General features: G+C 46.0%; 1 protein-coding gene across 2 annotated transcripts; it reads right to left on the bottom strand.

Annotated features, from left to right (window-relative positions):
• Positions 1 to 16,433: 16,433 nt before the first annotated feature.
• On the bottom strand, positions 16,434 to 104,441 carry COX10 (cytochrome c oxidase assembly factor heme A:farnesyltransferase COX10). Of its 2 annotated transcripts, none has more exons than XM_077253585.1 (7): positions 104,251 to 104,441; positions 86,626 to 86,753; positions 85,914 to 86,187; positions 85,519 to 85,643; positions 40,328 to 40,398; positions 22,070 to 22,302; positions 16,434 to 18,275 (listed from the first exon to the last, which is right to left on the bottom strand). In XM_077253585.1, the coding sequence occupies exons 1-7, from the start codon at positions 104,255 to 104,257 to the stop codon at positions 17,860 to 17,862; spliced, it is 1,254 nt and encodes a 417-aa protein (XP_077109700.1). In that variant the 5' UTR covers positions 104,258 to 104,441; the 3' UTR covers positions 16,434 to 17,859. The 2 variants fall into 2 exon arrangements, with proteins under 2 accessions (XP_077109700.1, XP_077109701.1); XM_077253586.1 differs by lacking the exon at positions 104,251 to 104,441 and adding an exon at positions 104,124 to 104,247.
• Between the last annotated feature and the right edge of the window lie 39,738 nt (positions 104,442 to 144,179).

Consider the following 144,179-nt stretch of genomic DNA (forward strand, 5'->3'; position numbering starts at 1 on the left):
CATTAGGGCTAGGGTTAGGGTTAGGGCTAGGGTTAGGGCTAAGGTTAGGGTTGGGGCTAGGGTTGGAGCTAAAGTTAGGGTTAGGGTTGGGGCTAAAGTTAGGGTTAGGGTTGGGGCTAAAGTTAGGGTTTGGATTACATTTACGGTTGGGATTAGGGTTGGGATTAGAGTTAGGGGTGTGTCAGGGTTAGGGGTGTGGTTAGGGTTTTTTATTTTCACGGCTCTGCGTTATAAACTGTAGTGAAACACTTGGGGGTTCAAAGTTCTCATAACACATCTAGATAAGTTCCTTGGGAGGTCTAGTTTCCAATATGGGGTCACTTGTGGGGGGTTTCTACTGTTTGGGTACATCAGGGGCTCTGCAAATGCAACGTGATGCCTGCAGACCAATCCATCTAAGTCTGCATTCCAAATGGCGCTCCTTCCCTTCCGAGCTCTGCCATGCGCCCAAACAGTGGTTCCCTCCCACATATGGGGTATTAGCATACTCAGGACAAATTGGACAACAACTTTTGGGGTCCAATTTCTCCTGTTACCCTTGGGAAAATACAAAACTGGGGGCTAAAAAATCATTTTTGTGGAAAAAAATATTTTTTATTTTCACGGCTCTGCGTTATAAACTGTAGTGAAACACTTGGGGGATCAAAGCTCTCAAAACACATCTAGATAAGTTCCTTAGGGGGTCTACTTTCGAAAATGATGTCACTTGTGGGGGGGGGGGTTAATGTTTAGGCACATCAGGGGCTCTCCAAACGCGACATGGCGTCCCATCTTAATTCCAGTCAATTTTGCATTGAAAAGTCAAATGGCGCTCCTTCCCTTCCGAGCTCTGCCATGCGCCCAGTCGTTTACCTCCACATATGGGGTATCAGCGTACTCAGGACAAATTGCACAACAACTTTTGTGGTCTAATTTCTTCTCTTACCCTTGGGAAAATAAAAAATTGGGGGCGAAAAGATAATTTTTGTGAAAAAATATGATTTTTTATTTTTACGGCTCTGCATTATAAACTTCTGTGAAGCACTTGTTGGGTCAAAGTGCTCACCACACATCTAGATAAGTTCCTTAAGGGGTCTACTTTCCAAAATGGTGTCACTTGTGGGGGGTTTCAATGTTTAGGCACATCAGGGGCTCTCCAAATGCAACATGGCGTCCCATCTCAATTCCAGTCAATTTTGCATTGAAAAGTCAAATGGCGCTCCTTCCCTTCCGAGCTCTGTGGTGCGCCCAAACAGTGGTTTATCCCCACATATGGGGTATCAGCGTACTCAGCACAAATTGTACAACAACTTTTGGGGTCTATTTTCTCCTGTTACCCTTGGTAAAATAAAAAAATTGGAGCTGAAATAAATTTTGTGTAAAAAAAATGTAAATGTTAATTTTTATTTAAACATTCCAAAAATTCCTGTGAAACACCTGAAGGGTTAATAAATTTCTTGAATGTGGTTTTGAGCACCTTGAGGGGTGCAGTTTTTAGAATGGTGTCACACTTTGGTATTTTCTATCATATAGACCCCTCAAAATTACTTCAAATGAGATGTGGTCCCTAAAAAAAAATGGTGTTGTAAAAATGAGAAATTGCTGGTCAAATTTAACCCTTATAACTCCCTAACAAAAAAAAATTTTGGTTCCTAAATTGTGCTGATGTAAAGTAGACATGTGGGAAATGTTACCTATTAAGTATTTTGTGTGACATATCTCTGTGATTTAAGGGCATAAAAATTCAAAGTTGGAAAATTGCGAAATTTTCGCCAAATTTCCGTTTTTTTCACAAACGCAAGTTATATCGAAGAAATTTTACCACTATCATGAAGTACAATATGTCAGGAGAAAACAGTGTCAGAATCGCCAAGATCCGTTGAAGCGTCCCAGAGTTATAACCTCATAAAGGGACAGTGGTCAGAATTGTAAAAATTGGCCCGGTCATTAACGTGCAAACCAGGGGTGTCAAACTGCATTCCTCGAGGGCCGCAAACAGGTCATGTTTTCAGGATTTCCTTGTATTGCACAGGTGATAATTTAACCACCTGCACAGATAATGATTCCTGCACCTTGTGCAATGCTAAGGAAATCTTGAAAACACGCATGGCTTGAGGCCCTCGAGGAATGCAGTTTGACACCCCTGGTGCAAACCACCCTTGGAGGTAAAGGGGTTAAACTGCATTTTATTGCATGAAATAAGTATTTGATACAATGGAAAAACAGAACTTAATATTTGGTACAGAAACTTTTGTTTGCAATTAGAGGTCAGACGTTTTCTGTAGTTCTTGACCAAGTGTGCACACACTGCAGCAGGGATTTTGGCCCACTCCTCCATACAGATCTTCTCCAGATCTTTCAGGTTCCGGGTTGTTGTTGGGCAACATTGAGTTTCAGCTTCCTCCAAAGATTGTCTATTGGGTTCAGGACTGGAGACTGGCCAGGCCACTCCAGGACTTTGAAATGCTTCTTATGGAGCCATTCCTTAGTTGCTCTGGCTGTGTGTTTCGGGTCACTGTCATGATGGAAGACCCAGCCACGACCCATCTTCAATGCTCTTACTGAGGGAAGGAGGTTGTTGGCCAAAATCTTGCGATACATGACCCAATAGATCCACCCTTCAATACAGTGCAAACATCAAAAATAACTCGGCACTCAATCGTGAAGAGATGCAAATTTAATTCGTTTTGCATCCAGACATAGAACCAATTGTTTTGTTAAACGTTTTCGGTCCCAGAATTGGACCTTCCTCAGAACGGTTCAATGTTATCTGGAATATTGGATTAACGTGTTTAGTCTGAAGGGAATTGCCCTTGTAGTATAAATTTGTTCCCATTTCCGTGTGCGGTATATTGACCCGGGGAAGATGGCACGCTTCCCCAGGCGACATAGAATGCCGCCAGCGCTGGAACTCCACAGCGAGTGCTGACCACCACATCACCCAGCGACGCAGCACGCCATCTTCCCCGGGTCAATATACCGCACACAGAAGTGGGAACAAATTTATACTACAAGGGCAATTCCCTTCAGACTAAACACGTTATTCCAAAAATTCCAGATAACATTGAACCGTTCTGAGGAAGGTCCAATTCTGGGACCGAAAACGTTTAACAAAACAATTGGTTCTATGTCTGGACGCAAAACGAATTAAATTTGCATCTCTTCACGATTGAGTGCCGAGTGATTTTTGATGTTTGCTATTAAGGGTGGGATACCCTACTTGAGCACCGATACCCACACTCAACAGAGTGCCGTGTTTTGCTTTATTTTACTTCAATACAGTGCAGTCATCCAGTCCTAATTGCAGAAAAGCACACCCAAAGTATCATGGTTCCTTCACAATGCTTCACGGTTGGGATGGTGTTCTTGGGGTTGTACTCATCCTTCTTCTTCCTCCAAAAACAGCGAGTGGATTTCTTACCAACAAGTTCTATTTTGGTCTCAACTGACCACATGACCTTCTCCCATGCTGCCTCTGGATCATACAGATGGTCTTAGGCAAACTTCAATAGGCCTGGACCTGTGCTGGCATGAAGAGGGGGATCTTGCGTGCCCTGCAGGATTTTAATCCACGATGGCATAGTGTGTTACTAATGGTAATGTTTGAGACTGTGGTCCCAGCTCTCGTCAGGTCATTGACCAGGTTCTTCCTTGTAGTTCTGGGCTGATTCCTGACCTTTCTCAGAAACATCAACATGAGGTGAGATCTTGCATAGAGCTCCAGACTGAGAAAGATTGACAGTCATCTTGTGTTTCTTCTATTTTCTAATAAGTGTACTAACAGTTGTTGCCTTCTCAACAAGCTGCTTGCCTACTGTCCTGTAGCCCATGCCAGCCTTGTGCAGGTCTATAATTTTGTCCTTGGTGTTATTATACAACTCTTTGGTCTTGGCCATGGTGGAGAGATTGGTGTGTGATTGAGTGTGTGGACAGATGTCTATTAAACAGGTAACGAGTTTAAAAAGTTGCAATTAATACAGGTAATGAGTGCAGAGTAGGAGGGCTTGCTAAAAAAAATAAATAACAGGTCTATCTATCTATCTATCTATCTCATATCTATCTATCTATCTAAATGCAAAAATATAGGTGCAACACAAGCAAAAGCTAAGGAGAATAGCGGGTGAAAGGCCTCTCAAACAAAACCAAACCTCAATTTATGTCCAAAAAGATATAGACATCACTCCAGTATCGAAAAAATTAGTTGTTTATTGACCCATAGTGATGGTGGCAACGTGTCGTTCCAAGTGTGAAACTTTTTCAGTCTCTCTTGTATTCATCATTACAACCCCAAACCTCCTTAAATAGATTCCAGAAGAGATCAGCAATCCACAATTTCCTGTACAAAGAAATTGACTTGTATTTGCCCACTGTATTGGCTTTTTTCAACCTTGATCTATTAAAGAGTTATTCCCAAACAACAAGTTATCCCCTATCTACAGGATATGGGGCATAATTTTCTGATTGCTGGGTGTCTCACTACTGAGACATAAAGGGATCCTGAGATCAGAGCACTGGAACTTCAAGAACCACTCTGCAGCCCCGTCCACAATGTTGGGTAGGTGCACTTGTTCAACCTTGGCTCCATTCATTGTCCATGGAACTAACGAGTACAGCACTCAACTATTTCTGGCAATCCCACAGACAATGAATGGAGCTGAAGTTTTATATGTGCAGCCTAACTGAAGCCCTGTTCTGGGGGTTCAAGAGCCCGATCTCAGGATCTCTAGGATGGTTGGATTCTCAGCGATCAACCAATTTTCCATTATCATTATTATATGAGGTTAATCCTTTAATTGATCAAGTTTGAAAAAGGCCAATCTTGGGCTCAAAAAATTGCTGCCTACAGTGAGCAAATAAAAGATCATCCAGTTAAGTAGAGGAACTTGATGTGTCACCTCTTTCCTGAAAATCAATCAATTATTTATATCTACAGGTGCTTCTCACAAAATTAGAATATCAGCAGCAAAAAGTTAATTTATTTCAGTTCTTCAATACATATATTATGTAGAGTCACTGCAGACAAAGTGATCTATTTCAAGTGTTTAATTCTGTTAATGTTGATGATTATGGCTTACAGCCAATGAAAACAAAAAAGTCATAATCTCAGTAAATTAGAATACTTTATAACACCAGCTTGAAAAATGATTTTAAAATCTGAAATGTTGGCCTACTGAAATGTATGTTCAGTAGATGCACTCAATACTTGGTCGAGGCTCCTTTTCCATAAATTATTGCATCAATGCGGCGTGGCATGGAGGCGATCAGCCTGTGGCACTGCTGAGGTGTTATGGAAGTCCAGGTTGCTTTGATAGCAGCCTTCAGCTCATCTGCATTGTTGAGTCTGGTGTCTCTCATCTTCCTCTTGACAATACCCCAGGGTTAAGGTCAGGTTAGACAAGTTTGCTGGCCAATCAAGCACAGTAGACGGCTGCTCTGACTTTGGTCTTGATAAAACACAGTAGATCTACACCAGCAGATGACATGGCTCCCCAAGCCATCACTGATTGTGGAAACTTCACACTAGACCTCAAGCAGCTTGGATTGGGGCCTCTCCACTCTTTCTCCAGACTCTGGTACCTTTATTTCCAAATTAAATGCAAAATTTACTTTCATCTGAAAACAACACCTTGGACCACTGAGCAACAGTCCAGTTCTTTTTCTCCTTGGCCCAGGTAAGACGCTTCTGGCATTGTCTATTGGTCATGAGTGGCTCAGTGGATAGCATTGCAGCGCTGGAGTCCTGGATTCAAACCCCACCATGGACAACATCTGCAAAGAGTTTGTATGTTCTCTCCGTGTTTGCGTGGGTTTCCTCCGGGTACTCCGGTTTCCTCCCACATTCCAAATACATACTGATAGGGAATTCAGATTGAGAGCCCCATTGGGGACAGCGATGATTATGTATGCAAACTATAAAGCGCTGCGGAAATATGTTAGCGCTATATAAAAATAAAGATTTATATTATTTATGAGTGGCTTGACACAAGGAAAGTGACACTTGTAGCCCATGTCCTGGATACGTCTGTGTGTAGTGGCTCCTGAAGCAATGACTCCAGCAGCAGTCCACTCCTTGTGAATCTCCACCAAATTTTTGAATGGCCTTTTCTTAACAATGCTTTCAAGGCTGCGGTTATCCCGGTTGCTTGTGCACCTTTTTCTTCCACACTTTTTTCTTCCACACTTTTTCCTTCCACTCAACTTTCCATTAATATGCTTGGATACAGCACTCTGTGAACAGCCAGCTTCTTTAGCAATGATCTTTTGTGGTGTACCCTTCTTGTGGAGTGTGTCAGTGACTGCCTTCTGGACATCTATCAAGTCAGCAGTCTTCCCCTTGATTGTGGAGCCGACTGAAACAGACTGAAAAACCTTTTTAAACGCTTAGGAAGCAGGTGATTTTTGTTAATTATTCTAATTTTCTGAGATAATGACTTTTGGGTTTTCATTGGCTGTAAGCCATAATCATGAACATTAACAGAAATAAACACTTGAAATAGATCACTGTTTGTAATGACTCTATGTAATATATGAGTTTCACTTTTTGTACTGAAGAGCTGAAATAAATAAACTTTTTGATGATATTCTAATTTAGTGAGAAGCACTTGTATATGGCTGCAATAACACTGCCAGGCTTGGATTCCTGCTGCCAACCTGAGTATGGGGCAGGCTGACCCTCCAATGAGGACTACCATCAGGAAGAGAACCAAGAATGCAAGAAGGATCTTTAGCTCTCAGAGATGAGCGATGCCAGAGGAGCCAGCCAAACCTTCTTCACTTTTTATTAAAATTCTCATATATTAGGGAACTGGAGTAGGTAACTGCTGACCAAGCAATCATATAGTAGCCCTATGGCTAGCTCCAGTCACCCCCAGGGACTTGCTACTTCTAAAATCCAGCCCATAAACCCCCCACAAATACACACTTATATACCTTTCACACATCCATTCTAGGGACATTACAACAGTAAAATGTAAGGGCTTTGTCAATATAGGAGGGGTTATGGCAGCTGTAAACCCTACACAAAGAGCCATTAGGACAATTAAAAGGCCATATATGTCACTAATTGTCACATCCTCAGGCCTCTCTCAGCATGACCATCTCTTCAGCACTTCAAGGGACTGAATTGCCTTCTCTTTATCTGCTTCCCCCACCTTAGCAGACAATACAGTCACTCTTACTTTTATACTCATGTTGGGGGCAGTAGGCAGAGTACTGCTGGACTTGCACTCCAACTGGCCAGAGCTAGACATAGACCAAGTCATACCAATGCAAATTTAATGTAGAATGGTCCAACAGAGTAGATCAGATAAATTTAGCAGTCCAGGAGATCAGGCCAATTAAAAAAAGATCTGATCAGATTGATGTTGATGTTTAGATCGGTCCAAAACAGAGTAGATTGTGTAAATATAGACCTCCAGGAGATCAGGTTAATATATAATAGACGTCTGGGAGATTGGACCAATAATCAATAGACTAGATTAAATAAATGTAGGTGTTTAGAAGATCAGATCAGATAAATGCGGATGTCCAGGACATCAGGTTAGTAGACAGCAGATGTGCAGGAGATTGGACAGATACACAATAGACCAGGTGAGATAAATGTAGATGTTTAAGAGATCGGACCAATACACAGTAGATTGGATGAAAAAAATGTAGATATCCAGCAGACAAGATCAATTTAGACATCCACCAGTTCAGACCATCATAGATGTCCACCAGATAGGGGCAGCACACAGTCACTGTTCACAGCGCTTTATAGCAAACTTTTACCCCACAGTACAAGTAAACCCACCACATCACTGACAGACTAAACTTATTTCGGCCAATAACAAATTTTTAGGAGACCAAAACTTCCCCATGTGTCAGATCATCTTTTACAACCATAAGCCCATTATCAACCTAAATGATTGTCAGGTAAAACGTAGTCATCAGTCACCATCTGGAATAAAGCTTTCATTTATGTCTTTCTGTGAACATGATAAGATCTTTGTGGATTAGCTAGTCTACAAAAGATCTTATGCTCACGGAAAGATCTCTCATCCTTCGCCCGTTGCCACTGAATTTGTATGGCCAAGTTGAACGACATAGGCAATGAGTATGGACCAAAATGTGTGTGACTGAGTGTAAGTATCATTCAACTGTCAGCTGACCATTACAGCTTACTTCTATCTAATGTGTGTGGCCACCATTGGCCAAGGGTCTGCTGGGCCCCTTATTATGGTGTCAGTGTGACCACTTATGTTGTACTGGGTGTGGAGTCCTTTTTGTCTTTCTCACCTCATTAGAACAAAATCCTGTTTATTTTCTTTCTCCTCTTTGTTTCCTATTGTTGTTTCCTAGTCACTGTTTTCTGTTTGTTTTTAGGCCCCAACACTTCTCGGCTTCCATGTTGTTTGTGAAGTGTTGTGTAAACAGATTATAACCTGGGATTACACAAACACATGGCCACTCACTGGTGCCAGGGAGGTGTATATAAGGAATGTGGGTGTATTTCTTATAAGGGTAAGGTCACATAACTGTTTTCTCCACATCTGAGAATGATCAGATTATTCTGATTAGAGTTTTATCAAAAAAGAGGCACACGTTTTTCTTGTACGTGGAGAGAAAAAACAAAAAAGTTCTTCAGCTTTTCCATTGAATCAGTTTGTGAAAATCGGACCGCACTCAGATATCATCTGCGTATGGTCTGATCTTTTTTTTCCATGGACCGATAGATTTTAATTACCCATTTTGATCCAACACTAGGATCAATATCAGACATGTCTTCAATTTTTTCTGAGGACCACTCGGTCTGAGGAAAAAAATCGGATGTGTGTACAGCCCCACAGGATATCATAAGTATGAGTGCTATCTGTGAAAACCAAGGATAGCACTCGTCCAAGAAAATTGGTCATAAGCACGAGCCCTATGATAGACAGATAAATAGATATGGATGATCGATAGATAGAAATTGTTTAGAAAATAGCTTGGAGAGGGAGGTAACCACCAAAGAAATTAGAACTTTGTGAGCAGTTCGGCACAAACCTTCAGACACTGATGAAGTCAACTCCCAAGACAAAAATCAAGAGCGTTCCAAACGAATAAAGCAAAGAGGAGATGGAAATTTAATCCACTCATATGTGCCACCTTTCAGCCGGTGGTTTATGTGGTCTTATCATTTCCTGCGTCATTGACCATTAGGCAATACTGAAGCTCACAAGTTTGGGACACCTATCATTAGGTGGTGCTTATTAAAAAAAACACCACTGATCTACCGAATTGGGACTCTCTTCACAAGATCAGGTTTCTGGATCATCCGATGCTGGATCCGACCCTCTTTCCTGTCTTTCTGTATATACCTTCTTTCTTGTGACTTTCCGTCCCGTCGTTCCAGAAGGAAATCTCTGCTTTTAATTTAAGCATTCACCAATCTGCCAAATTCTACACTTGAAACAGCTGTTGGAAAAAGGTGCTGTATATAATGGACTACTCCAGAAATTACAGACACGGCAGGCTCCTATTAACCTCTCTCCTGCCAGCCAGATGAGGAAAAGGAGAATTTTTGCACTACGTGAAGAGGTTTTATATACATCTGCTTGGAAGCACCATGTGGAGTGTTATCCTCTATGTGTAGAGTTCAATGAAAGGTAAAAATGAGCCATGGAAGGAAGGAAATGTGATAGAAATACCGGGTCTGTGCATCGATAACAATCACTGTGGCCACCCAGATGTTTGTACCCGCTGCAGAATCTCTAACCTCGGCTGAACTTCATCTGGACACAGATTATAATTGAAAGCACCTTACAATGGAGCAGAACGTCTTCTGAAGATTAAGTGATATTTTCCACAAAACCAAAAGAATTCTTAAGATATCATAAAAGTGACGCCAAGTCAGGTCTGACTCCTGGATACCTTGTGGTCTACATTTCTCCAGAATATCTTGGGCAGGTCTTCCTACTTCTCAATGGATTGATCATGAGTCTTGTGATACTTTCCACTTATCTTCACTGTTTGACCTCTTTATCATTCATAACACATCCAGAAAAATGTAAAGATATGATATAAGTGGGGGTGACTTATAGCACCAACATCAAAGGATTGGACATGGCGGCTCCTTATCTCACCCAACATCATCTGTCATCATCATCTGCCTCCATACACATTAGACTGTTGACCAAATTCTCCAATATTGGTTGGTTCAGCTGACAATCTAATGTCCACAGGGTGCTTAGCAAAATGTGAATGTCCAATGCCATGTGCCTCTTTATCTAATTATTTCTGCTTTAAAGGTGTTTTCCTGGAGTTTAATATTGATGTCAATTAAGATCAGATTGGTGGGGGTCTGACTTCTTTCAAGCTCTGCTGGCTAATGGGTCCACGGCTTTCCGTTGAGTTTATCGTCTACGTGGCATAGTGCTTTAATTGAATTGGATTGAGCTGACTTCTACACTATCATCATGGGTGACTTCAACATCCACATTGACAATTCCCTCTCAGCTGTCAATAAACTTCTATCTCTCACTTCCTCCTTTGGCCTCGCTCAATGGCCTTCTGAAGCCATTCACAAAGATGGCCACACACTGGACCTCATCTGCACCCGCCTCTGCTCCGTATATAACCTCTCTAACCCACCTCTACCTCTTTTTGACCACAACCTACTTACATTCTCTTCCCTCTCCTCTCCAGGTCCACAATCCCCACCCCACAAACTGGCACACCCTTGCAGAAATCTTAAACACCTCGATCTACACTCTCTGAATTCCTTCTTCCTCCTACAGACATAAGTTCCCTACACAATGCGGATGCTGCTGCCGCTTTATATAACACCACAATAGCTGCAGCTCTTGAATCGGTCGCCCCTCTCACACATACCAAAGCTCGCAAAATCAACAGACAACCCTGGCACACCAGCCTGACCAAAGAACTTAGGCAGGCTTCCAGGGTTGCTTAGTGGAGATGGAAAAGATCACATTCCAATGAACAATTCATCGCATTCAAACAGTCCCTCACTACTTTCAAGGCCACACTGGCCACAGCACAACAAACCAACTTCTCATCTCTCGTATCCTCCCTGTCTCACAACCCCAAACAGCTAATCAACACCTCCAATTCTCTCCTCCGTTCCCCAGTACCTCCTCCCTCTCCACTCACCTCAGCTGAAGACTTTGCATCATTTTTCAAACAGAAGATTGATAACATCAGATAAAGTTTGACCTACATCCCCCACAACCCCTCTTCCTAACTACTCAGCCCTCCTCCTCCAAAACCAGTTTCTCCACCATTACAGAAGACCAACTTTTTGTCTTACTCTCGAGATCACATCTCACCACCTGTGCACTTGACCCAATCCCTTCCCACTTTGTCCCAATCCCTTCCCACTTTGTCCCAAACCTCACCACAGTCATCATCCCAACCCTCACCCATCTCTTCAACCTATCACTAACAACAGGTGTTTTCCGGTCATGCTTTAAACATGCCTCAATCACATCCATCCTCAAAAAGCCTTCTCTTGACCCATCCTCAGTATCTAGTTATCGCCCCATATCACTTCTCCTGTATGCTTCAAAACTAGTGGAACAACATGTCCATTTCGAACTGTCCTCCCACCTCACTTCCTGCTCCCCCTTCGACCGCTTACAATATGGCTTCCGGCTGCATCAGTCCACTGAAACTGTCCTAACTAAAGTCACCAATGACCTACTGACTGCCAAAGCCAAGCAACACTACTCTGTCCTCTGCCTTTGACACAGTGGACCACTCCCTATTACTACAGATCCTCTCATCTGTTGGCATCACAGACTTGGCTCTATCTTGGATCGCGTCATACCTAACAGACCGGGCATTCAGTGTCTCCTACTCACACACCACCTCCTCTCCTTGACCCCTATCTGTCAGAGTCCCGCAAGGTTCAGTCCTAGGACCCCCTGCTCTTCTCCATTTACTGGGACAGCTCATAGAATCTCACGGCTTGCAGTATCACCTCTATGCTGATGACACACAGATCTACATCTCTGGACCAGATATCACCTCCCTACTAACCAAAATCCCACAATGTCTGTCCACTATTTCATCCTTCTTCTCTATTAGATTTCTAAAACTTAACATGGACAAAACAGCATTTTCCCCCATCTCACTCGACTCTCCCAACAGACCTATCCATTAAAGTGAATGGCTGCTCACTCTCCCCAGTTCCACAAGCCCGCTGCCTCGGATAATCCTGGACTCTGATCTCTCCTTCAAATCACATATCCAAGCTCTTTCCACTTCCTGCCGACATCAACTAAAAAATATTTCCCGGATCAGTACATTCCTCAACTTAGAATCTGTAAAAACTCTGTACTCCCCTCTTATCTTCTCTGCCCACAATCGCATACAAGATTTCTCCTGCACATCCCCAACTACTCTGGACCTCTACCCCAACAGATCAGACTCTCGCCTACCATGGAAACCTTCAAAAGGAACCTGACGACCTACCTCTTCTGACAAGAGTACAACCTGCAGTAACTACCGATGCACCAAACCGCTGCACAACCAGCTCGCCCTCACCTACTGTATCCTCACCCATCCTTTGCAGATTGTGAGCCCTCGCGGGCAGGGTCCTCTCTCCTCTTGTACCAATCGTGACTTGCATTGTTTAAGATTTTTGTACTTGTTTTTTTATTATGTAAACCCATCCTCACATGTAAAGCGTCATGGAATAAATTACGCTATAATAATAAATAATAATAAAGCTGTAATATTAGGCACAGAATCTATGGTAGTGAAACTTGTAACAGTGATGGGGCCATGAGCTGTAATGATGTTTGCAACTGGACCTCGACTGGTCCTACAATCACTGATTAAGTCCCAGAAAGCCTTTTTTAAATGAAAGTTGCTCTTCTTGTCCACTTGTATTTCTTATTTCCCATAATTTTTTCTACGTTCTTCCTCTATACAATCAATTCTTGACTGAAATCAGAACTTTTCCTGCTCCAATCTTTTTAAAATCTAGATCTTAGATCAGAATGGACCACAAAAAGTACGTATATCACAATCTGAATATTTCTGTTCTAAGTTCCAGTCTTTACCAGTTTTATTTCACAACCAACAGGTGCCATATAGATCTTAGGTGGCCATGCAAGTATAGAAAAAAAAAAAAAAAAAAAGAGACCCTAAAACAGTTTACATAATTAAACACTCTGTCCCAGAACGTTCCGGTTTTTGGTAAATGCATAGAGAGGCATGACCATTGAGTTTGTCCACCCCTTTCATTGTTTGTTACTGCATCAGCAGCTGCTGAACCTTTCCTCTATGGCACATGGGATCTATTTTTTTTTTTTTACATTGTCTTAACAGTGCAATAAGTTTTGGACTCCATAGAACCATCTTACATTTCATTGGCTGCATGACACAAACCCTAATAACATATGCATGCTATCGGAGAGTAGAAGACCCCGATTCTCCCAGTGGCGAAATGCACTAATCACCTGTAATGATGCAGCTAATGATATGTTATTCTCAGATTACTGACCCATAGGGTGAGGATGTAATGCAGATGTAATACTCTATATCCTCCTCCCCAAGCCGGGCCTGGCGTATGCTGAACACATGAACTCCATCCTTCAACAGCCATGTCACATCTGTTTGAGTCTTGTCTCCACACCAGGCCATTAACATTACAATGGACAGTCCTTTGTGTCTTATATGGCAGGTCAAGGAGGATGAGGGGCGACCTGGCAGTTGAACTGACCGAGTTCAGCTTGGTGTCAGCAGATGTGTTAATATCCAGTGATGAAGGCTCTATAAACGGGAGGCGGTACATGCTAATGTGTAATAGTCAGGACAAAGGGGTCACGCCAACCTGGATTCTAGGATGGTTCTTTCTCTGTGGAGAATTATCATATGTGTGCATGAACATAGTGAAGTATCTGAAGATGGTGGTTTTCCAGACTATAGTATGAGTTTAATCATTCAACATGGAGCAAAATACAAGTTCTTCTATGTATAGAGCAATGACCGTCTGGTGTAATATGGAAAGAAGCCATCTGCCGAGTTGGAATAGGAGTCAATGACATCACTAAGATACAAGTAATGTTGGCAGACAGGTTTCAGTGTCATCGAGTCCTCTCTTGATCCTGGCGGCCACATAAACAGTGCTCCCGGTAGACAAACCATCTTCTGTTTTGGTCATTAGGTTTTTTTAATGTCTGGTCAAGAACAAATGTCCATACCATATCCGATATCGGAGTTGGAAGAGGAGTTCCAACATCACTAGGAATCCGGCTAGTGTAATCAGCAGAGGTTTTAAGTGTCATTTAGACCACTCCGACTCTTGGCGGTCATATAAATCTTGCTTCTAGAGGACCTATTTTTTATTTGGCTCTTCAGGTTTCTAAATGTATGATCAAGAACAAATGTCTACATCTGTGCTGAATGCGGAGGAAATGTCATCGGCAGGTAGTGTAAGCATCATAAAAGCTCCAACTCCTGGTGGCCATATAAATAGTGCTTCAAAACGACAAACTTTCCTCTGACTCTTCAGGTTTCTGTGGTCATGAACAAATTTCCACATCTGAAATCCAAGCTGGATGGGGAGGTAATGCCATCTTCAGGTAGGTTAAGTGTCATCAATCTCTGACTCCTAGTTGCCATATAAATGGTGCTTCCACAGAATGACCCATCTTCTATTTGGGTCTTCAGCTTTCTGAATGACCAGTTAAGAGCCATACATTAGAACAAATGTCTACATCATATCTGATGTCGAAGCTGGAAGGCGTCGATGATATCACTAGGATACAGGTCATGTTAGCAGCAGGCAGGTTATGCTTTCTGATGCTGACCTCGGCTACATTTCTGGCATGGTCTGATAATTTTCAATCTGGGAAAAGTTGCACCAAAGTTACTAAGGAGGCAAAATATATTAGGTGCAATGTTAGACATTCCTCCTAATAACGTCTCACGACTAGCGTACATATACTCCGATTGTATGCATTAAGAAATGGGACATGGCTTTAATACATTTGACACATGGCGTGCCATGTTGGCCCATTTTGGGAGATGTCACCACTGTATATAGCACTGTGGCCATGAGCATCATTCATGTCCAAAATTACCAGGCCATGCCAGAAATTTAGCCGAAGTCACTCACTACTCCCATTATTTTAATGCACATATGTGTTGGCTCCGCAGACAAAGTTGTGGAATGAACTCCAGCGCTCACACTGTTATATTACAGTACGGTATTTATAAGGTGTGTAAAGTGCATTACCCCGATCCTACAGCCTGAAGCGCTCACATAATTGGCTTCTTATTAGAAGTCTGAAGCCTTGGTCTGACTACTTACAGGATTGGGTGGTTGTACTTTATAGATGAGGGATCTCATCCAAGTGACCCTTTCACCATCTACGAAAACTAATGACGCACCCGTATTAATATATTATGACTGGCGAATAGAGGCAGCTGCAGGTCACTGCACAGCCGGCTGAGGAGACATCATCTGTCCGTGCACCGCTCCTCTGGCTCCATCTTATACTCCGCTCAGATCTGTGCAGGGTTGTCTAATGCAATTCTGCTATCTTTCATGAATTAAACTGTAAAAGGAGTTAATGGCCTGCTGGGACTTGTAGTTTCAGAATTGTGTGGGTGGCAGCAGGAAGCTCTCTTGTGCTGATGGTTTGTTACAATGTAATAGCACAGGTAAAATGTATTCGTCAGACTTCGGAGCGTACAGAGGGTTGCCTAGGCTGGATACAATTGCACAGCCTCTGTAGGTATACTTACCATCTAGATGGCGACATGAATGTTCCTAGTCACTTACGGCACGCAGAGATCGTAAATATTGTCTTGACTTGAAACAACAAAGCTTATTAGAAAGTTTGAAAGCATTTCATTATAGAGTGATTACATTTGTTTTGGGGACTGAACATACATTTATAGATTACCAAATCCTGACAGTGTGCAATGTACACGATGTCAGGATTACGCTCTATTTCCAGCTCAGGGGTTGTCACTAGTGAAGAGCGACAGTGCTCGGATAAGGTGTTATCACGCATGCTCAGGTGCTAACAGAGTGTCTTCGGCGTGCTCGAATAAGATGTTCGACTCCCCGCAGCTGCATGTCTCGTGGCTGTTTGACAGCAGCAACACATGGAGGGATTATCTAACAAACAGGCAATCCCTGCATGTGTTGCAGCTGACTTCCCCTGGCACCACAGCCTTGGCAGCTGGCGGTCATGTTGGCTTTGTCTGGCACAGGCGCAGACCGGCATGACTACCTCATGTACGCACGCGGCTATTAATTTCATGACCCGAGGGGACTTTGCTCACTGGTAAATTACAGGTATTGTGTTGCGAGCCAATACCTCACATCCCATATATATGGGACGTAAAGAGATGTGTTCTGTGATCGCTGCAGGAGGAAATGATCCCATAGTAATTGTATCTTCCGGACAGTTGGACTCAAGTACAATTCACCCAAAAAAAAATCAGGGAAAGGATTAGGCGTTTTCAATTTTTTTTAATGAAATATGCCAAAAAACATCATAAACAGAGCGATATCTTACATTACAGTATCAAAGATTGTTTCTTCAAGTACGGAGCCCCATAGGCTGAAGCAGGAAACATGGAAACGTAAGGCAAATTCAGATTAGAGAATAATGGTGGTTGCTGTGAGGGTAGGGAAATGCAACCAAAAATCTGAGACTGGAAGTGACGCCTAATCGTTGATATGACCATTCTTGTGTGATTTCATTTCCCGTATTGTATCTGGGTGACGATGCCATCCATCATTTTAAGGGAGGTGTTGGACAAGTTGAAGGGTTTATACACTGATCATTTCAGCTTCTTCCCAGAGGTGGTCTTGGGGTCCAGTGATGGATAGGACACTGCCACATCAACGTTCCCACTTATGAGCCATGTGTTGGCAGTACACAGTCATTTCCACCACTTGGTACCCACCTTGACATTTCCACCCTCAGCACCTATAACAAAGCTTAAACCATTAGTCTCATCTCTACACACAAGAAATTGCTGCTCGGCCAATCACTGGCCGCAGCGGTGACCCAACTCAGTTCTAACTGGGCCTTTTCTGCTTTGTCAAAATGAAATTGGGAAGTAGAGAGCAGAGGGGACATGATAAACCTTAGAACAGGAGCTTTGGGAAATAGTGGAGGTTCTCTATCCAATCTGAACCCTTTAAAAATTATTTTATTACCCACTGGACAGCCCCTTTAAAGCTGCTCAAAGACACTGGCATATTCCTGATGGATCCCGTTGAGGGTAACCTTTGTTTTCTCCATGATAAGCTGTGCCAGAAGTATCTGGCAGTATCTTTGGCCTCACCCAATATTTATGTTGAGAGCCTGGACATCGGCAACTAGACTAGAAGTGAAACCATGCATGATCTTCTGAACAGTCTCCCGTAGTATGGTAACTCTTGTATACCATTTCCTGACCTCAGAAAATAAATATTAGCTCTTCCATCTGGAGATTGTCTTATTCCCTTGACCTGAACTGTACAGAACATTGGATACAAGCTAATGGTGGGACCATCCGGTAGCAATGAGAATACGAGTCTTTGCAGGAGTCATGTGGATGCCACCTTTTTGTATTATGAACAGATTTCTCGTACATTGACGAGCCAACAATATTGCTTGCTGAATTCTCACAGATCACATAAGGTGGAAGGAGTTCTCAAGTTTAAATAGCTAGCTAAAGGATTTTGCAGGGTGTGATGGGGTCACTAACTTATAAAGAGCACTTTATAATGCACGTCCCTTCCCGATCCTAATATATGAGGTAAGACTGGTGTCCTCGAAGTCAATCTGTCATGGATACCAGAGAAAATTCATTATTTGCAAATGAGTTTTACAGTAAAGTCTGATCATTGTGTGCTCCTTCTAGAAAATTCTTCATTCTCCATTTTCAGCTTGGATCTTGGACGACCTCCGATTTCTCTTTTTTCCCAACGACAGACTTTTTGCAGGTCAACATAAGGAGCAGAAGTGTGGGAAGATGCCAGAGACTGCAGAAAAAAAGCTTTCTGGCACTGTTGCGATCTGCGTCCCGGTAAAACTTGTAGCCCAAGTAAGAGATATACAGGTTAATGGGGAGGGAGATGATGGGGAAGTTCCATGTAGTGACGTCCAGGACAGGCGCTGCAGTGGACAGTCCTATGAGCCCAAGGCAGTGGCGAAGGGCCACTCGGCGGCACATGTCGGGATGTGTGACGGACATCATTCGATAGCCTCCTCTGGAGTAGTCTTCACGGAGGTTCCAGCTCAAGGCATTGAAGTGAGGGAACTGCCAGGAGTAGAGGATGGCACCCATCAGCAAGGCCCCTACAACATAAAGGAGATCATCAATAAACTGGAAACAGCAGGTCATCTCCATGTGTCTGTGGTCCTGGTACCGCAGTACCTGTAATCTGCTCTACAACCTAAACTCACCGCAATGAAATAATGAATGCTCTCACTGAACCTCAGATTATAAATGATATCACCCAGATCGTTATCTTGGGACTTAGACAAACTACAATTTCCATATACACACACGTGATAACGCTTTTATGTCTGAGGTCCTGCTCCCATAGACCTTCAAGTCTATATAAACTCACTACAATAAACTATATAATATTCCCTGCTCCCTCAGATTATAAAAGCTCCTCTTATCCTAATCTGATCGTTATATTGGGTCCTCTATAAGCTGGAAACGGCGGTCAGTAGTTATGTGTGTGTGATCACGGTTTTATGCCTGTGGTCATAGTCCTGGTCAATGTTAATTGTCATGCATCCAAAGTAGCCACACTGCCATGGGGCCCACATATTGAGGGGCCACTCAGGTGCAAGAACAATGTGGCCAGTGGCCCAGATTTATCATTTGTGGTTCATTGAAGCCATTTTTGCTCTTTGTTTTCGTCTTTAACGAGTTTTTGCAACTTTTTAGCAAGCACCCCCAGCGTCAGAAATGATTCGGGGTCTCAGCTACCGGGGGGTAGCGGAGACCCCTGAGAACATGATGTTGCAATTGCCGTTATTCACGGGATAACGGAGCTGCAAAAAAAGACCTAATTTCCCATTTAATTTCTCTCTCCTCTGATGTGATCTAGCACATCAGAGCAGAGACAAATGGGGTCCCCCGAGCCCCCCCAGTACCCCCGGAGTCCTTGTACCCTCCTGCATCCCCCGGCTGCCAGCATCTTCTTCTGGGAAGAAAATGGTGGGCGCATGCGCAGTGCGCGCCTGACCGAGATCTGACGGCCGGCATCTGGCAACAATGGGAAGTTTTTCCTAATGATTCATTTTGATCACTGTGATAGGGTCTATCACAGTGATCAAAATAAAAAAAATAGTAAATCAAACCCCCCTTTATCACCCCCTTAGTTACGTAAATATAATAAAATATTTTTTTGAATTTATTTCCATTTTTCCATTAGGCTTAGGGTTGGGGCAGAGTTAGGGTTGGGGCTAGTGTTAGGGTTAGAATTGTGGTTAGGGTTATGGCTGGAATCCCAGCCCCGCACTGTGTTATGCATTATGCACAGTGCGGGGCTGGGATTCCAAAGGTGGGTGGCCACACTGCCGCGCAGGCGCAGTGTGCAAGCCTGGCTTGGACGGCAGACGGCCAGAGCTTACTGCGCCTGCGCAGAACATTACTACACAGCGCAGGCGCCGGTTTGAAAACAAACAGCGCTGAGGGGGCGGCGCAGAAAGACCAAGAAGATGTGAGTGATGGCAGAGGAGCATTTCGAGCTGGGGAGTGAGGAGCCGCCTCCCTGGCTAGAGACAGGAATTGTGGCTAAGTATCAAATCGCTTTTTTGGGGGTATACTTGAACCTAAAACTAAAAGAGCCACCTTGTTAGAATGCAGCATTACTGCTGCACAAGGTGGCTCTTTAAGTTTATAACGGCTGGAGGGGGGTGACAGTGGCCCTTTAACTATTTTGTGCGATATGACTGATTTTTAAGGGCACAAAAATTAAAAGTTTGAAAATTGCAAAACTTTCTAAATTTTTGCCAAATTTCCATTTTTTTCATAAATAAATGCAAGTTATATCGAAGAAATTTTACCACTAACATGAAGTACAATATGTCATGAAAAAACAATCTCAGAATCAGTGGGATCCGTTGAAGGGTTCCAGAGTTATAACCTCATAAAGTGACAGCGGTCAGATTGTAAAAATTGGCTCCGTCACTAAGGGGTTAGAAAAGCTCAAGATATCTTACCCCGATCATGGCATTAGGCCTTGTACAACCATCGTGGACCATACAAAATCCATATAAAACCGATAGCTTCCAATATATGGAAAGCGGTCAATACCAGAACAATAGATCTCTTCTTCCAGCTGGCAGCACAATTCATTTTACGCAGCGACTCTAGTCTGCGAGTCTAATTAATACAGCCCTTGCCCGAGGGCTCGGCGCTCAGAACATGTTATTTAAACAGTCTGTAGAAGAGGCCTCGAATGCCGCTGCGAGTAAACACAGGGCCGAGTCCCAATCGCTGCGACGAGCTGAGAAAATAAATGATACGATGAGGGGGCTCCATCATTCATCGAACTGAGGATGTTTGTTTCTTTGTTACCTAAACAAATCAAAGTAACCCCACAGGAAGGGCTCGCCCGCTAAGGGTCCCCGGCATCACGTCAGTGTTTAGAAGTGGGGTGACAGCTACGAGGCGCTGCCGGGGAGTGACAGCTGAGAGTTTTAAAGTGTCACATGGAAAGGTGGGGGAGAGATGGATGTGACCGAGCGTGGCGGCACATGTTCCTGTGCGGTGCAGAAAAAGGTTCACGACACCAAAACAGGGAACAGATGCGATCTCCTGCTTGTGTGTCAGAAATGGCAGCCACTTTAGGATGACCACTATTCGGCTCTGAATACTGGACCATCTCTGGTTATTGGGACACAACCAGTCACCTGCCAAGCGAATGACTATGGAAAATGCCTCTTGATGGCGTTCTCCGCTCATGCCGTAGGCTATCCAGCAGCGGGTGAGAGGGTCCCTGTCCTGCATCATACTCTACACGTGCGTCAATGCTCCTGTCTTCCACCTTGGCCAGAGAAACCTGTGCATCTCCCAACGCTACCTATAGAGTAAATGGTAAAAGAGGGGCCCCCGTTCTTTCTCATCAGGCAGAGTGGTGATTGGAGTAGAGGCCATACGACATGCTCTATGGTAGACAGATCTAAAGTCCTGGTCCCTGTGTCCATACACAGACCATAATAAAGGAAGGTTCCCAGTATGGTTACCGCTACAGCCAATTACTGTTACGTGGCCCCTATTACCGTGAAGTGCTGCACTCACTCGTGGGGTCTGATTGGACTATTGACAGGAGGTCGGAGCAGAGGACCTGGGCACACAATGCCGCTGATTAAGGTGCCCCTGAGACCTTGGATCTCCAAAGTCTGCTGATTAGTATATGCTACAGAAGGTGCAGATACAAGGTATATATGCGGAGTGGGGACTGGTGAATATGTGCACTCATTAGTGGCTTCTACCTGACGTATAGGACTTTGATATGAGGAGCGTCCCTGACTATCCATCTACACAATTAAAGCCCTTTCTTTTAGTAGCTGCACAATTAGCCCCCTGGGGAGCACAGCCACACAGGAGGGGGTCTGGAGAATTACTAGATAAGCAGTAGTGATAATTACTAGGATCGGCTTCTGATGTATCTGTCCATGAAGAAGTCACAGTGACCACAGCCGAGTACCTATGAGGTCATTGTGGAGGATCATTTGGGGCTCCTTCTGTGTAGCAGTCTGGCCCTACAATACCACCCAGTGTGCCCCGACAGCTGCAAAATGTCACGGCAGGCTGGGATTGTAGTTTTACAAAAGCTGGAGATTTGGCTAAAGTCAACTTGTCAGGTCTCCAATCACAACCAGAGCTGTATCTAGAATTGGCACTTTGCTATAAGAATAAGCCTAGATCGTGGGAGTTGTAGTCACTAGATTTCCTACGAGGCACCAACATAGTAAAGATGTAAACCGATGCAGACGGATTACTGCCAGGAAATCACAGCGACCCTGAATGCAGCTCTGGATGTGATTGGAGTAGGACACATAGCACATAGTAGTAGAGTCTTCCATAATAACGTCCAGTTCTTAATCTATACCATGGCATCGCTCACCAGCATCCAGGCTGCCAGTAGCCGCAGTCCAGCCCATGATTGGTGGGATAGCGCCCACCACAGATCCCACCCAGGTGTTGGCAATGCTGAGCCTCTTCATCGGGGTATAACAGCAGGTGTAGAGGAAGATGTTGAATGCACCAAGTGCTCCGGTCAGTGGGTTCACGGCGACAGTCAGCAAGGTGATCCCAGGAATAGCGCAGGCAGCGGCAAAGGTGACGGCAATGAGCGGGCTGCGGAGAGATATTATACGTCCATTAATCACATGGAATGAGAAATACGAGGATGGTGAAATGTAAGGAGCGAGCGCTTGGCTCATACAATGTGAGCCTCACGGAGTATAGTCACGGGGGGCTAGGACGCAGGAGACACCGGGTCCTACAATCCATTATAAGCCTCGCTGCGGGCTCCAGCACTTCTGAGGCCATGCACATATCTAAGCCCCTATCATTACCAGCCAACCAGTACACAAATGTTATCACTCCCCATACGTTGTGCGCCATTTACCGGTCAGATCATAAAAATATCACTTTACACAGGAAAAACAAGCTGGCGCACAAGGCATGGGGTACACCTGTTGGATTTGGAGGATCCATTCCCAGTACATGTGGCATTTATATGCGCCCATTCTTGAAATATTCACTGTAGACAGTGGGAAATGTTCATAGCGTTTCCCCCGCCGGTGATTTCTACCTTGTTCTTCCTTTGATTTTCCTCCCGACCCCCATTGCACAGGTTGTGCTAGGAGACGTCTTATCGAATGTGAAGTGTCGGAGCTGCTGCTCATATGAACTATGACCTGTAACATGAGGAGTTGGCCCCGGGCTCTAAGGCACCTTTAATGTAACACCTGCTCTCCAGTCTCAGATTAAATGTTACTGTGTTCCACCGCGCGGCGGCCTGACGGATTTTTAATGCAATTGCATTGGACTCTCGGCTTTTTACTTGGCAATTGTGTCACCTCAGAGGGCACAGACAGGGCAAGCTATACCATACATGTAATGCGGCAGACCTGAAAAAGGTCAAACTTACTCACGAGCATCCAGGGTAATCGAGAAAATTCTGATTACATGTAATATCAGGATAATGCATCTGCTTTAATAATTATACCTCATTACCAACGTCATGATGAGCATCGGCATCAACTCATAGTAGAGCACCGCACCGGCTCGTCACATATCTGCATCAGCTCATCGTCACGCACCCACATCGGCTCATTGTCATGCAGCGGCTCAGCTCATTGTCACGCGCCCGCATGAGCTCATCGTCACGCACCCGCCTCGGCTCATCGTCACGCACCGGCTCAACTCATCGTCACACACCCGCCTTGGCTCATCGTCACGCACCGGCTCAGCTCATCATCACGCACCCACATCGGCTCATCGTCACACACCGGCTCAGCTCATCATCACGCACCCACATCGGCTCATCGTCACGCAACCGGCTCAGCTCATCGTCACGCACCCGCCTCGGCTCATCATCGCGCACCGGCTCAGCTCATCGTCACGCACCCCCTCGGCTCATCGTCACGCGCCGGCTCAGCTCATCGTCACGCACCCGCCTCGGCTCATCGTCACGCACCCGCATGAGCTCATCATCACGCACCCGCATCGACTCATCATCACGCACCCGCATTGGCTCATCGTCATGCACCGGCTCAGCTCATCGTCACGCACCCGCATCGGCTCATCGTCATGCACCGGCTCGGCTCATCGTCACGCACCCGCATCGGCTCATTGTCATGCACCAGCGTCATTCACCAGCATCAGCTCATAGTCACACATCCGTCTCGGCTATTCGTCACACGCCGGCATGGACTCATCAACGCGTGCTGGCATCGGCTCATGCCGGCTGATCATCATGCCCCTGCATCAGCTCATCATTGCACCAGACAAATGCCATGAATCTCTGAAGAAAAACTGATACAAGCACATTATTTACAACAACATCTTAGGAGGTGAATATTCATGGGCCATAGATAGCGTGACCTCATAACTCGACCATGCCTAAAGTCCACGACCAGGTGAAGAACCATATTGGAGGAGCTCTTCCAGCCAGATCAAGTGTGAATCACATGAATATGTGATTTCTCGATCCAATCAAGCTGATCAATTTCCAGACTAGCCTGGGTCCATTGTTCTTCATGCCCTGCCATTACAGATAGTGTATCGTATTGAATAACAGCTGAGACAAGTGCATGGAAAGTCACTCGCGCACAAGCACATAGATTTTCATTGGTCAGTGTCACTGTACATGTGATATCACCGATATAGTGAGTCCTTAGTGTGAAAAAAACGCATTAAGTAACAGTAACCGTATGGTTTCTCATCAATTCGATCACTTTTGAGATAATTTATCTTCGCCTACTGAAATTTACAGGGAAAATAACTGACAGATCAGATTTTGGTAAAAAAATATTGGGTCAACGACAAGCTCTTGCCGATCACTGCACAAGTTCACAGGAAAGAATAATTGCAATGTACGCAATATTAGGATAATCGCCCGGTATTAAAGGCAGAAGTAGCACAGTATGGAGATGTTTACCAGCGTCTACTCCTCATACTCCGCACTTCATGCAGCTATAAGTAATACTCATCGTTCTTGCTGTCGCCGCTGATATAATAGAGTAATAGAATATGGGACGTGGTGAAACATTTCCTGCTTCGCTGGTTACGGTATTGAGCTCGACTTGTGCGGCAATCTCTGCTGTCTCAAGAAATGAAATTCTGCACCAGAATTTTCTGTTATCAGCCGCCATTTAATGAAGTTACGGGAAAATCGATCTGCGCAGATGAAGCTTTATTAGTCTCATGTTGGGCATTTAACCGCAATAAAGGAGGGGCGCAAAAATGACGAACGGCAGCGTTAAATTCAATTTCCATTTTAATTAGAGATGGCTTTGTGACTCTCAGGATCAATATGTATATATCTAATTACAAGGGAAATGGCGGCGTCTGGCGGAGTACGGGGGAGCGCCTTACACAGAAGCTGCTGCGGTCGAGGTCGTTACTAATATCAATCTCAAAGTTTACAAGCAATGAAGAGATGTTATCGGGGATAATTCTACAATCACCCGCTTCTATATCATTCCGGATTAGACAAGATGATGATTCCCGGCTTATCTCCAATTGGGACAATAACGGCTTCATTAAACCTCGGATGTCCATCATGGAGATAATGCCTGAAATTCTGCTGCTCAGGACACTCTATAATCTGAATTAGCAATGGAAGAATGTGATGGAGGATATCCCAAACATTCTGAAATAAAACACAAGCTGCCGCACATTTACTGATCGATCAGACGCTCATGCTGACTTTTCAATACTGATCCCACCATACGCAGTACTAGGACTAAAAAACGTAAGTCACCCTCACCCCACTGAACACAAGAAAGGGTGAGAAATTACTCAGCACCTGTGGGATGTCTTCCTAAAGGCAAAAAAAGGGTTAAAATTAAAAGAATCCAGCATGGCCAATCACATGGATCTCGGTCACAGATCATGAACGATGACCATAATTGTGCTGATAACTATCCTGCAGATCACATGGATTGTGGTCACAGATCATGAATGATGACCATGATTATGGCGAACACCATCCTGCCGATCACATGTATCTTGGTCACAGATCATGAATGATGACCATGATTGTGCCAATCCCTATCCTGCTGATCACAAGGATCTTGGACACAGATCATGAACGATCACCATTATTATGCTGATCATTATAGTGCCGATCACCAAAATCTTGGTCAAAGATCATGAACTATGACCATGATTATTCCGAACACTATCCTGCCGATCACATGGACTTTGGACAAAGATCATGAACGATGACCATGATTATGCCGAACACTATCCTACCGATCACATGGACCTTGGCCACAGACTATGAATGATAACTATGATTATGTCAATCACCATCGTGCCGATCACCATCCTGCTTTTCCTATGGAATGTGGTCACAGATCTTGAACGATGACCATAATTATGCCGATCACATGGATATTGGTCACAGATCATGAACAATGACCATGATTTTGCCGAACACTATCCTGCCGATAACTATCCTGCTGATCACAATCGTGCACATGATACTAATGTTGTTGTAGTGATCTCCTGGGCACCACTGCTGTTTTTTTGGGTCAGGAGCAGAGTCTCTTCTAATTTTCACCATGACCAGGACAGTCCTCATCTATTCTATCACAGGTGAGAGGCGGTGATGGTCCAGCTTTGGTAACCTAAATCAGCTGCTTGTACAGTGCACTTCAGAAGAGTCTTTAGAAGATGAAAGCGATGAGAACATGTATGGCGGCCGGGTAACCTGAGCCGCCACTTACTGCAGTGAATAGACTATTGTCATCTCACATTTATTCCTCTATTGTGTGTTAAATGCTTCTCATCCTACAATACACAGCGATATAGTCAGTGATCGGCCACAAAACTGCTCCAAGAAAAAATTATCAATATTTACTAAAGGTCTTAAAGGTGTACAGCTCGTAGACAAACGTGGCAACCCTGATCATGCATGCACACTACCGCACCCATCCACTGTCTGTAGGACTGACGGTGCTCTGAGTCATTCCCATAGACTTGGAAAAATGCAAAAATGACCACTTCTGGCCATGGGACCCCGGTACTCGCAAACACTGGGAGCCACAGCAATCGTACATTTATCACCTATCCACAATGCTGCTCTTGGACAAATCCTTTAATTGTTGGGACTGGGAAGAGCTGAGATTAATGTCTGGCCCTTCCAGGATGTGGGCACCTGATCCCCGGGGGTCTCTGCGGCATTAATGACAACACCCTTATCCCTTATGTATCTTGTCTCTTCGGAGCTGCAAGGTCCTTGTCATAAAGGGATGAGGCTGAGGAAGAACTACGGTCCCCAAAGGGTCAATGCAGGTCACTAGTGTAAAGGGAAAAAAAACATGAATGGTAGGTGCCATTGTAGAATTGCTCTATAATATGGCGCCACAAGTATTATATGGCGGCATTCAAAGTACACATCCATACAAGCAGCTCTGATATCGATAAGGTCTTAAATTGCAAATTACTAAGACAAGAGGATGACTGGGGTAAGAGGAGGCTCAATCCACCCAAGTTACAGTGTCAAGAGAGAGGCAGTGATATAACCCACCTGTCAGTAATCCTGGTCACCAGCACAATTAGTGCCATCGTCACCGGCGGGTACACTGCAAATGTAACGTTAGGCTTATAATCAGGTACCAACCTTAAAACTAGTTTTAAGAAACAATAAAAAGTACACCCCCTCCCTTTACGGCTCCAGGTGCCACGTCTCAATTACCAGGGATCATTAGCTGTCGGCAGTGACTGATCATCGGTTCTGCTCCCCACCACTGCGGTCATTCATCTCTCCCTGATCTGACCATTGCTGCTGTCGCCATGTTTACTAATGGAGCAGCCCTGTGTCACTGGCCGGAGGTCAGCGTCGTCCATGAGGAGTCACAGGACGGACAGTTAATTTTTGCAAATACTAGATGCACGACAAAATTTCAGTTCTACTCTCAAAAGGATACAAAGGGTAGAAATAAAACCAGATCAAAGAGGATAAAGGGGGCATCACCATAAACCCTGCAGTATCTATGCCGCCAGACCCCAACTTACTACTCTACAATACATCATACATAACAACCATTACATCTATATCTGTCCAATGTTATGTCTGATTTTTCTACTAAATGAGTCTGAAAAAGAAGTAATCCATATAGAAATCAACTAATCTGTAATTATAGATGTCTGCAAATAAGAAGATAATTAACATGCATAGTCATGAGCAAACACCCCCTGTTCTTATAGATAGGAGGCAGTATTATAGTAATTATAAACTGGTACATAGGGGCATTATTATAGTAGTTATATCCTTGTACATAGGAGCAGTATTATAGTAGTTATATTCTTGTACATAAGAGCAGTATTATAGTAGTTATATTCCTGTACATAAGAGCAGTATTATAGTAGTTATATTCTTGTACATAGGAGCACTATTATAGTAGTTATATTCTTGTACATAGGGACAGTATTATAGTAGTTATATTCTTGTACATAGGAGGCAGTATTATAGTAGTTATACTCTTGTACATAGGGGCAGTATTATAGTAGTTATATTCCTGTACATGGGGCAGTATTATAGTAGTTATATTGTTGTACATATTGGCAGTATTATAGTATTTATATTCTTGTACATAGCAGGCAGTATTATAGTAGTTATATTCCTGTACATAAGAGCAGTATTATAGTAGTTATATTCTTGTACATAGGAGCACTATTATAGTAGTTATATTCTTGTACATAGGGACAGTATTATAGTAGTTATATTCTTGTACATAGGGGGGCAGTATTATAGTAGTTATATTCTTGTACATAGGGGCAGTATTATAGTAGTTATATGCCTGTACATGGGGCAGTATTATAGTAGTTATATTGTTGTACATATTGGCAGTATTATAGTATTTATATTCTTGTACATAGCAGGCAGTATTATAGTAGTTATATTCTTGTACATAGGGGCAGTATTATAGTAGTTATATTCTTGTACATAGGGAGCAGTATTATAGTAGTTATATTCTTGTACATAGGAGCAGTATTATAGTAGTTATATTCTTGTATATAGGAGACAGTATTATAGTAGTTATATTCTTGTACATAAGAGCAGTATTATAGTAGTTATATTCTTATACATAGGGACAGTATTATAGTAGCTATATTCTTGTATATAGGAGCAGTATTATAGTAGTTATATCCTTGTACATAGGAGCAGTATTATAGTAGTTATATTCTTGTACATAAGAGCAGTATTATAGTAGTTATGTTCTTGTACATAAGAGCAGTATTATAGTAGTTATATTCCTGTACATAAGAGCAGTATTATAGTAGTTATATTCTTGTACATAGGAGCACTATTATAGTAGTTATATTCTTGTACATAGGGACAGTATTATAGTAGTTATATTCTTGTACATAGGGGGGCAGTATTATAGTAGTTATATTCTTGTACATAGGGGCAGTATTATAGTAGTTATATTCCTGTACATGGGGTAGTATTATAGTAGTTATATTGTTGTACATATTGGCAGTATTATAGTATTTATATTCTTGTACATAGCAGGCAGTATTATAGTAGTTATATTCCTGTACATAAGACCAGTATTATAGTAGTTATATTCTTGTACATAGGAGCACTATTATAGTAGTTATATTCTTGTACATAGGGACAGTATTATAGTAGTTATATTCTTGAACATAGGGGGGCAGTATTATAGTAGTTATATTCTTGTACATAGGGGCAGTATTATAGTAGTTATATTCCTGTACATGGGGCAGTATTATAGTAGTTATATTGTTGTACATATTGGCAGTATTATAGTATTTATATTCTTGTACATAGCAGGCAGTATTATAGTAGTTATATTCTTGTACATAGGGGCAGTATTATAGTAGTTATATTCTTGTACATAGGAGCAGTATTATAGTAGTTATATTCTTGTATATAGGAGACAGTATTATAGTAGTTATATTCTTGTACATAAGAGCAGTATTATAGTAGTTATATTTTTATACATAGGGACAGTATTATAGTAGCTATATTCTTGTATATAGGAGCAGTATTATAGTAGTTATATTCTTGTACATAGGGGCAGTGTTATAGTAGTTATATTCTTGCACATAGGGGGCAGTATTATAGTAGTTATATGCTTGTGTATAGGAGCAGTATTCTAGTAGTTATACTCTTGTACATAGGGGCAGTATTATAGTAGTTATATTCTTGTACATAGTGGCAGTATTATAGCAGTTATATTCTTGTCCATAGGGAGCAGTATTATAGTAGTTATATTCTTGTACATAGGGGGCAGTATTATAGTAGCTATATTCTTGTACATAGGGGCAGTATAATAGTAGTTATTTTCTTGTACATAGGGGGCAGTATTATAGTAGTTATATTCTTGCGTATAGGAGCAGTATTATAGTAGTTATATTCTTGTACATAGGGAGCAGTATTATAGTATATTCTTGTACATTAGGAGCAGTATTATAGTAGGTATATTTTTGTACATAGGAGCAGTATTATACTGTAGTAGTTATATTCTTATACATAGGGAGCAGTATTATAGTAGTTATATTCTTGTACATAGCAGTATTATAGTTATATTCTTGTACATAGGGGCAGTATTATAGCAGTTATATTCTTGTACATAGGGGGCAGTATTATAGCAGTTATATTCTTGTACATAGGGGGCAGTATTATAGTAGTTATATTCTTGTACATAGGGGCAGTATTATAGTAGTTATATTATTGTATATAGGGGCAGTATTATAGTAGTTATATTCTTGCACATAGGAGCAGTATTATAAAGTTATATTCTTGTACATAGGGGGCAGTATTATAGTAGTTATATTCTTGTATATAGGGGCAGTATTATAGTAGTTATATTCTTGTACATAGGGGGCAGTATTATAGCAGTTATATTCTTGTACATAGGGGGCAGTATTATAGTAGTTATATTCTTGTACATAGGGGCAGTATTATAGTAGTTATATTATTGTATATAGGGGCAGTATTATAGTAGTTATATTCTTGCACATAGGAGCAGTATTATAAAGTTATATTCTTGTACATAGGGGGCAGTATTATAGTAGTTATATTCTTGTATATAGGGGCAGTATTATAGTAGTTATATTCTTGTACATAGGAGCAGTATTATAGTAGTTATATTCTTGTACAGTGGAGCAGTATTATAGTAGTTATATTCTTGTACAGTGGAGCAGTATCATAGTAGTTATATTCTTGTACATAGGGACAGTATTATAGTATTTATATTCTTGTACATAGGGGCAGTATTAGACTAGTTATATTCGTGTGTATAGGAGCAGTATTAGAGTAGTTATATTCTTGTACATAGAAGGCAGTATTATAGTAGTTATATTCTTGCACTTAGGGACAGTATTATAGTAGTTACATTCTTGTACATAGGTCTGTACTATAGCAGTTATATTCTTGTACAAATAAGCAGTATTACAGTAGCTATATTCTTGTACTTAGGAGCAGCATTATACACTTTTGTACTACTACTCTGGAATGTTTAGTGCACACAATCTTATTTATTAGATTTTATACATATTTGTGCCTTATAAGATTCCTCCATATTTATACCCCTTTGAAGCTGAGTGTAGATCAGTTTCCTCTGAGAAGTACCGTAGTTCCCTCACAGATCACACGGATGTCGGGAAAAGAGATTCCTTGAAACAAGTCTGTATATGTGACTGGTAATCTATAGTCAGACATCAAATGTAAATGAAGGATAAGCGGATGTTACATTAAGTGACTGCAGCCTGTGAGATGTGCTGCAGAAACCCTGGGGCCCAGCTAGTTAGCAGAGACCCTTATATCCTACTGTGAGAGGTGCTGAAGAGACCCTGGCCGCAGCTACAGATTGCAGAGACATTTATATGCCACTGTGAGATGTGTTGGAGAGACTCTGGTCCCCAGAAAAGGATTGCGAAGACCCTTACATCCTACTGTGAGATGTGCTGCTGAGACACAGAAACCCAGCTACAGATTGCGGAGACCCTTACATCCTACTGTGAGATGTCCTGCCAAGATCCCAGGACCCAGTAACTGATTGAGGAGACCCTTATGTCCCACTGTGAGATGTACTGCTGAGACCCTGTGACCCAGCTACAGATCGCGGAGACACTTATATCCTACTGTGAGATGTGCTGCCGAGACCCTGGGCCCCAGCTACAGATCGCGGAGACACTTATATCCTACTGTGAGATGTGCTGCCGAGACCCTGGGACCCAGTTACAGATCTCGGAGACACTTATATCCTACTGTGAGATGTGCTGCCGAGACCCTGTGACCCAGCTACAGATTGCGAAGACACTTATATCCTATTGTGAAATGTGCTGCCGAGACCCTGTGACCCAACTACAGATCGCAGAGACACTTATATCCTACTGAGATGTGCTGCCGAGACCCTGTGACCCAGCTACAGATCGCAGAGACACTTATATCCTACTGTGAGATGTGCTGCCGAGACTCTGACCCAACTACAGATCGCGGAGACACTTATATCGTACTGTGAGATATGCTGCTGAGACCCTGTGACCCAACTACAGATCGCGGAGACACATATCCTACTGTGAGATGTGCTGCCGAGACCCTGGGACCCAGTTACAGATCTCGGAGACACTTATATCCTACTGGGAGATGTGCTGCCGAGACCCTGTGACCCAGCTACAGATCGCGGAGATACTTATATCCTATTGTGAAATGTGCTGCCGAGACCGTGTGACCCAGTTACAGATCTCGGAAACACTTATATCCTATTGTGAGATGTGCTGCCGAGACCCTGGGACCCAGTTACAGATCTCGGAAACACTTATATCCTATTGTGAGATGTGCTGCCGAGACCCTGGGACCCAGTTACAGATCTCAGAAACACTTATACCCTATTGTGAGATGTGCTGCCGAGACCCTGGGACCCAGCTACAGGTTGCACCCTGTCCTGCAGGATAAGGGGTTAATCAGTCATTTGCATTACTGATAGAAAACGAGGGTAGGGCACTACGAGCCTGACGCCTCGGTGACATGACAGACTGTGCTGTCGAGGCTTCAGGAACAGACCCCAGCAGCGAGCTGACTGCCTGGCGACGCTGCCGCTTCTCTCAGCCGCCTTTCGGAAAGCCTTGACATTTAGAGGCCGGGGAGCCCTCGCTCCCCCAGGTATACAGCATGTCACAAAGAAAATATATGGAGGCTGCTCTTATTTTATGCCCTGGCCGCTCTCCGCACTCTACTCGTATAATCTTCAGCCAACTTCAATATACGGCGAGTGAAAGGTGACCTGTCAGAAATATATATTTTGCTGGGAAAACAGGGCATTTATTATTAGCTTTCAGTCAGCAGAAATGAGTTGCATTGAAACTGAAATTTAAAAGACCCCTGACCCGTCACGTCATGTGGGTAGAATGCAAAAAAAAATAGTATAATTCTCCAAAGTCCTCCATCCTCACATTCCCCTACTGAGATGATTCAGGAATCAGGTAGATCAGGATGAACAAAGCTAAAGATCTAATTCAAACAGGAGCACGGGATTGTCAGCGTGCCTCCGAACTAAGAACATCTTTCCCTGTCATGACCAATCTGCATCTGCACCTTCATCTAATGGACGTTTTAGAACTGTCCGTGAGCTGTCGAGAAGCAAGATGACGGATGGATAAATCATATCAATGATAACACAATGAGGTGGCTTGTAGGGTCGGACTGTCGGCAGGAGATAGGACTGACCCTGCCAGTGTCACGACCCCATGTACACATGTCTGACCTGACCTACGTGACTGAACGGCAGAAATCAGAGGGGAAGAAATAAGAATTTCCAAAATTGAAAGATGAATTTCTTGTTTAAGGATCATATGTTGTAAATTTATGGTGAGTGGCCGGGGAATATTGCATGCTTAAGCTAAAGGTACCGTCACACTAAGCGACGCTGCAGCGATAGCGACAGCAATGCCGATCGCTGCAGCGTCGCTGTGTGGTCGCTGGAGAGCTGTCACACAGACCGCTCTCCAGCGACCAGCGATGCCGAGGTCCCCGGGTAACCAGGGTAAACATCGGGTTGCTAAGCGCAGGGCCGCGCTTAGTAACCCGATGTTTACCCTGGTTACCAGCGTAAAAGTTAAAAAAACAAACAGTACATGCTCACCTGCGCGTCCCCCAGCCTCTGCTTCCTGACGCTGACTGAGCTCCGGCCCTAACAGCAGAGCGGTGACGTCACCGCTGTTGCTTTCACTTTCAGTTTAGGGCCGGCGCTTTAGTGTCAGGAAGCAGAGGCTGGGGGACGCGCAGGTGAGTATGTACTGTTTGTTTTTTTAACTTTTACGCTGGTAACCAGGGTAAACATCGGGTTACTAAGCGCGGCCCTGCGCTTAGTAACCCGATGTTTACCCTGGTTACCAGTGTAAAATATCGCTGGTATCGTCGCTTTTGCTGTCAAACACGGCGATACACGGCGACCTAGCGACCAATTAATGTGCAGACCTTCTAGCAGCGACCAGCAATTTCACAGCGGGATCCAGATCGCTGCTGCGTGTCAAATACAGCGATATCGCCATCCAGGTCGCTGCAACGTCACGGATTGCTGGCGATATCGCCTAGTGTGACGGTACCTTTAATGCCCTGCAGGGACATCATGCCCAGACACACAACCTGTGGGTGTACCACGCCCAGATGCATGGCCTGCAGGAGCACCGTGGCCACACACACAGCCTGCAGGAGCACGTGCTCAGAAGCACAGACTGCAGGAGCACGTGCTCAGACGCATTGACTGCAGGAGCACTGTGCACAGACGCACAGACTGCAGGAGCACCATGCCCAGATGCGTGGCCTGTATGAACTCCGTAACCAGAGGCACCGCCTGCAGGAGCACCGTGACCACACGCACAACCTCTAGGAGCACCGTGACCACACGCACAACCTCTAGGAGCACCGTGACCACACGCACAACCTCTAGGAGCACCGTGACCACACGCACAACCTCTAGGAGCACCGTGACCACACGCACAGCCTGCAGGAGCACCGTGACCACACGCACAGCCTGCAGGAGCACCGTGACCACACGCACAACCTCTAGGAGCACCGTGATCACACACACAGCCTGCAGGAGCGCCGTGACCACACGCACAGCCTGCAGGAGCACCGTGACCACACGCACAGCCTGCAGGAGCACCATGACCACACGCACAGCCTGCAGGAGCACCGTGCACAGATGCACGACGGTGGGAGCACAGTGACCAAATGCATGATCTGTAGCACAGCACCTCGGCACACGGCGTGTAGGAGCATCGTGCCCAGGTCTTTAGAAGAGTCATCTCCACTGTCCATCCATGATATCAGTTTCCACTAATGAAGCAGAAGGTGACTGGAGACTATTCCTTCCTTGATGAGCTTTCTAATAATGTCCTCTTAATTACTACGAGTTGCGGCTGCTGGAGCATACAACCTGTACGCAGGACGTAGCCTGGAGGAGAGGCACTAATCCTACATGCAGCCATTTTCTCCTTCACCTCCTCTGAAAATGATTGAAAAAATGGAATGGCCCCGGGGTCTACAGGTAACACGCACGCTTATTGTAAATGATCCCTGCAGCTAATTACCAGAACACGGCGACAATGTGCATCGCACGCCTCGTATATCCAGTAATGGAACCAGATCGTGTTTTTTTAATTGTTAATATCTGGGTGTCATGTCACATCCTCAAAGCACCAGCATAAAAAGAACAACTCCTGGGAAATAAGCCCTGATTGTGGACGCGGGGGGAGGGGCTGCCAGACGATAGGAAATTAATTACAACAGTCTCATTAATGGGAAAAGCTTATGGAGATGGTACAACAACGAGCCGCAGGCTGCACAATGTACACCCCGATTAGTTACTGTGGTTTCTGCAACCTGTCAAGTCTGAAGTTTTGATTGGTGAGGGTCCAGGGTCTTAGACCCCGCTAATTAGTAAAATGAGCTGGGAGAGTGGTGTGACCAGTGTACGGACGGTCCATGAGCGCCTCCTCAGTAGCCAGTTTTGGGACCATCGTTACACTTTAATGGTGTTTCCTATTTGTATGTAAGAAAAAAAATAAAAGTTTAATCTTTATATAATAAAATGTTCTGCAACTTTCCGGTGGTTTAATTGCCCACCATTTTTAAGATCACTGTTTGCTGTATGTAAACGGAAACATTCTGGTTATCGTATCCCTCCCAGCACGATCCAGGCAGCCGTGACAATCGAGGACAATCGGGAGGGTTTTCAACCTTCGATATAAACACAATATCACGTGGTCAAACAGCAAGCAAAGATATTGAAAATGAAAATCACCGTTAATTATTGTCTAACAAAAAGTTTTAAAAATATTCCTCCCTCCCAGTGGTGTCTGATCTATACAGCGACACCCTGATAATATAATATCCTCCTCTATATTTACAGTCATTATTAATGCCGGGCAGATTATTACTGCAGAGTCGACCACCCACCATCCGTGGCAGCCATCTCCCTGTACTTGCCAGTAACTTTCCATCCCGTTGCCAGTTCCAGTCGGAGTGCTTTTATTGGCCGGTGTGCCGGGGTCGGGAATGTCCAGATCCTCTCAGTAAATAAGGAAATATGAGTCCTACAGCAGCGGACGTCATAAGAAAGCTTTATCCTTTCTCATACAGGTATGCTAGCCCCAAAACTCCCAGATCTGGAGGGATAACCCCAAATGTCCGGACAATCTGAATAGGGTTGTTTCAGGGGCGCACAATATTGGTTGTTATAGTCAAACTCCCACAGACATTAGGGAACACATCCTTAGGGTTTCCCTTTAAGTTTTTTAATGTTCTCACCACCCCTCTACTGTGCCCCTGCTGTCCTCCTCTCCACTTCTCAACTACCCCCTGCTGTCCTCCTCTCCACTTCTCAACTACCCCCTGCTGTCCTCCTCTCCACTTCTCTACTACCCCTGCTGTCCTCCTCTCCACTCCTCTAATAATAATAATAATAATTTTTATTTATATAGCGCCAACATATTCCGCAGCGCTTTACAAATGATAGAGGGGACTTGTACAGAAAATAGACATTACAGCATAACAGAAATCACAGTTCAAAAAAGATAGCAGGAGGAATGAGGGCCCTGCTGCTCGCAAGCTTACAAACTATGAGGAAAAGGGGAGACACGAGAGGTGGATGGTAACAATTGCTTTAGTTATTTGGACCAGCCATAGTGTAAGGCTCAGGTGTTCATGTAAAGCTGCATGAACCAGTTAACAGCCTAAGTATGTAGCAGTACAGACACAGAGGGCTATTAACTGCATAAAGTGTATGAGAACATGACGCGAGGAACCTGATTATGGTTTTTTTTTTTTTTAATAGGCCACACAGGGATAGTTAGGTTAATGCGTTGAGGCGGTAGGCCAGTCTGAACAAATGAGTTTTTAGGGCGCGCTTAAAACTGTGGGGATTGGGGATTAATCGTATTAACCTGGGTAGTGTATTCCAAAGAATCGGAGCAGCACGTGTAAAGTCTTGGAGACGGGAGTGGGAGGTTCTGATTATTGAGGATGCTAACCTGAGGTCATTAGCGGAGTGGAGGGCACGGGTAGGGTGGTAGACTGAGACCAGAGAGGAGATGTAGGGTGGTGCTGAGCCATGGAGCGCTTTGTGGATGAGGGTAGTAGTTTTGTACTGGATTCTGGAGTGGATGGGTAGCCAGTGTAATGACTGGCACAAGGTAGAGGCATCAGTGTAACGGTTGGTGAGGAATATGATCCTGGCAGCAGCATTCAGGACAGATTGGAGTGGGGAGAGTTTGGTAAGAGGGAGGCCGATTAGTAGAGAGTTACAGTAGTCCAGACGAGAATGAATAAGTGAAACAGTAAGAGTTTTTGCAGAGTCGAAAGAAAAGGGCGAATTCTAGAAATGTTTTTGAGATGCAGATAAGAGCGAGACAGTGATCGGATGTGGGAGGTGAATGAAAGCTCGGAATCAAGGATGAGCCCAAGGCAGCGGGCATGTTGCTTTGGAGTAATGGTGGAACCGCACACAGAGATGGCAATGTCAGGCAAAGGTAGGTTAGTAGAGGGAGAGAACACAAGGAGTTCAGTTTTTGACAGGTTCAGTTTCAGATAGAGGGAGGACATGATGTTAGAGGCAGCGGTAAGACAATCACTGGTGTTTTCTAAAAAGGTCGGCGTGATAACAGGAGAAGAGGTATATAATTGGGTGTCGTCAGCATAGAGATGGTACTGGAAACCAAATCTACTGATTGTTTGTCCAATAGGGGCAGTATACAAAGAGAAGAGGAGGGGGCCTAGGACTGATCCTTGAGGAACCCCAACAGTAAGGGGAAGGTGAGAGGAGGAGGAACCAGCAAAACATACAGTGAAGGATCGGTCAGAGAGATAGGAGGAGAACCAGGAGAGAACGGTGTCCTTGAGGCCGATGGAGCAGAGCATAGTGAGGAGCAGCTGATGATCCACAGTATCGAATGCTGCGGAGAGATCCAAGAGAATTAGCATGGAGTAATGACCTCTACTGCACCCCTGCTGCCCCTCCTCTCCACCCCCCTACTGCCCCTCCTCTCCACTCCTCTACTGTGCCCCTGCTGCCCCTCCTCTCCACCCCCCTACTGCCCCTCCTCTCCACTCCTACTGTGCCCCTGCTGCCCCTCCTCTCCACCCCCTACTACCCCTCCTCTCCACTCCTCTACTGCGCCCCTGCTGCCCCTCCTCTCCACTCCTCTACTGCGCCCCTGCTGCCCCTCCTCTACTGCGTCCCTGCTGCCCCTCCTCTCCACTCTTCTACTGCGCCCCTGCTGCCCCTCCTCTCCACCCCCCTGCTGCCCCTCCTCTCCACTTCTCTACTGCCCCTCCTCTCCACTTCTCTACTGCCCCTCCTCTCCACTCCTCTCCTGTGCCCCTCCTCTCCACTCCTCTACTGCGCCCCTGCTGCCCCTCCTCTCCACTCCTCTACTGCGCCCCTGCTGCCCCTCCTCTCCACTCCTCTACTGCCCCCTCCTCTCCACTCCTCTACTGTGCCCCTGCTGCCCCTCCTCTCCACTCCTCTACTGCGCCCCTGCTGCCCCTCCTCTCCACTTCTCTACTGCCCCCTGCTGCCCCTCCTCTCCACTCCTCTACTGCGCCCCTGCTGCCCCTCCTCTCCACCCCCTACTACCCCTCCTCTCCACTCCTCTACTGCGCCCCTGCTGCCCCTCCTCTCCACTCCTCTACTGCGCCCCTGCTGCCCCTCCTCTACTGCGTCCCTGCTGCCCCTCCTCTCCACTCTTCTACTGCGCCCCTGCTGCCCCTCCTCTCCACCCCCCTGCTGCCCCTCCTCTACTGTGCCCCTCCTGCCCCTCCTCTCCACCCCCCTACTGCCCCTCCTCTACTTCGCCCCTGCAGCCCCTCCTCTACACTCCTCTACTGCGTCCCTGCTGCCTCTCTTCTCTACTCTACTGCGCCCCTGATGCACCTCCTCTCCACCCCTCTACTGCACCCCTACTCCCCCTCCTCTACTGCGGCCCTGCTGCCCCTCCTCTCCACTCCTCTACTGCGCCCCTGCTGCCCCTCCTCTCCACCCCCCTGCTGCGACCCTGCTGCCCCTCCTCTCCACCCCCTACTGCCCCTCCTCTCCACTCCTCTACTGCGCCCCTGCTGCCCCTCCTCTCCACTCCTCGACTGCGCCCCTGCTGCCTCTCTTCTCTACTCTCTACTGCGCCCCTGATGCACTTCCTCTCCACCCCTCTACTGCGCACCTACTCCCCCTCCTCTACTGTGACCCTGCTGCCCCTCCTCTACTGAGGCCCTGCTGCCCCTCCTCCACTGCAGCCCTGCTGCCCCTCCTCTACTGCGGCCCTGCTGACCCTCCTCTCTACTGCGCCCCTGCTGCCCCTCCTCTCTACTGCGCCCCTGCTGCCCCTCCTCTCCACTCCTCTACTGCGCCCCTGCTGCCCCTCCTCTACTGCGCCCCTCCTGCCCCTCCTCTACTGCGCCCCTCCTCTCCACCCCCCTGCTGCGACCCTGCTGCCCCTCCTCTCTACTCCTCTACTGTGCCCCTGCTGCCCCTCCTCTCCACCCCCTACTGCCCCTCCTCTCCACTCCTCTACTGCACCCCTGCTGCCCCTCCTCTCCACTCCTCTACTGCGCCCCTGCTGCCTCTCTTCTCTACTCTCTACTGCGCCCCTGATGTACCTCCTCTCCACCCCTCTACTGCGCCCCTACTCCCCCTCCTCTACTGCAACCCTGCTGCCCCTACGCTACTGTGGCCCTGCTGCCCCTCCTCTACTGCGGCCCTGCTGCCCCTCCTCTACTGCGGCCCTGCTGCCCCTCCTCTACTGCGGTCCTGCTGCCCCTCTTCTCTACTCTCTACTGCGCCCCTGCTGCCCCTCCTCTCCACTCCTCTACTGCGCCCCCTCCTCTCCACTCCTCTACTGCACCCCTGCTGCCCCTCCTCTCCTGCGCCCCTGCTGCCCCTCCTCTACTGCGTCCCTGCTGCCCCTCTCTTCTCCACTCCTCTACTGCGCCCCTGCTGCCCCTCCTCTCCACTCCTCTACTGCATCCCTGTTACCCCTCTTCTCTACTCCTCTACTGCTCCCCTGAGGTCCTACCTCTCCTCTCCGTGCTGCTTTCACGGTGTGGTGTTTGGACACACGCTCCCAGAGGTACAATGGAGAGGACATCATATTATGAAGACTAGTGCAGTAGTCTTACCTGATCTGTCCTCGTACAAGGGGACGGCTCTTTGTCCTGTTCATGTTCGAATCGAACGGCACTTCGAAAAACTGCAAGAGAAACACAAAAGGACCATGAGTGACGTACAAGTAATTGCTGAAGAACAGATTTTTTTCCGGTTCATGCACCGTCACTGTGAAGTGTCACCTCTGAAAATATTTGCACAATACATTTCACAGGTGCACGGGACACAAAGGTGCAAAATAAACCGCAATGCCATTTAGTCAACACATCCCTGTGTGCTGGTCGTACGCTGCATTGCCTCCTAATGACGAGGCCTAATCCTAAACACCGCAAGTGGCTGAACCTGATCTGACGACATGAAAAAGAGACGAAGGAACACAAACACGCCGAGAACAAGGACAGTGATGAAAAACGGCGATGACAGGAACTCCCACCAAGGATTCACAGACACACCCGGGGCACACGGGAGCCATGTGCTGCTGCTAAGATTGGTGGGTAATTGGCCATCACAAGGTTCCTCTGTCAGTATGTTCTCTATGAAGTGGACATGCTCCACCAGCCACGTAGTGCTGACAGCATGGCGCAAGCACCGGTCTCACAGTAACGAAGCTCCATACAGCAGTGCACACGCACAGCTCAAGACTACTGAGCCATAGGGACTGGGTACTAAACCGGGAGTCATGGAACATGGTCAGGGGGTCTCCAGAAGAAGCAGGAGTAAAGCTATCCATATACATGACTTAGCTCCCTAGGTCACATGGATGAAGCTTAACAGAGAGTTTGTGGAAAGAAAGCCGCCTACAGACACCTCAGTCAGCTGCTTATTGCCCCTGAAAACGAATGGATCGGACATTATTCCGGGCTCATGAAATTTCAATCTGTCAGGGAAGGGTCCCCATGCACATTAGATGGTCAACAGGTCCATTGGCATTGGCTGGCTTTTATTTAATGTGTATGGGGCTTTAAAGGGAACCGGTCAAGACTATTTGATGCCTGAAAGTTGTGTTATGGCAGTAGAAGAATAAAAATGATACCAGTCTCGTCATAATCCAATGTGCCTGGAAGTGCATTGGGGGGTGCTCTGGCATTCTCCCAATGGAGCCTGCGGGGACAGTAACACGACCGGTAGATGGGTTTGTGAGTTTGACTATTCAGCAATGGACACTGTTGTCTGCAAATATCCTTAAAATAACTCGTCGGAAAGATTGTGTATGGTATTCACACTGAACAAGAGGAATTCATCTGCTGACGGGAATGAGAAAAGAGCGCGAAAACCTGCTGCACCAGCACTTGAGGGGCGCTCGGCTTCCTAATTTCTGACGCTTCTCTTCCCAAATCAATCAAAATAAATCGGCAGAGCGCGTCCCGTGCCCCCACACTCAGCACATTCACCTACTGATAGGGGAGCCATCGAGGACATTGATTCTCGTTCACATGTAGAGAGCGTTTTTGGTTTGTTATTTGATTGTTGAGCAGGTTTTCATTATGCAGTGATTGGGAATGATTGCCGCCCCGTGCAAGGGCCAGAAGTGGACGGAGAGAAGACGCTGGGCGCAGGCAGACAGACGTCACGTGGCGGCCACTTCACTCCCACTTTCTGCAAATTAAGGGTCAATATTTCTTTCTACAAGAGAAAGGAAACTTTCTGATATTCAGAGGACACTGCTGTCTCATTGGCAATTACTAAGACTGACCACAACATACGAGATGTAGATAATAGTAGGAAACTGATGACGGATGCGGGAATCAGAGACGTCTAGATTTCCATGTGTCTTCTCATTTCCGAGACTATTCTCGGTCCAAGGGCCTGAGTGACAATAAGTCTCCTATTCCAGCGACATGCCCAATCACATCATACATGTGATTTTCACAGCTCGGGTCATTTGCCAATGTATCTATTTTCATGAATCACGTCATGTACTTAGGCAGTAGAAGCACTCCCCATAGCATATGTGCACGGTTGCACCGCACATGTACTGCGACCAGCTGCGAGCACACTCACTTATGATGACCTATTCATTGGTATAAGGCCCCGATCAGGGAAAAAAAAAAATCACACATGGATTAGTATGAGACCCTGAGCAGGAAAAAAAAAAATCACAGGAGGATTGGTATAAGAACCCAATCAGAGAAAAATCACAGGAGGATTGGTATAAGAACCCAATCAGGAAAAAAATCACAGGAGGACTGGTATAAGAACCCAATCAGGAAAAAAATCACAGGAGGATTGGTATAAGAACCCAATCAGGAAAAAAATCACAGGAGGACTGGTATAAGAACCCAATCAGGAAAAAATCACAGGAGAATTGGTATAAGAACCCAATCAGGAAAAAATCACAGGAGGACTGGTATAAGAACCCAATCAGGAAAAAATCACAGGAGGATTGGTATAAGAACCCAATCAGGAAAAAATCACAGGAGGATTGGTATGAGACCCGATCAGGGAAAAATCACAGGAGGATTGGTATAAGAACCCAATCAGGGAAAAATCACAGGAGGATTGGTACGAGACCCCTGTCAGGGAAAAATCACAGGAGGATTGGTATAAGACCCCGATCAGGGAAAAATCACAGGAGAATTGGTGTAAGAACCCAATTAAGGAAAAATCACAGGAGATGGTATAAGAACCCAATCAGGGAAAAATCACAGGAGGATTGGTATGAGACCCCGATCATGGAAAAATCACAGGAGGATTGGTATAAGACCCCGATCAGGGAAAAATCACAGGAGGATTGGGATGAGACCCCGATCATGGAAAAATCAAAGGAGGATTGGTATAAGACCCCGATCAGGGAAAAATCACAGGAGGATTGGTATTAGACCCCGATCAGGGAAAAATCACAGGAGGATTGGTATTAGACCCCGATCAGGGAAAAATCACAGGAGGATTGGTATAAGAACCCAATCAGGGAACTATCAGAGGAGGATTGGTATAAGACCCCGATCAGGGAAAAATCACAGGAGAATTGGTGTAAGAACCCAATTAGGGAAAAATCACAGGAGGATTGGTATAAGAACCCAATTAAGGAAAAATCACAGGAGATGGTATAAGAACCCAATCAGAGAAAAATCATTGGGTTCTTATACCAATCCTCCTATCAGGGAAAAATCACAGGAGGATTGGTATGAGACCCCGATCATGGAAAAATCACAGGAGGATTGGTATAAGACCCCGATCAGGGAAAAATCACAGGAGGATTGGTATGAGACCCCGATCATGGAAAAATCAAAGGAGGATTGGTATAAGACCCCGATCAGGGAAAAATCACAGGAGGATTGGTATTAGACCCCGATCAGGGAAAAATCACAGGAGGATTGGTATTAGACCCCGATCAGGGAAAAATCACAGGAGGATTGGTATTAGACCCCGATCAGGGAAAAATCACAGGAGGATTGGTATTAGACCCCGATCAGGGAAAAATCACAGGAGGATTGGTATTAGACCCCGATCAGGGAAAAATCACAGGAGAATTGGTGTAAGTACCCAATCAGGGTAAAATCACAGGAGGATTGGTTCGAGACGCCGATCACGGAAAGAAAATCACAGGATGATTAGTAGGAGACCCCAATCAGGGAAAAATCACAGGATGATTAGTATGAGACCCCGATCAGGGAAAAATTACAGGATGATTAGTATGAGAACCCAATCAGGGAAAAATCACAGGAGGATTGGTATAAGAACCCAATCAGGGAAAAATCACAGGAGGCTTAGTATCACATGAGATAACGCTAGAATATAAAGTGTTAGTCTTGCACAACCCTTTTCAGATCTTTCCATAGAGCATGTACGGTGTATTCTCCCCACTGTGTTGGTTTTCCAGTACATTTATAATGACGATTCACCCTTAGGATAAGTCAGTATTGGGGTCCAACACCCGGCTCCCCCATGGATCCGCTGTCATCATCAGTGTACGACATTGAAGAGCAGAGTGCTGTAGTCTGTGTAGTGACTGTTTTAAGGCACTGCAAGTCAGATCCCATACACGTCAATAGGACCTGAGCTGCAGTAGCCGGGAACAACCGCTACAGTGTATGGAGGTGTGCTTTTCCGTGCCGTAAACGGTTCACATCCGGCCGGGGCTGGAAGGGATAACAACTGATCAGTGAGGGCGCTAGGTGTCACCTGGAGAATATTTTTCATTCTGGAGGAACGACTCGTCAATATAATGAAACATGAAACTCAGAACATAGAAAAGTGCAGGCCCTGTAACACATAGGTACAAAGTGAAATACTTCAATCATCCGTCCAAGTCTCAATATTAAAGAACAAAGTTGTGCTTTGAACCCTGCGGCCGTGCACCGCCATCACGGGGACGGTCACAAATCATAACATAAAAGTAACAGCTCCGCAGCCTTCATTACACCCTCCGCCTCACCGACACAGCAGTAAATGAAAGGACTCCAATCTGCCTGAGCTCAGGGACATAAAAGACTAACACAAAGTACTAATTACACCGCAAAAGCTTAACATCAAGGGGTTAAGCGAGGATGGCTCGCCATAAAGGAGATTTCATCTGCTGGCTGGCTGCATGTGTCTCACTGTACGGGAATGAGTATGACGCCTGCAAAAGGCCATACATATTGCATACAGAAATGCATGGTGGGCTTCACATTGATAATCCAGGTACTCCACCGGCCGCATATTATGATAAGACGAGGACAATTACATCTGCTACACTAGTAAGTTGAATGTGAGATTTATTTAGCAATAGCAATCCCAAATTAAAGTAACGTTTCGGTCTCAAACATAGACCTTCATCAGACAGACCTTCACCAGGATAGGGGTAACGGTGAGCACACTCTCCCTGGGCTGCTACTCTTATCCTGGAGGCGCTGCATCTTGTTTCCGTCATACCATCTGATGAAGGTCTATATATGAGGTCAAAACGTTACTTTAATTTGGGATCGCTATTACTAATTAAATCTCACATTCAACTTACAAGAGTGCCAGATTTTACTTTACTTGATTCGAAGGAGTGGTATACTATCTGAGCACCTACAAAAATACGGAGTGACGTATATCCATACCTACTCGGACAATACAGGTACATCACCAGCTGGACATTCTGGTATAGACATCTCCCAATTTCTGCTCTTCTCTGACATGCCAGATATCTGTCCTCCACCTCCCAGGAGTGACCGACCGCTCCATATTAAACTTTCAACTCTACACAGATCCACAAGGAAGATTTGGCTTCTTCGAGGAGAAGATGACAGAACCGGACGACTGTTTGGGCTCCGAGCTCGATTCGAGTAAAGTAATCAGAGTTATTCTCAGACACTGGATGCTATTAAGATAAAGAAGTCGTATTATAAGCCAGCTCTTCTGCGATGGAATCTAGTTAATTGGGAACTAGCACATATTGGATCTGTCTGGCCGGGTGAAGAAGACGCCATTGATTGGTACCTTTAATAAGCTCCCTATCAGAGTGTCACAGTCCTAATTAACCTCTCTAATGTGACACTTCCAGGTCCAGATTGGCGCTAATTTACACAGAGGTGTTATATCTTAGGGCATGGCCTCACTCGCCCGCCAGTCTATGGATCGTCTCCAGCAAGGAGGAACAGAAAATAGCAGAGAAATCCGACTCGAGGAAGAAACGTAAAAGCCGCACACAGGACTAGTTACTCAATAAGGCATGCTGGCGATAATTAGGACCAGCTGTGAGTGTTAATTGGGGGCTTCCCTTCCGGAACTGAGAGACTTGGCGATATGCTAAGAACAGCAATCTGCGCACGTCCATTCATAAAGCCGATTGTAGGGGATGGAGGATGCCGGACTACAGACGACCCACGTGTACAAGGAGTAGTATATCACACAAGACTGATTCACAGCAAAATCATTCATAGATTGTGAGCTTGTCCTCAGCAAACTGAAGAAAAAGTTTTGATCTATATAAAACATTGAATAACTTTACTTTCCTATATTGTGATGTACAATAACAAATTGTATTGTGGTACCGTGTTAGCCAGAAAAATCGATGTGAATACTTTTCTGCCCAATGATGACAGAAGTATTCTAGGAGTGATACCTTTATTGGCTAACCAGAAAATAATATGTTTGCAAGCTTTCAGAGCACAGTGGCTCCTTCTTCAGGCAAGATTACAAATAGATATTGTAAATGTTTGGAATTTTTCTTATTCACATCCAGAGCTTTATTCGAAGTTCTGCTGGTTGTCCTTAGAAACAGATAGCAGACACCAGCCGGGCCGAGGGGTTCCCTCTTCAGGGTTACAGATTGACGGGAGAGCCACCTAGGAGGGGTCGGCTTTTTTTTTTTTTTTTTTTTTTTTTTTTTAATTAGACACATTATTGAAGTAGAGTGCCAGTGTAAGGGGTCCTCTCTTGTAGGACACAGTATGGGAAGAATAGCTGGGATGTGAGCTTTTATCTAATTGGACGCAAAAGAAGAGGAGACCATCCGGTGTGAGAGCATCCTCTTGTAGGACGCAACATGGCAGAAGAGTAGTTTGGGCCACAGGTTCTGTCTTGTCGGACACATTATTATTATACCAGGGGGTGTCCGGTCTCTGCTTTGGTTATTGGGTGAGATATTCTCTCAAGTTAGACACAACACATATAACATTAAGGGGTGCATGGTCTTTGCTTTGATTAGGGGATGAGAGGTTCCCTCATGTCAGACACATTATACCAGGGGGATGCCCGGTGTCTGCTTTCATTAAGGTATGATGTTCCCTCATGTCAGACACATTATACTAGGGGGGTGCCTGAGGTCTGCTTCGATTAGGGGTAAGATGTTTCTCATGTCAGACAAATTATACCAGGGGTGTTGCCCTTGGTCTGCTTTGATTCGGGGGTGAGAGGTTCCCACATGTCGAACTTATTATTCCAAGTGGGTGCCCAGTCTCTGCTTTGATTAGGGGGTGAGAGGTTCCCTCATGTCGGATATATTATACTAGCGGGGTGCCTGGGGTCTGCTACGATTAGGGGGTGAGAGGTTCCCTCATGTCAGACATATTATACCAGGGGGCATCCGGTCTCCGCCTAGATTAGGGGGTGAGAGGTTCCTTCATGTTGGACACATTATACCGAGGGGGGTGAGAGGTTCCCTTATATCGGACATATGGTACCAGGGGGGTGCCCGGGCTCCGCTTAGATTAGGGAGTGAGAGGTTCCTTCATGTTGGACGCATTATACAGAGGGGGGTGCCCGGTCTCCGCTTTAATTAGGGGTGAGAGGTTCCCTTATATCGGACACATGGTACCAGGGGGGGTGCCCGGTCTCCGCTTTGATTAGGGGTGAGAGGTTCCCTCATGTTGGACACATTATACAGAGGGGGTGCCCGGTCTCCGCTTTGATTAGGGGTGAGAGGTTCCCTTATATCGGACACATGGTACCAGGGGGGTGCCCAGTCTCCGCTTTGATTAGGGAGTGTGAGTTTCCCTCATGTTGGACACATTATACAGAGGGGGGTGCCCGGTCTCCACTTTGATTAGGGAGTGAGAGGTTCCCTTATATCGGACACATGGTACCAGGGGGGGTGCCCGGTCTCCGCTTTGATTAGGGAGTGTGAGTTTCCCTCATGTTGGACACATTATACAGAGGGGGGTGCCCGGTCTCCACTTTGATTAGGGGTGAGAAGTTCCCCCATGTTGGACACATTATACCGAGGAGGGAAGGGGGGGGGTGTGCCCGGTCTCTGCTTTGATTAGGGGTGAGAGGTTAGGTCGGAGACGGCTCTAAGTGTTTGTTTATGAACTTTATAAACAGTTTTCCTCAAGGAGCGGACTGTGCTTCTCCTCACACTCACCGTGCTGTCAGTCCAATGACCTGCCTGTATCAATACACAGATAGCAGTGAGATGGGAACCAAAGAGTTCAAAAGCTTATCCTGGGCCGGAGGGTGTAACTCCATGTCATATTTCAAGTGGATAGAGATAAGGGCTGTGGTACCTCAAGTAGATTGTCAGCATAAAGTATGTGACCCCTGTCTGGCTTCCTACTCTTCAATGCCTCAGACAAAATCTCAAAACCACTGAGAAATCTGGGAAAAATAAGAAATCCCCTCCAAAAAGTCAAAAAATAAAACTGAGCTTAGAGAGCTACCTGTACGTCATGAGACATCCATTAAGGGGCATTTACAGATCTGAGTGTATAACAGGCAGTTTACAAAATCAGTTGCCTGTCACTGGCGTCATAGGTGCTTAAATCCAGTAGATAAAGTGGCCTGTAATGGCTCAGCTTTGGGTCTCATGTACCATCCCAACCAAGCTCTACGACGTGCAGATCGTACGTAGTACCATCTTTGTAAGCTCCAGCAGGTTTCATTGAATTCTGTATTAGAGTTATTCCCCCCTCAGAAGCATCGCCATCCAGAGGCAGAGGCACACAGAGCGCCTACAGCTCTCGGATAGATTTGTGGGAATAGAGTTGGTGGATGTGTTCATTTTCACTCAGATCTGTATTCGTACACCCACAAACTGACAGGAATGTAAAGAAAAACAAGACGCACAACATTACACAACACAGTGCACAAGTCTATGTAGAGAACGAGGCATCTGCCATCACCGGAGAATAGAGCTACACACGGAGTACAAGTCGCTGCACGGCCGGACAAACATTTACCACTGACGTTTCTCTTGTTGAGATGTTTTTATGAAAAGTGTAGTGATTCACTACACACATTACATTACATACTTATCCTGTACTGATCCCAAGTTACATCCTGTATTATGCCCCAGAGCTGCACTCACTATTCTGCTAGTGCAGTCACTGTGTACACACATTACATTACTTATCCTGTACTGATCCTGAGTTACATCCTGTATTATGCTCCAGAGCTGCACTCACTATTCTGCTGGTGCAGTCACTGTGTACATACATTACATTACTTATTCTGTACTATACTGCAGAGCTGCGCTCACTATTCTGAGGGTGGAGTTTCTGTACATTATCAAATACACCGTTGATAATACATCAGTTTCAGGTGTTCTATGTTTTCTTTTCCTATTACTTGAAAGTCTTGCTGTCCTTTGATCTATGGCTCTTTTTCCCGATCTCTAGATCCTGGTTTTGTGCGGATCATGAAGCAGGGGGACTGGTTTGCTTACGTACAATACCCGCTCTGTAGTGTCTTATGTTCTCTTCAAAGAGAAGATTATACTTTGAGCATTTACGAGTTACCGGTGTGAGAACTTCCAGAAGATAACATCGGTAGAGTCTGTGGCCTCTGCCATCATAACCCAGAATGATGGACATCTGAGCCATATTCCCCCAAAGCAACCTCCGATCATAACACAAACTATTCTCCGTAAAAGTACACACAAGTGCGACTTTGGAGAGAAAATCTTATGAACCCCCGAAGAATCATCAGTGGAAGATCTGGTCTCCTGGCAGGATTCCTACAGTGAATTTGAGGTTGGATGAAAGTCGTCTGCAATGACCAGGTGGTGGAGGAGCAAACTCACGACATCTTCACCACAGAGACAATACGGCTTGTACATGACTGGGTGGTGGAGCAGCGCACTCACAACATCTTCACCACAGAGATAATACGGCTTGTACATGACCGGGCGGCAGGGGAGCGTGCTCGCGATAGCTTCACCACTGAGACAACACGGCTTGTACATGACCGGGTAGTGGAGGAGCACATTCACGACATCTTCACCACTGAGACAACAAGTCTTGTACATGACCAGGTGGTGGAGGAGCGTGCTCATGACATCTTCACTACCGAGACAACACGACTTGTACATGACCGGGTAGTGGAGGAGCGCACTCACGACATCTTCACCACCGAGACAACATGGCTTGCACATGACCGGGCAGTGGAGGAGCGCGCTCAAGACAGCTTCTGCCCTGAGACAAGGCGGCTTGTACATGACCTGGTGGTGGAGAAACATGCTCACAATATCTTCACCACTGAGACAATATGGCTTGTACATGACGAGGTAGTGGAGGAGGGTGCTCACAATATCTTCACCACCGAGACAATACGGCTTGTACATGACCAGGTGGTGGAGCAGCGCACTCACGACATCTTCACCACAGAGATAATACAACTTGTACATGACCGGGTGGTGGAGCAGCGCACTCACGACATCTTCACCACAGAGATAATGCGGCTTGTACATGACCGGGCGGCAAAGGAGTGTGCTCGCGACAGTTTCACCACTGAGACAACACGGCTTGTTCATGACCGGGCAGTGGAGGAACGCGCTCAAGACAGCTTCAGCACCGAAACAACGCGGCTTGTACATGACCTGGTTGTGGAGAAGCATGCTCACAATATGTTCACCACCGAGACAATATGACTTATACATGACCAGGTAGTGGAGGAGCATGCTCACAATATCTTCACCACCGAGACAATAAAGCTTGCACATGACTGGGTAGTGGAGGAGAGTGCTCACAATATCTTCACCACCGAGACAATATGGCTTGTTCATGACCGGTCAGTGGAGGAGCGTTCTCACAATATCTTCAGCACCGAGACAACGCGGCTTGTACATGACTGGGCAGTGGAGGAGCGCACTCAAGACAGCTTCAGCACCGAGACAACGTGGCTTGTACATGACCTGGTGGTGGAGAAGCATGCTTACAATATCTTCACCACCGAGACAATATGGCTTGTTCATGACCGGTCAGTGGAGGAGTGTTCTCACAATATCTTCAGCACTGAGACAACGCGGCTAGTACATTACATTTTTTAAAATCGATTTAAAATTGGTCTTCAACAAAACTGGAATCTGTTAAGTTGGAACTTTACCAAATATGCTTGGCATGATCGTCTGTTAACAACCAATCATTTGCCACGCTGCCCTTTCAAAAAAAACAAACAAAAAAAAACACATTTTTTCTGGAACAGTCATAGAAAGCCACCCAAAGTACAACTGATCGGCTCATTCCAAAGAAGGCTAATCTTATGTCTCAATGGTATGCAAGAAGAAAGTGAAAGCGCACTCACCGATTTTGAATAATCAGAGCGGTTTATTCACATGAAGTAATGCGGTGCAGGGAGAGTTTGTGAATACAAAACGGATGACAGCTGTTTCGTGCTAGGTGTGCACTTCAACAGATCCAATCCAATGAATAAACCGCTCTGATTATTCAAAACCGGTGAGTGCGCTTTCACTTTCTTCTTGCATACCATTGTGAAATTGTTGTTTTTTCAAAAGCAGCACCAAGGCAGAATCTCTGTAGCGGTTTTTTTGTTTGTTTTTTGACAAAAGGCATAGATGGTGCGATTCATACCCCTGGAGCAGAAAGGGTCTGGCGTATAGCGGCTGTGCGTTTGCATTTTTTTCTTTTTATTGTGGACTAATCTTATGTCTATGGCCATCTATCTATATGACTGATGCACAATTCTGTCCGATGGCATCCACCCACCTCAACTGGAGATCATCATGCATCACCGCTTAACAGACAACAGCTAAGGAAAGGCTAAAAAAAGAATAATGATGCTAAAAACACTATTTATAGGGAAATTTTCAACTTTTATATAAAGATCTAAAACAAAATCTGTTCCCTCGTATAATACTCGTAGAGGCAGCAGGTAGAGAAGATGCACATAGATACCAAACTGCAAACACAGCGCTAGTCATGTAAAATAAAAACTGCAAAAAAGAAAAATACAAGGATATTTTTTTTTTTTTTTAACATTATTCATAAAAAAAAAAAAATAAATTATAGGGGGAATTCTCAAAATTATTGTAACATCGCAACAGCTTTACTAGAAAATAGGATCTCACATGTAATAATCACCCATAATAAATCCTACAGCGATCATTGGGCACCGTTCACACAACCGAGTGTTACCTTCCAAGAGAAATGGGCAGTTTTCTCAGTGATCCTCCCAGTGGCCCCATTTTTTTCCCTGAAGCAGGCAGACTATAAGAGGTGAAATAAACTTGCTGCAATTTTTGTTAAGGAACCAGAAATAATCAATTTGTTTTTCATATTTTTTTTATATTTTTAAACTGTTTGTTATAAATTATTATTTGTATTATTGTAGCATTCACTAATAAAATAATAAGGTAAAGCAAATCCCCTCCAAAGAAAAAAAAATATGCAGAAATATAATCATCCATTTAGGATTGTCGATTCGCTAAGACAAAACTGAGGCAAAATGAATTGCGAAAAATATTAGTTATATGGCTAAAGGAGTGCTCCCAACGCCAAGATCCTATCCCAATAAGTAGTAAGTGAAATAATAATATTAGCAAATACCTCCAATTAGAAATGTAGTATAGTTCTTCTGATTCGCCATGTTGTTTACCCCATGAGCAGGATATTGCAGTATCTTAGCTGTCCATGGACCACTCTTATAGTGACAGTTACCGTAGTTACTAGTGGTAATAACCATGGCTACCTAAGCTACTGCAATGCCCTGCACATGAGGTAAGCGACACAGCTAATCAGAAGAACTATACATTTCTAATTGCAGGTATTTCCTAATATTATTACACCTATTACATATTAGGATAGGATCTTGGAGATGGGAATACCCCTTTAATACTGAGTTAATTTGTCTATTAATCATTACAGGCTACATTTTTTTTTTACAACAGGGATCCCGTTCCCTTTGCTACATTTACATTTTGAACTTCATTATTTACTTGGTTTAAATTTTAGGCTTTATCATAAACAAATATGCAAAAATAAATATATCACAATTATCAAAAATGCAACAACAATACCCACAATATGCAAGTCCCCCAACACCTAAAATGCTGGCGGTATTTTCCCCATTTTGCACAGTGCCGTACTTCAGGTCCTTTATTTTCTCCGGTGAGGTTCTCGTCCCTATATTAATATTACATGCCGCCATAACGCTCTTTTCTCATTCTCCCCCCCTTATAAAGCTGTATCACTTTCGATACCGTATCTAGCATGTCAAAAGTACAGCGGACGAGGACCAGAGCTCGCTCCATATTTCCCATGTGCATTACTCTGCTATCACGTAATGTACACGTGTGCCTGTGTATCCAAAAGGGATAGTAAGAAAAAAAAAAATAGTCAAAATATAAAACTAAAATAAAAAAATAAGATAATGCTGACGACCTAAAAAGCACATTTTTTTCCCCTCTTTTGCCCTGTGGGATAAAGTAGAAGGTTTCAGGTTCTACAGACGCCCAGATGTAAAATAATCTCTTTTTTTTTTCCTTCTTTTTGGGAGCCTTCAACTAAAACCAAAATGGCCACTATTGTGCCTGCGCCGGGGGTAGCTTTGCATTCTAATCCTGTAATTGGCCAATTCTAGGAAAGTCCACAATGGCCACCACATGAAAAGAGCAGAGAAGGTAATTGACATCAATCGCCGCTCTCTGAAGGTTTTCGCACCAAAGTATGTGAAGCAAACCTGGGAAGAAAAGCCAGGCTGCTGGGAACGGGGGACGGTTTTCTTCTTTCCCTAATTTTTGCAGGAACAGACGGAGCAGCGGAGGGATTTGAGATGATGTGAATCTCAGAACTTTGCAGCCTTAAAGGAGTTTTAATATATAACTTGCTACATCTGGACCACAAAAGAGTTATCTGAGAACCCCGACAGAAAAGAAAAGGGGAGAGGGGGGGCGGCAGCGGACAAAGCATCAAGAGCAAAGCTGGAAAATAGCAAAACACATTAATCCAGGGGGACCGTAAGCATGCAACCTAAATAGGCAATCACGGGCTTCTTAATGATAAAGAAACGCAGCCCAGACATCGGATATCCTCGCTGAGCGCCTATAACGTGCGGCCATATGGAGCGCCTGCCCACACACTTGGCACCTGTTGCTTTATAGATCACCCCGTTCATCATCCTCTCGACAGTGCAGCCAGGAGTCCGGGGCTGGCGCTCGCTCACACGCTCCTCTATTCACACAAGAGCACACGTGTGTCCTGAATTTCAGAGTTATTAGTCCCTCTCTTGGATCCAGGATGAGTTGGCAAGTTTTCATTTCTTAAGATGGGCTTGGCAGACCAGCACATACTCCAAGGAAAGGGTGAAAAAAATAGGAAAGAAAAATCTAAAAATATTATATATTTTTTTTTTTTTTTTTTTTTTTTAATGGAAGAAACTTTTTTTCTTGGTAAAAAAATAAATAAATTTTCCACCCTAGTTTGGATGGAAAGTGAACAGGGCTGAGCTGCAGTACCATGCACAGCCACCGGTAGGAGTCTGAATCAACTCCTCCCTCCGCAAATCCTAGACTGATGGATTATCGCACGATGAAGGTAGGTGGAAACCTGGTAATGCTGGTAGGACTGGACGACCATCTAATGTGCATGAGATAGTCACACTCTACTCCAAAGGACGATGTCACGGATGGGGCACAATGGGTTTCATATACAAAGGGAGTTAGAGAGGGACAGAATTTGTGCCCACAAGGTAGGAAGCCACCTTGAGGATAGCAATCACTGGAAAACCCCTTTAATAACCGGGCATTACCGCACAGCCCCATTTGGTTAGCCCTACATTACTGTGATGACACAAAGATGGTCAGAAGCAGTGAGGGCCACTGTAAGATGCCATTGCTCTAGACTTATTGATTTGCCATTCACTGCTGCAGCTTCTTTCTACTAATCAGTGGGACTGAACCAACTTTGTACTGCATGTAGCTGCAAGATGGGGATGGAGAACTTTGGCCTTTCAGCTTTCAGTCCAGAGATCTCCATATCTCTGAGCTAATGTTGACAGCGCTGCCATGACTTCGAAAGTACTTCATAGTGCATGTAGTATCCAATCATGATAGCTTATGTCATGTCTTTGGAGCGTCGCCCTAAAGGAACGGGTAACCAGAAGTCCTTATTGGCCAATCAGGTTCCTGAAATCGACCAGTTATGCTTCTCCCAGGATCCAAGAGTCAGAGGCCCTGATTGCTTATTGCTCAGGAGTTGGGTTCAGTGCCTCTAACTTCGTGGTTGACACTTATGGGGACCATTCATCTGAAATCATCATGCACGTTAAACTGGTTGCTCTATAATAAATGTATGATCCTTGGGGGACCCCCAACAAATGGAGCGGAAGACACCAAAGTCGCCTGTGTGAAAAGGGGTGCGCATGTGAAACACAGTGAATGGTGGTGTGCTCACTCGCGGGAGGTCGCACATGCCCACTCCTGTTCCATTCTAAAAGGGGACCCCTAGTCTTGTGATTGCTGGGGCTCTTAGATCTGCAGTGATCATACATTTATCACCTATCCTGTGATGACGATTTATCAGACAATCTCTTTAATGATATTGCTGAATCAATTCAGGGCCCCATAAAAGATGAAAACAATGTATACTGACCTACTACAGCGGGTCCTTTGAGCTATGTCGGAGCTACTATTCCTGACAGGTGACGTGGCATTGCTTTGTCACGTGGCCAATCAGCAAGTTCTCATCAAAATTTCTTTAGAGTGAATGTCCACTCTGATAAAATAGTAAAGGCTGCAGCTGATCAGGGACAGCTGATTGGCTGCAGTGGTCACTCACCAGGAACAGCAGCGCAGACATTATTTTTAATGAAGCCCTGAGTTGATCCGGAGTGCGAATCCCTTTACTCTGATGACGTATTACAAATGATTGATGGCTTCACCTCTGATGGCCTCGATTTTGGAGACGTTCTGCTCCTCTTTAAGGATATCACGATGCTTTGTCAGTCACACGTCGGTTGTGTGAGGACGGTAACGGTACCTGCCGCACGGTGCAATTCTCCATTAATTAGCACCTTTCTCTTCGCTCGTTAGTTATTTCTTATGCAGTGAGCAACCTGCTGTGCATCTGTCGAGTCAGGAGCCGCCAACATCTTCGTAGACCCCCGTGTGTGATCACCTTGAGTAACACTGGCACCCAACATACGGCACACAGGAAACGATAAGGACCCGTGTGCAGCGGAAAACTGATAAAGCAGGAAGAAGCGGAGAACATAGCTCCCTGTGTCTTTATACCACCTTATCTATCCAGGAAGAAGGAAAAACACTTCACAACCTACAAAAGTTGCATCATTACTTGCTGTGAGATATTGTTCTCGGTTATCAGCCATAACCGGCTCATTATCACTCAGTGGGGTAACGGGAGTGGACATTTACTGAGTGCAGGAAATACTGGACACTTGCATGTTGATTCTGGATATACAGTTCTGATATGATTCTTATTACGGGGGGATGATACCACCTCCGAGACCCGTGCCACTCTCAAGAACATTCGTGTCATGGGACCTGCAGTTGGGCCGGGACGTACAGCAAAAATGAAGACGAGAGAGTACGCCAACCGAGCTGTGGTGTAAACTAGCCCTACTAGGGTTCTTGTTGATACAACTCTGATGCTTTGGTGGTCTCCGATCGGCCACTGTTACGCCCCCATATACTTGTGAATGCTTGGCCCAGCTGAGCGTTCATGTGTCCTCTATGAGGCCAGACATTTCGAGACTAATCTGCCATTGGATTTTCTACCTGCTGTTACGAACCCATTTCAGCGGCAACTTCAGAAATCTGTGGGCTCTGAAGATGTTGGCAGTTCCTTTTTTGATTAGCTGTCCAGGCGACTCCACATGTTAAAATCAAATAGATGATCTATATCTGAAGAAAGTCGCGAGTTCCTCATAACCATTAGATGGTCTGCCTCGACTTTAACGTGGGCCATAAGCGCTGCAGCCAATCACTGGCCATGTGCCATACCACTGGCATCATTACATAGCACAGAGCCATGACAAGTACAGCAGGTGTCTCCTGCAGAGGCCACATATCGGATGCTTGCAAACAATATCCGGGAGGGCGGCCAGGATCGATGAGCGATGGGCTTCTCGGCTGCTTTGCATCAGTTCTGCCTGGAATATTTCTCAAATTTCCTTAATCTGATTCTTACGTCTGGTATCAGTTATACAAAAATGTGGTTGGCGGTTATCAGTATTGACAAGACCCCCACCGCTCCTCCTTACTGATAAAGCGAGACCCTATGCCTCGCAGGTGCAGAACAAGCAGAGATATGGGGGAAGAAACAGCTGGAAATTTGTGGTTTTCCAATCAAGATTGCAGAAAACCAAATGTTTGCACAATATCCCCAGAGCGCAGCGGCTGCTCCCGATTCCATCATCTGATCATTGTAAAGATTTGGGATGTACAAACCCCGGCTGCATCCGCCTAGAGCTGCCGGGGAGAAGACAAAATAGCGGAGAAGAAAAGTCAGCGGGTTCCACATAGGTACAAGACACCAATAGCTCGATAAATTAGGGCTGGTTTCCAGATAACAGATGTTACACTGACACCAGGCCGCAGATAAAAGGAGAAAATCTCCCGTCTGCCATCTCCGCCTTCAAATGAAGAGAGGAAAATGGATTTGTGGCTTTGAGGGCGACGATAAGGAAAATAACGTTGAGGGGGCTGCGGGGACTGTGACTCATTCCTGGGATAAAATGAGGCTCAGTCTCCGAGCAGAAGAAACGTGCCGGCACTTAGCAGATCACAAGCCACAACCTTGAATATAAACATGGAGAGGAGGCGGCTGCTTTATGTGTTAGGGTCTCTGATCAGTGATATCCCCCCACAGTGAGGCCCCCAACAAGTATCACATGGTACAACAGAAGTCTGATAATCTGGAAACCTCCCTGGTTACAGAGCTCTGGGATATAATACAGGACAAGTAATGTAATGTATGTACACAGTGACTGCAACAGCAGAATAGTGAGTGCAGCTCTGGATTATAATACAGGAAGTAACTCAGGATCAGTAATGTATGTACACAGTGACTGCACCAGTAGAATAGTGAGTGCAGCTCTGGGGTATAATACAGGATGTAACTCAGGATCAGTACAGGATAAGTAATGTAATGTATGTACACAGTGACTCCACCAGCAGAATAGTGAGTGCAGCTCTGGGGTATAATACAGGATGTAACTCAGGATCAGTACAGGATAAGTAATGTAATGTATGTACACAGTGACTGAACCAGCAGAATAGTGAGTGCAGCTCTGGAGTATAATACAGGATGTAACTCAGGATCAGTACAGGATAAGTAATGTAATGTATGTACACAGTGACTGAACCAGCAGAATAGTGAGTGCAGCTCTGAGGTATAATACAGGATGTAACTTAGGATCAGTACAGGATAAGTAATGTAATGTATGTACACAGTGACTCCACCAGCAAAATAGTGAGTGCAGCTCTGGGGTATAATACAGGATGTAACTCAGGATCAGTACATGATCAGTAATGTATGTACACAGTGACTGCACCAGCAGAATAGTGAGTGCAGCTCTGGGGTATAATACAGGATAAGTAATGTAATGTATGTACACAGTGACTGCATCAGCAGAATAGTGAGTGCAGCTCTGGAGTATAGTACAGGATGTAACTCAGGATCAGTACAGGATAAGTAATGTAATGTATGTACACAGTGACCATCAGCAGAATAGTGAGTGCAGCTCTGGGGTATAATACAGGATGTAACTCAGGATCAGTACAGGATAAGTAATGTAATGTATGTACACAGTGACCATCAGCAGAATAGTGAGTGCAGCTCTGGGGTATAATACAGGATGTAACTCAGGATCAGTACAGGATCAGTAATGTAATGTATGTACACAGTGACTGCACCAGCAGAATAGCGAGTGCAGCTTTGGAGTATAATACAGGATGTACCGTATTTTTCAGACTGTAAGACACACTTTTATCCTCCAAAAATGTGGAGGAAAATGGAGGGGGCGTGTTATAGTCCAGATGTACGTTGGGGTACAGTGTATAGTCTGGCTGTGGTGGGGAGGTGGGGGAACGGCATCAGCGGAGCAGCTGGTCACAGGGGGCTGGAGCGGCGGCTGCAGCCAACTCCTGTTCCCGTTGCTAAAGAGAAATGAATATTCACTGCATTCCACGCCCATGGGCGTGGAGAGCACTGAATATTCATTTCTCTTTAAAAATAGTATCTTGGTATGATTTTCCCCCAACCCCAGTCCTGGCATGCATGGCCCAGCCTTATAATTGGCCCCCACCAGCGTCCCCATTCTGGTATGCATGACCCCATCACAAAACATTAAAAAACCAAACCATTACACTTACCTACCCGGAACTCCCTTGCAGCATCCTGCTCCAGTGCCAGCAACTGCTTTATGCTTGTAAGCAGCACATGGCAGGGACGTCATGCGCTGCTCACAAGCAGGGCACGAATACTTGCCGGGACTGTGCGTGCAAAGAACAGTGACTATTCATTGCTCTTCAGTAGTGCGCAGCGTCAGCCACGGGCTTCCTGCTGCTGCCGGCGGTCACATTTGCCGCTACTTAAGAGAAATGAATATTCAAGTAATTTAAGTGGCGGCACAAGTGACCGCCAGGGATGTGGATAGGGATGGGGTCATGCATTCCAGGATGGGGATGGGGGCCAATTATAAGGCTGGGGCCATGCATACCAGGACCGAGGTTGCTGGAAAATCATACCAGAATAGGAATGAGGCCCTGCATACCAGAATAGGGATGAATGAGGGGGCCATGCATACCATGATATGGATGAGGGGGCCTGGTATACCAGGATGGGGATGAAAGGGCCATGCATACCTGGATAGGGATGAGGGGGCCATGCATACCAGGATAAGAATGAGGCCATGCATTCTAGTATAGGGATGAGGGCGCCATGCATACCAGGATAGGGATGAGGGCGCCATGAATACCAGGATTGGGATGGGGCCATGCATACTAGTAGAGGGATGAGGGCAATCAATCCTGCCAAGATAGGGATGAGGGATCAATGCATACCAGGATAGGGATGGGGCCATGCATTCTAGTATAGAGATGAGGGCGCCATGCATACCAGGATAGGGATGAGGGCGCCATGAATACCAGGATTGGGATGGGGCCATGCATACTAGTAGAGGGATGAGGGTGATCAATCCTGCCAAGATAGGGATGAGGGATCAATGCATACCAGGATAGGGATGAGGGGGCCATGCCTACCAGGATAGGGATGGGGGGGTCATGTATACCAGGATAGGGATGAGAGGTCAATGCATACCAGGATAGGGATGAGGGGGCTATGCATACCAGGATCGGGATGAGGGGGCCATGCATACCAGGATAGGGATGAGGGGGTCACGTATACCAGGAAAGGGATGAGGGATCCTTGCATACCAGGATAGGGATGAGGGGGCCATGTATACCAGGAAAGGGATGAGGGATCCTTGAATACCAGGATAGGTATGAGGGGGCCAAGCACACCAGGATAGGGATGAGGGATCTATGCATACCAAGATGGGGATGAGGGGACCATATATACCAGGATAGGGGATATTAAGTACAGAATTGACCACACTGTTTGCTTCAATTTTTTTTTCCTTAGGCTACTTTCACACTAGCGTCGTGCACTGCACGTCGCTATGCGTCGTTTTGTAGAAAAAAACGCATCCTGCAAAAGTGCTTGCAGGATGCGTTTTTTCTCCATTGACTTGCATTATCGACGCATTGCCACACGTCGCAACCGTCGTGCGACGGTTGCGTCGTGTCGTCGCCACCAAAAAACGTTGCTTGTAACGTTTTTTGGTGCGTCATGCCCGTCTTTTCCGATCGCGCATGCGCGGCCGGAACTCCGCCCCCCCCGGACCTCACAATGGGGCAGCGGATGCGTTGAAAAACAGCATCCGCTGCCCCCGTTGTGCGGCGCATTCACTGCTAGCGTCGGTACGTCGCAACGACGCAATTCGTCGTGCGTCTTCCGACGCTAGTGTGACAGTAGCCTGATTTACTCCTCTAAAACCTAGGTGCATCTTATGGTCCGATACGTCATATAGTCCGAAAAATACGGTAACTCAGGATCAGTATAAGAGGATAACAGTTCTTTGATCTTCTTGAGGGACTGCAGCCCATTGTTCATACAAAGGCAATATTGCGGTGTCCTTCAAATAAGGTGTCACTCATCTTAAAGGAGGACCCCTGTTGTTTATGCAACCCCTAAAGGGATATCTGTACAATGCCTGTAGCTTATACTAAAAGTGTCTAAGAAACAGAACTTGAGGCGGAAAAGTATAAGCTCTGCGTGTGAGTATCTGGTTCTGTCCTTGCAGTAACCTGGCAGAAATGAGCACAAGCTCCTGTGAGCAATGTAATGTCGAAATCTCATAAAAAACAGGTTTGGTGGTCTCCAGTGACAAAGCAGCAAATAAAAATATCCGGCCGTGAGCCTGATGTCTATCTGCTCGTATTATCTCACAGATGAGGCCGGTTCGCATGGTTTTCTGCTGATCTCACTGTCCTTGGGGAGCCCAGATGACGTTCCTGCAGCCCCTGGTTAGGGGATAGCCAGCTCCTCAGTGACCCCGCACAAACAAGGACTGCAGCATTCCAGCATCGGGATCTTTCAACAATGGCTTTCTCCAGTAGGAGTGATCCTGTGGTTACGTCTCGGCTATATCATGTGCTGACAACGTGTGGCCCCCTGAGATGAGGCAGGAGATGCCACCCACCAGGAAATACTGAAAATCTCACACTACAATAGTATAAAGTCACAAGGAGGCCGACAAGTCTACATCCATTCCTAATGATTGTAGTGAGTCTAGTGTATGCAGCGTAGTCCATTTTTTGGATATAATTATCAGAGGCAAACATCGTAGGCTGGGCAAATATATCCCAGCAAGACCACAATTGAGGGCTAGGCAGTGTTCAGCCAGGCTATCCCAACCTCAGGCGGGCTGTGTGCCCCGAATCAAGAAACTTTTTATGGCTGGATAAGAAACCACCAAAAATAAAAATTATTCTTCCAATTAGGGGCCTGCCCATCATTAATCTTGATACTGTGGTTAATAGTACCTTAGGCTCATCTGCTCAACTAACAAAATTGCCAAGAACTTAATTTACTCAAAATTATGTTTTCAGTCCCTCCAAATTGTTAACAAACTGGTGCCTCTCTTCTGTGTCAACTGCCTGTTGTCAAGTGAAATCCATCTCTAGCAGAAAAGTCACTGAACAAATTGGGGGCGGGTCCCTGCCTCTCCGACAAAAGTGGGGGCAGGTCCCTGTCTCTCCGACAAAAGTGGGGGCAGGTCCCTGCCTCTCCGACAAAAGTGGGGTGGGTCCCTGCCTCTCCGACAAAAGTGGGGTGGGTCCCTGCCTCTCCGACAAAAGTGGGGGTGGGTTCCTTTCCCCCCCGACAAAAGTGGGGGTGGGTCCCTGCCTCTCCGACAAAAGTGGAGGTGGGTCCCTGCCTCTCCGACAAAAGTGGGGGTGGGTCCCTGTCTCTCCGACAAAAGTGGGGGTGGATCCCTGCCTCTCCGACAAATGTGGGCACAGGTCCCTGCCGCTCCGTCAAAAGTGGGGGTAGGTCCCTGCCACTCCGACAAAAGTGGGGGTGGGTCCCTGACTCTGGGTTGTTGCCTCGCAATAGGCAGTGGTGTAGGTCGTTATCTTCATTTTGTTGCTCTGCTCATGCTCTCCTGTCTGTTAAACCACAAACAGGCATTGTCAGACAAGCCTTTGGACAATGGCTGGAATCAACAACTCTGAGAAGTCAGAGAATGGAAGTTTGAGAACCTATAATACTGGCAAAAATGCCGATAAAGTAAAATGCCCCCTCAAAAAGCTTAGATGACAAGTTACAGCACAGGGGATTTGGGACGGTTTCTGGGCATATTAGGCTGGTGTGTGCATTAAAAGGAAAGCAGAAAGACCAAGCTTTTATTTTGGTTTCAGGTGTAGTTCTGACTGATGGTCATGTAATGAGTCATGTAGGCAGACCACAAAGTATCAGAAAGCTCTTCAGATTTATTTATATTTAGGGGCCTATTTTTCTAAGGCAACACTCCAAAGATCTCACTGTGTATAGTCGCCACTAGGGGGAGCTCACTGCATACACTTGTCTCATTGAGTTCAATGGGGCATACGTAAAAATCAGTATGCAGTGAGCGCCTCCTACAGCGGTGAGAAGGGAATCAGGAGCTCCGGTCCCTATAAAGGTCTATCAGGAAACTAATAAGCGGAGAATTGTGGACACGAGCATGAAATGAGCTCGATAGATGGAAGCAGACTTCAAGCTTTCCCAGTAGTCACTTAGAGCCGGCGGCTCACGTTGGATCTACCGAGGCCATAAATATAAAAACTTGCACTTGATTCCTGAGATCATTAATAATGTGAAGGTGAGACACTTACAACAAGATATAAATGACTATTTCATTATTGCTCAGCGGTGCCCTTTAACGTAGCCCTGTGGTGGGAAATTGATCACAAAATCAATGGTGTTTTTATCCTTCCCCGAGTGCCCTCGTGCTGACATAAATCCTCATTTCTAACAATGACATTTGGTAATGTCACCGACTTATGAAAACAGGTCCGGGCCACCTACAGCCGCACATTACGACGGTTCCTTCCTTTTTAATAACCGAGACGACATCTTTGATAAATGCTTGTAGTACGCACATAAATCAAAGAGCTTCTCCCATCTCCGAGGACGTTCTGAAATATCTAATGACAGGCCAAAGAGGAAATCAAAAACTAAAGCCAACATGCAAAACTTCTACCTGGGAAAGAGGGCAAAAATATCTGGCACATACAGGCTCCATGGTGGATCAAGATGGTTCAGGCAGGTGTGTTAGTGGGTTTCCCAATATATAGGACCCCTAAAGTCACTTCAAACATGGATAAATCCCTACAAAAATAAAATTTTGTAAATTTCCTTGAAAAAATGGAAAATTACTGCTAAATTTTTAAACCAAACAAAATAACATAACATTTTACAAATGGTGCTGATGTAAAGCAGACATGAGGAAAATATTATTTATTAATGGTTTGCTGTGATATGACTATCTGGATTAAAGGGATAATCATTCAAAATTTAAAAATTGCTAATTTTTTAAAATTTTTCTCAAATTTCTGATATTCTTTATATATAAACACAAAACATATCGACCTAAATTTACCATTATCATAAAGTATAATGTGTCACGAAAAAACAGTCTCAAAATCACTGGGATTTGTTAAAGCGTTCCAGAGTTATTACCATATAAAGTGACACTGGTCAGATTTAAAAAATTTGGCTCCGTCACTAAGGGGTTAATATACAACTTTGGGTGCAGCTGACAAAGGAAGAGGCATGAGAGAGAAAGGGGCACGGGGAGCGAGGAAAAACAAGGCGCGAGACAAAAAGGGGTGCAAAAGAAAACGGCGCAAGAGAAAATGGGTCGGGAAAGAAGAAGAGATGCGACGGGGAAAGGGGCGTGATGGAAAAGGGGCGTGGTGGAAAACGGGGCGCGGCAGAAAAAGGGGTGTGACAGAAAAAGGGGTGCGACAGAAAAAGGGGCGTAACAGAAAAGGGGCACGACAGAGGAAGGAAGGGGAGCGACAGAGGAAGGAAGGGGTGCGACAGAGGAAGGAAGGGGCGCGACAGAGGAAGGAAGGGGCGCGACAGAGGAAGGAAGGGGCGCGACAGAGGAAGGAAGGGGCGACGTAGAGGAAGGAAAGGGGCGTGACATGGGAAGGAAAGGGGCATGACAGAAGAAAAAAAGGGGTGCAACAGAGGAAGGAAGGGGCGCGACAGAGGACAACTGGGTGTAAACCACAGAACTTATCTGTGGGAGTCTGCTTTTTTTTTTTTTTTAACTCGGACACTGACCAATCAAAACAAGGCACAGAAGAAAAAAACTGTTTCAGAATCAGTGGAGCAGTGGTGACAGGAGGTGGTGCTCAGTATACATTTAAAAATGCAGAGAAATCTCCTTTTTAAAGATTTTGTGGTTTTTTTATACTATCAACGGGCTAAAAAAAATGGTTTTCCAGGTTATTAAATCGGCGCTACAAATTGTTACATGGAAATAATTTTCCGGAATATAGAATAAGGTCTGTGATTTGATCAGCATTTGCGCTGTGATCCTTACAATGGATGGAAACCATTTCCTGAGGAACAGAAAATAGCTACGTTCTGATCATTGTCGTCGCTACGATCGTCAGAGTGGATCCAAACCATTTTTTTACCTTTATATCTCAGCACACAGAGCTCGGACTTCTCCCAGGGTCACGCTACCATTAGGGCACCGCTCTGATTCTGGGAGGAGTGTCAGGAGAGAACTCGGTCTTATATAAGCAGACTTTGACCAGGGGTGAACATGGGGACAATAGATTGCAAGCCCTTTGAAAACGAATGGAAATGTTACCAAAGACTGCGATAATTGCCTTTTTTTCTTAACATTTTTGCCAAATCAAAAAAATCAGATTTTTGGGCATCTGAAAGGAACCAGAAATGGGAAAAACAAGAAAGGGAGAAGAGTCTTATGACTATAGATGAGCGCGTGGACAATGAGCGAGGAGTGACAGCATGTCTGCCCGGATCTGACAGCGCCCCTCTGCTCCTCTATGCTTTCTTAATTGCAGCAAAACTCTTCAAGGGGGACACTTTGCATATTTGCATCTAATTTGCATGAAATCTGCCAGTGAGAAACAGGTTGCGGGGATGTGTGTGAAGCGAGAGCCCCCGCTGCTTCCGGGTCCTGTCCATGAGGTGTAGCGAAGGGGATTTGGGAAAGTGTAAGAAGCGAGTTATGCAGAGCGAGCGTTAAATGGGGCACGGAGTCTAAATAGAATGCGGCGGGCAAGACTATGACAATATCGGCACATTGAGGACAATGCCATCATTGTGCGGCTTCTAGAAGGTTCAGGGGCCGCTCTTCACATGATTAGGGACGCTGTCCTCATCGTTTACTAGCTGATCGGTATTTTATGGCCTGATGTGCCACACAAAACTGAGACAGGCTGATGTTTGGTGTCAAGACATAAATGGATGATACCCTCTGTGTGCTAGGATCTAGAGAACAGGGGATCTGAAATGCGCCATCAGAATAGTATCCAAACGTGAGTTCCATTGATTCTTCATAAGACTGTTCGAAATATCGGGGTACATGCACAGCCAGCGCTCCATTCCAAGGGGGCATTTCAGAAACATGTTCTTCCCGCTTCCCAGAAATCAGACCATCTTCCTGACTACTGTTGGGTGGGTCTGTGCCCCAATGGCCTAGCGACATATCCATCAGCTGCCCGTACAGTGGGATTATCGCAGGCTTCTGATGTACATTGCGAGATCTTTGAAGTATGACTGCTCTTGGTGGTCTCCAGAACGCCCATAGACAATGAATGGAGGGACCGGGGATTGATATCAGTCATACTATATCTCATATTAGAGATACCGACCCTTTAAATATATTAAAAACAAAGAGAACGCAGCAGAAAGCCATCAGGAGTAAGAATCGTCCCACCATTCCCATTAGATGAGCCTTCCGTGCACAGGAGCCACCCAGTATTCGCCTGATTAAAGCAATCAAGACGACATAAATGCACCTCGTTTCTGAGTAGTTAAACCCAATTTTTTCCCGCGTTCTCCATCTGATTAAATCTCACGCTCCTGAGATATTGGCTGCCATTCTGCTGCTTGGCCTCAGTGCTCTCCTAGATGAACAGAGACCCCCCGCTGATCGTGGGCCCAGTTAGAGGCGTAGCAAATACGGTTTTCAGATTGCTGAGGATTCAGCAGAGAGCAGTAAATGTGTGGTCGCCGTAAGAAGCTTCCCACATCCACCGCACAGAATGGAAACATCACCACAAACAATATATTATTTATCACTTTCCAGGAACACTCAATCCCAGTCGCTCCTCCGTGGCTTCCATCGTCTTTCCTCAACGCAATGCGGTGCTAAGTGTTCTTCCAAATCCAGCCAAGAACACGAGATGAATGGGGAGGACCATCAATGGCCTCTGTGCGTAATGCAAATCTGATGGGTAAGGACTGGAGGTCTCTGGAGAAGATCCTGCACCAGGGTGGGCAACCATCAGGAGTGGACACTGAGCGCAGTAACTATGGAGGGTCCTGAAATCCACTTGGTACTGAGCATTAACAGTGATTCGGGAGGAATGGTGTGAAACTTATCGGGGGCACTGCCAGGGTCTCAACAGACACATTCACTAGCATAGATATTACGGGTCTACTATGACCCGATGAGTCAGGTGAGGTCCCCTCTTGTAGTGATATGTTTGTACATGTGTTATCCAGATCAGACATGCACTTTACCCCTTCTTGGACCTTCTTCCATCGTATGGGAGTTATCATCTATACGGTCAGTGCTGTTGCTCATGTGAGACTGCACGCTTCACATGTATATTGAGGAAGGGTCTGAGATGGAGAAAACCACATGCATGGTGTGAGGCACCAGGTAAGGCATGAGCCAGAAAAAAGGCAAAGGATGGACAACCCCTTTTAGATGCTACAGAACAATCACAACTAGTGTCGTCTTCTCTGACTGATTCTTTTCTCATGTTCTCCGTTCAGCCCAGACCACCACGATGCCTCCTCCAGCCACGACTCGTAGATGTAGTTTCCTGCCAGAGCTGAGATGCTTCTCACCGTCCCATCATCTGCTTTACCTTGTCAGCAAAACTTCCCATCCTGGAGTCCCACCAGTGACATCCTGTTGTTAGCCCTCATCCTGTGCCCGCTGAGCTGCCCAGGGCTCCCAAATACATGACTACAGAGGTAACTACAGGAATATTCATGGGAAGAGACACCTATATCTCGCAATAGGATGAAGCAATCTGGACAAAAAAAAAAGGTTGCTAAACACCTCAACCTAAGGTGCGATGTTGGAAGTGACCTCTGTTTTCTGAAGTTGCACTCCATGTTCCTGAACTTATCGGCAAGCACATAGAAGTGGGGGAAGCAGCAACTTCACGTGGGATGTTTTCCTTCAGACCCTTCACAGTCCAAGGCTTGTTCCGATAACCTTTTCCTTTGAGCATGCCCCATAGAAAGAAATTTGGTGGTGTCAGATCAGGCGACCAGGATGGCCAAAGCCCCTTTGAAATTGCTCTATAGCCAAAGAAGGACTCAGTTTCTGCCATGCTCCTTAAAGTGTGACACCTTGCTCCATCTTGCGTAACCTTCGTGTGTGACACCTTGCTCCATCTTGCGTAACCTTCGTGTGTGACACCTTGCTCCATCCTGCGTAACCTTCAGCTAGGTCTACATCATCAAGTTGATTCACAACTTCTAACTTCACCTGCTCCCTTTGAACGTGGATAAAGTTCATCTACTGAGGACCCTATGGTGATCATCAGGTGTCCGAACTGAACCCGAAACATCAAGATGGAGTTCGAAAATTAAAGGTTCACTCTAAAGATATGACAATTTTGGATAATTCTCTTCGGGGGAACATACATTTTTCTACTACCCCAATTACAAAAAAAGTTTGACTTTTTTTTTTTTGAAGTGTGTGAAGGGTTAACTGAAGCCCATCTGGTTTGGATTTGGTGAAGCGTTTACCCCCATCTGTAGGTTATTGGTTTTGGTCTGGTTGAAATCTCTGAAAAGAAATCCATCTATGTTTTATCTGACGCGCACCTGTCCTGCCGTCATATCCAGAAAACCCAGCAGGAAGACGCGGGAGCCCATAAAGCTGATCCGGCCGCGGATCCCGTTTCACGGCGTTCAAGCTCTGGAACCAAGAGAATTTGTTCATCGATTTTCACCGCTTCCTGGATATAAACCGGTGGAATTAATGAGACAGTCGTAAACCATCTATAAAGCGCCATATGCCAGAGAGAACGATGCCGGGCGTCCCCACGTCTATAGGATCTGACCTAACGTCTATGCAAAACTACAACAAAGGCAGAAAATTATAATAGTGAAAAGAAAAAATATTACCCAAGGTTTTGGGTTGAAAATAACACATTTTCCAAAATAGTACAAAAACTATCTAATTTATTTAAAAATATGACAAAATAAGAGTTAATAATATACCGTAAGTGAAAGTGATGGATTATTCCCTGGAAAAAGTCTTCTAGTGGCTAAAAATCTACAGAACAAAAAACAATAGAAAAAATGCTAAATAAAAAAAAAATACAATTACAATATACATCCATGTCTGTAATAATTCCAGCGGTATCGGCCCCAGACTTGATCGTCAGTATCCTCCATCCATTAATGATGCGCTGATCAATATGATATTTACATCATGGACAGTTTCTGAAAGCCAAGTAAAATCTCTTTAACCCGTCTGACCCATCCCCCGTCTGATGGAAAAAGCAAGAGATTTCCTATTATATCCAAGAGAACAGCATCAAATCTGAGGTTAATGGACTTTTGAGCGAAAAAAAAACATATACAATGAAATGTTGATTTTATGTAAATCATTGGGGAAAAAAAATCACAAAAACATTGAATAAAAATAGATTAGCAACTGGCTGGTGAACGTGACTGTGGTAGGTCACCAGTTTGAACTTCCCAAAAGCCGACGGTCACAGCTCACCTCCTCCCCTTGCCTGCACAGGGACCTCTCTACCAGTCACAAAGCTTGCCCATAACAGTATCCCATAGAAGTTAGTAGATGGTGTGTCAGCTTCCCGCCTCTCTGCACAGGGACCTCTGCACCGGTCACAGAGCATGCCCACAACACTCTCCTATAGAAAGTAACGGTAATGTCACAGCTCACCTCCTCCCTGCACAGGGACCTCTTCACCGGTCACAGAACATGCCCACAACACTCTACCACAGAAGCTAGTAACTAATGTCACAGCTCACCACGTCCCTGCACAGGGACCTCTCTACCAGTCACAAAGTTTGCCCATAACACTCTCCTATAGAAGTTAGAAGGTGATATCACAGGTCACCACAACCCTGCACAGGGACCTCTCTACCGGTCACAGAGCATGCCCACAACACTCTCCTATAGAAAGTAGTAGGTAATGGCACAGTTCACCTCCTCCCTGCACAGGGACCTCTGCACTGGTTACAGAGCATGCCCACAACACTCTCCTATAGAAAGTAGTAGGTAATGGCACAGTTCACCTCCTCCCTGTATAGAGACCTCTCTACAAGTCACAGAGAATGCCCACAACACTCTACCACAAAAGCTAGTAGGTGATGGCACAGCTCACCTCCTCCCTGCATAGTGACCTGTCTACTGGCCACAGAGCATGCCCACAACACTCTTCCATAAAAATCAATGAGTCATGTAATGACTACCATTTCCTTTGTCGTAGCCTCCCTAAGTGTGCACAGAAAAGAGAATATAAAGCAATCAGCTGAAAATAACAACAGATTAAGGAAAAAAATAAGAAAAAGTGTATCGGCATCTGCACGAAGACGACTTAAGAATTAGGATCCTGTACACACAACGGACACCGGTTTTAATATCCTCTTGTAACAACCAAGAAAAAATAAAAAACAAATCATTAGGCTCGATGAGATCACATGAGCTTGCTGTCTGTCGCTGGCGGCCTGGGCGCAGATTATTGGCTTGTGCAAACATGACGTCAATTATCCAACGAACAACCTGGATTGGATTGTTCTCGGCAGCACGTGATTTTCTGTAAACAGGTTATGTGCTGCCGAGAATGATGGTGTAGTATGTGCACAGAGTGAATGTATGAACGATGGTTGTGCGCCTAGCATTCTGCCCGGCTCGTGTAGGCCGGCTATGCCGTGACCCCCGATCGGCTGGTACATAGGCGATCCACGGGCGTTTAGTGGCCATGGTCAGCTCATGTTTGCCCACTGCAAAGTTGTTTTAAATTTCCTGCGGATTTTCTATATTTTTACTTTTTGCACGTAAGTAATAATTTGTCTGTAGGCGATGGAGAAGGTGGAGGTGTGAGGAGTCGGGAGGATGCACAGGAATGACAACCTCGGGGCAGAGCGGCCTTTGATGAGGGTATCCATAGCAGAGCAGCCGCGATCACACACCACGCGCGGACACAGATCTGCTTCATCTCCGCATCTCAGGGCCGTGTGAATGATCTGGTGCATCCAAGTCTATTTTATGTGGTACTGTAGGACCTCACAGTGTATCCGAGCATCCCAAGTGTGATACTGCCTGCTGATCTATGTATCCAATCCTATCAGGTGTGATACTGACTGCTGAGCCGTGTATCTAATCCTATCATGTGTGATACTGTCTGCTGAGCTGTGTATCTAATCCTATCCTGTGTGATACTGACTGCTGAGCCGTGTATCTAATCCTATCATGCGTAATACTGGCTGCTGAGCTGTGTATCTAATCCTATCCTGTGTGATACTGACTGCTGAGTTGTGTATCTAATCCCATCATGTGTGATACTGTCTGCTGAGCTGTGTATCTAATCCTATCAGGTGTGATACTGTCTGCTGAGCTGTGTATCTAATCCCATCATGTGTGATTCTGTCTGCTGAGCTGTGTATCTAATCCTATCAGGTGTGATACTGACTGCTGAGTTGTGTATCTAAGGGTACTGTCACACAGTGCCATTTTGATTGCTACGACGGCACGATCCGTGACGTCGCAGCGTCGTATGATTATCGCTCCAGCGTCGTAGACTGCGGTCACACGTTGCAATCACGGCGCTGGAGCGATGCCGAAGTCCCCGGGTAACCAGGGTAAACATCGGGTTACTAAGCGCAGGGCCGCGCTTAGTAACCCGATGTTTACCCTGGTTACCAGCGTAAACGTAAAAAAAACAAACAGTACATACTTACATTCCGGTGTCTGTCCCCCGGCGTTCTGCTTCTCTGCACTGTGTAAGCGCCATAGCCGGAAAGCAGAGCGGTGACGTCAGACGTCACCGCTGTGCTCGCTTTCCGGCCGGCTGGCGCTCACAGTGCAGAGAAGCTGAGACGCCGGAGGACAGACACCGGAATGTGAGTATGTACTGTTTGTTTTTTTTACGTTTACGCTGGTAACCAGGGTAAACATCGGGTTACTAAGCGCGGCCCTGCGCTTAGTTACCTGATGTTTACCCTGGTTACAAGCGAACACATCGCTGGATCGCTGTCACACACAACGATCCAGCGATGTCAGCGGGTGATCAAGCGACGAAAGAAAGTTCCAAACGATCTGCTACGACGTACGATTCTCAGCAGGATCCCTGATCGTTGCTGCGTGTCAGACACTGCGATATCGTAACGATATCGCTAGAACGTCACGAATCGTACCGTCGTAGCGATCAAAATTGCACTGTGTGACAGTACCCTAATCCCATCATGTGTGATACCGTCTGCTGAACTGTGTATCTAATCCTATCAGGTGTGATACTGTCTGCTGGGCTGTGTATCTAATCCCATCATGTGTGATACCGTCTGCTGAACTGTGTATCTAATCCTATCAGGTGTGATACTGTCGCCTGGACCCCAAGCATCTAAGCCCATTGTCAATAATACGGTCTCTGAAATTATGTGTACCTCAGTGTATCTATGTACTACTGCTGAGGCCATGTATATTAGCCCGTCATATATGAAACTGTCAGTGTATCTCAGCCTCCAGTGTGACACCACATACACAGTGGCATGTAAAAGTTTGGGCACCCCTGGTCAAAATTACTGTTATTGTGAACAGCTAAGCAAGTTGAAGATCAGATGATCTCTAAAAAGCCTAAAGTTAAAAATGACACATTTCCTTTGTGTTTGGGTTTTCCTATGAGCAAAAGTTGATTTTAGAATAATAATAAGTTCCACAATTGCACGCGTTACAATAAAATGTTCCTGTGCTGAGATAATCTTATAAATGTGCCCCTGCTGTGTGCTGTGTAATGGCCGTTTCTGACCGTACAGGAACATGGACTGATCATACCACAGCTCCTGTACAGTCAGACACGGCCATTACACAGCACACAGCAGGGGCACATTTATAAGATTATCTCAGCACAGGAACATTTTATTGTAACACGTCCAATTGTGGAACTTATTATTATTCCAAGATCTATTGATTAACGCGTACTTTTGTTGGTGGGAATACCCCTTTAATTGTTCACAATAACAGTAAGCCCAAACTTTTACATGTCACTGTACACACAGAGGTATCAGATGTATAATTTGTGTTCTTGTCCTGGGAGCAAGCGTTCTAATCTTCAGGCTCCAGTAATGACAGGGCTCTATGTCTGCTCCTCCACACAATCTGCCCAAGGTCTGAAGGAAACCATTATCAAACAGGTATGGAAGTGTCCTGAGGTCCATGCTGGAAGGAGAGAGCGCGGGTAGGGAAAGCGGGTGGGGAGAGCGGGTAGGGAGAGCGGGTAGGGAGAGCGGGTAGGGAGTGTGGGTAGGGAGTGCAGGTAGGGAGCGCAGGCAGGGAGCGCAGGTAGGGAAAGTGGGGAGGGAAAGCGGGTAGAGAGCGCGGGTAGGGAAAGCGGGTAGGGAAAGCGGGTGGGTTAAGCGGGTAGGGAGTGTGGGAAGGGAGTGCAGGTAGGGAGAGCAGGCAGGGAGCGCAGGTAGGGAAAGCGAGGAGGGAAAGCGGGTAGAGAGCACGGGTAGGGAAAGCGGGTAGGGAGAGCAGGTAGGGAAAGCGGGTAGGGAGAGCAGGTAGGGAGCGCGGGTAGGGAGAGCGGGTAGGGAGAGCGGGTAGGGAGCGCGGGTAAGGAGAGGGGACAGGGAGAGCGGGTAGGGAGAGCGGGTAGGGAGAGCGGGTAGGGAGAGCGGGTAGGGAGAGGGGGTAGGGAGAGGGGGTAGGGAGAGGGGACAGGGAGAGCGGGTAGGGAGAGCGGGTAGGGAGAGCGGGTAGGGAGCGCGGGTAGGGAGAGCGGGTAGGGAGAGCGGGTAGGGAGAGCGGGTAGGGAGAGGGGGTAGGGAGAGCGGGTAGGGAGCGCGGGTAGGAAGAGGGGACAGGGAGAGCGGGTAGGGAGCGCGGGTAGGGAGAGCGGGTAGGGAGAGCGGGTAGGGAGAGCGGGTAGGGAGAGCGGGTAGGAAGAGGGGACAGGGAGAGCGGGTAGGGAGAGCGGGTAGGGAGAGGGGACAGGGAGAGCGGGTAGGGAGAGCGGGTAGGGAGAGCGGGTAGGGAGAGCGGGTAGGGAGAGGGGGTAGGGAGAGGGGGTAGGGAGAGGGGGTAGGGAGAGCGGGTAGGTAGAGGGGGCAGGGAGAGCAGGTAGGGAGCGTGGGTAGGTAGAGGGGGCAGGGAGAGCGGGTAGGGAGCGTGGATAGGCAGAGCGATCACCTTATAGACAGCGCGGCTGCCGCCCCGGCCTGTGACAGCCAATCAGATCAGATGTGACAGCTGACAATCCAGCAGTAGTTCGACTGACAGCTATTTCGCCCAATCACAGATGAAAATGCGCACTCAGTAGAGTGTGGATGTGCTTTCAATGGAGAAAGTTGGAAAAGTAGAACCAACCCTTTGTGAGTAATGTGCCACCCTAAAGCCACAATACACGTGACACAGATGCCATCTGTACGGCTCGGCCAACAGTTATCTTGGCCATCTTTCCAAACGACAGGTCACTCTCTGAGAGCGCTGCTCTGCTCTCTTTGAGAGAAAGTCGCTGCCACACATCTCTGCCGGGGGCTTATTTCATCATCGGTCGGGGGCCCAGTGTAATGTGTACAGAGCTTTAAGGCTACACAGTGAGAATGCACATGGCCAAACCATCAAGATCCACTGTTGGCAGCTCCTGTGTAATTACCGACCAATGACGTCCCAGACAGGTACGGACTGGGGCTGAACTTCAGCCCTGGCATTTGAAATCACAAAGGCACATGTTGTCCCCAAGCACTAGATGGAGTATATTAGTAATATTACCCTGCGTGGAGGAAAGCAAGATTTACTACAAGACCAATATTTCTAATGATACCTCCGTCACAACTCTTAGCAGTATGGGTGTCTTGAGAACACCGATTCTATTAACAACGTAGCAGACAAGGTGGCCCATGACCAGACAGGCCCTTCTGGCATTTGCCAGAATTCCCAGATGGCCAGTCTGGCCCTGGTCCCAGATCTGCTCGATGCAGTCCGTGACTTTTCCTTCTTGGTGTTGCAATTTCAGCATTGAGGAGTGTATGTTGTGCTTGTGCTCCTCGCTGGTGGCAAGATCTCTGCTTACGGGCAGTGAATGAAGCTGCAGCTGTGAGTTGTGAATACGGGGGGAGCTGCTGCTTTACACCTTGATCAGGTCGCTCTCGTTTGATACAAGTCTCAGTCTCTCCTGGAGGCAACACAATGGCTAAAAGTGCACTATAATATGGGCAGGTCCAAGCCTCTGCTTGCTGTCAGGAAATGGAACACTTTTGTGTTATGGGTCATTACTGTAGATTCATTCCAGATGATTCCTGCTGCATCTCTCCACCACCCTTCACTGAAGACCGGAGCACTGATTACTGCCATCCATGGCCACAGAATATGAATGCCGGACCCTTCACTGCTGGTGTGAACTTTCACCTTGGAAAGACCCAAATAATCCCCTCCTGCCATTGCCAGGGGCAGCACGGTGGCGCAGTGGTTAGCACAGCAGCCTTGCAGCGCTGGAGTCCTGGGTTCTAATCCCACCTTGGACAACATCTGCAAAGAGTTTGTATGTTCTCTCCGTGTTTGCGTGGGTTTCCTCCGGGCACTCCGGTTTCCTCCCACATTCCAAAGACATACTGATAGGGAATTTAGATTGTGAGCCCCATCGGGGACAGCGATGATAATGTGTACAAACTGTAAAGCGCTGCGTAATATGTTAGCGCTATATAAAAATAAAGATTATTATTATTATTATTATCTGCAGCAGACAATGACCCCAATGGTCATACACAGTGATAACGGCCATATATCTGCCAACAGGCGGCAAATAGAGATGAGAAAGCAAAAGTCCAGAGACTGTCCGAACCCAGCAAATCAGCAAAGAGGAAAGACCCCCACTAATAATACCTCCACTAATAATACCGCCACTAATAATACCTCCTCTAATAATACCGCCACTAATATCTCAGGCCTTCACAGCGCTCAATCACAGCAATATAAAGCAATGGTGCATCTAGAATACTGGAACTGCATTATTGCCATAGAACATTGGTCATGTACATGTGGAATTTTTAAAAATGGCAAATGCAATATTGCTAAAGGAAAATTTACAGCACATGTATTGGCCAATGTATATGAGCCCAACTGCAGCGTCAATGAGTATACCTTATAGTTGGGTCCCTGTCCTGATAAGACCCCTCTCCTGGACTAAAAAAGCCTACACTATATGGGGCAGCAAGGAACCAGCTAGATAAATCCACCTGCATCTGCTGGAATTGGGCGTGGGAGTGCACTATATGAACCATTCTGAACAATCCAGAGCGCAGCTTTATACTGTATTTTCTTAGAATTGTTATGTTGGCTGGCACCTGTTCACACTAGTTGGGATGTGCTGGTCAGTTTTTATTATTTCTATCACAGCAACACATATCCACTCCAAGTACTGACAACAAGCAGAGCTCTCTGGACATATCACCAGTATCAATGACCTTTATATTGGCATCTGATGTCACAGACGCTGCTATTACTACGTGTAGTATATCCATTACCGATGGCTACACTACTCCTGTGCTAATCCTGAGCTACATCCTGTATTATACTCCAGAGCTGCACTCACTATTCTGCTGGTGGAGTCACTGTGTACATACATTACATTACTTATCCTGTACTGATCCTGAGTTACATCCTGTATTATACTCCAGAGCTGCATTCACTATTCTGCTGGTGCAGTCACTGTGTACATACATTACATTACTTATCCTGTACTGATCCTGAGTTACATCCTGTATTATACCCCAGAGCTGCACTCACTATTCTGCTGGTGGAGTCACTGTGTACATACATTACATTACTTAACCTGTACTGATCCTGAGTTACATCCTGTATTATACTCCAGAGCTGCACTCACTATTCTGCTGGTGCAGTCACTGTGTACAAACATTACATTACTTATCCTGTACTGATCCTGAGTTACATCCTGTATTATACCCCAGAACTGCACTCACTATTCTGCTGGTGCAGTCAGTGTGTACATACATTACATTACTTATCCTGTACTGATCCTGAGTAACATCCTGTATTATACTCCAGAGCTGCACTCACTATTCTGCTGGTGCAGTCACTGTGTACATACATTACATTACTTATCCTGTACTGATCCTGAGATACATCCTGTATTATGCCCCAGAGCTGCACTCACTATTCTGCTGGTGCGGTCACTGATAACATGCCTTCTGCGTTTGGGGCAGGGATATTGAGGTGGGAGGATTCTCCATGTCTTCAGGCTCATTTAGCTTATGAAAATCAGTGTTTGTATATGGCCGGTCACCTGATGAATGAGTAAAATGCTTCTCGCCGGTGATCAGATCCTATATGTCGGCATTAAAACCATCATTATCATCCATGGAAGTAACAGGGAAACCGGTGATCATAAAGACATAAGGCTACAGGCAAATGCTAGGACAGGTATATAGACCCTCCGCCATCCCTCTGTAGATTGAGCTGCTTGCAAACCGTCAGATAATTATCAGCAATTTATATCAATACTACAGACAAAACCAGAGCGACATCAGAAGAAAGAATACACCAACGCCGGGCTGGGAATTCCTGAACGGAGCGTCTGAAGACAAATGATAGGCTGGTGTGTGAGGTCGGAAGGAGGAAATCATAAAGATCCCAGATTGTGAAGAGATGAAAGCTCCTCAGCCACAACCTGAGAGTTCCAGTCATAACAATTTAGATGACAGTGCACCATGTAATATTCACAAATCCCCCCTGTAATCCCCCCGTAACCGTTATAGTCTTGTACATAGGAGCAGTATTATACTAGTTATATTCTTGTACATAGGGGCAGTATTATAGTAGTTATATTCTTGTACATAGAGGCAGTATTATAGTAGTTATATTCTTGTACATAGGGGCAGTATTATAGTTGTTATATTCTTGTACATAGAGGGCAGTATTATACTAGTTATATTCTTGTACATCGGGACAGTATTATAGTAGTTATATTCTTGTATATAGGGGGCAGTATTATACTAGTTATATTCCTGTACATGGGGACAGTATTATAGTAGTTATATTCTTGTACGTAGGAGGCAGTATTATAGTAGTTATATTCTTGTACATAGGGGGCAGTATTATGGTAGTTATATTCTTGTACATAGGGGGCAGTATTATAGTAGTTATATTCTTGTACATAGGGGCAGTATTATAGTAGTTATATTCTTGTACATAGAAGGCAGTATTATAGTAGTTATATTCTTGAACATAGGGGCCGTATTATAGTAGTTATATTCTTGAACATAGGGGCAGTATTATAGTAGTTATATTCTTGTATATAGGGGCAGTATTATAGTAGTTATATTCTTGTACATAGGGGCAGTATTATAGTAGTTATATTCTTGTACATAGGGACAGTATTATGGTAGTTATATTCTTGTACACGGGGGGCAGTATTATAGTAGTTATATTCTTGTACATGGGGGCAGTATTATAGTAGTTATATTCTTGTACATAGGGGCAGTATTATAGTAGTTATATTCTTGTATATAGAAGCAGTATTATAGTAGTTATATTCTTGTTCATAGGAGCAGTATTATCGTAGTTATATTCTTGTATATAGGAGCAGTATTATAGTAGATATATTCTTGTACATAGGGGGCAGTATTATAGTAGTTATATTCTTGTACATAGAGGCAGTATTATAGTAGTTATATTCTTGTACATAGGGACAGTATTATGGTAGTTATATTCTTGTACATAGGGGGGCAGTATTATAGTAGTTATATTCTTGTACACAGGGGCAGTATTATAGTAGTTATATTCTTGTATATAGGAGCAGTAATATAGTAGTGTTATAGTAGTTATATTCTTACATATAGGGGCAGTATTATAGTAGTTATATTCTTGTATATAGAAGCAGTATTATAGTAGTTATATTCTTGTACATAGGGACAGTATTATAGTAGTTATATTCTTGTACATAGGAGGCAGTATTATAGTAGTTATATTCTTGTACATAGGGGGCAGTATTATAGTAGTTATATTCTTGTACATAGGGGCAGTATTATAGTAGTTATATTCTTGTATATAGGAGCAGTATTATAGTAGTATTATAGTAGTTATATTCTTACATATAGGGGCAGTATTATAGTAGTTATATATTCTTGTATATAGAAGCAGTATTATAGTAGTTATATTCTTGTTCATAGGAGTAGTATTATCGTAGTTATATTCTTGTACATAGGGGCAGTATTATAGTAGTTATATTCTTGCACATAGAGGCAGTATTATAGTAGGTATATTATTGTACATAGGGGCAGTATTATAGTAGTTATATTCTTGTACATAGGGGCAGTATTATAGTAGTTATATTCTTGTACATTGGGGACAGTATTATAGTAGTTATATTCTTACATATAGGGGCAGCATTATAGTAGTCATATTCTTGTATATAGGAGCAGTATTATAGTAGTTATATTCTTGTTCGTAGGGGGAAGTATTATAGTAGTTATATTCTTATACATAGGGGCAGTATCATAGTAGTTATATTCTTGTACATAAGGGGCAGCATTATAGTAGTCATATTCTTGTTCATAGGGGACAGTATTATAGTAGTTATATTCTTATACATAGGTGCAGTACTAGAGTAGCTATATTCTTGTATATAGGAGCAGTATTATAGTAGTTATATTCTTGTACATAGGGGCAGTATTATAGTAGTTATATTCTTGTACATAGGGGCAGTATTATAGTAGTTATATTCTTGTTCATAGGGGGCAGTATTATAGTAGTTATATTCTTGTACATAGGGGGCAGTATTATAGTAGTCATATTCTTGTACATAAGGGACAGTATTATAGTAGTTATATTCTTGTACATAAGGAGCAGTATTATAGTAGTCATATTCTTGTACATAAGGGGCAGTATTATTGTAGCTATATTCTTATACATAGGTGCAGTACTAGAGCAGCTATATTCTTGTATATAGGAGCAGTATTATAGTAGTTATATTCTTGTACATAGGGGGCAGTATTATTGTACTTATATTCTTGTATATTGGGGCAGTATTTTATTAGTTATGTTCTTGTACATAGGGGACAGTATTGTAGTAGTTATATTTTTGAACATAGGTGGCAGTATTATTGTGGTTTTGTGTATTTTTGTGGAAATGATGTGTCCTCAAAGCAGACGGTTACGAGAGGTGACACTGAACACTGGGGATATCTTACATCCAGGTGACTGGGATAGATGTGGAGCAGCACTGATGAAGGCGGGGGTCTTACTGCGGAGTTGCCACTATTCACAGATGTCCCCCGGCACATTGCCTCAGACATATTATAAATTGTGTAGAAAATACTTGGGACTCGCACATAGTCGGGAGATAAAAGCAGATTGTGGACACATGAAATAGCGCAGAAATGCCGGAGTGATGACAGACTGATGACAGGGTATTTAGTCTGCAGTGATTTCTCTCTCTGCAGCTGTAACAGGACAGTGAGATATGAGGCTGCAATTCTCATCGATGTCTCTGTCGAGTCTAAGGAGGTCGGAGGTGCCTGTGCAGGAGCCATGGAGAAAGGCCCTGAAGGTGAAGAATAGAAACCCCCTCAACCATATCTCCATGCTCTACAATGGCCATCGATGGTTGTATTTTAGGGCCATGTGGTTCTGTCTTCTGTCCGATCTGACAACAGTTGTGAAACGTTGGTAGAGTTGACATTTTCGGGTGTTCCCCACCAAGTCCATGATGGGTGATGGTATACTGACTGACATGAAGCGCATGGGATCTGTGATGAGGCAGAAAAGTGTCCTGCTGGTTCCTGTGCCTCCCGTCAGGGGGATGGAGGAGCACGTCACTCCCATCGCTCTCATGTCAGTGATTTCTACTAACAACCTGTCATAAATCCCATGTCATTTCTATCAGGCCCTGCTCCCTAGGATGCAGCGGCGGAGTAACCTACAGCCCCTTCCCTCCATTACCCTGCAGAGTGTTGTCAGCACGGCCGCAGATTATAGGCCTCTCCATAATGACTGTGCCTGCAACGATCCGCTCCTTCCCAGGTTTTACAAAACATAATTATGTATCGGGTACAAGAGAGAATCAGCTGGGCCTGGAGGCCGACCTCTGACCCTGAGCGGCAGGACTCCATCTAAGGCTGGCTATCTGCTGGAGGCTTTGTCATAGGAAACAATGATTGCTGCTGATTCAGCACTTTCATTCCTAATGCAAAATGGACATAAGCCAAGGAACAAACCTGCCACTTCCCCTTTAAGAGCAGTTGTTCCACTACAGATGTCTGACATTATTATCTATCTATTGTCTCTTTAAAGACAGCCCCTTTAAGGCTAGGAATACATGGTGACTTCAGTGGCACAACGCCAAGAAGCACGCAAGCCACGTGAGCAAAAAAATGCCATTCTGGGACACGTCATGAGATAACTCCTCCATTAGAATGTACACCCAAGGGAAGGCCCCAGCACCCAAATGTACACCCGAGGGAAGGCACCAGCGCACAAACATACACCCGAAGGAAGGTCCCACTGCCCAAAAGTGCACGCGAGGGAAGGTACCACCTCCCGAACGTACACCTGATAGAAGGCCCTGGCGCCTGAACGTACACCCGAGAGAAGGCTCTAGTACCCGAACATACCCCGAGGGATGGCCCAGTGCCTGAACATACACCCGAGAGAAGGCCTCAGCACCCGAACATACCCCGAGGGATGGCCCCAGCGCCCGAACATACACCCGACAGATGGCCCCAGCGCCCGAACATACACCCGAGAGAAGGCCTCAGCGCCCGAACATACCCCGAGGGATGGCCCCAGCACCCGAACATACACCCAAGAGAAGGCCTCAGCACCCGAACATACCCCGAGGGATGGCCCAGTGCCCGAACATACACCCGACAGATGGCCCCAGCGCCCGAACATACACCCGAGAGAAGGCCTCAGCGCCCGAACATACCCCGAAGGATGGCCCCAGCGCCCGAACATACACCCGAGAGAAGGCCTCAGCGCCCGAACATACCCCGAGGGATGGCCCCAGCACCCGAACATACACCCAAGAGAAGGCCTCAGCACCCGAACATACCCCGAGGGATGGCCCAGTGCCCGAACATACACCCGACAGATGGCCCCAGCGCCCGAACATACACCCGAGAGAAGGCCTCAGCGCCCGAACATACCCCGAAGGATGGCTCCAGCGCCCGAACATACACCCGAGGGATGGCCTCAGCGCCCGAACATACAGCCGAGAGAAGGCCCCAGCGCCCGAACATACACCCGAAGGAAGGCCCCAGCGCCCAAACGTACAGCAGAGGGAAGGCCCCAGCGCCCGAACGTACAACAGAGGGAAGGTCCCAGCGCCCGAACGTACAACAGAGGGAAAGCCCCAGCGCCCGAACGTACAACAGAGGGAAGGTCCCAGCGCCCGAACGTACAACAGAAGGAAGGCCCCAGCGCCCTTACATACAGTTGAAGGAAGGCCCCAGCGCCCAAACGTACAACAGAGGGAAAGCCCCAGCGCCCGAACGTACAACAGAGGGAAGGTCCCAGCGCCCGAACGTACAACAGAAGGAAGGCCCCAGCGCCCTTACATACAGTTGAAGGAAGGCCCCAGCGCCCAAACGTACAACAGAGGGAAGGACCCAGCGCCCGAACGTACAACAGAGGGAAGGACCCAGCGCCCGAACGTACAACAGAGGGAAGGACCCAGCGCCCGAACGTACAACAGAGGGAAGGCCCCAGCGCCAGAACATTCACCTGAGGGAAAGCCTCAGTGCCCAAACGTATACCAGAAGGAAGGCCCCAGCGCCCGAACGTACATCCAAGGGAAGGCCCCAGTGCCAGAATGTACACCCGAGGGAAGGCCCCACCATTTGAATGTACACTTGACGGTCCCGGTCCCAGTTATGGCATGACTTCCGCAGTAGGTTGTGTGTAGGATGTACGATTGTCTTTTGTGCACCTGCTCATTATTCATGTTGGACGTGACGGCCGGATTTGCACCAGGGGTAACACCTCTGAGTGGGGAGGAGTGGGCCTGAGATCGTAGAGCACAGAGACACAGTATGGTGGGGAAATAGAAAAGACAAAGATGAAAAAAAGACGTATATAAAAAAATTAATAAATAAAAAAAAACACGTGAGCAGTGACAGGAACAGGACTAGAAAAGAGGACTAAGTAGTGATAATGGGTGACTCTTAAATGTAGAGAGACCCGTTGGGATCTAGTGATTTGGGGTCATGCAGAGCCCCTTCACCTTTAGTCACATGACAAACACATTGATAGTAGCACAAGTTGCATGCAACCATTTATCCCTGCCCAATGTTGGAGCGACTGCAATACTGTCGTCAGATATCTTACAGGCAGGACAGGTGCCATCTGGATGGGATATCCACTTTAAAAGAAGGCTGAAAACAGAGAACAATAAAACACCCCTCTCTACAGAGCTGACAAATGTAAGAGCAGAGCCTTTATGCTGGACATCCCCTTTAAGCTCCCATGCTGTGTACAGGAGCAGGGATGTCTTGGGAGTTTCTGATCCTTTGCGAGGCAGGGAAGAAAGCGGCACCCGGCACAGCGCGGTCCTACACCCCCGCCGTCCCCTCTCAGTGGCGGTGTCTGGCGGAGAGCCCATTACCAGGACGGGATTTGCAATCATTACAAGGTGTGCTGTGCAGAGATAATAGCAGCCCCCTCTCCGCTGTGTATGATCCGATCCTGCAGGGAGATAAGGAACCTGCCGCATCAGCTCCTCTTCAGGAGACTCGTCCTCCCCCCTATAACACTTCCATTATGGCTATGATCACACCACATTACGAGCCCCCCTGTGTGCTGAGGGTGGAGGGCTGCGGACTAGGTGATCAGTGCGGGGATAAAGGCATGTACTTATCTGCGGTGCGAGTCCAGGAATGCTCCTCTAAGCCACAATTACCATTTTTTGCAAGTAGGAGCAATGTCGGCCTCTAATGCATTAGCTACAAGGCGGGATGGGGTCACAGCAGCGGTGGAGCTCATGGCACTGCCCTGCTGAGGTGGCACAGGACTGTAGGCACCCCTGCATTGTAGTAGTGTGGCCCCTCACACCACCCCGTCCACACTCTATCCTGGGTGACCCGAAATCCATCCCCTTATCAAATGTAATCTGTCAACAGCATCAGACAAGCCGAGGCAGACCACAGGAAGGGGCAACCCGGGTCTGTGTCCCTCTACAGGAAACCGGCTCTGTGCCTGTGTACAAAAAATGGGGGCGGTTGTGTGTCTCTCTACAGGAAATGGGGGACAGGTCTGTGTCCATCTACAGGAAACCGGCTACGGGTCTAAATACAAGTAGTGGGGCAAATTTGCATCCCTCTACAGGAAACCGGCTACGGGTCTGTGTCTGTGTACAAAAAATGGGGGCGGTTCTGTGTCCCTCCACAGGAAACAGGCTACGTGTCTTTGTACAAGAAATGTGGGCGGATTTGTGTCCTTCTTCAGGAAATGGAAATCTGGTCGGCCACAGGAAATGGGGTGCAGGGCTGTGCCCCTCCACAGGAAACAGGCTACGGGTCTGTGTCTGTGTACAAAAAATGGGGACGGATTTATGTCCCTCTACAGGCAATGGGGACAAGATTGTTTCCCTCCACAGGAAATGGTGGGATCGGGGCTGTGTCCCGCTACAGTCAATGAAGGACAAGGTTGTGTCCCTCTACAGTCAATGGGGGTGGGGCTGCGCCCCTCAACAGGAAATGGAGGCAATCTATGTACCTCTAGAGGTGTTTACATTTCAACAGACTTTTCTTGGCAATTTTGGCAAGTCCATGTCTCTCTACTCCTAGTCTCCGGTCACGCTGCAAACAAGCATAACTGAGAAGGGCTTTCAGTCTGGGACAATCCCCGGGACAATAGCCAGAGCAATGCATGCTGAAAACTGAGGGGGTTGGGAGGATTCCAACAACTATAGTGCTGGCAGAATACTGGTAAAGAGAAACCATCTTCAGAAAAAGAATGGATGGTTAGTTACAGAGTATGACAATCAGGGCAGGTCCTGGAAACACACTCATGACGACAGCCCACTGAGACTGTTACTCCTGGGTCCAGCTAGTACCATTAAAATTAATGGAGTTTTCGTCACTATTGACGGAAATCGCTGACGGCACCGCCACCAATCAGTGTCTTATAACTCGTTATGGCACCTTAGTAGATCTGTACTTGCTCATTGCTCTATTAGAAGGGTGCAGATATTTGCCTATGGACTTGTCAGGTTTTGGACAAAGATTGGTTCCAGATCACAAGCAAAAAACAATCATGGGACAAAAATGAAAGACCAAATTATAGCATGGGATAAAAACAGGTTCACCACCGATCACTAGAATGGGCATCCCGAGCCCCACACCGTCCTCCTCCCTGCAGTGGAGAGGAAATAGAACAACCTCAGTGTCGCTCCAGTCTCTGGGACTAAGGAGATCACGGAGCGTAGCCCTTGGTACTACTCATCATGGGGATCAAGACCACCACATACACAAACGGAGCTCATAGAGTAAAACACAGATCAAGAAGAACCAAACAGATGCCTAATATATATCCACATGTATCACTGGCCACTTACCTGGTTGATGGAGTTGGCAGCACATGAGGCCAGTCCGGTGCCAACAGAGGCCAACAGGAAGCAGCTCAAGTCAAAGGGCACAGGAGCCATGGCATAGCCAGCGGAAGCTGTGATCACCACCAAAGCTGCAAACATAAGAGGTAGCATTATAGTATCTACTTATATTACAACATGTCCTCCACGGCAGCGGCCAGGACATCGTCCGACGGGCGGCCGCCAGGAGATCATTAGGCATTCCATTTTTCTTTATCTCGCTGTCTTGCTACAAGATTGTTAATTAAACCTTCACTCCAATACTGGTCACAATCAGGCCTGATTAACCCTTACATGTCCACAGTCACATACAGAGCGCGGGTGCCTATCACTATCTGCTGGGCGCAGACATCAGCACTTACCTGACAGTCGGATTTTGGACAGCCGGGCTAATATTCCAGGTAATGTGGACACATCTACTTTGATTTCCTTCCAGCCTCTCTCCTCAGAGGAAGCTTTCGGTCGCTCGCCGGTTTGCTCGGGGCTCCCTTCCTGACCGTTGGACGGGTCTGTGATTGGCAGCACAGCTGACACAGACTTCACCTCTGGCATGGCGCCCTCCTCTGGCATCACCGGCTCGGCCAGGTCCTCCTTTGCTTTTGCTCTTTGGCATAAAACCCCCAAATGTGTCACATACTGGAAAAGAACAGTTGACATAATCAGAAGATATGTTATGGAAGGTGACTGAAATCTTAGCCAAAACTAGTCGTTCTCTGAGAAAGTTCTCTGTAATCTGTAGACAAAGACTACAATGCCCAGCATGTCCCTACAGCTGCTGTTAGTCATGGGTTGTCATGGCTCACTACACGTCCATTCTATTTTGTATATTTGTTAACACAGAGAAACATTGTATTTGTATGTAGCCATGGAAACCACAGTGAAAACCTCCATTCTTTACACTGTAGGTAAATTTTAAAAAAACAATGGTTAATCCACTCAGTAGCTGTGCACTGTATGGAAACAAAAATAATGGGCCATCCTGAATGGGTTAAAACAAGCAGTGTGAGGCGCCACGCTAACCACTGGGTGATGGGACAAGAGAGACATAAATCAGCGCCATATGGCTGCACGTACTTTACGTTTGGCGGGATGAAACACAAGCCATCGGTCACTTCTTCTCCTGTAGGTTCGGAGCAGGCGGCACGCTGCTGGAGACACCACCACTGTCCGCTGGATCTGCGCCAAACACATTCCTGCCACACCTGAGGAGGAAGAAGACACACGGTTTACATTGCCGGCATGTGAGTCCCCCACACTGGTCCTCCGGCAATAACAGCGGATATTTCATGGTAGTTTTTCCAAGTGCCAGATCCACAGCAATGAGATAATTATCAGATTGGGAAAGGATGATATATTCATCGGATCGTCAGCAGTCAGATAATTGCTGGCAATGAGATAACATCGGATCGTCAGAGCTCAGATAATAGGCAGCAGTGAGATAATCGTCAGATAGGCGGCCGTGAGATAATCATCAGATAGCAGGCAGTGAGATAATCGTCAGATAGGCGGCAGTGAGATAATCGTCAGATAGGCGGCCGTGAGATAATCGTCAGATAGGAGGCCGTGAGATAATCGTCAGATAGGAGGCCGTGAGATAATCGTCAGATAGGAGGCAGTGAGATAATCGTCAGATAGGAGGCAGTGAGATAATCGTCAGATAGGAGGCAGTGAGATAATCGTCAGATAGGAGGCAGTGAGATAATCGTCAGATAGGCGGCAGTGAGATAATAGCCAGATAGGAGGCAGTGAGATAATCGTCAGATAGGAGGCAGTGAGATAATCGTCAGATAGGCGGCAGTGAGATAATCGTCAGATAGGAGGCAGTGAGATAATCGTCAGATAGGCAGCAGTGAGATAATAGTCAGATAGGAGGCAGTGAGATAATAGCCAGATAGGAGGCAGTGAGATAATCGTCAGATAGGAGGCAGTGAGATAATCGTCAGATAGGCGGCAGTGAGATAATCGCCAGATAGGCGGCAGTGAGATAATCGTCAGATAGGAGGCAGTGAGATAATCGTCAGATAGGCAGCAGTGAGATAATAGTCAGATAGGAGGCAGTGAGATAATCGTCAGATAGGAGGCAGTGAGATAATAGTCAGATAGGAGGCAGTGAGATAATCGTCAGATAGGCGGCAGTGAGATAATCGTCAGATAGGAGGCAGTGAGATAATCGTCAGATAGGAGGCCGTGAGATAATAGTCAGATAGGAGGCCGTGAGATAATCGTCAGATAGGAGGCAGTGAGATAATCGTCAGATAGGCGGCAGTGAGATAATAGTCAGATAGGAGGCAGTGAGATAATCGTCAGATAGGAGGCAGTGAGATAATCGTCAGATAGGAGGCAGTGAGATAATCGTCAGATAGGAGGCAGTGAGATAATAGTCAGATAGGAGGCAGTGAGATAATCGTCAGATAGGAGGCAGTGAGATAATCGTCAGATAGGAGGCAGTGAGATAATCGTCAGATAGGCAGCAGTGAGATAATCGTCAGATAGGAGGCAGTGAGATAATCGTCAGATAGGCAGCAGTGAGATAATCGTCAGATAGGCGGCCGTGAGATAATCGTCAGATAGGCGGCCGTGAGATAATCGTCAGATAGGAGGCAGTGAGATAATAGCCAGATAGGAGGCCGTGAGATAATCGTCAGATAGGCGGCCGTGAGATAATCGTCAGATAGGAGGCAGGGAGATAATCGTCAGATAGGCGGCAGTGAGATAATCGTCAGATAGGAGGCAGTGAGATAATCGTCAGATAGGAGGCAGTGAGATAATCGTCAGATAGGCGGCAGTGAGATAATAGCCAGATAGGCGGCAGTGAGATAATCGTCAGATAGGCGGCAGTGAGATAATCGTCAGATAGGAGGCAGTGAGATAATCGTCAGATAGGCGGCAGTGAGATAATAGTCAGATAGGAGGCAGTGAGATAATCGTCAGATAGGCGGCAGTGAGATAATAGTCAGATAGGAGGCAGGGAGATAATCGTCAGATAGGAGGCAGTGAGATAATCGTCAGATAGGAGGCAGTGAGATAATCGTCAGATAGGAGGCAGTGAGATAATAGTCAGATAGGCAGCGCAGCAGTGAGATAATCGTCAGATAGGAGGCAGTGAGATAATCGTCAGATAGGCGGCAGTGAGATAATCGTCAGATAGGAGGCAGTGAGATAATAGTCAGATAGGCGGCAGTGAGATAATCGTCAGATAGGCGGCAGTGAGATAATCGTCAGATAGGCGGCAGTGAGATAATCGTCAGATAGGAGGCAGTGAGATAATCGTCAGATAGGCGGCAGTGAGATAATCGTCAGATAGGCGGCAGTGAGATAATCGTCAGATAGGCGGCAGTGAGATAATCGTCAGATAGGAGGCAGTGAGATAATCGTCAGATAGGCGGCAGTGAGATAATCGTCAGATAGGCGGCAGTGAGATAATCGTCAGATAGGAGGCAGTGAGATAATCGTCAGATAGGCGGCAGTGAGATAATCGTCAGATAGGAGGCAGTGAGATAATCGTCAGATAGGAGGCAGTGAGATAATAGCCAGATAGGCGGCAGTGAGATAATCGTCAGGTCAGATAGGCGGCAGTGAGATAATCGTCAGATAGGAGGCAGTGAGATAATCGTCAGATAGGCGGCAGTGAGATAATAGTCAGATAGGAGGCAGTGAGATAATCGTCAGATAGGCGGCAGTGAGATAATAGTCAGATAGGAGGCAGGGAGATAATCGTCAGATAGGAGGCAGGGAGATAATCGTCAGATAGGAGGCAGTGAGATAATAGTCAGATAGGCAGCAGTGAGATAATCATCAGATAGGAGGCAGTGAGATAATAGTCAGATAGGCAGCAGTGAGATAATCGTCAGATAGGAGGCAGTGAGATAATCGTCAGATAGGAGGCAGTGAGATAATAGTCAGATAGGCAGCGCAGCAGTGAGATAATCGTCAGATAGGAGGCAGTGAGATAATCGTCAGATAGGCGGCAGTGAGATAATCGTCAGATAGGCGGCAGTGAGATAATCGTCAGATAGGCGGCAGTGAGATAATCGTCAGATAGGAGGCAGTGAGATAATCGTCAGATAGGCGGCAGTGAGATAATCGTCAGATAGGCGGCAGTGAGATAATCGTCAGATAGGAGGCAGTGAGATAATCGTCAGATAGGCGGCAGTGAGATAATCGTCAGATAGGAGGCAGTGAGATAATAGTCAGATAGGAGGCAGTGAGATAATCGTCAGATAGGAGGCAGTGAGATAATAGCCAGATAGGCGGCAGTGAGATAATCGTCAGATAGGCGGCAGTGAGATAATCGTCAGATAGGCGGCAGTGAGATAATCGTCAGATAGGAGGCAGTGAGATAATCGTCAGATAGGCGGCAGTGAGATAATCGTCAGATAGGAGGCAGTGAGATAATAGTCAGATAGGAGGCAGTGAGATAATCGCCAGATAGGCGGCAGTGAGATAATCGTCAGATAGGCGGCAGTGAGATAATCGTCAGATAGGCGGCAGTGAGATAATCGTCAGATAGGAGGCAGTGAGATAATAGCCAGATAGGCGGCAGTGAGATAATCGTCAGATAGGCGGCAGTGAGATAATCGTCAGATAGGAAGCAGTGAGATAATCGTCAGATAGGAGGCAGTGAGATAATCGTCAGATAGGAAGCAGTGAGATAATAGCCAGATAGGAGGCAGTGAGATAATAGCCAGATAGGAGGCAGTGAGATAATCGTCAGATAGGCGGCAGTGAGATAATCGCCAGATAGGCGGCAGTGAGATGATCGTCAGATAGGCGGCAGTGAGATGATCGTCAGATAGGCGGTGAGATAATTGTCAGATAGGCGGCAGTGAGATAATCGTCAGATAGGCGGCAGTGAGATAATTGTCAGATAGGCGGCAGTGAGATAATCGCCAGATAGGCGGCAGTGAGATAATCGTCAGATAGGCGGCAGTGAGATAATCGTCAGATAGGCGGCAGTGACAATCGTCAGATAGGAGGCAGTGAGATAATCGTCAGATAGGAGGCAGTGAGATAATAGCCAGATAGGCGGCAGTGAGATAATCGTCAGATAGGCGGCAGTGAGATAATCGTCAGATAGGCGGCAGTGAGATAATCGTCAGATAGGCGGCAGTGAGATAATCGTCAGATAGGAGGCAGTGAGATAATCGTCAGATAGGCGGCAGTGAGATAATCGTCAGATAGGAGGCAGTGAGATAATAGTCAGATAGGAGGCAGTGAGATAATCGCCAGATAGGCGGCAGTGAGATAATCGTCAGATAGGCGGCAGTGAGATAATCGTCAGATAGGCGGCAGTGAGATAATCGTCAGATAGGAGGCAGTGAGATAATAGCCAGATAGGCGGCAGTGAGATAATCGTCAGATAGGCGGCAGTGAGATAATCGTCAGATAGGAAGCAGTGAGATAATCGTCAGATAGGAGGCAGTGAGATAATCGTCAGATAGGAAGCAGTGAGATAATAGCCAGATAGGAGGCAGTGAGATAATAGCCAGATAGGAGGCAGTGAGATAATCGTCAGATAGGCGGCAGTGAGATAATCGCCAGATAGGCGGCAGTGAGATGATCGTCAGATAGGCGGCAGTGAGATGATCGTCAGATAGGCGGTGAGATAATTGTCAGATAGGCGGCAGTGAGATAATCGTCAGATAGGCGGCAGTGAGATAATTGTCAGATAGGCGGCAGTGAGATAATCGCCAGATAGGCGGCAGTGAGATAATCGTCAGATAGGCGGCAGTGAGATAATCGTCAGATAGGCGGCAGTGACAATCGTCAGATAGGAGGCAGTGAGATAATCGTCAGATAGGAGGCAGTGAGATAATAGCCAGATAGGCGGCAGTGAGATAATCGTCAGATAGGCGGCAGTGAGATAATCGTCAGATAGGCGGCAGTGAGATAATCGTCAGATAGGCGGCAGTGAGATAATCGTCAGATAGGAGGCAGTGAGATAATAGCCAGATAGGCGGCAGTGAGATAATCGTCAGATAGGCGGCAGTGAGATAATAGTCAGATAGGAGACAGTGAGATAATCGTCAGATAGGCGGCAGTGAGATAATCGTCAGATAGGAAGCAGTGAGATAATAGCCAGATAGGAGGCAGTGAGATAATAGCCAGATAGGAGACAGTGAGATAATCGTCAGATAGGCGGCAGTGTGATAATCGTCAGATAGGCGGCAGTGAGATAATCGTCAGATAGGCGGCAGTGAGATAATCGTCAGATAGGAAGCAGTGAGATAATAGCCAGATAGGAGGCAGTGAGATAATCGTCAGATAGGAGGCAGTGAGATAATCGTCAGATAGGAGGCAGTGAGATAATAGCCAGATAGGCGGCAGTGAGATAATCGTCAGATAGGAGGCAGTGAGATAATCGTCAGATAGGCGGCAGTGAGATAATCGTCAGATAGGCGGCAGTGAGATAATCGTAAGATAGGCGGCAGTGAGATAATCGTCAGATAGGCGGCAGTGAGATAATTGTCAGATAGGCGGCAGTGAGATAATCATCAGATAGGCGGCAGTGAGATAATCGTCAGATAGGTGGAAGTGAGATAATCGTCAGATAGGCGGCAGTGACATAATCGTCAGATAGGCGGCAGTGAGATAATCGTCAGCAGTGAGATAATAGTTGGATTGGCGGCAGAATGATAATCATCAAATCTGTGCCAATTAAGAGATCAGCTAAGCTATAAAAGGATAGAGAGCCGGACCCTTTAAAGTGATTACCAAATTCATTACATTCATACCATAGAGAAAGCTGATTTCATTAGTTGCTGCAGCCACCAATAGGGGGAGCTAAGGAGCTGCATGTATACAGATTAAACACTGAACTCTGTTGTACACTGGTATGCACTTGGCTCCCCCTATTGGTGGCTGCAGGTAGTAAAAACATTGTCATGTAATTCTATGTCGTGCCGTGGATCTGGAGCTCTGTATAAGAATGATGGAGCGCAGGCATCATAAGAGATATATATATATTCACCGGCACAGAATATGGAACCTAAAGACAACACGGTGGGAAATTCACTTGCTTTGTAAAGCCATAATCCAGAAACCATTATGTGAGGGAAGAAGGGGACCTATTCTTCAAGAAGATGGTGCCAGTAGGGGAACATCACTTAGCACAATACCAAATAAAGGAATGGCACGAATGCTTCTATTAGGGAAAACGGCACATCGGGGGACAGTCAGGGGGTTTTCAATTAGCCGAATGTTGCCTGAGAGATCGACGGAGACATTCGATTCTACAATGCAGGGGATCCTGGGTACAATAAATCAGAGGAGTAGACACGTGTGCCCGAGATCTTCAGCTATCGCTTCCTAAAGTTACAGGTAACTAATTACCAGGCAAAGACACATACTTCTTCTCCGCTAGATTTCTAAAACTTAACATGGACAAAACATAATTCATTGTCTTTCCCCCATCTCACGCAACCCCCCCCAACGAACCTTTTCATTACAGTAAACGGCTGCCTACTCTCCCCAGTCCCACAAGCTCGCTGTCTCTGGGTAATCCTTGACACTGATCTCTTCTTCAAACCACATATCCAAGCCCTTTCCGCCTTCAACTCAAAAATATTTCACGGATCCGTACATGTCTAAACCAAGAATCTGCAAAAACCCTCATCCATGCCCTCATCATCTCCAGCCTTGACTACTGTAACCTCTTGCTCTGTGGCCTCCCCTCTAACACTCTCGCACCCCTCCAATCTATTCTAAACTGAGCGGCCCGACTAATCCACCTGTCCCCCTGCTATTCCCTGGCCTCTCCCCTCTGTCAATCCATTCACTGGCTCCCCATTACCCAGAGACTCCAGTACAAAAGCCTAACCATGACATACAAACCCATCCACAACCTGTCTCCTCCATACATCTGTGACCTCGTCTCCTGGTACTTTCCTGCACGCAACCTCCGATCCTCACAAGATCTCCTTCTCTACTCCCCTCTTATCTCCTCTTCCCACAATCGTATACAAGATTTCTCTCGCGTATCACCCCTACTCTGGAACTCTCTACCACAACACATCAGACTCTCGCCTACCATCGAAACCTTCAAAAAGAACCTGAAGACCCACCTCTTCCGACAAGCCTACAACCTGCAGTAACCACCGATCGACCAAGCCGCTGCATGACCAGCTCTATCCTCACCTACTGTATCCTCACCCATCCCTTGTAGATTGTGAGCCCTCGCGGGCAGGGTCCTCTCTCCTCCTGTACCAGTTATGACTTGTATTGTTCAAGATTATTGTACTTGTTTTTATTATGTATACCCCTCCTCACATGTAAAGCGCAATGGAATAAATGGCGCTATAATAATAAAGAATAATAATAATACTACAGAATAAAGTCCACATCGCAGGTCAATTTCACAGACATTGTTCATGAGATTTGGGAAAATGATGATGAACCCATAACAACCACTGATCAGCAATTCTACATGTCTGAGAGCTCGGGAACAGCTGTTCTCCATGTCCGATCTATGGGAAGACTGTTCTAACTCTGGTAGGAAAGCTCCCACTGCCATACGCACAAAAATGAAAACTTTCCCTGGAAAAATGAAGTGTTTTTTCATCGAAGCCTTGTACATGGGAGAACGCTGTGAGAAAACACTGGGGTCCCCGCTCTTGCTCTTTGCCGCTTTCCAGTAAAGCAAACTTCCCTCTCAATCACATTTTCTTTGGTCACCGAAGAAAACGTAATTGGTGTAAAAACATGTCAGCTAGCGATTTCACGAGATCATTAGACCGGCATTAAACAAACATCGCGCTCACATTTTTCCAGTCGCCGCGTAGTTCTGGGGTCGTTTATGTGGAAGCGGACGGAAATGAGACTGCGCTGCTACAGAGAGGCCTGTTATACTGAAGTGTGGAGAGTGACCTCACTGGAAGGATCAATGCCGAACATCAGGTAAGGAGGAAGACGCCACCCTCCGAATATCAGCACATACCCCAGTCAGGACTGGGGCAAAATACACAACTAGAGCACTATAAACCTCCACCACCATCATCATTTACTAGCATCCAACCCGGGACTGAGGAGAGACCTGAAAACATACAAAAGAGGCCGAGCATCCAGCCCAGGACTGAGGAGAGAAATACAGGAGAGGCCGAGACTCCAGCCCCGGACAGAGAAGAAACATGCAGAAATACAGGAGAGGCCGAGCATCCAGCCCAGGACTGAGGAAAGAAATACAGGAGAGGCCGAGAATCCAGCACAGGACTGAGGAGAGAAATACAGGAGAGGCCGAGAATCCAGCCCCGGACAGAGAAGAAACATGCAGAAATACAGGAGAGGCCGAGCATCCAGCCCGGGACTGAGGAGAGACCTGCAGAAATACAGGAGAGGCCGAGCATCCAGCCCCGGACTGAGGAGAGACCTGCAGAAATACAGGAGAGGCCGAGCATCCAGCCCGGGACTGAGGAAAGAAATACAGGAGAGGCCGAGAATCCAGCCCAGGACTGAGGAGAGAAATACAGGAGAGGCTGAGAATCCAGCCCAGGACTGAGGAGAGAAATACAGGAGAGGCCGAGAATCCAGCCCAGGACTGAGGAGAGAAATACAGGAGAGGCTGAGAATCCAGCCCAGGACTGAGGAGAGAAATACAGGAGAGGCTGAGAATCCAGCCCCGGACAGAGAAGAAACATGCAGAAATACAGGAGAGGCCGAGCATCCAGCCCAGGACTGAGGAGAGACCTGCAGAAATACAGGAGAGGCCGAGCATCCAGCCCAGGACTGAGCAGAGACCTGCAGAAATACAGGAGAGGCCGAGCATCCAGCCCAGGACTGAGGAAAGAAATACAGGAGAGGCCGAGAATCCAGCCCAGGACTGAGGAGAGAAATACAGGAGAGGCCGAGCATCCAGCCCCGGACAGAGAAGAAACATGCAGAAATACAGGAGAGGCCGAGCATCCAGCCCGGGACTGAGGAGAGACATGCAGAAATACAGGAGAGGCCGAGCATCCAGCCCCGGACTGAGGAGAGACCTGCAGAAATACAGGAGAGGCCGAGCATCCAGCCCGGGACTGAGGAAAGAAATACAGGAGAGGCCGAGAATCCAGCCCAGGACTGAGGAGAGAAATACAGGAGAGGCTGAGAATCCAGCCCAGGACTGAGGAGAGAAATACAGGAGAGGCTGAGAATCCAGCCCCGGACTGAGGAGAGAAATACAGGAGAGGCTGAGAATCCAGCCCAGGACTGAGGAGAGAAATACAGGAGAGGCCGAGAATCCAGCCCAGGACTGAGGAGAGAAATACAGGAGAGGCTGAGAATCCAGCCCCGGACAGAGAAGAAACATGCAGAAATACAGGAGAGGCCGAGCATCCAGCCCAGGACTGAGGAGAGACCTGCAGAAATACAGGAGAGGCCGAGCATCCAGCCCAGGACTGAGGAGAGAAATACAGGAGAGGCCGAGAATCCAGCCCGGGACCGAGAAGAGACCTGCAGAAATACAGGAGAGGCCGAGCATCCAGCCCGGGACTGAGGAGAGACCTGCAGAAATACAGGAGAGGCCGAGCATCCAGCCCAGGACTGAGCAGAGAACTGCAGAAATACAGGAGAGGCCGAGCATCCAGCCCAGGACTGAGGAGAGAAATACAGGAGAGGCCGAGAATCCAGCCCAGGACTGAGGAGAGAAATACAGGAGAGGCCGAGAATCCAGCCCAGGACTGAGGAGAGAAATACAGGAGAGGCCGAGAATCCAGCCCAGGACTGAGGAGAGAAATACAGGAGAGGCCGAGCATCCAGCCCGGGACTGAGGAGAGACCTGCAGAAATACAGGAGAGGCCGAGCATCCAGCCCGGGACTGAGGAGAGAAATACAGGAGAGGCCGAGCATCCAGCCCCGGACAGAGAAGAAACATGCAGAAATACAGGAGAGGCCGAGCATCCAGCCCCGGACTGAGGAGAGAAATACAGGAGAGGCCGAGAATCCAGCCCAGGACTGAGGAAAGAAATACAGGAGAGGCCGAGAATCCAGCCCGGGACTGAGGAGAGAAATACAGGAGAGGCCGAGCATCCAGCCCGGGACTGAGGAGAGACCTGCAGAAATACAGAAGAGGCCGAGCATCCAGCCCGGGACTGAGGAGAGACCTGCAGAAATACAGGAGAGGCCGAGATCTGCGAGGTCACATTACACGACCAAAGCCTGAGGCTGCCATCTGATTAATTGTCTCCTCCTTTTTTCTCTCAGGTGCGGTGATGTCATCAAAAAGTATATTCATACAAATCACAATTTATATCCTAAATCTATATGACCACTGAAGATGATCTATAACCAAAATCATCCTGCACCCCAAGTGTCAGAGTCATTATCCTGCACCCCAAGTGTCAGCGCCATTATCCTGCACCCCAAGTGTCAGCGCCATTATCCTGCACCCCAAGTGTCAGCGTCATTATCCTCTACCCCAAGTGTCAGCGTCATTATCCTCTACCCCAAGTGTCAGTGTCATTATCCTGTACCCAAGTATCAGCGTCATTATCCTGCACCCCAAGTGTCAGCGCCATTATCCTCCACCCCAAGTGTCAGTGTCATTATCCTGCACCCCAAGTGTCAGCGTCATTATCCTGCACCCCAAGTGTCAGCGTCATTATCCTGCACCCCAAGTGTCAGCGTCATTATCCTGCACCCCAAGTGTCAGCGTCATTATCCTCTACCCCAAGTGTCAGCGTCATTATCCTCTACCCCAAGTGTCAGCGTCATTATCCTCTACCCCAAGTGTCAGCGTCATTATCCTGTACCCAAGTATCAGCGTCATTATCCTGCACCCCAAGTGTCAGCGCCATTATCCTGCACCCCAAGTGTCAGTGTCATTATCCTGCACCCCAAGTGTCAGTGTCATTATCCTGCACCCCAAGTGTCAGCGTCATTATCCTGTACCCCAAGTGTCAGCGTCATTATCCTGTACCCCAAGTGTCAGCGTCATTATCCTGTACCCCAAGTGTCAGCGCCATTATCCTGCACCCCAAGTGTCAGTGTCATTATCCTGCACCCAAGTGTCAGTGTCATTATCCTGCACCCCAAGTGTCAGAGTCATTATCCTGTACCCCAAGTGTCAGCGTCATTATCCTGTACCCCAAGTGTCAGCGTCATTATCCTGTACCCCAAGTGTCCACGTCATTATCCTGTACCCCAAGTGTCAGTGTAATTATTCTGTACCCCAAGTGTCAGTGTCACTATTCTCTTCCCCAAGTGTCAGCGTCATTATCCTGCACCCCAAGCGTCAGCGTCATTATCCTGCACCCCAAGTGTCAGTGTCATTATCCTGTACCCCAAGTGTCAGTGTCATTATCCTGTACCCCAAGTGTCAGCGTCATTATTCTGTACCCCAAGTGTCAGTGTCACTATTCTCTTCCCCAAGTGTCAGCGCCATTATCCTGCACCCCAAGTGTCAGTGTCATTATCCTGCACCCCAAGTGTCAGTGTCATTATCCTGCACCCCAAGTGTCAGCGTCATTATCCTCTACCCCAAGTGTCAGCGTCATTATCCTGTACCCAAGTATCAGCGTCATTATCTTGCACCCCAAGTGTCAGTGTCATTATCCTGTACCCCAAGTGTTAGTGTCATTATCCTGTACCCCAAGTGTCAGCGTCATTATTCTGTACCCCAAGTGTCAGTGTCACTATTCTCTTCCCCAAGTGTCAGCATCATTATCCTGCACCCCAAGTGTCAGCGTCATTATCCTGTACCCCAAGTGTCAGCGTCATTATCCTGTACCCCAAGTGTCAGTGTCATTATCCTGTACCCCAAGTGTCAGCGTCATTATCCTGTACCCCAAGTGTCAGTGTCATTATCCTGTACCCCAAGTGTCAGCGTCATTATCCTGTACCCCAAGTGTCAGTGTCATTATCCTGTACCCCAAGTGTCAGTGTCATTATCCTGTACCCCAAGTGTCAGCGTCATTATCCTGTACCCCAAATGTCAGTACCCCAGATCAGTCACATTTGAGGACAGCCCACACTAGCGGTGACAGCTCACACAATACGCGGCGGCTGCACCTTGTGATCGAAGCTCGGTATGAACAGTTTATGACCTTATAAACTTTGATTTTGCTGGAATGTTTTCATTATTCGGAGACAGAAGATAAAAGTTAAATAAATAAATTCTGCGGTTTTTCGGGGCGAATGGATTGTGTTCGGGGTGGTGGATTTCTGCCATATTTACAAGATACAAGGGAGATATTTGCAACTTTCCATCTTACTGGTGAATTGGCACGAAAACTTTCTTAGAGTAGACGCTTCCCCCTCAGCCCTTATTTACTGGCTGACACTAGAGAAGATGTCACCTCTACAGGGTGAGGCTCAGCGGTGACAATACTTCACTGTCTGTCTGCTGATCTCCAGCCACATCCAACCACGCACTCAGCTCTATGAACTATCTGCAGAACGACAGTCCCTGCTGCTTCAGTGTCTTCATAAATAACCAGCAAATAAATTATACATGAATACCTACTAATCCCACAAGGCACTGCAGCCAAGCACAGCATTAAAGGAGCACAGCTCAGATGTAAAGCTTTCCTGTCTCTAAGAACAATGTCAGGGGAAACTAGAACCTTAAGGCCCCGTCTCACATAGCGATTTACCAACGATCACGACCAGCGATACGACCTGGCCGTGATCGTTGGTAAGTCGCTGTCTGGTCGCTGGGGAGCTGTCACACAGACAGCTCTCTCCAGCGACCAACGATCAGGGGAACGACTTCGGCATCGTTGAAACTGTCTTCAACGATGCCGAAGTCCCCCTGCATCACACGGGTAACCAGGGTAAACATCGGGTTACTAAGTGCAGGGCCGCGCTTAGTAACCCGATGTTTACCCTGGTTACCAAAAAAAAACAAACAGTACATACTCACCATCTGATGTCCGTCAGGTCCCTTGCCGTCTGCTTCCTGCTCTGACTGTGCCGCCGTACAGTGAGAGCAGAGCGCAGCGGTGACGTCACTGCTGTGATCTGCTCTCACTTTCCGGCCGGCAGTCAGTCAGGGCAGGAAGCAGACGCCGGGGGACCTGACGGACATCAGATGGTGAGTATGTACTGTTTGTTTTTTTTACATTTACGCTGGTAACCAGGGTAAACATCGGGTTACTAAGCGCGGCCCTGCGCTTAGTAACCCGATGTTTACCCTGGTTACCAGTGAAGACATCGCTGGATCGGTGTCACACACACCGATTCAGCGATGTCAGCGGGACCTCAACGACCAAAAAAAGGTCCAGGCCATTCTGACACGACCAGCGATCTCACAGCAGGGGCCTGGTCGCTGGTTCGTGTCACACATAGCGAGATCGCTACTGAGGTCGCTGTTGCGTCACAAAACTAGTGACTCAGCAGCGATCTCGCTAGCGATCTCGCTATGTGAGACGGGGCCTTTATTATAAGGAGCATAAAGATAATAATCACACTGCTAATCCCTCTGACATGTGCGACCCAGACACTGAACAAGAGGAAGTACTGGCAGATATCAGCTCTGAGCCTTGCAGAATTATGGATGCTACTCTGGAGTACAATACACACTGACTGCACCAGCAGAATATTGAGTGCAGCTCTGGAGTATAATACGGGATGTAACTCAGGATCAGTACAGGATCAGTAATGTATGTACACAGTGACTGCACCAGCAGAATAGTGAGTGCAGCTCTGGAGTATAATACAGGATGTAACTCAGGATCAGTAATGTATGTACACAGTGACTCCACCAGCAGAATAGTGAGTGCAGCTCTGGGGTATAATACAGGATGTAACTCAGGATCAGTACAGGAGAAATAATGTAATGTATGTACACAGTGACTGCACCAGCAGAATAGTGAGCGCAGCTCTGGAGTATAATACAGGATGTAACTCAGGATCAGTACAGGATCAGTAATGTATGTACACAGTGACTGCACCAGCAGAATAGTGAGTGCAGCTCTGGGGTATAATACAGGATGTAACTCAGGATCAGTACAGGATAAGTAATGTAATGTATGTACACAGTGACTGCACCAGCAGAATAGTGAGTACAGCTCTGGGGTATAATACAGGATGTAACTGAGGATCAGTACAGGATAAGTAATGTAATGTATGTACACAGTGACTGCACCAGCAGAATAGTGAGTGCAGCTCTGGGGTATAATACAGGAAGTAACTCAGGATCAGTACAGGATAAGTAATGTAATGTATGTACACAGTGACTGTACCAGCAGAATAGTGAGTACAGCTCTGGGGTATAATACAGGATGTAACTCAGGATCAGTACAGGATAAGTAATGTAATGTATGTACACGGTGACTGCACCAGCAGAATAGTGAGTGCAGCTCTGGGGTATAATACAGGAAGTAACTCAGGATCAGTACAGGATAAGTAATGTAATGTATGTACACAGTGACTGCACCAGCAGAATAGTGAGTGCAGCTCTGGGGTATAATACAGGAAGTAACTCAGGATCAGTACAGGATAAGTAATGTAATGTATGTACACATACCTCCCAACCGTCCCGGATCCCGCAGGACTGTCCTGATTTTGACAGTCAAATCCGCGCAACACCCCCCCCCCGGCCCCTGTGCGGCGCTGCCACGCTGAAGGAGAGAGCCTGCAGCAATCAAGAAATCAAGAAGAAAGGTCAGCGATTCACTACCTCTGGCTGTGTGTGCACGGAGCTCCGGCTTCTCCTGCTCTTATCTGCTATCCTGGCAGAGAAGGAGAGACGGGGGAGGTGCCTGGATAGTGCAGAGCTGTGAGCAGGAGACTGAAGACTTCAGCAGAGAGCTGCACATGGACATCAGCCGCCCCTGCATCACAGAGGAGATTGTGTGTGTGTGATGGCTGCGTGTGTGTGTGTGTGATGGCTGCGTGTGTGTGTGTGATGGCTGCGTGTGTGTGTGTGATGGCTGCGTGTGTGTGTGTGATGGCTGTGTGTGTGTGATGGCTGTGTGTGTGTGTGATGGCTGTGTATGTGTGTGTGATGGCTGTGTGTGTGTGATGGCTGTGTGTGTGTGTGTGATGGCTGCGTGTGTGTGTGATGGCTGCGTGTGTGTGTGTGATGGCTGCGTGTGTGTGTGTGATGGCTGCGTGTGTGATGGCTGTGTGTGTGTGTGATGGCTGTGTATGTGTGTGTGATGGCTGTGTATGTGTGTGTGATGGCTGTGTGTGTGTGATGGCTGTGTGTGTGATGGCTGCGTGTGTGTGTGATGGCTGCGTGTGTGTGTGATGGCTGCGTGTGTGTGTGATGGCTGCGTGTGTGTGTGATGGCTGCGTGTGTGTGTGATGGCTGCGTGTGTGTGTGATGGCTGCGTGTGTGTGTGATGGCTGCGTGTGTGTGTGATGGCTGCGTGTGTGTTTGATGGCTGCGTGTGTGTGTGATGGCTGCGTGTGTGTGTGATGGCTGCGTGTGTGTGTGATGGCTGCGTGTGTGTGTGATGGCTGCGTGTGTGTGTGATGGCTGCGTGTGTGTGTGATGGCTGCGTGTGTGTGTGATGGCTGCGTGTGTGTGTGATGGCTGCGTGTGTGTGTGTGATGGCTGCGTGTGTGTGTGTGATGGCTGCGTGTGTGTGTGTGATGGCTGCGTGTGTGTGTGTGATGGCTGTGTGTGTGTGTAATGGCTGTGTGTGTGTGTGTGATGGCTGTGTGTGTGTGTGATGGCTGTGTGTGTGTGTGATGGCTGCGTGTGTGTGTGTGATGGCTGCGTGTGTGTGTGTGATGGCTGCGTGTGTGTGTGTGATGGCTGCGTGTGTGTGTGATGGCTGCGTGTGTGTGTGATGGCTGCGTGTGTGTGTGATGGCTGCGTGTGTGTGTGATGGCTGTGTGTGTGTGATGGCTGTGTGTGTGTGTGTTGGCTGCGTGTGTGTGTGATGGCTGCGTGTGTGTGTGATGGCTGCGTGTGTGTGTGATGGCTGCGTGTGTGTGTGTGATGGCTGCGTGTGTGTGTGTGATGGCTGCGTGTGTGATGCATTTGTGTCAAAGCTGCATGTGTTTGTGAGCTGCGTGTGTGAGCTGCGTGCGTGTGTGAGCGTGTGTGTGAGCTGCGTGCCTGTGTGTGAGCTGCGTGCCTGTATGTCATTATACAGTATGGAGCATCATGTGTGGTCATTATACAGTATGGAGAATCATGTGCGGTCATTAGACAGTATGGAGCATCATGTGCAGTCATTAGACAGTATGGAGCATCATGTGCAGTCATTAGACAGTATGGAGCATCATGTGCAGTCATTATACAGTATGGAGCATCATGTGCGGTCATTATACAGTATGGAGCATCATGTGCGGTCATACAGTATGGAGCATCATGTGTGTTCATTATACAGTATGGAGCATCATGTGTGGCCATTATACAGTATGGAGCATCATGTGTGGCCATTATACAGTATGGAGCATCATGTGCGGCCATTATACAGTATGGAGCATCATGTGCGGCCATTATACAGTATGGAGCATCATGTGCGGTCATTAGACAGTATGGAGCATCATGTGCGGTCATTAGACAGTATGGAGCATCATGTGCGGTCATTATACAGTATGGAGCATCATGTGCGGCCATTATACAGTATGGAGCATCATGTGCGGTCATTATACAGTATGGAGCATCATGTGCGGCCATTATACAGTATGGAGCATTATCTGCGGTCATTATACAGTATGGAGTATCATGTGTGGTCATTATACAGTATGGAGTATCATGTGCGGTCATCATACAGTATGGGGCATCATGTGCAGTCATTATACAGTATGGAGCATCATGTGCGGTCATTATACAGTATGGAGCATCATGTGCGGCCATTATACAGTATGGAGCATCATGTGCAGTCATTATACAGTATGGAGCATTATCTGCGGTCATTATACAGTATGGAGTATCATGTGTGGTCATTATACAGTATGGAGCATCATGTGCGGTCATCATACAGTATGGGGCATCATGTGCAGTCATTATACAGTATGGAGCATCATGTGCGGTCATTATACAGTATGGAGCATCATGTGCGGCCATTATACAGTATGGAGCATCATGTGCAGTCATTATACAGTATGGAGCATTATCTGCGGTCATTATACAGTATGGAGCATCATGTGTGGTCATTATACAGTATGGAGCATCATGTGCGGTCATTATACAGTATGGAGTATCATGTGTGGTCATTATACAGTATGGAGCATCATGTGCGGTCATCATACAGTATGGGGCATCATGTGCAGCCATTATACAGTATGGAGCATCATGTGTGGCCATTATACAGTATGGAGCACTGTGTGGCCATATTTTTTTGTTTATAATTATTGTATATGAAACAGTGTGATCAGCAGTGCTAAATGGGTGTGGTTGGGATGTGGATATGGGTGTGACTAATTATGAATGGGTGTGGTCAGAGGCGTGGCCTAAAATTTGCCGCGGCGCGCTTTGTCCCTCTTTCCCATCTTCAAAAGTTGGGAGGTATGTGTACACAGTGACTGCACCAGCAGAATAGTGAGTGCAGCTCTGGGGTATAGTACAGGATGTAGCTGAGGATCAGTAATGTATGTACACAGTGAAGCATTTGATGTATCTTGCTCTCTGTGACGTCACTGCTCGCTGCCCATATACTGATGCCATCCCCAGTAGTGAGGATTATTCCGGCTCTGACCTCTCCGGTCTCTGCTGTGTCCCGCACGTCCTCCTCCATGTCACGGAATGAGTGGCTGGAGAGAACTCCATGTCACCCAGGACTCGGCTCCCCTCCCGCTCCGCAGTATCACCCACCATCCCCGTACCTGTCATCCTGTCACCGCTGTGCCCTCTCACTTCATGCGCGCCGCCATCTTGCCGCTGACGTCACAGAGGCGCTTCCGGTGACGCACTTCCGCGCCGGTGCAGCCCGGTCTCTGGAGGTCACGTGTGGTGCTGGGTGCCGGCAGCTCTTCCTTGCTGCGGTCTCCTGGCTGCTGTCATCTCACTGTCTTCCTCATATCTGTCTGTCACTTACATATTTAGCTGATGGGATATGCTGGGAGTTGTAGTTCGTCCACAGTTGTCTGCCTTCTGTGAGTTAGGAGCAGGGTTATATCCCACAGTCATTGCTGGGGGTATTGGTGGTTTAGAGAGGCCTGTGTGTTAGTGGTAGTGAAAAATGAACCTCTGCGTGTTCGTGGTCCGGCCGAACTGTTAAAAAAAAGAATTGGGGTTCCAAAACAGAACGCAGACCCCATTCCTTTGAATTGCCCCCCAACATCCAGTGTTTGTGCATGTGTATATGACAAACTCGGCTTCTGATCGGTGGGAAAACCAATACCACCCGTCAGCCGCAGTTCCCACGCTGTGAAATGACAGCGCGAGCGCGCAGATGTGAGCAGAGGTGTACAGTTTGCCCCTGAGCTCCGCGCTACGCCGTGAGACTCACACTGCTAGCTGGGATCTCACTGCAGCTCAGTCCGGCTGGGAACACAGCCTCAGTGACCGGCGGTAACCTCTATGATGTCACCGCCGGTCACTGACGCTACCATGTAACTATAGGGTTAGTAATGGATAGGGGTCTTATAGACGCCTCTCCATTACTAAGCTGTGGGCTTTATGTCACCTGACAATACAAAGGTGACTTCAACCCCACAAATATGAACCCCACTTGCCACCGCTACAGGGCAAGTAGGAAAAGCCGGGCAAAGTGTCAGAGTTGGCGCATCTAATAGATGTGTCTTTTCTGGGCAGCTATTTTTAGTCTGGGGGGCAATATCCAAGGCCCCTTACCAGCCTGAGAATTCCAGCTCCCAGCTGTCTTCTTTAGCAAGGCTGGTTGTTACATGATTTAATTAAAAAACAGTGTGGGGACCCCTCTATTCTTGATAACCAGCCTTGCTGAGGGCTGCAGCCCCCAGCTGTGAGTTTTGCCTTGCTGGTTATCAAAAATACAGGGGAACCTGTATCTTTTTTTTTAATTATTAGTGATAAGCGAGTATACTCGTTGCTCTGGTTTTCCCGAGCACGCTCGTTTGACCTCCCGAGTATTTATGATTGCTCGGAGATTTAGTTTTCATCGCCTCAGCTGAATGATTTACAGCTACTAACCAGCTTGATTACATGTGGGGATTCCCTAGCAACCAGGCAACCCCCACATGTATTCAGGCTGGGTAGTAGTTGTAAATCATTCAGCTGAGGCGATGAAAACTAAATCTAACACTAACAAATACTCGGAGACCCCCCCCCCCCCCGAGCGTGCTCGGGAAAACCGTAGCAACGAGTACACTCGCTCATCACTATCAATTATCTATTTAGGGCGCAGGCGTCGGCTGATGAATACTCCCATCAGTTGTTCCTACTGTCACCGTTATTAGCGGCAGCAGGCATAGACTGATGGGAGTAGTAGTCTCGTCAACCGACGCCATGTGACTTACAGTAAGCTTTTTACCATGGCTCACAGGCCGATTTCACACATCCATTTATTTCCAGTACTGGAGAAACTGGTACCGGAGATATCCGTGTTCGGGTGTGTAATACATGCGGCACACTTGTGGCAGCAGTGTGCCGTCCATGTGCCACATCAGTACCACATGGACAGCCACCGGGGAAGAAGTGCTACAGTAAGCGCTGTTCCCCAGCGGCAGGTGCTGAAGACTGCTCTCATTCTCCCCTTCTCTGCCGGCAATTGGCGTGAGCAGAGGAGAATGATGAGCGTCATGTAAAAGTCCGAGCGATGACAGCAGGTGGGGGCTTTTGGGACGCTTACTCCCATCATCCGACACCTGCTGCGACTAATAACAGTGACAGCAGAAGTGGATCATCGGGGTATTCCTCATTGGCCACCTGCAATATAACGAAATGAATGAAAAAGCCGGCGTGGGTTCCCCCCTATTTTCTTGAATCAACCAGGCAAAACTCACAGCTGGAGGCTGCAACCCTCAGCTGTCTGCTTCAGCAAGACTAGTTATCAAGAATAGAGGGGTCCCCACTCTGTTTACTTAATTATTTAAATAAATAATTTAAAAAATCGGTGTGGGGTCCCCCCATTTTCGACAACCAGCCTTGCTAAAGCTCACAGCTGGGGGCTGGTATTTTCAGGCTGGTAAGGGGACATTGATAGAGGCCCCCAGCCTAAAAACAGCAGCCCGCAGCTGCCCAAAAAAGGCACATCTATTAGATGCGCCAATCCTGGAGCTTTGCCCGGCTCTTCCCACTTGCCCTGTAGCGGTGGCAAGTGGGGTTAATATTTATGGGGTTGATGTCACCTTTATATTGTCAGGTGACATCAAGCCCATGGCTTAGTAATGGAGAAGCGTCTATAAGACACCTATCCATTACTAATCCTATAGTTACATGGTAAATAAAGACACAGACAGAATAAAGTCCTTTAATTGAAAAAAATGACACAGACTCCTTTAATATTCTCAATTAAACCATACTTCCTTGCCTAATTCCTCCGAAGCCCTCGATCTCCTGTAATAAAACTAAAATGAAAAAACAACAATATACCATACCTGTCCATCGTCCTGTCCCACGCCGTAATCCATGTCTGGGGGATAATTAGTTTTCAACCTGGACAGTGTCAAGATGCGACCGTCCCTTCTGAAAACCACTGGTGAATGAGATGCTGAGAGCGCAGCATCAGTGATTAGCAGTGACATCACTGAGACTCCGTTCCCAGCCAGGCTGGACTGCGGTGACCTCAGGATCACGAGAAAATGCCAGTGATGATGTCACCGCTGGTGAATGATGCTGCACTCTCAGCAGCTCAGTCACCAGTGGTTCTCAGCCTGGACAGTCGCATCTTGGCACCGTCCAGGTTGAAAACTATTTAGCCCCCAGACATGGATTACGGCGTGGGACAGAACGACGGACAGGTATGGTATATTGTTATTTTATTTTAGTTTTATTACAGGAGATCGAGGGCTTCGGAAATTAGGCGAGGTCTTAAGTATGGTTTAATTGAGAATATTAAAGCAGTCTGTCATTTTTTCAATTAAAGGATTTTTTTCTGGCTGTGTCTTTATTTACCATGTAACTATAGGATTAGTAATGGATAGGTGTCTTATAGACGCCTCTCCATTACTAAGCCGTGAGTTTGATGTCACCTGACAATACAAAGGTGACATCAACCCCACGAATATGAACCCCACTCACTTGCCACCTCTACAGGGCAAGTGGGAAGAGCCGGGCAAAGTGCCAGAATTGGCGCATCTAATAGATGCGCTTTTTCTGAGCAGCTGCGAGCTGCTGTTTTTAGGCTGAGGGGGCCTCTATCAATGGCCCCTTACCAGCCTGAGAATACCAGCCCCCAGCTGTGAGCTTTAGTAAGGCTGGTTGTCAAAAATTGGGGAGGACCTCAACGTTTTTTTAAATTATTTATTTAAATAATTTAAAAAACAGCATGGGGACCCCTCCATTCTTGATAACCAGCCTTGCTGAAAGCTGAGGGTTGCAGCCCCGAGTTGTGAGTTTTGCCTGGCTAGTTCAAGAAAATACGGGGGAACCCACTTCAGCTTTTTCATTCATTTATTTCGTTATATTGCAGGCGGCGGCTGAGGAATACCCCGATCATCCGCTTCTGCTGTCACTGTTATTAGTGGCAGCAGGTGGTACATGGGAACAACACAGTGATTGATGAGAGTAATAGTCCCAAAAGCCCCCACCTGCTGTCATCGTTCAGACTGTATTATAACGCTCATCATTCTCCTCTGCTCGCGCCGATTGCCGGCAGAGCAGGGGAGAATGATAAGTGCTGCTTTCAGCACCTGCCGCCAGGGAACAGCGCTTACTGTAGTGCTTCCCCGCTGCCGATGCATGTCACACAGAAGACATCAATGTGTGTTCTACGTGTGCGGGACATTTTGCCGCCCGTGCTGAAGGTAAAAAATGGACATGTCTACGTGTGGGGCACACGGTTCGTGGAAACACACTGGCGTGCACAGATCCATTTATTTGAATGGGTCTATGTGTTTCAGTGTCTCCGATACGTGTGAAAACTGTCACCATACGTACCGGAGACACATGTGTGAAAGAGGCATTAAAGCTGCGGGATCACGCTGACAGAGTGACCCCACAGTGCTCTGACTGACGGTAACGTTACTGCCGATCAGAACTGCTGCGTGCACACATCTTTAGTGGAACCTCGATCATTTACTTAATTTTGATGATTTTGAGGAAAATGCTCAGGAATCCAAACACGAATCCGAATGTATAACGTTCTTTCCGACTTTAAGATTGACGAACATTTTCTCAACAAGTTCGCTAATTTCTAGCCATTAGAAATGTGGCCTTCTAATGGAGGAAGGGCTGTGTCCCCCAACCCTGGAAGGAGGGTTACCATGTAATCACTGTATTGTACTTCAGAGCTGCAGTCACCATTCTGCTGATGCAGTCACTGTATGCATACAGTTGTGCTCAAAAGTTTACATACCTCAGCAGAATTTTTGCTTTCTTGGTCTTTTTTTCAGAGAATATGAATGATAACACCAAAACTTTTTCTCCACTCAAGGTTAGTGGTTGGGTGAAGCCATTTATTGTCAAACTGCTGTGTTTTCTCTATTTAAATCATAATGACAACCCAAAACATCTAAATGACCCTGATCAAAAGTTCACATACCCTGGTGATTTTGGCCTGATAATATGCACAGAAGTTGACACAAATGGGTTTGAATGGCTACTGAAGGTAACATCCTCACCTGTGACCTGTTTGCTTGTAATCAGTGTTTGCATAAAAGCTGAGTGAGTTTCTGGGATCCAGACTGACTCTTGCATCTTTCATCCAGCCACTGACATTTCTGGATTGTAAGTCATGGGGAAAGCAAAATAATTGTCAACGGATCTACGGGAAAAGGTAGTTGAACTGTATAAATCAGGAAAGCGATACAAAAAGATATTCAAGGAATTGATAATGCCAGTCAGCAGTGTTCAAACTGTGATTAGCAAATGGAAAATCAGGGGCTCTGTAAAAACAAAGCCACGGTCAGGTAGACCAACAAAAATGTCGTCCCCAATTGCCTGGAAAATTGTTCGGAATGCAAAGAAATACCCACAAATAAAATCAGCTGAAATACAGGACTCTCTGAAAACTAGTGGTGTGGCTGTTTCAAGATGCATAATAAGAAAGCACTTGAAGAAAAATGGGCTGCATGGTCGCGTCACCATAAGAAAGTCATTACTGCGCAAATGCCACAAAGTATCTTGCCTACAATATGCAGAACAGCACAGAGACAAGCCTCAAAACTCCTGGAACAAGGTAATTTGGAGTGATGAGACCAAAATTGAACTGTTAGGCCACAACCATAAACGTTACATTTGGAGAGAGGTCAACAAGGCATATGATGAAAGGAACACCATTCCTACTGTAAAGCACGGAGGTGGATCACTGATGTTTTGGGGATGAGTGAGGTACAAAGGCACAGGAAACTCAGTAAAAGTTGAAGGAAAGATGAATGCAGCACGTTATCAGCAAATAATGGAAGCAAATTTGCAATCATCAGCCTGGATGGGAAGTACTTGGACGTTCCAACATGACAAAGATCCAAAACACAAGGCCAAGTCGACCTGTCTTTGGCTACAGCAGAACAAAGTGAAGGTTCTGGAGTGGCCATCTCAGTCTCCTGACCTCAATATCATTGAGCCACTCTGGGGAGATCTCAAGAGCGCAGTTCATGCTAGACAGCCCACAAATATACAGGAACTGGAGGCTTTTTGCCAAGAAGAGTGGGCAGCTTTACCATCTGAGAAAATAAAGAACCTCAACCACACCTACCACAAAAGACTTTAAGCTGTCATTGATGTTAGAGGAGGCAATACACGGTATTAAGAAATGGGGTATGTGAACTTTTGATCAGGGTCATTTGGATGTTTTGGGTTGCCATTATGATTTAAAAAGAGAAAACACAGTAGTCTGACAATAAATGGCTTCACCCAACCACTAACCATGAGTGAAGAAAAAGTTTTGGTGTTATCATTCATATTCTCTGAAAAAAGGCCAAGAAAACAAAAATTCTGCCAGGATATGTCAACTTTTGAGCACAACTGTATATACATTACTTTTCCTGTACCGATCCTGATTTACATCCAGTATTATACCCCAGAGCAGCACTCACTATTCTGCTGGTGCAGTCACTGTGTGCATACATTACATTACGTATCCTGTACTGATCCAGAGTTACATCCTGTATTATATCCCAGAGCTGCACTCACTATTCTGCTGGTGCAGTCACTGTGTACATACATTACATTATTGATCCCGTACGGATCCTGAGTTAAATCCTGTATTATATTCCAGAGCTGCACTCACTATTCTGCTGGTGCAGTCACTGTGTACATACATTACATTACTAATCCTGTACTGATCCTGAGTTACCTCCTGTATTATACCCTAGAGCTGTACTCACTATTCTGCTGGTGCAGTCACTGTGTACATACATTACTTATCCTGTACTGATCCTGAGTTACATCCTGTATTATACTCCAGAGCTGCACTCACTATTCTGCTGGTGCAGTCACTGTGTACATACATTACATTACTGATCCTGTACTGATCCTGAGTTACATCCTGTATTACACTCCAGAGCTGCACTCACAATTCTGCTGGTGCAGTCACTGTGTACATACATTACATTACTTACCCTGCACTGATCCTGAGTTACATCCTGTATTATACTCAGAGCTGCACTCACTATTCTGCTGGTGCAGTCACTGTGTACATACATTACATTACTGATCCTGTACTGATCCTGAGTTACATCCTGTAGATCTTTTATTATAAAAATGAAAAACATAACAATAATAATAACATAAACAAAATGGAAATATCAGCCAGAAAAAAATAATCAGTATACTGAACACTGGTCCAGCCACTCATTCTCTCCTCTCACACATATTATACAGTATATACAGAATAACTATTTTGACCTTCTGGTCCGGTCACCAAACAAAATAATAATAACAAATAATATAAACAATAATATAAACAATGGCAAACAAAAACTATATACATAAACTTTTTTTTTTTTTTAAATAAAATAGCCACAAATTTAAACAAATATATACAATACCAAGCTATCCTCCATTCCCAACCCCCCGCACTGACCTGAGAGCTGGTCCTGCGTTTCATGCCTCAGTCCATGTCCAACGTCCATAGGCCAGATCAGGCAGTGCCAGTTTTCCCCCAAACAACCCAGTGTCCCATAGTCCCACAAGATAAACCCACCTCCCCCCCTTTCCCACCACCCAACCTAACACCTACACCCAAATCTAAATCCCCATATACAATATATACAATATATACAGCAGCACACACCACAATAATCACAAATCACGAAGCCCAAGTTCGGCGCCTGCAGCTCTACATCACTGAATAATGATCAAACAAAACAAAAATCTACAGTGTCAGCAGCAGCCCACCACCAGGAAAGGAGATGACCAGACTAGGGCACACTAAAAGAAAAGCCCCTCCAGAGGAGAGCGGCCCTCCGTGCGCCCAGTCTCCCATACTCCAGAGAGCGCACCTTCACCAGGTCACCGAGTATGGTCCTAAACACATCATCCACGGGGAGGATTTTTCGTTGCGTCGATACTAAGCACCGTGCGTTCCACGTGTGATACCTAACCACTGCGCTAACTAGAAATAAGGTGCAACGGTCCCGACCACCAAGGTCTCCGAATGCTCCATAGGCCCATTCCGCATAGGAGAGACCGGCCAGCCGAGACCAGCCAATGAAGGCGCCCACCCTGTTGTACACCTCTGTGTTGAAGGGACAATGAAGCAGGAAATGGTCCATGCTTTCCAGCAAGGTACCACAATGCTCCCGAGGACAATTTCTGTCCTCAGAGCTCCTACACTTCAGATTGTCCCTCACACACAGTTTCCCATGGAAGCAGCGCCAAGCCAAGTCCCAAAACTTCGAGGGGATCCGGATAGAATTCAAAAGATGTAAACCCACCCCAAGATCCCGACTTGGGCAGTCCCTGAGCGCCAGAGGCCTCTGGAAATGGGTCAACAGAACCCTATTGTCAAGGAGTTTCATTGGCAGAGTCCTGATCTCCCACATTCCCAGACCCCACCGACGAATTACCTTCAGAACCAAGGTAGCGTAAGCCGGAAGATGTCCATGCGGTGTGCGAAGATCCTTCACTTGCCCTCCTGTCTCCCATTCCTGGAAGAAAGGCTGAAACCATCCCCTACAGGAGAATACCCACGGAGGAGCCCTCTCTTTCCAGAGGTTTGCAATATTGATCTTAATGAAGGTATCCACAAGGAATACCACAGGGTTGACCATACCCAACCCTCCTAGTCTCCTCGTACGGTAATTAGCCTCCCTCTTGACCAGGTTCAGTCTATTCCCCCATAACAGTTGGAAGAACAAACTGTAGACCCGAGTCCACAGAGATTCCGGCAAGATGCACACACTGCCCAGATAAATCAGTAAAGGGAGCAGGTAAGTTTTGATCAGGTTTACCCTTTCCCTTAGGGTCAAAGACCAACCCTTCCATTGGTTCACCTTCTGAGTGGCGATCTCTAGCCTGCTGTCCCAATTTCGTTTGGGGTAATCCCCCTGGCCAAATTCGATGCCAAGGATTTTTGCAGAGATTTTGGGTCCTGGAAGGGTGTCCGGGAGATCAAAACCAGGATCTCCTCCTCCCAGCCAGAGACTCACACTTATCCCGGTTGATCTTGGACCCGGATGCCTCCGAGTAGCGATCTACCTCTGACATCAGCCACCCTGCCTCCTCGTGAGAGGAAACAAACACGGTGACATCATCGGCATACGCCACCACCCTCAGAGTGGCCTCCGGTGCTGCCTGGTCCATCCCGATCCCGGCCAACGGTCCACGCTCCACCCTCCTAACAAGAGGGTCAATCGCAAACACGTACAGCAGCGGGCTCAAGGGACAACCCTGGCGAACACCGGACCTAACCTCAAAAGAGCTGCCAATCCAACCATTCACAAGCGGGAAACTCTCTGCCTCACTGTACAAGGTCTTAAGCCAATCAACAAACCCCCCCCGGCAGGCCATATCTCAGAAGGACGGACCAGAGGTACTCGTGATTAACCCGATCAAACGCTTTTGCCTGGTCCAGTGACAGCATGTACCCCTTCCAGTGACCAGCCCTACCCTGCTCCACTGCCTCCCGGACACAGAGCACAGCACTAAATGTGCTGCGGCCTGGAACAGAGCAATGCTGGGCCCCCGAAAGGAGTCGGGGTGCAAATTTCACCAGCCGATTAAACAGCACCTTTGCCAGAACCTTCCTGTCTGCATTGAGAAGCGCTATGGGACGCCAATTCTCAATGCAAGATGGGTCCTTACCCTTTGACAAGATGATCAGAGCAGACCTCCTCATTGACTTCGGCAGAGTGCCCGAGGAAAGACACTCATTGAATACCTCAGTCAAGAGGGGAACCAAAACATCTTAAAGGTCTTATAGAATTCAGATGTTAAGCCATCTGGACCAGGCGATTTTTTTGGGCAAGCCCTTCAATCGCCAACTGAACTTCCTCTTCCCTGATCATTTCTGTCAAACTGTCAAGAGTGGGGTCTACCCCTGGTTCGGGGACGGCTTCAGCCAGGAAAGCCGACATCTCATCCCAATCAAGATCCCTCTTCCTCAAGAGGTGCGAGTAGAAGGATCTGACAACCTCCAGGATCCCTGATCTGGATCGCCTCAGGGACCTCGTAGTGTCGACCAGTCCTGTAACCACTTTACTATTCACTGACATCTTGCAGTTTCTGTAAGGGTCGGGCGAGCGGTACTTCCCGTAATCCCTCTCAAAAACCAAAGATGCGTGTCTATCGTACTGACACCTCATAAGCAAAGATTTCACTCTGGAGATCTCCTCGCGGCTACCTCCAGTTGAGACAAGATGTTCGAGTTTCCTCCTCAGACCCTGATACAGGTGGTACCTGCTCAGATTCCTGAGGCTCGAGAGCTGGCGGAAGAATCTCGCCACCCTTTCCTTGAACATCTCCCACCACTCTGACTTACTACTACAAAGATCCAGTAAGGGTACCTGGCTCTGAAGAAAATCCTCAAAGGACTGTCTTATCTCCGCTTCTTCCAAGAGAGAGGAATTGAGCCTCCAAAAGCCTCTTCCCATCCGGAGGGTCTCTGTAACATTCAGAGAAAACAAAATTAAACAGTGGTCGGAGAACTCCACCTCAACAACAGACACTGTTGAAGAGACAGCTTCCTCCTTTAAATAAAACCTATCTATTCTGGACCTACAGTTACCTCTATGATAGGTGAACCCCTCGTGGCCTGGGGTGTGCCGAATGTGGACATCCACCAGGCGAGCCTCACTAGCTATACTATTAAGGGCGACGCTATCATAAGTCAGCTTGTCTCTGGAACCTCCTCTATCTCGGGGCCTCGTGACAGCATTGAAGTCCCCTCCAAAGACAACCTGCCGACTTGTAAAAAGGTAGGGCTTGATCCTCATAAAGAGACACTTCCGGTCCCACTTAGATTGGGAACCATAGATGTTGATGAGCCGGAGCTCTTGTCCCTTCATGAGGACATCTAAGATCAGGCACCTCCCCATTTCTAACTCAATAACCCGTCGGCATTCCACCGGTGCGGTAAAAAGGACCGCCACTCCGCTATACGGCTCGGCCGCAAGAGACCAATAGGAGGGCCCGAGTCTCCACTCCCTCTTAGCTTTAAACACATCTGCCATGTTTGGCAGCCTGGTCTCTTGCAAAAAGAAAATGTCAGCTTCAACCCGGCTGAGAAAATCAAAGGCCGCAAATCTAGCAGTATTTGACTTTATGCTGGCGACATTAATGGACGCCAGCGTCAACGGAGTGGGTTCCGCCATCATTGGTGATTGAGTTAGATGGCTTTCTTTTTCCCACTACCCTTATCCTCTGCCTCAGAGGAGGAATCCTTCCCCCTCTTTAATGACAATGAGGTATCCATTCCCATGTGTTTTTTATTTTTATCGTCCTCGTCTCCGGACTCTGGGCCAGTCCCTCCCTCCAAGGATCTTTGTTGTGGATTCTGTTGGTGGGCTCCCTCTGGTGGTTACTGCTGGTACTGGGTGACTTTGGTGGGTTGCGGCCTTTGGTTTCCACCTGTCCATCAGAGGCTGGGTGTTTCCTATTTTACCTGGCCTTTCTGTCATTTCCCTTGCCGGCTACCAATGTGTTCAGATGTGCTCTGTTTGGTTCCTGCCTACCTGCTCCCAGATCTTTCAGGATAAGCTAAGTGCTGACTTTCAGTTGTTTGGTTTTTGGTCCAGCTTGCTTAGAATGTCTCTATGCTAGCTGGTTGCTCTAGTGGACTGAGGTTCTCCCCATGTGCCATGAGTTGGCACATGGGTTCTTGTAATCTCAGGATGGTTTTTTTGATTAGGGTTTTTTTGCTGACCGCTCAGTCCCCTTTTGTATCATTCTGCTTTCTAGTTTTCAGCGGGCCTCTATTTGCTAAAGCTATATACATCATCTCTATGTGTGTGCCTTCCTCTCATTTCACCGTCAATACATGTGGGGGGCAACTATACCTTTGGGGTTAATTCCTCTGGAGGCAAGTGAGGTCTTGTTTTCTCTGCAGTACTAGTTAGCTCTTAGGCTGGTGCGTGGCGTCTAGAACCAACGTAGGAACGCTCCCTGGCTATCTCTAGTTGCGTTTGTCAGGCGTAGGGCAGCGGTCAGCCCAGGTTCCATCACCCTAGAGCTCGTCCGATATTTGTTATACTTTGCTTGTCCTGTGCTATCCCTAGCCATTGGGGATTCATGACAGTATAGCCGGAGACCACAAAGTGTTAATTGTTTGGGCTGAAGCAGGAGGAAAAGAAGTGTTCAAGGAAAATTTTTTTTTTTTTTTTCCTTCAGAGTTTTGCTGCCTAGCCCTTAATTGCTGTCTAGCTGCTTCTTACCTCCTCTTAACCCTTGAATGGCTCTGATCTTAGCTGTTTATCATGGATGTCCAGAGTTTGGCTTCCAGCCTGAGTAATCTCGCGGCAAAGGTTCAAAACATACAGGATTTCGTTGTTCACACTCCCATGTCTGAACCTAGAATTCCTATTCCAGAGTTTTTTTCTGGAGATAGATCTACCTTCCTGAATTTCAGGAACAATTGTAAATTGTTTCTCTCTTTGAAATCTCGCTCCTCTGGAGACCCTGCTCAACAGGTCAAGATTGTTATATCGTTCCTACGGGGCGACCCTCAGAATTGGGCATTTGCATTGGCACCAGGGGATCCTGCGTTGCTCAGTGTGGATGCGTTTTTTCTGGCATTGGGATTGCTCTATGAGGAACCTAACCTAGAGATTCAGGCTGAAAAGGCTTTATTAGCCCTCTCTCAGGGGCATGATGAAGCGGAAATATATTGTCAGAAATTTCGGAAATGGTCGGTGCTTACTCAGTGGAATGAGTGCGCCCTGGCTGCAAACTTCAGAAATGGTCTTTCTGAGGCCATTAAGGATGTTATGGTGGGGTTCCCTGCGCCTACAGGTCTGAATGAGTCTATGGCTATGGCCATTCAGATTGATCGGCGTTTACGGGAGCGCAAACCCGTGCACCAGTTGGCGGTGTCTTCTGAACAGGCACCTGAGACTATGCAATGTGATAGAATTCAGTCCAGAAGTGAACGGCAAAATTATAGGCGGAAAAATGGTTTGTGTTTTTATTGTGGTGATTCAGCTCATGTTATATCAGCATGCTCTAAACGCACAAAAAGGGTTGATAAATCTTTTGCCATTGATACTCTGCAGTCTAAGTTCATTTTGTCTGTGACTCTGATTTTTTCACTGTCTTCCATTTCCGTCGATGCCTATGTGGATTCAGGCGCTGCCCTGAGTCTTATGGATTGGTCATTTGCTAAACGCTGCGGTTTTAGTCTAGAGCCTCTGGAAGTTCCTATTCCTCTGAAGGGAATTGATTCTACACCATTGGCTATGAATAAACCGCAGTATTGGACACAAGTGACCATGCGCATGACTCCCGTTCATCAGGAGGTGATTCGCTTCCTTGTACTGTATAATTTACATGATGTACTAGTGCTTGGTCTGCCATGGTTACAAACTCATAATCCTGTCCTGGACTGGAAAACAATGTCTGTGCTAAGCTGGGGATGTCAGGGGGTTCATGATGATGCACCTCCGATTTCTATCGCTTCATCGACTCCTTCGGAGATCCATGCGTTTTTGTCAGATTATAAGGATGTTTTTGAGGAGCCTAAGCTCAATTCGCTCCCTCCTCATAGAGAGTGTGACTGTGCTATAGAATTGATTCCTGGCAGTAAGTTCCCTAAGGGTCGTTTATTTAATCTGTCACTGCCAGAGCATACTGCTATGCGGAATTATATTAAGGAGTCCTTGGAAAAGGGACATATTCGTCCATCTTCGTCCCCTCTGGGAGCAGGTTTTTTTTTCGTGGCAAAAAAAGATGGTTCCCTGAGGCCTTGTATAGATTATCGCCTTCTGAATAAGATTACAGTCAAATACCAGTATCCATTGCCATTATTTACTGATTTGTTTGCTCGCATTAAGGGGGCTAGGTGGTTCACTAAAATAGATCTTCGTGGTGCGTATAATCTGGTGCGGATAAAACAGGGTGATGAGTGGAAAACCGCATTTAATACGCCTGAGGGCCATTTTGAGTATTTGGTAATGCCTTTTGGACTCTCCAATGCTCCGTCAGTCTTTCAGTCCTTTATGCACAATATTTTCCGTGAATATCTGGATAAGTTTATGATTGTGTATTTGGATGATATTTTGGTGTTTTCTGATGACTGGGAGTCTCATGTTCTACAGGTCAGGAAGGTGTTTCAGGTTTTGCGGGCCAATTCTCTGTTTGTGAAGGGCTCAAAGTGTCTCTTCGGAGTCCAGAAGATTTCTTTTTTGGGGTACATTTTTTCTCCTTCTACTATTGAGATGGATCCCGTTAAGGTTCAGGCTATTTGTGACTGGACACAACCTACATCTGTTAAGAGCCTTCAGAAGTTCTTGGGGTTTGCTAATTTTTATCGTCGGTTCATTGCTAATTTTTCCAGTATTGTTAAACCTTTGACTGATTTGACTAAAAAGGGTGCTGATGTTGCTGATTGGTCTCCTGCGGCCGTGGAGGCCTTTCGGGAACTTAAGTGCCGGTTTTCTTCTGCTCCTGTGTTGTGTCAACCAGATGTTTCACTTCCTTTTCAGGTGGAGGTTGATGCTTCCGAGATTGGAGCGGGGGCGGTTTTGTCACAGAGAAGTTCTAATGGCTCGGTGACGAAGCCATGTGCTTTCTTCTCTAGAAAATTCTCGCCCGCCGAGCGCAATTATGATGTGGGTAATCGGGAGCTTTTGGCCATGAAGTGGGCATTTGAGGAGTGGCGTCATTGGCTTGAGGGTGCTAAACATCGCGTGGTGGTCTTGACTGATCACAAGAATCTCATTTACCTTGAGTCTGCCAGGCGTTTGAATCCTAGACAGGCTCGTTGGTCATTATTTTTTTCTCGTTTCAATTTCGTGGTTTCATACCTGCCAGGTTCAAAGAATGTGAAGGCAGATGCTCTTTCCAGGAGTTTTGTGCCTGATTCTCCTGGAGACACTGGGCCTGCTGGTATCCTTAGGGATGGGGTAATATTGTCCGCCGTATCCCCAGACTTGCGACGCGCATTGCAGGAGTTTCAGGTGGATAAACCGGATCGATGTCCACCAGAAAGACTGTTTGTTCCGGATGATTGGACCAGTAGAGTCATCTCCGAGGTCCATTCTTCTGTGTTGGCTGGTCATCCTGGAATATTTGGTACAAGAGATTTGGTGGCCAGGTCTTTTTGGTGGCCTTCCTTGTCTAGGGATGTGCGTACCTTTGTGCAGTCTTGTGAAGTGTGTGCTCGAGCTAAGCCTTGCTGTTCACGGGCTAGTGGGTTGTTGTTATCTTTGCCCATCCCGAAGAGGCCTTGGACGCACATTTCCATGGATTTTATTTCTGATCTCCCGGTTTCACAGAAAATGTCCGTTATCTGGGTTGTGTGTGACCGCTTTTCTAAGATGGTTCATTTGGTGCCCTTGCCTAAGTTACCCTCCTCCTCTGAGTTGGTTCCTTTGTTTTTTCAGAACGTGGTTCGTTTGCATGGGATTCCGGAGAATATCGTTTCTGACAGGGGATCCCAGTTTGTGTCTAGATTTTGGCGGACGTTTTGTGCCAAGATGGGCATTGATTTGTCTTTCTCGTCTGCATTCCATCCTCAGACGAATGGCCAGACGGAGCGAACTAATCAGACCTTGGAAACTTATTTGAGGTGTTTTGTTTCTGCTGATCAGGATGACTGGGTTGCTTTTTTGCCACTGGCCGAATTTGCTCTTAATAATCGGGCTAGTTCTGCCACGTTGGTCTCTCCTTTTTTTTGTAATTCGGGGTTTCATCCTCGTTTTTCCTCTGGTCAGGGGGAATCTTCGGATTGTCCTGGAGTGGACGTGGTGGTGGACAGGCTACATCAGATTTGGAATCAGGTGGTGGACAATTTGAAGTTATCTCAGGAGAAGACTCAGCAGTTTGCTAATCGCCGTCGCCGCGTGGGTCCCCGACTTCTTGTTGGGGACTTGGTGTGGTTGTCTTCTCGTTTTGTCCCTATGAAGGTCTCTTCTCCTAAGTTCAAGCCTCGGTTCATCGGTCCTTATAGGATCTCGGAGATTCTTAACCCTGTATCTTTTCGTTTGGATCTCCCAGCATCGTTTGCTATTCATAATGTGTTCCATCGGTCGTTGTTGCGGAGGTATGAGGTGCCCGTTGTTCCTTCGGTCGAGCCTCCTGCTCCGGTGCTGGTGGAGGGAGAATTGGAGTATGTTGTTGAAAAGATCTTGGATTCTCGTGTTTCCAGACGCAAACTCCAGTATTTGGTTAAGTGGAAGGGTTATGGTCAGGAGGATAATTCCTGGGTGGTCGCCTCCGATGTTCACGCGACTGATTTGGTCCGCGCCTTCCATAGAGCTCACCCTGATCGCCCTGGGGGTTCTCGTGAGGGTTCGGTGACCCCTCCTCAAGGGGGGGGTACTGTTGTGGATTCTGTTGGTGGGCTCCCTCTGGTGGTTACTGCTGGTACTGGGTGACTTTGGTGGGTTGCGGCCTTTGGTTTCCACCTGTCCATCAGAGGCTGGGTGTTTCCTATTTTACCTGGCCTTTCTGTCATTTCCCTTGCCGGCTACCAATGTGTTCAGATGTGCTCTGTTTGGTTCCTGCCTACCTGCTCCCAGATCTTTCAGGATAAGCTAAGTGCTGACTTTCAGTTGTTTGGTTTTTGGTCCAGCTTGCTTAGAATGTCTCTATGCTAGCTGGTTGCTCTAGTGGACTGAGGTTCTCCCCATGTGCCATGAGTTGGCACATGGGTTCTTGTAATCTCAGGATGGTTTTTTTGATTAGGGTTTTTTTGCTGACCGCTCAGTCCCCTTTTGTATCATTCTGCTTTCTAGTTTTCAGCGGGCCTCTATTTGCTAAAGCTATATACATCATCTCTATGTGTGTGCCTTCCTCTCATTTCACCGTCAATACATGTGGGGGGCAACTATACCTTTGGGGTTAATTCCTCTGGAGGCAAGTGAGGTCTTGTTTTCTCTGCAGTACTAGTTAGCTCTTAGGCTGGTGCGTGGCGTCTAGAACCAACGTAGGAACGCTCCCTGGCTATCTCTAGTTGCGTTTGTCAGGCGTAGGGCAGCGGTCAGCCCAGGTTCCATCACCCTAGTGCTCGTCCGATATTTGTTATACTTTGCTTGTCCTGTGCTATCCCTAGCCATTGGGGATTCATGACAGATCTTACATTCCCCGAAGAAGGAGACTCGGCGTCCCCTGTGAGCCCCGCCGAAGCCAGAACCTCACCCTCAGCTTCCTCCTCAGAGGAAGAGATGTTTTCAAGGGCTTGGAACCGGTTAGAAAGACCATCCAGAGGGGAGTCGGTTTTTCCTTCCTTAGGTACCTTGGTCAGAGCGGGAGAAGATTTTTTATCTCCCTTCTTTCTCTTCTTTTTGGTGCCGAGCTTACGCTTGTTCTCTAGCCACTGCCTATTATCCTCATCCATACTTTCATAATGGGAGGACTCTGAGGCAGTGGCACTTTCCTCCCTGTGGATCCTCCTGACCTCCTCATCCAACTCATCATCCCTCGGGGCCTCAGCAGCAAGACTGGCGTCCAGGACAGGAGCCGCCCCAGTAGCCCGAGGCTCGCCCAGCTCCCTATCCTGTCTGCGCTTGTCTAGACGCCTTAGCTGGGCAGGCGTCTTTTTATTGCTTTTCTTCCTTGGCCCCTCAGCTCCCTCACCCCTGCTAGTCCCTTCCCCAGCAGAATCAGCCTCACGGCTTTCTCCCACCGGGGTCACGACTGCGTTAGCGAAGGATCGAGGACAACGGCTGAATGGGTGACCTAACTCACCACACAGGTGGCACCTAATCTCCACACAAGATGCAGCAAGATGGCCAATATCCCCACACAATGCACATTTCTGCACAGTGCAGTTTGCGCTGAAGTGTGTGGGGTCGCCGCACCTGTGACAGAGCTTCGGTTGCCCCTGGTAGAAGACCAGGATACGATCCCTACCCAGGAAGGCAGATGATGGTATGTGGGCAACCGTACCCCCTGACCGCTTAAGTTTTACCATAAACGTCCAGGCCCCTGACCAGATACCAAACTTGTCACGGTTTTTCTTTGGCATTTCTACCACCTCTCCATACCGGCCAAGCCACGTCATGATGTCGTAACAAGAAAGCGACTCGTTACAAGTCATCACGGTCACTTTCTTGACTTGGTTTTGGCGAGACACCACCTGAACGGTAAAGTCTCGCCAGCCAGGCTCATTTCTTGCCAACTCATAGTTCGACCAGAAGAGCTCAAGCCCCTCCGGCCGAACAAAGCTGACATCAAACTCAGGTGTGGAATAGGGATGTATCAAGGCATAGATGTCAATCGCCTTGAAGCCCATCCTCAGCAGGAGCTCCACAACTTTAGACCTTGGAGGACACGCATCACTGCCCCTCCACCGAAGACGGACCACATTCCTACGCACACTACCTGGCCCAGCTGTTGGGAGGGACCACACTGTATCCCCCCCTCTTTGCTCTCGGAAGGCCCCAAGGCCATGCCTCTCTATCCAGAAGGATAGATCAACCTCTCGACCCTCTACCATTAGTGATCTCTCTCCCTTCTTTAGAGCCTCCAGGAGACGCCGTTGCAACATGCCGTCCCCAGAGCCCAGAGACGAGGAGGATGCCCTATTTCCCCCGGAGGTGACAGCGGCAAAACTCCTCACAGGTGCTGCCACCACCGGGGGGGGCAACCGGACCAGTGACCACATCCACACCAACAGCATCACCATTACCCACCTCCATAACCCCCTCACCCTCTACCAAACCAGCAACCACACCACTAGACAAAGACTTTTCCTCATCCATACCGACCACCACATTCACTCCTGCTGGACCAGTGACAACAGGGGGTGACATTTTGACCTCCGCATCATCAGGCACAAGGGGCTGAGTCTCCTCCACAGAACTGGAGGCGACCTCACCCCTGGTCTTACGTGTGCCCTCCGCATCATCAGATGATATTTTCTGCTGCTTTACTGCTGATACCAGGCGCCGCTGATCTTTCGCCGCTGTGGCGCGCCGCTGATCCTTCATATCAGCATCTTGTTGACCAGCGACGCCAACACAGAACAGGACTTTAGTGGGAGGACCAGAACGCCCAGCCCCGGTAACCCCCTCACACTGCCGCCGCTTCTCAACTAAGTGATCAGCGGCAACAGCATTCAGGGGCACCGAGGCTACCGGAGCTGCCCCTGACACCGGGCTGCTCCCCCCTCCCACTGGGGAGCGCACCACAGTGTCGTGGCCTGATTTTTCGCCTGCCGCCGGGCCGCCCTCACTGTCCAGCCTCTCGGCTGATGCACCTGCTGCTACGTCCCTGCTACTACAAGCAGAGACAGAGCTCTGCGCCTCACTACCGTGCTTTGTAATCTCCCCGTGCCTTTGCACCGGATCCACAGCAGAACCCGGGCTGGGCTGGGCAACGGGGCTTATACAGCGAGCTGACCCTGCAGCCGACTCAGGGGGTACAGGGAGGGGGGCATATACATAGCTTACCGCTTCCTGCAGCTTTGGCTTGGTGGTTTTCTTTGCCTTTTTTTTTTCTGGCCCCCAGGTGCCTCCTCTGGTAAATCATCACCAAGATGGAAGTTCTGAAGGCACACTGGGGACTCCAGGAGCTTGATCTCTGCCATTAGCGCCCCTCCCTGGCCGATGTTGTCACTGTCCTCCCCAGAGCCAGCAGAACTGCGACGAGATGTCATTGTAGCCTGTCCAGCAGGGAGCTCGCTGCACGTGGCCTGTGAGTGACTAAGGCTACGTTCACATTTGCGTTGTGCGCCGCAGCGTCGTCGCCGCACCAAAACGCATGCGTCGTGCGGCCCTATCTTTAACATTGGGGCCGCATGGCGCCGCATGTACATGCGTTGTCATGCGTTTTGGTGCGTCGTACGCCGCATGCGGCGTTAGGGCGCACCTGTCAGGGCGCGGCAAACGCAACATGTTGCATTTTTTTTGCGGCGCCGACTTTTTAAAAAACGCATGCGTCGTGTTTGCGTCGCTTTTGCGTCGTCGATGCGCCTTTTTCCCATTGATTTGCATTGACAACGCAGACGACGCAAGTACTTGCGTCGTGGTGCGTTGTACGACGCATGCGTTTTCCAAAAAAATTGCAAAAATTGTCTAGACTTTGGGGGGGCGCATGCGGCGCAAAACGCTGCGTTTTTTGTTCATAACGCAACTGCGTTTTTGTTTGCGTTGTGCGTTGCGGCGCCGACGCTGCGGCGCACAACGCAAATGTGAACGTAGCCTAAGCAGGCTGCCAGGTGGGGCTTTCTGCTGGTCATCCTCCTTCTCATCATCATCATCATCATCCACCTGGCTCTCAGGCTGCAGCCCCATCTGCCTTTGCTCTCTGTTATCAGCCATTTCTCTAAATCGGTCTTCATTTATAAGCTTTTCTTTAAATGGTCCACTTTTTTCACGAATAAATGCTTTTCTTACCTCCAGGTCATTAATTTCAATCTTCAGGATCTTTACCTCCGCCTGGAATTGCGTCTTCCTGGGTCTGGAGGCGCCTGCAGCTTTTGCGCTTGTGCAGCGCAGCTCCTCCCGCAGCCTTCTCAAGGTCTTACTCGCATCTTCGTACTCACGAAGGTGGCTCATGACCCGGGAGGCATAGGTGGACACAGACTCCTGGGGTCTCTGCAGCGCCCAACCCTCCTCAGTGAGGTCGGCCTCACCTCCGTGAGCACTCAGCTTTCCTCCGGAAGGACCGCTATCTTGCACGCTAGCAGGCTTCTCCTCCATGGAAGCCTTGCGGCTTCTCTGGGTCTCTGCAGACCTGGGGGGAGTAGGAGCCACATTGCTGCGACTCCTGGTGGAGCGTCTCACCCCCGAATCTTCTGATGTGCAGGCTGGTTGCTGGTTCCTTCTGCCCCCCGCCAGCCTGGTCCGGGAAGCAGAAGCCTGGGACTTGGCCCCCTCATTCATCCCAGGAAACCCACTCACTCCCTGGGTAAGAGAGAGAGCAGGTCCCCGGGTGGAGAGGTGGTGGTTCCCAGGAGCTCAGGAGCACACAGCAGGTTCAGCAGCGACCGCACCCACAATTAGGACAATGAGCAGCAGCTGAGCAGAGCTGCACCCACTATCCTGCTGGTGCAGTCACTGTGTACATACATTACATTACTGATCCTGTACTGATCCTGAGTTACATCCTGTATTACACTCCAGAGCTGCACTCACAATTCTGCTGGTGCAGTCACTGTGTACATACATTACATTACTTACCCTGCACTGATCCTGAGTTACATCCTGTATTATACACAGAGCTGCACTCACTATTCTGCTGGTGCAGTCACTGTGTACATACATTACATTACTGATCCTGTACTGATCCTGAGTTACATCCTGTATTATACCCCAGAGCTGCACTCACTATTCTGCTGGTGCAGTCACTGTGTACATACATTACTTTTCCTGTACTGATCCTGAGTTACATCCTGTATTATACTCCAGAGCTGCACTCACTATTCTGCTGGTGCAGTCACTGTGTACATACATTACATTACTTATCCTGTACTGATCCTGAGTTACATCCTGTATTATACTCCAGAGCTTCGCTCACTATTCTGCTGGTGCAGTCACTGTGTACATACATTACTTTTCCTGTACTGATCCTGAGTTACATCCTATATTACACTCCGGAGCTGCACTTACTATTCTGCTTGTGTTATTCTTCTTGTTCGGACACTGTGTTGTTCCCATGTACCGAGCACATTATTCAGTTACACGTTATAACTCTGGTGAATTCGCTGTGATTCTGGAGTATCTTTTTGCTATCTGCTGTGTTCGAGCGCTAGAATAATAGGAGTCCGGGCAAAAGTCTTCTGTTTTTGCAGGCTTGCACCATTGCGCGACTACTCTTTACTGTCGGTTACACATTCATCTTTCTAATGCAAATTTTAATTTAGGAGAAGATGTAAAGAATGCGTTTCATCTCATTAAATCCCTGAATGATGTTCCGACTCATTACCCCCAGTGTGGTCATACGTCAGGGTAGCTGCAGTGGGAGCCAGTGGAAGAGAAAATAAAAACTGAAAGAGCTCTAGTTGTCAGGAATGCAGAGGAGATCGGCGCCCCCTGACACCCTGTGACCCCCTGCACTGCGGGGTGTATTGACTCGTCATTCAGGGATTGGTTTTGAAGGTTGCCCAGTAGTCTACTTTTGCCCCTTGTGGCCTGGCATATACCTATGTTGCCAGTAATGGATGGTCCCCACCTCTCCGGTCTTCAGATCCTGACCAATGACGCACCTTCCATAATGTTTTCATGTCACGTCACAACCCTTTTAAAAATATTTTTTCTGAGTACCTTCAGCTAAATTTTGGGTTTTTCTACATCCTCATGACTCCAGCTGCAGACCATGAGGCCATTCTTGAGTCAAATTTTGTATATATAATGAGGATCAGCCATCAGTTTCTCACCAGCTTTGATGTCCCGGGATTCCTGGGCTTAAAAGGGATGCGGTTTGTGAAAGCAGTGCCCAAAAGTGAGACTTTCCAGCAAGAGCCAAACTTGAACATTCACAAAAACATTGCCAATGATGATTAGTGGGGTCTTACCTCTAGAGCCCTCACTTATCCTGAGAATGAAGGGTCTGAGATAGTAAAGCACCTTCTTTTCCCCATGCTCATGGTCATACATTGAAGAACTGCATCCATCCCTAGTCACTCGGCCCTGCAGAGCTTTCAGACCTTTGGGTTGACCACCACCAATCGTAAAGTGATGACTTCTTCTAGCGTTTTTATCACTTTACAAGATGGGAAAATCGATCTAATAAGATGTTTCAACATGTAGATATTTTTTGCTGATTCCATGTTTGGTGTTGTGGAAAATTTTCAGTCCTTTTTGTGGATTAGGCCCTTAGTTGATTTTCAGCGAAAACCTAAAGATAGAGAGAAGTGTAGAACAGGGACTGTGCAATGTTATGATTTCTGGTTGATCCTGTGACTAAATGATAGCTCTGTAGCTGGTAAAGATGGCTGATGTGACTTAGATCCTGCCTCAAACTTAGAAGGATAAGTATCTGAGATATAGAGGAAACAGCGCCCAACGATGGAATAAGTTCTCCACCTAGCTTATTAGTCATTTCAAGGAAAAGTTGGCGTCCTCTGAGCCTGCGTTGATCGTCACCCAGGTAAGGAGCTTTTCAATTCGGGTGGGATCAGATGCCCAAGATCTCAGCAGTTGAATGACCTTTAAAAGTCAAGGTCTTCTTTTATTAAAGCTTTTATGGGTTTTTGGATTGCATTCTCTCAACTATAAACGTATGTTCTAGCTAATGGCTACATGTTAATTATCTCAGAGAAAAGTCATTTTGACATTTCCTAAGAAGTTTTTGCTCTCTGAAAATCTGGAGCTGATGACGCCGCATTAATAATGAGAAAGGAAGATTTCTGAGACGGATAATAGTGTTGTCATCGTCTCACTACCACTGCTGCTTATTCTGTGTGGAATGACGTGCAGTCAAGGAACGGCTGTCATGTCTACTGGTCAGTGCCGGTGGCACAGGTGACTACAGACCACTGGAAAACTGTGTTCTCCAAAACATTAGAGAGGTCAGGATATTGCCAGAAATTACCTATTGATTGTCTCTTTTCTTAAACTTTCCTTGGCTTTCTCATTGCTGCAATCTCCTGTTTTTTCCTGTGGCTCAGATTTCATTTTGACTCTTTGGTTTAGCTATTTGCCTTGTCTTCTCTGCTTTTCCATTGGTTTGGATTCCTTGTATCTCATCTCTAATCTTGGTTTATTCTTGGTTTAAAGCGCCAATCTTACCTGATTGAAAGCTCCTTAGTGTCCCTCCTCCCTGCTAATAATGAAGACCCGCATATGTTATCTCATTGATAGCTCCGAGTCCTTAGTGTCCCTCCTCCCTGCAATTATGAAGACCCACCCATGTTATGTGATTGATAGATCTTTAGTGTCCCTCCTCCCTGCCAATGATGAAGAACCGCCATTATTACCTCATTGATAGCGCCTTAGTGTCCCTCCTCCCTGCTAATGATGAAGACCCACCCATGTTATCTGATTGATAGCTCCTTAGTGTTCCTCGTCCCTGCTAATGATGAAGACCCTCCCATGTTACCTGATTGATAGCTCCTTAGTGTCCCTCCTCCCTGCCAATGATGACGAACCGCCAATGTTACCTGATTGATAGCTCCTTAGTGTCCCTCCTCCTTGCTAATAATGAAGACCCTCCCATGTTACCTGATTGATAGCTCCTTAGTGTCCCTCCTCCCTGCAGTTATGAAGACCCGCCCATGTTACCTGATTGATCGCTCCTTACTGTCCCTCCTCCCTGCCAATGATGAAGACCCGCCCATGTTATATGATTGATAGCTCCTTATTGTCCCTCCTCCCTGCCAATGATGACGAACCGCCAATGTTACCTGATTGATAGCGCCTTAGTGTCCCTCCTCCCTGCCAATGATGAACTGCCAATGTTACCTGATTGATAGCTCCTTAGTGTACCTCCTCCCTGCCAATGATGACGAACCACCAATGTTACCTGATTGATAGCGCCTTAGTGTCCCTCCTCCCTGCCAATGATGAATGTTACCTGATTGATAGCTCCTTAGTGTCCCTCCTCCCTTCTAATAATGAAGACCTGCCCATGTTATCTGATTGATAGCTCCTTAGTGTCCCTCCTGCCAGCCAATGATGAAGAACTGCCAATGTTACCTGATTGATAGCTCCTTAGTGTCCCTCCTCACAAAATGCTCATCTTAGTATCAGGATTATACAGCGACACTGAAATAGATTTTTCATAGTAAGTACACCAGCTTCATTGAGTCGAAGACATCACATCTATTTAATAATCTATGCAGTTAGTTTTGTGAAATCTGGCGACAGATCCAATTTAACCACTGGATTAAACATTTCTCATTGCTTGGACTCCTCTTGACTTCAGCTTCTCAAGGTTTTTCCATGATTCGGACTCCATGTCTATCAAACATCCAAGAGCCTTTTTTTCTCTGCATCCTTCAGAATCAATATAGTCTCATTAGTAAACTTGGATCAAATACCTATAAGAGGGTTTATGATATAAGAAAAAAAGTAGCTTTTTTAAAAAAAAAAACAGCTCCACTCTTGGCCACAGCTTGTCTCTGGTATTGCCCCTGCACCACTTTCATTGGGTGCACAGCCTGCGGATGCTGGTGCCTTGGCACTGTTTCTGGAAGAAAAGCTTTTTTCCTAGTGTCAGAAATCTCTTTTCCCTGTATGGCTGCCCTTATATATTACTTTCCTCTCCCTTTTGAAATTTCTGACCACTACATTACTTTATGATTAGACCTGGTTCCTTCTGCTACATCTTCTCCTGATTTTCCAAGATCCATTTGGAAATGGTAAAGGTCACTGATAAGTCAAATAATTTAAGTCCAAACCCCATAACAAATCAGAGAGAAAGTGTCTACAAGGCTCCTTCCTTGGCGCAATGTTTGCCCGGCCGCCCTCTGGTCAGATCAGCTCTCCCCTATCAGCATGGCAGTGTCTCATGAGTGACAGGTCTGGGGTGGGTGGGCTGGGTTGTCGTTTATAGGACACCTTTTTATTAAGTTGTCCAACAGTGTGAAGCTTGTAGAAGATTTTATGGGATTTTTTTTCTGGCACCATCTAGGCTCTTAACAGTGAGTTCACTATGAAGCGATAAAGTAAATAAAGCCGTGTGTCGTCCCGGGCTCTTACATGAAGAACCTTTCTGTATCTCGACAGAGAGGTGTTTATATTCGGCCAAGTAAAAGCTTATTCCAGGAGCTGGTAGGATCTGCCACAGCAAGACGGTAGATAGGGGGCTCGCTGCCCACCCACAGTGGAGGAGTCATCTAGGTTACAAAGGTCACAAAAGGATTTCTACACCTATAGGACCTCATAAGCCCACCCATCACAAAAGATCCAAGTGGTCCTACTGACAAAATCAGAGAAATCACAATCTCCTCAGTGTAACTGTGAGATTTTAGGTAAAATAGTTGTTCCTCCCTGAACCCCAACTTGTCGTTAGTGGGACATTTAGTGCATGACCTATAAGTGTCCCTGACCCGAACCTAAAAAAGTTGACAAAATTATGGTTGTCTGACTTCATGGAGACATACTGTACATTCAGACTACCCATAAATGTAAAACCCATGGGGTCAGGGGCTGTCTGGAGATGGGGACCCACTGGGCACCTGAAGGATGTGCCATAGGTCTAAACAAATAAGTAGATTTTGTGTGATTGTGAGTTCCTTACTGTATGTCTGTGTGAAGTTCTCCACAGAGAATGTCCAGCTCACTTCCCTGGAGCAGCCTACATGGAGGTGAAGACCAAGGTCATGGTGCCAAAGTGGCAAGTTGAAGCTGTAATTGATCAACAGCAGAAAAACAGAGTGAATCAGGACTGGCAGCAGACACGAGAACTATCTGGAGAACTATCTGATTCCCAACTGAAGGCAACCCAAGAGTGACAGAAGACTAAAGAACCTTTTGGGTTAGACTTGGAGCACTGTGGAAATGTCTCAGGCACTTTTACTGGAGTGAGGGGCATTTAGCACACACCCTTCAAGGGGCTGTTAGCTGGCACATGGGCACAACCTTTCGCAAAGTGTCACAGGAATACATCTGGAAGCAGGATACCGGACAGATTAGTAGACAACTGACAATTGGATGTATATCTGGTCTTCACAATTATCTTCTGGGGAAACTAGGGATCCGGCATGTTGAATTTTAACATGTCCACCCTTTTGCTTTGTCAAGAGAGATGTATAGCAGCAGCTTATCTTCTCATCTCATTGAAATAAGCATGCCAAGCCAAATGTGTTTAGGGATGGTGATGTTCATGCAGTTAGTTTTGTACAGCTTAAAGGGAACCTGTCACCCACAAAATCGAAGGTGAGCTAAGCCCACCAGCATCAGGGGCTTATCTACAGCATCCTGTAATGCTGTAGATAAACCCCCGATGTATCCTGAAAGATGAGAAAAAGAGGTTAGATTATACTCACCCAGGACAGAGAGGCCCGGCACCTGCGCACTGCAGTACTTTGCTCTGCCCTCAACAGGGCAGACAAAGTACGGCTGCGCCGGAGCCGCGGCGTGACTACAAGAAGAGGACGTCATCGTAAGAAGATGGGAGACCCCGGACCGGACCGCGACACCCATCGCAGCGGACCGCCCCTGGGTGAGTATAATCTAACCTCTTTTTCTCATCTTTCAGGATACATCAGGGGCTTATCTACAGCATTCCAGAATGCTGTAGATAAGCCTCTGATGCCGGTGGGCCTAGCCCACCTCCGATTATGGGGGTGATAGGTTCCCTTTAAATGGAGTCATCATCACGACTCCTGCCCTGCTTGGTCTGAGCAGTTCAGATGTTGAGTCATCTGGCCACTTCGCCACTGCTCTCCCTGATCAAACCAACTATTTCCTCAGCCCACATCATTCCACTGACGGCGCATCTATCTTAAAGAGGTTGTACATGATGAGACAACCCAAAGACCACAATCAAGTAGCAAATTCCAAGGTCTCCCCAGAAGTTTCTTTACAAGGATCTACTGCTACTCGTAGACAAGTAATAGTCCAAGAGCCGTCATAGTAGAAAACAAAAAGTTGGCATCTGGTGGGTGACTACGAACTGCAGCACATTTGGGGATGGCGGTATTAATGTATTAATAAAGAAAGCCTATTGTATTTCGGCTCCTGTGAATCAATCCATGTTTTCCACAATGCAGTAAAGATATTTATATCCTGTCACTCAATGCCGGAGGGGAAATATCTAGTCACTAGTTAGACAGCTGCCCCGGGTCTGAGCCTCAAGGGGGTCCGATCAGCACAGCAGCCCTCATAAAAAAATATCCATCTGTGCTTAAAGACAAACAAAGCATTAATACAGCAAGCTGGGATTACGGCATATTACAGGCGGCTTTAATGATAGGACACATCTGCTGGAAGTGGGTACTTTCGCATTAAGGAATGTGATGGGGATTTAATAAGCTGCTGAGATATCAGTCAGGAGCCCGGACCTGGGAGCAATGACGTTTAATGTGAAGCCATTTGTATCATGGAGGCTGTGGCTACATTTGGACAGAATGCAAACAGCAGCGTAGCACAAGTTTCCAGTTATATTGTCATTACAAAGACGCTCAATGGAAGTGATTAGGAACATTATGGAAGGCGATATTTCTCCATTTCTCCCAGAACTACAGTGAAAACCCATTAAAGGGCAATTCCACTGACAGCTGATATTAGCATCGCATGTGCAGCAATCATTCCTAAATTACAAACTGAAGAGACTTTATAGAACAGATTGTGCTGACTGCATTTTTGCTGCCTAATATTTTTACATCATATCTTATATATTTCATATTCCCTTAACCCCAAGAGGAGCTCAACTAGCAATGATTGTCACCCCCTGCTGTGTGATGTGCAATGGTGGGAGAACGAAGTATCAAATCATCTTCACTGTCTCATACAAGAATACAACTACCGCAAATAGATATAACTACTATAATACTGCCCTCTATGTACAAGAATATAACTACTATAATACTGCCCCTATGTACAAGAATATAACTACTATAATACTGCCCCTTATGTACAAGAATATAACTACTATAATACTGCTCCTCTGTACAAGAATATAACTACTATAATACTGCCCCTATGTACAAGAATATAACTACTGTAATATTGTCCCTATGTACAAGAATATACCTACTATAATACTGCCCCTATGGACAATAATATAACTACTATAATACTGCCCTCTATGAACAAGAATATAATTACTATAATACTGCTTCTATGTACAAGAATATAACTACTATAATACTGCTCCCTATGTACAAGAATATAACTGCTATAATACTGCCCCCTATGTACAAGAATATAACTACTATAATACTGCCCTCTATGTACAAGAATATAACTACTATAATACTGCCCCTATGTACAAGAATATAACTACTATAATACTGCCCCTTATGTACAAGAATATAACTACTATAATACTGCTCCTCTGTACAAGAATATAACTACTATAATACTGCCCCTATGTACAAGAATATAACTACTGTAATATTGTCCCTATGTACAAGAATATACCTACTATAATACTGCCCCTATGGACAATAATATAACTACTATAATACTGCCCTCTATGAACAAGAATATAATTACTATAATACTGCTTCTATGTACAAGAATATAACTACTATAATACTGCTCCCTATGTACAAGAATATAACTACTATAATACTGCCCCCTATGTACAAGAATATAACTACTATAATACTGCCCTCTATGTACAAGAATATAACTACTATAATACTGCCCCTATGTACAAGAATATAACTACTATAATACTGCCCCTTATGTACAAGAATATAACTACTATAATACTGCTCCTCTGTACAAGAATATAACTACTATAATACTGCCCCTATGTACAAGAATATAACTACTGTAATATTGTCCCTATGTACAAGAATATACCTACTATAATACTGCCCCTATGGACAATAATATAACTACTATAATACTGCCCTCTATGAACAAGAATATAATTACTATAATACTGCTTCTATGTACAAGAATATAACTACTATAATACTGCTCCCTATGTACAAGAATATAACTACTATAATACTGCTTCTATGTACAAGAATATAACTACTATAATACTGCACTCTATGTACAAGAATATAACTACTATAATACTGCCCTCTATGAACAAGAATATAACTACTATAATACTGCTCCTATGTACAAGAATATAACTACTATAATACTGCTCCCTATGTACAAGAATATAACTACTATAATACTGCTTCTATGAACAAGAATATAACTACTATAATACTGCACTCTATGTACAAGAATATAACTACTATAATACTGCTCCTATGTACAATAATATAACTACTATAATACAGTTCCTATGTACAAGAATATAACTATTATAATACTGCTCCTATGTACAATAATATAACTACTATAATACAGTTCCTATGTACAGGAATATAACTACTATAATACTGTCACTATGTACAAGAATATAATTACTATAATAATGTTCCTATGTACAGGAATATAACTACTATAATACTGCTCCCTATGTACAAGAATATAACTACTATAATACTGCCCTCTATGTACAAGAATATAACTACTATAATACTGCCTCCTATGTACAAGAATATAACTACTATAATACTGCCTCTATGTGCAAGAATATTACTATAATACTGCTATGTACAAAAATATAATTACTATTATACTGTTCCTATGTACAAGAATATAACTACTGTAATACTGCCCATCTGTACAAGAATATAACTACTATAATATTGCATCTATGTACAAGAATATAACTACTATAATACTGCCCCATGTACAAAAATATTACTATAATACTGTTCCTATGTACAAGAATATAGATACTATAATACTATCCCCTATGTACAAGAATGTAACTACTATAATACTGCTCCTATGTACAAGAATATAACTACTATAATACTGCCTCCTATGTACAAGAATATAACTACTATAATACTGCCCCTATGTACAAGAATATAACTACAATAATACTGCCCCTATGTGCAAGAATATAACTACTATAATACTGCTCCTATGTACAAGACTATAACTACTATAATACTGCTCCTATGTACAAGAATATAACTGCTATAATACAGCCCCTGTATACAAGAATATAACTACTATAATACTGCCCCTATGTACAAGAATATAACTACTATAATACTGCCCCATGTATACAAGAATATAACTACTATAATACTGCTCCATGTACAAGAATATAACTACTATAATGCTTCTCCTATGTACAAGTATATAACTAATATACAGTAATACTGCCCTATATGTACAATAATATAACTACTACTATAATACTGCTCTTATTTAGAAGACTATAACTACTATAATGAATTCATCAAGAATCCATGATTTCCTTATTGTGGTCACTGAGTATAACTGTGGGTGTTCCTTTGACCTGTGAATCAGTTTCTTTAAGAAGGTACATTTTTTCCCACAGCACTACATGGCAGTGTACATGACATACAAACAGTGAGTCACCCTTAAAGTGATCCTCTGGTACAGCCCTAATCAGGATTCTGGGCCGACACTTGTGGGATTTTCCTCCTTTAGTCATTACCATGTTGTCACGTATTAATTAGCAGGAGGACCGCTTTGCTTGTGGCTTATGTCTTTTCACATTTTGTTGGGGAAATTGTGCGTAAGCCCCTGGTACTCTGAGCTAATTTTCTGGAGACGGCTTGGGGAGCTCATTAAGCTTACAATCTCGTCACACAGGCATTAGCAGAATTGTAACAAAGTGATTAATTGGCGGCCCCTTCATGAAGAAGGAGAAAACACGGAGAGACATTTATCATATTGTTTCAGATGGAAAAAAAAAACGAGAAAATGTGTCAAAATATATCACACACTTATCTCATGGATTCCTGCTAGGAGGTGCCTGGTAATAATGGGTTAAATAAAATAGGTTCTCCATGCATAGCCTAAATATGAAATATAATTCCTTACTTATATGTTTACACTGTTGGCTTTATCATAAGGTACAAATGGTGACACTATGTCCTTTTCCTATATTTAATTCTGTACTTCTGTCACAGAGCTGCACTCACTATTCTGCTGGTGCAGTCACTGTGTACATACATTACATTACTTATCCTGTACTGATCCTGAGTTACATCCTGTATTATACCAGAGCTGCACTCACTATTCTGCTGGTGCAGTCACTGTGTACATACATTACCTTACTTATTTTGTACTGATATAGAGTTACATCCTGTATTATACTCCAGAGCTGCACTCACTATTCTGCTGGTGCAGTCACTGTGTACATACATTACATTACTTATCCTGTACTGATCCTGAGTTACATCCTGTATTATACTCCAGAGCTGCACTCACTATTCTGCTGGTGCAGTCACTGTGTACATACATTACCTTACTTATTCTGTACTGATATAGAGTTACATCCGGTGGGTACACCCACCGAAGGACGGTAGCTTCCCCACACAGCACAGAAGCCGTCACAGACGGTCCAGGACCACGGTCTCTCCAGAGCTGCACTCACTATTCTGCTGGTGCAGTCACTGTGTACATACATTACATTACTTATCCTGTACTGATCCTGTGTTACATCCTGTATTATACCCAGAGCTGCACTCACTATTCTGCCAGTGCAGTCACTGTGTACATACATTACATTACATTACTTATCATGTACTCATTGTGCAGCATTCCCTGCTTGTTCGGTGTCTGCATTGAGTGTAGTGTGATTTTTATTTGTTCTTTTTATATTTGGCATTGTGCAGTCATCTAACAATCCTGTATTATATGAGCTTTTTTAAGTCAGTAGGGCTCTGTCTGCAAGCAAGTATCCTTTTTCCAGTAGTAATCAGCAGAATTATGAATGCAACTCTGGAGCATAAAATAGGATTGAAATAAGGAGAGTTGTGTATTTGCAAAGTGACTCTCTTTTTTTATGCAGATCGCTGTTATATTATGGACATAACACCCCAAAAAAACAAAATGAGCTTATGCCCTGGAGTACGTAAATAAGTACATAGTGTAAGATAGCGCTTACCGCATGTGTTGGGCGACACTCGCTTGGCCGCAATATTCAGTCTATTTGGTTTATTAAAGACTCATAAACCATATCACGAACAGTCCATTACACACTCTGGACATCACATTAAGTTTCACATCATTAAGTCTGCGGCAACTAAACACACTGGTCCTCTTCTGACCAGTTGCCGTGGGTTACCACACAGTTAATTGAACTTCATAAGCACCAACAGTCTATTGAGGTACCTTACGGGAGCTTGTGCTCCATCCGCTGACTCCTTGTCAGTCCACTCTCCTGGGGAAACTGCCTTACGGGGATCACCAACTTGCCTGGCAGGCACACATAAGTCAGTCCAGACCCACCGAAGGACGGTAGCTTCCCCACACAGCACAGAAGCCGTCACAGACGGTCCAGGACCACGGTCTCTCCAGGTGCTTCCGGGATGTCTCCCCCCCCAGGAGCTTCCAACAGACTGTCCAGTCCTGCTCCCAGGACCTCCCATCACAGATGGCTTCCACAGTGCGCTATTTAGGACGTCCATCCCCACCTGGGACTGTCCAACACACAGGCGTGTGGCTTGTCCAGGTGCTATTCAGGACGTTCGTCCAACACCCCAGGCCACCAGGTCCAAAGCCCCACCATGTGCTATTCAGGGAGATAGCACTCCCAACACATAGGCTCTTTCAGGACCTTCAGCACAGACCATTCAGATCCATTCTCAGAGACATGTGACCCACACCCTGGTCATTTTATACTTGTAACCACTCCCCTAGGTGGAAGTGTGTGTTTGTGGCTAATTTGACCCGCCCAGCTCTCATAACTAGCCCTGCAAGCCTCCCTTCACAATTCTACAAAACACAATTACTTGTGGGACTACAGGTGCCAGAACATCCTTACTTCAGGCTGACAGCGCAGGGTATCTTCCTCTGCGACACACATACCGGCCATTCACAATAATGCCAGACTTTGTCTCATCACCAAAGTTATGCCTGCAATTGCTATGCATTCCTATGGCCTCAATACACCTCCATGCGTATTCCGGGAAGACCATGCAGCGCCCCCCACCTGTAACAGGGGTCACTGCATCACAATAGTAATAGTACATCTTAATAACATTGGGGACCTAGTTCACATTATTTTGATCAAAAAACTATAAAAGCCATCCCACCGTGACAAGGTGTGCCCATCGGGACGGTCCTATCCTGTGTCTAGTATTAAAACCTTTCCATTTGTCAGCGATCTCAATGTGAATTAGGGCAGTTCAAAAAACTACAGCAAAACCAAAGAAAGATGCCGGACCATAAGTTGGTGTACATGAACAATTATTCTCTCAAGTATGCAGGGGAGCTGGGCTATAGTGAAGATGCTGGATCTTACATTGGAGTGTTTAGTTGCTAAAAAATTCCATGTTTTTAAAGGGTTACAATCGATGAATTGGCTATAAACATCTACAAAACAATAACCGCGAAGGTTAAAAAAACAAAACAGACACGAAAGCGAAAATTAAAAAGAATGTGGTGCAAATAAAAAAAAACAGGCTAAAACAGGCAAAATTAGACAACAAAAAAAGATATATTCAATTCAATAACGAATTAACTTTATAATAAATGCTTGGAGGGTTCTATTAGTCCATGAGCCAAGAACCAAATTTGACGATATCGGTACCAAGCGGAGTGACTAATTCTCTTTGGTATTTTTAGGTAGATGCATGTCTGTAGTTTATTTTTTGATATGATAGCCCTTACATATACGTAGCTTATTAACCCCTTCAGCCCTAGGCCTATTTGTACCCAAGTGCCTAAGCCAATCTGACCTGTGCCACTTCATGGGCTAATAACTTTGGAACGCTTTCACCTATCCAAGCCATTCTGAGATTGTTTTCTCGTGACATATTGTACTTCACGTCAGTGCTAAATGGGAGTCAATATATTTTACCTTTCTATATAAAAAAATGCTAAATATTCGGAAATTTTGGAAAAATCGGCAATTTTTTAACTTTGAAATTCTCTGCTTTTTACAAAAATACTGATACCCCCCATAATAGTTATTAATTTACACTCCCCACATGTTTACTTCATATTGGCATCATTTTGAAAATGAAACCTTATTGTTTTACGACGTAATAGGGCTTATAGTTTTATGCGCAATTTTTCACATTTACAGCAAAACCCACTTTTCAAAGGACCAAGTCACTTCTGAAGTCACTTTAAGGGGCTTACATAACAGAAACCACCCATAAATTACCCCATTTTGCAAACTACACCCCTCAAGCTGTTCAAAACTCATTTTTAAAAACTGTTAACCCTTTAGGTGTTCCACAGGAATTTTAGCAGAATGAAGGCGAAATTTCAAAATTTCATTTTTTTTCCAGATATTACATTGTAATCCAATTTTACCTGCAACCTAGCAAGGGTTAACGGCAAACCCAAACTTGGTTACCCTAATTCTGCAGTTTATAGAAACACCCCACATGTACTCGTAAACTAAAGTATGGGCACACAGCACAGCTCAACACGGAAGGAGCGCTATGTGGTTTTTGGGTGGCGGATTCACTGGAAGAAATCTAGGGGGCCATGTCACATTTGAAGGCTGCCTGAGGTACCCCCACAGTGGAAACCCCAAAAAGTGACCCTATTTTGGAAACTACACCCCCAAGGAATCTTTTAGGGGGTATAGTGACCACTTTGACCCAACCAGTGTTTCACAGTAGTTGGAAACACTTGGTTGAGAAAATGGAAAAAGTGCATTTTTTACATGAAGGTGTCATTTTAGGCTCATTTTTTTATTTTTAAGAGGTGTACCAGCAAAAAATGCACCCCACTATTTGTTCACCAATCTCTCCCGAACACAACAACACCCGATATGTTGTCGTACACTGCAGTATTGGGGAACGGCAGGCCTCGGAAGGGAAGGAGCGCCAAATGACTTTTGGAGTGCAAATTTTACTGGAAGAAATCTAGGGGGCTATGTCACATTTGAAGACACCCTGAGGTGCCCCAACACACGCACACACACTGACACATACACGTTCTGTGTACACCAAAGCACGTACTGCTATCCTTTGCAGTTAAGTCTTTGACCGGCAATACAGAACTGATTCGAACTCTGAATCGTCTTGGCCACTGTGTGTCATATTCAATGGCTGAGGAGATCGATACAGCCCTTTGTATCCAGAAGTTGGAATGTTCAAAGGATGACATCCCAATGCCAGCAAGTATCTACCCAGGTGTGTTCACAACCCTGGCCTGGGATAACATTGACAGACTTGAGGAGACACTAAGTGGAGCAGGTACATCTCATAGAGTCAATGGCATTGCTGTTCAGTCCAATGTTGCATGCTCTGTGACAAAGAAAGTCCTGCCAGATGTAACCAAGTCGAAGAAAAGAAGCATAACTCTGACAGAATTAATGCTACCGATATACAATGTTGGGCAGCGGGGAGAGCCACCCAGGATTGAGACTTCGAATGTTAACACTACCAAGGAGGTCCAGGATTCAAAAACCAAAAACCATATCTGGCTTCTGGCTAGAATGTCAGACCATGAGGATCAGACCACCAGCAGTTGGACTGGGTTCAACATAAAAATCCGCAGCGACATTGTAGTGGCCCAGGACACTGTAAGCTACCTGCCCACTATCAATGCTCCTGCAACAGCCATGTCCACTGTGAATGAAGTCTTGGAGCAAACACATGCCATCATGCAGACCCTGAAGCTTAACAGAATTGTGTGTGTGTTTGATCAAGCACTCTATGCCAAAGCTGCCGAGGTTATCTGGAAACAGGAGAAGTTCAAGAACATTATAATTAGAATGGGTGTCTTCCACACAATCTGTAATCTCCTCTCTATCATAGGGAACAGATTTCAGGATGCAGGCCTTAGAGATCTGTGTGTTGAATCCGGTGTAATCGCTGAAGGATCAGTGTCTGGAGTGATGGACGGCCGGAGGTACAACAGAGCAGTGAGACTACACAAGCTGGTCTATGAAGCACTTATGAGGCTTGCATGGAAAAACTTCCTTCCATGGCTAGAAGAAAACCATGCAAGGGACCTTCACCATCTGGATGAAACACTGAAGAACATCACAAACTTTCGCATCAGTGTGTCGCAGGGATCCTTCGAAAAGCTCTTGGATAATGAATCTTGCACACTTACCCTGAAGCTCTTTCAAGTTTATCTTGAGACCCTCAGAAATGAACAACTCTCAGCATTCTGGATGTCATACTTGGACATGGTCGAGACCATCTGGCCCTGGTTCGAGCTTCAAGAGAAGGCAACTGGATGCTTCACCTAGGAGCAATCCGACAGATGATACCATGGTGTTTTGCCTATGACAAGGTCAACTATGCCCGATACCTAACCTATTACTATGCCACAATGTCTCGGCTGCCCATAGAACACCCAGAGGTCCATGAATACTTCATGCAAGGTGGCTTTTCGGTCCAGATCGGTAGCAAGAATCCTTTTGGACGAATTCCTGTGGACCAGACCATTGAAGAGACAATCAACAAAGACACCCAGACACCAGGGGGCACAAAAGGCTTCAGCCTCAAAGTTGGAGCTGTTTCCAGGTTCTACCTGACATCAGAGTACCGCAGTATGTACTTGAGGCAGCTGAGGGCCCTGGTAGGCCAACAATATACTGACTTCAGCCATTCAGACCTACAGGTGTCTAGGATTAGAAGAGATGAAGCCGATGTCCAATCTTTCGTTCAACTGCTGGAGACAGGTTGGGTGAACCCCTTCAACAAAGAGCATAATGGTGAACTTATCAGTTTGTCAACAGCGACTGTAGCACCACCAGATGTAGCCAAAGACCTTCAAGGGGCATACAGTATAGGAGAGGATGCATATCAAACATTCAAGGATGAGCGTTTGGGTACCGATAAGCCAACTACATTGTTTCATGACAAGATGACGAAGAACAAACTTAAAACGTTCTCTAACATCCAAATGAAGACACGCAGACAAGGTCTTGGCAAGGAGGTAATTTTGAAGGCTGACAGAAACCTATTTGGCCAGATGATACTTGTAGCTGAGAACAGAAAGCTACAAATGAGTGATGTCTTGACTCATCCCCTGGGTCCATTGCCATGGGCACTTGCCAATGGTGATGGGTCTATCCGCAAGACCAACAAGGCTGCCCTCGCAAGGGAGTTGGAGAGGAATGCTCGTCCTGCAGAAGTGATCCCCGAGCCCTCTGCAACCATCATTGATGGGATGAGCCTGGTTCAGAAACTGAAGGGAAACAATGCAACATTTGGCCAGCTAGCAGGCACAGCAATGAGTCGCGCTATCCATGAGGGTGCTAAGAGCAAGCGCATTGATATTGTCTTTGACGTCTACAAGGAGACATCCATCAAAGATACAGAAAGAGTCAACAGATATGAAGGCACAGGGATCCATTTCAAGAACATTCAACATGGGCACAACATCCAGCAGTGGAAAAAGCTTCTAAGTAGTTCCTCCAACAAGGCAAGTCTCATAAAGTTTCTGGTAGAAGAATGGAAGGCGAAACACCACAGGGAGAAGCTTGAGGAGAAGGAGCTGTATGTCACATGTGAGCAGCTCTGCTTTAAGATCACCAAAGAACAGTGGGAAGAGGCTGCTGACCTTAAGTCAAATCAAGAAGAAGCAGACACACGCCTCCTTCTCCATGCTCTTCATGCAGCAGAATCTGGTTACAAGTCGGTCATCATCACTTCGGAGGATACTGATGTCATGGTCCTGTGTCTGGGCATGTGCCACAAAATCCCATCCCACCTGTTCCAGAAATGCGGTACACAGAACCGGACAAGATTCCTGGATATCACCACTCTGAGCCGAACATTGGGAGGCAGCGTATGTGATTCATTGATTGGTATGCATGCATTTACAGGCTGTGACACCGTCAGTGCATTCGCTGGCCGTGGGAAGATGACGACACTCAAGCAGTTGAAGATGAACAAGACATACCAGGATGCCTTTCAGGAAGTTGGTCGTTCATGGGAAGTGTCTACCGAACTTTTTGAGAAGTTACAGGAAATCACCTGCCACATGTACCTGCCAACTACCCAAACAACTGAGGTAAACAGGCTCCGTTATCAGCTGTTCTGTGCCAGACGTGGAGTGGTAGAGTCAAGTCAACTCCCTCCTTGCCAGGACTGCCTTTTCATGCATGCACTGCGTGCAAACTACCAGGCTGCGATCTGGAGGAGAAGTCTGCAGAGCCAGCCATGGGTTGCAAACCCAACAGACTGCGGTTGGATGATAGATAACGACGGAAAGCTTGTTGTCAAGTGGATGCAAGGGGCACCAGCACCAGAAGCTATTATACAGCTACTGTCCTGCAAGTGTGTGCGGTCATGTGAACTTCCTCAGTGTACTTGCCTCAGCAATGGCCTGAAGTGCACAGACATGTGCAGATTACAGACATGCCAGAACAAGGGTACTGAAGACGAGCCAGTAGAACAACAGTCAGATTCAGAGTCCGATGTTGAAGATATTATGGAGTAACATATATATATATATATATATATATATATATATATATATATATATATATATATATATATATATGCACATGACATGTTCAGTGTGTATTTACATAACTTGGATTAAATTTTGTTACAAATACTACATCTAGTCACTCCGGGTGGTACCGATATCGTCATATTTGGTTCTTGGCTCATGCTAAAATTCCTGTGGAACACCTAAAGGGTTAACAGTTTTTAAAAATGAGTTTTGAACAGCTTGAGGGGTGTAGTTTGCAAAATGGGGTAATTTATGGGTGGTTTCTGTTATGTAAGCCCCTTAAAGTGACTTCAGAAGTGACTTGGTCCTTTGAAAAGTGGGTTTTGCTGTAAATGTGAAAAATTGCGCATAAAACTATAAGCCCTATTACGTCGTAAAACAATAAGGTTTCATTTTCAAAATGATGCCAATATGAAGTAAACATGTGGGGAGTGTAAATTAATAACTATTATGGGGGGTATCAGTATTTTTGTAAAAAGCAGAGAATTTCAAAGTTAAAAAATTGCCGATTTTTCCAAAATTTCCGAATATTTAGCATTTTTTTATATAGAAAGGTAAAATATATTGACTCCCATTTAGCACTGACGTGAAGTACAATATGTCACGAGAAAACAATCTCAGAATGGCTTGGATAGGTGAAAGCGTTCCAAAGTTATTAGCCCATGAAGTGGCACAGGTCAGATTGGCTTAGGCACTTGGGTACAAATAGGCCTAGGGCTGAAGGGGTTAATAAGCTACGTATATGTAAGGGCTATCATATCAAAAAATAAACTACAGACATGCATCTACCTAAAAATACCAAAGAAAATTAGTCACTCCGGGTGGTACCGATATCTGGCCCGGCTCATGGACTATATAGTCTAGAACTAATCCGTCTGTGATAATGTTACAACGTCAGCATGAAGACTTGTCTGATCGTTTATCCAGCAAATGACTCCTGAAAACTATATTAATAGAATATAAAGTAATAATTGATTTAAAAAAAAAGAAAACTAATATTACGGTAATATTTCTAGTTATCCTTTGGTTCTAGTGACCTCATGACAACACTTCCTGACTGTACAGTGAATTATTTGGGG

The sequence above is a fragment of the Ranitomeya variabilis genome, chromosome 4 (assembly GCF_051348905.1).
Source record: "Ranitomeya variabilis isolate aRanVar5 chromosome 4, aRanVar5.hap1, whole genome shotgun sequence".
Classification (NCBI taxonomy): Eukaryota; Metazoa; Chordata; class Amphibia; order Anura; family Dendrobatidae; genus Ranitomeya; species Ranitomeya variabilis.

Coding starts and splice junctions, on each gene's coding strand:
- COX10 (XM_077253585.1), bottom strand. Junction 85,644..85,913: donor GTCCAAAATCCGACTGTCAG/GTAAGTGCTGAT, acceptor TTATGTTTGCAG/CTTTGGTGGTGATCACAGCT. Junction 22,303..40,327: donor CTTGTACGAGGACAGATCAG/GTAAGACTACTG, acceptor ATCTCTCCGCAG/CCCGCTCATTGCCGTCACCT.